The 144,179-nt window shown below is 41.7% G+C and overlaps 2 protein-coding genes and 1 long non-coding RNA gene across 9 annotated transcripts; 2 read left to right on the forward strand and 1 right to left on the reverse strand.

The window, feature by feature from the left end:
- Positions 1–12,521: 12,521 nt before the first annotated feature.
- On the reverse strand, positions 12,522–25,791 carry NR2F2 (nuclear receptor subfamily 2 group F member 2). Of its 2 annotated transcripts, none has more exons than XM_009210965.4 (3): positions 24,989–25,791; positions 16,731–17,258; positions 12,522–14,003 (listed from the first exon to the last, which is right to left on the reverse strand). In XM_009210965.4, the coding sequence occupies exons 1-3, from the start codon at positions 25,029–25,031 to the stop codon at positions 13,729–13,731; spliced, it is 846 nt and encodes a 281-aa protein (XP_009209229.1). In that variant the 5' UTR covers positions 25,032–25,791; the 3' UTR covers positions 12,522–13,728. The 2 variants fall into 2 exon arrangements, with proteins under 2 accessions (XP_009209229.1, XP_003901468.1); XM_003901419.4 differs by lacking the exon at positions 24,989–25,791 and adding an exon at positions 18,668–20,532.
- LOC110743723 lies at positions 23,956–62,191 on the forward strand. The gene is made up of 3 exons (XR_002523221.2): positions 23,956–24,388; positions 60,572–60,726; positions 62,153–62,191. It is a non-coding gene; the product is annotated as an uncharacterized LOC110743723 (long non-coding RNA).
- A 148-nt stretch (positions 62,192–62,339) lies between these two features.
- On the forward strand, positions 62,340–108,717 carry LOC103886059. Of its 6 annotated transcripts, none has more exons than XR_002523219.2 (6): positions 62,340–62,724; positions 63,093–63,332; positions 65,911–66,044; positions 68,359–68,516; positions 79,532–79,627; positions 81,329–82,658. XR_002523219.2 is itself a non-coding variant. In XM_021940882.2 (3 exons), exons 1-3 carry the CDS (start codon positions 62,628–62,630, stop codon positions 68,449–68,451), a joined length of 324 nt encoding a protein of 107 aa, XP_021796574.1. In that variant the 5' UTR covers positions 62,340–62,627; the 3' UTR covers positions 68,452–68,677. The 6 variants fall into 6 exon arrangements, 1 of the variants encoding a protein (XP_021796574.1); XR_649462.4 differs by lacking the exon at positions 63,093–63,332 and having other exon boundaries at positions 62,340–62,507; positions 62,627–62,724; positions 81,329–81,510; XR_002523218.2 differs by having other exon boundaries at positions 62,340–63,332.
- The last annotated feature ends 35,462 nt before the right edge of the window (positions 108,718–144,179 follow it).

Here is a 144,179-nt window from a genome sequence, read left to right on the forward strand (position 1 = left end):
ATGATAGTAGCGATATTCACAATCGATCCCTTAATAGGCAGACGTCATAAATCATGTTCAATGCCCTGACAGCAGAGTACTTCACATAATAATATAATTAAGATTAAAACTCGAGAGGTATTGGAGGCAGCAGGTATTGATAGCTTCAAAAATTACATTCTGGATATGACGATGGCACGGAAAAGGACCTTGGGAAACTATAACCCCATTCCCCAAAAGTAGAGTCTTCTGGCTGCTCCTGTCTTGTGCTGAGCCCCTCCTGCCCTCCTGTCCCTGCACACACTCTTTTTCCCCACCAGTAACCCAAATCTCCCATAGGTCTGAGCAGAGAGTAGGCCCACTCTTTCTCAGAAATGCTATCCAGTAGGATAAGAATTAATAGGGTTCGGATGAGTTTCTTGGATTTAGGAACTGTTTAAAAATTCATTCCTTCAGCCTTGAATATTAAGTTTTAAAAAAATGTTCGGCAGACCTAGGAAATGATGCCGTTTGTTCTTTCAATACCATTAGGTTCCTGAACAAAGTTTGCAAAATTACATATAAATAACTGAATATATGCAGATATGCCAATCCACTTCATCCCTGAAACTCAACTGCCTGTACACCTTCCGGGAACCTCGGGCCTCAGGACAAAACCCCAAACTTCACATTAAGAGTAAAAGCAGAGTGGTCACATCCCATGCAGCAGTGATAGTCTGCTCTTTGCTTCATGAGTAGAACTGATTATAAGTGCAGCTGAAATTATTTCAGAGTGGAATATTAATCAAATCAATCAGAGCTGACAAATGAGAAATATTTGAAAGTCAGTGGCAATTTACAACTTTGTTATTGGTTAAAAATCTTTTGCCTTGTAACAGTAATTAATAATGCTTAGAAAAGAACGATTTGGAAATCCCCTTCCCATTCTTTTTATTTTTCTCTGGCTCTTAAAGAAGGAAAGAGAAAGGAAGCAAATGAGTGATCAGTAGAAACAGGAAAAACACTGAGTCGTTTGTGGGGAGAACAAAACTGGAAAATATAAAAGAAAGGGAAAAAAGATTAACCCCATGGGAGGCCATCAGGAAATAAAGAAAATACAAGAGGAGGGGTAGTAAATCAGAAAATGAATTCTGTAACCATACCCCATGAGCAGGCTGGCTAAAGGTTGAATTTCAAATGGCCCAGAAACCCCATCAAAATGAACAGTGCTGCTAAAATATCTTGAAAGTAGCTCAGCTCTGAATCCAGGCAGAGCTCAGGGTATTGTCTGTTTTGTTGTTGTTAACAATGTATTTCTTTATGGCCCAGGAGCAGCCGTGTGCAGGCTCTTTCCCAAATTCAATCCCTGGAGACCAGACTGGCTTTCATGTTTCTGGTGTTAACTCTTCTTTTGGTCATAGCCAATCCCCCCACCCACCCATCTTACATTGATTATTAGATTGTCTCAGCCCCACCTAAACAAAATACCCAAATAATGACTTGTTGAATAACTATAAATCATTTTGGCCTCTGAGTTTGGAAAATCATTTCAGTGAAAAGGCTTTGCTGTGAAATGCTAAAGAAATTCCCAACCTTCTGCTCACTGAGGAAGAGCTGCTACTTTCATTTGTTGAGCTTTAATTTGTTGGATGTGGAAATTTTTCAGGTTGGTTAAAAAGGATGGAGGGGAAAAAACAACTTTGGCAAACTTTATCTGGACTTTACTATAAGCCCCAGTTTTGTCTCATTGAACCCAAGCTGGGTCTACAAAAAGTAGCTTGAGATTGAGATTTATTGGACTCTAAATGAAAAGATTCATTTGATATAAGAGGTTAACTCAAAGTTCCTACACCGTGACTAGCTTCAGCAAATGCCTTTGTTGGGTCAGCACAAAAGCAGTTCAAAGAAATCTTAAAAACACACCGAGATATAGACACACAAACACATTCTCCCAGTTAAGCCACAAATGCAATTCTCTTTTCTTTCTCATTTTTTTTTTCTGTCATTACAAACCTCCAGCTTCTTTCTAAATGGCTGGGATGGTCTCCCCTAACTCATCAAACTTTGCCATTTTGTATCTTTTGCTTTTGCTAGAACTCAATGAAAGAATGAGGGGGTATGAGAAAGTAAAAGGGGGGAAGTGAACTAATTTGGATAAAGCAGAACACTTTGTAAATGAGGTACATGGAGGATAGAGAGATACAGATGGAGGAGAGGGGCTCTAGGATTAAAAATAGGCATACTGGTTGGAAACTGATGAAATGGGTTTTCAGCGATCAGTCTATGGATTCAATAGGAACCTGGCAGAATGTAAGGATGTGATGAGGAGACCATGAGTGAGAGTGAATTCGTCAGAGAGAGTGAGAAGGGAGAAAATAGCAGCAAGGACCTGAGATCCCTTGCAAGGAGCAGACTATGGAGATGCTAATGAGGGAAAATTAACCTTGGGGTTGGGTCTGTGACATGGGCCTTCCACTGAATGTCTGATCCAGGGGCTGCCAGCAGCTTCCCTCTGCACCAGCGAAATGAGATAATCACTCTGAAACCTCCCAACCTTGGTGCAAGCAAGCTCTGAGACTGTTGTGGAGAGCAGCTAACTAACAGCTCCTTCCAAAGAGACAAACAAATAGCAACTAGGACCACAACCAGGCACCAGAGCAAACCTGTAGCTGTGGGTACATTTGTTCAACTCTAGAGCCCCTCTATGCTGGCACATTGAAGGAAGGGAGGAGCAGGTGTGGAAAACGAAAAAAATATCTTCATCTCTGTTTGTTCCTGTCTGCCACCAAAGGCCCTGGATAACCGGGCCTCAGTGAGGCAACACAAGGGATAAATGGATTTTATCTCCAGGAGCGTGGCCACTGGGCCAGGGGATTATTGCCTAGCCAGACAAAATGTAGTGGGGAGGGGAATAAAGAAAAGAGAAGTTGAGGAGGACAGACACAAAAACAAACAAACAAAAAAGAAATTCGAAGGGAAATTCTGAAAGTGGTTTCCTGTCACATACACTGAGACATTAAAACACACACACACACACACACACACACACACACACGGATTTTATTAAACAAACAAGCCAACAACCAAACGCACATCAAAACCACATTTGCTCCTGCTGTCATAGGAAAAGAGGGTTTGGAATGATTGTAGGGTTCTGGTAGGAACCCTTCTGGCCTTCACTACTATCAGTACCTCCCCACCGCCCCCATCCCCACCCCTCGCCCCAGCATTTTCATAAATGCTCTGAAGTCCCCGCTGGAGAAGGGGCCGCACTAAGGGCTGCAAGCAAGGGGAGGACTCCCTGTTGGAGGCGAAGGGGTCGGGTTTCCAAGTAGAGACATCAGCAAACCACAATCTTAGTGACAGTGACAGCGCAAAATTATGTTTAATGTTGCAAGGGGAAAGGGGAAATATAAAATTAGCGCAAAGAAAATGTTTCCCAGACCTTCCTCACAATTAGGGCAGCAGCATATGGATGGGCACAACGGCGGGGTTGACAGCGGAGAGGGTGGGGCCTAGCAGGGCGACTGTGTTGGAGGGAGGCAAAGGCCGGAGTCCTCACTCCCCAGGAGGAGAAGGAAAGCTTCTGGAGAGAGATTAATGACAGGCCGCCCAATCACTTCACTGGGTTCGGAACCTTTTTTTGCAGAAGAGGGGATGTTCTAGATTTCCCATCCTGGTGGAGATGACAGTTCAACGACCGGCCTACTCAGTCCCAAAGCCACAGGGCGTTTTAATTAGTGATGAGGCTGGTGAAGGGGCTGACGGAGCCTGGAAGGCGGAGAAGGAAATGCGGAGGGGGAGATTCGCAGCCCCAGACCCCTCCCCCTCCTCGCCGGAGCCTCGGGAGCTGTAGGGAGAAGATGCTGAAGCGAAGTAAGAATTACTTAATAAATTAGCTGCCCCTCTTTAGAACTTGCTGTCAGCCCCGCCTCGGCAGCCACACGCCGGCGGGTGAGACCCCATTGCCTTCTCACTACGTCCCTGGATCTCCATAGGCGCACCCCCACCCCCAACCAGGGCCTTGGACAGGCAGACAGCCGACAGCCCAAGGGATTGGCCCAGAGAGGTGGGAACGGTGGCATTTTCAAGGAGGAAGCAGTTTCTCTTCAATGCGGGAGATTATTTCCTAAGCTGCTTATTTAAAGAGACAGAGATGACAGAGAGAAAGAGAGGTTGATTCCCTTCTTGTGGTTAAAAAAGAAATTTTAATTTTGCCTTTGTCTAGAAACCACTGTATTATTGTGATTATTAAATAACATAGTTTCCCTTCTTACTGCCAGGCGAGGGGAGGGGGAAGAAAGAGAGAGGATAAGGAACAATTTATTTTAAAAATAATACATATTATAAATAAATGCATTTTTAAAATCTAAACCAGGCAGATAAAGGCAGATGAGAAACTGCAATGAGAGAAAAGGGTTGGGGGGGGGGGGGGAAACAGTTTGATTATTTAAAGGCTAATCTATGCAGAAGAATCAGAAAAAAGAAACTTGGGGAAATAAGGCAGCTGCCATTTCCTATGTGATAGCTACATGACTTGAAAAAAATAGGAAAAGAAGCTATTCTTAGGTATAGCCAGGGTTGTAGTTTTATACTTTGATTTTAGCAACAAGTATCAAAAGATCTAAAGTAATTGATTGCTGAGTTCCTTGGCCCTTTTCCAAAGAGCAATATAGATTTAATTGTATGTTGCTTAAAACTCCATTTCTCGAACAGTGTGAAGCATGTAATAAAAGTCATAAACCATATCGGAGATTTTTTTTCCTCCACAAGCATAAATACCCAACTGACACTTGGAAATCTTAGCTAATATTCCTAATGGGTTAAAACAAAACAACAACAACAAAAAAGGCATCTTCGAGGGGTAGCCACATAATAAATTCCAAACTGTTAATCCATTTTAACTCATTCAAAAGAACCTGCAGTTGCGGATGGATGTTTTGCAGAGGCGGGGTTGGGGTGAAGAGACCCCACATCAGACACTTGATTTGCTCAAATTTGGTCCATCTAAACCACACTCCCCCAAAGGAAAGAAGTCTGGCCTACAAAAAGACACCAGAAATATCTCCACCAGAGAAAATGGATCTGAAAGTTGCAGCCGAACTGCCTGGCCAGAGATTTCTCTGGCCAAGAGACAGGGAAACCACTCCGCGGCTTTCGCTCTCCGCTGCCCCTAGCCTGGCATTCCCCAGGGAAAGAGACCGGCCTGGAGACGCCGCGGGAGCGCTCCAAAGCGATGCAGCAAAATCCACCCCTCTCCTCCTCCTAGGCAGCTCTCCCTTCCCCATTGTCCTCCGTTATCCCTGACCCCCAGTTGTTGTTGGGGTCCAAAACCACCCTCGGCTCCCCCTTGGCCAGCTGTATCTTGGAGAAGCGAAGAGTCCCAGCCACGCCTGCGATTTGGTCGGAGATCTGCCGCTGCAGCCAAGTTCGCGGCCGCCATCAAGCTGGCGGCTGCGCGCGTCGCGGGCCGTGCCCTGGCGTGGCCAAGCGGGCCGGCTGCAGGCGGAGATCTGTAAAAATCCACGTGAGCCGCCCCCTCCTCCTGCTGCCCGCGGCCCCTGACACTGCAGCATTGAAGCCTGCCCGGAGGTCCCCGAGGTCTCCGAGTGTGACAGTACTCAGCATAGCGGGTAGATGGCACAATTTTCTAACATTTAGAGAGAGGAACCCACGCTGGGAGCAATAAGTCCATTTAAAAGCCCTTTATTTAAAAGGAACAAAGATAACTGACAAGCGAAGTACAGAGACATCTCAATGAAATTTCCAAAGAAGAAAGAGAAATCAGAGGCTAAAGCAAATGCGAACTGGGCTTGATGGAACAGGCCAGCACTTTCCTCCCCCTCGAAAGGAGAGCAGATAAAAGACAAAAAGAAAGAGGTGGTGGTCACTGGGTCTGTGCGGTAAGTATCACAGCCCAAACCAAATTCTGAAAGTCCACAGCCACTAAACTTTAAAATGGCCGGGTGGCCTCAGTGGGGGAAGGCAGGGGAGAAGCCAGATCAGTTTTGGGGAAAGAGATATGGAAGTTTTGCCCCTGCCTTGGAGGCTTTTCCCCAACCTTTGGTAACAGGCACCTCTGCTTTGGCTTGGGGTCTGGGGAGCCCCAGGAGGATGGGCATGCAAGGCACTCGCACTGGGCACACCTGAGCCCTTCCAAGGGGCGGGGCACCAGAGGCTTCTGTCCTACAGTCACCTTTCCTACAATGGGGCCCAGGGCTGGGCCGGGTCAGCCACGATCCCAGACCCTAAGATTTGGTCAAAAGCAGGGCACTTAAGCTCACATTCAGAGACGTGGGTACAATTGTGCCCCTTCCAAACTAAGAAGGCCACGACGGCACCCACTGATGTCTCCTGGCAACGCCAAGACAGCCCACACTTCATCTTGTGCTCTGGCACCGCCACCACCCTCTCCCTGCCCACCAAATCTACACGCCAGATCCGATCCCCTTGACCAGGAGAGCCTCAGGCTGAGAGGAGGAAACAGAGGAGAGGGCGAGAGGCCAAGGGATCCGTGAGGCCACCTCTCTGGTCGTCCAGGTCGGCCTCTGTCCCCGAGCGACCCTGGCCAACCAGGACCAGCGGTGGGAAGAGGCGCCCAGCTATCGCCCGCAAGGGGTCAAATGATTGCATTTGGGTGGGTGCTCGCCGACATATTTGCTGAGTAAACCTCCCTCGCTGGGCTGAAGGCGAATCCCCGTTGATAAATCCATCATTACTGTTCGGATTCAGGGAGGCAGCCGCGCCACTAAATTCATCTTACATTTGTAGCGCTTTAATAGACATTTATTAAATGCTTTTAGAGAGAGGCATGGGGCGCGTGATTACATCCTAGTTATAGACAGAACATAAAGACCCACGTTAACACCCATTTGCAGGAAGGAAGGAAAAGGTGGGGAGGGGGTGGTAAGGCAGAGAGATGAAGTGAGGAGAGGCGAGGAGAGATGGGGCGGGCAGGGACACGGTGTCCAGGCGTTATTAACGAGGGCTGCCTGGCGGGAGCAAGGCTAGAGCCTTGGGAAGTTGCAGGCTGTGGAGAGAAGTACTAGCTCCCCTCGCAGTTCCTGGGGCTTCCCTTCCCTTGTCCCCCACCCACAGTCCCCGCGTGGTGGACTCGTATTCTCTCTGCCAGGGAACAAGGGACGCCGCATTGCCGACCCTTTCTGTCCCTCCAACCCCCACTGCTTCTTCACTTTATTCCAGGCCTCTCCAACTTCGACCCTTTGGAGTGGCCAAACCAGAAAGAGAAGAAAGGAAGTCTCCACATGCCCAGGACTCCAAGAACCCCTTTAAAGCAACCTCTTCACCCGACATCACCCCCAACCCAGGCAGCAACAGAGCTGGGCCAGGCCTCCTGCATCACAAAGCAGACGCCCAGGCCACCGGGCGGTGTAGATCTGCTTGCTCAGAGGGCTCCTTGGCCTGGCTGTCTTTGCGGAAGGGCCCCCTGCTCTACGCCAGGAGGAAGCCATGCCACTTTCGCGCCTTCGATCATCTCGTGCCTGGGAACTTGCCCTGGACTTGCCCCGCGCCCCCCGACCTCATCCTCAGTGAGCTAGTCCTGTAGGGATGCCTGGGCCTCGAAAGGGCCTAACGCCTTCCTGAGGGCCCCATTAGCTTCGCCTAAAAGCCCAGTCCCCGAGCTCTGCCGGCTCTGCGTGCGCTCTCACCGCGCCCTCGATCCCCCGGGACGCAGCCACCAACCCGGGCCGGGACAGCAGGACTCCGGGCCCTCCCTGGCTCTTGGTAAAGAACACTTCCGCTATCTCAAAGTTGCCATAAGAAAATAAATACAAGTGACATTGTACTGGGCCAAAGCTCATTAGTTCGTTGTCCAGGCCTAATAAAGGAACAGAAGCGCAAATTATAGAGTTCAGCTTCAACACACGCTCTGTCACCCGAGATCAGCGCACCGCGAGCCTGATTCCAATTGCTCCGAACTTGCTGCGCAGTTCGTCCCCCACCCCCTCCTCTCAAGCAGGAGGTTGGGTGGAAAAATATAGTTCCAAAGGGGGTAATGATCAAGCTTTTCCTCTCGGAAGCCTGCGCCACCTCATTTCCCATCAGTAATCCCAATAAAATTAACGTCGTGGCTGCAATTGAAAAGAGGAGGGCCCGCAACACTCCTGAAATAACACACTCTCCCCAGCAAAAGGTAAAAAGCAAAACGGCCCTTTGTTCAGCTAATTAACGAAGGCCCAACTCCGAAAGCAGATGTGTTTGCTTAGCTAATCACAAGCATGTTTCTTTCAAGGAACGTCATTTAGAGGGGGCCGCTCCGGGGGAGATGGGAGAGAGGGACACCACCCCTCAGGCCCATTCTGCCTCGGGTGTCTCACCCCAGTCTAAGATCCAGAGGCTGAATCCAGGCAGCCCGTCTTTCACACCTTTCTTCCCCTCAGCCCTACCCCAGAGGCCCCAGAGGCAGAGACTTCAGCGCTAGCCCCAAGGCCAAACCTGCAAGACACGAGGGGGAGAAAAATAAAAGTTTTAATGACACAGATGCCATATTAAATGAGGCAGTTTTACAATTCACTTTGAATAGGACGCTAACTTATTACAAGTGTGTTATCAGAAGGACGATAAGATTTATAACTCCAAGAGTCAGCTTTGCGCCTTAATGACAATGGATGTTAAGAGGAGGAAATCTGTTCTCTATTAGAGGAGATGAGAATCCCTTCCCGGGTTTGGGGGCATTTACAGAGGCCTCCAGGACCAAGCTCTTTGTGTCTCCATATGAAAGATTCTCCCTTTCCCCTTGGACTATGAAATAGGGTCTCCTTGTTGGGTTAGCACCTTGCTCAGCTTTTTAACGTGTGCTTGGGATAGAAAAAACAGAAGGAAAACGAGATAGAATTGGGGATGGAGATAGAGGTGGGTGGGGAGCGGTTCTTAGCCCTCTGGTTTCTACAGTAGAACTATTTCCCGGTCTTTCTTTACCATACAAAAGATAGCTTTCCCCTAAACCAACACAGTAAGCAAACTTTAAAAAACTGGGGTCCTATTACAAACCAACGCCCAGCACTAACTGCTTTAAAATTACTGCATAATTAGATTTAGTTGAATTTCACCATTAATTAGGCAGCCGCACTGCAGGGAGCCTTTGAAATCTGAGAAAATGGGAAAAATCATCTGAAGCACGTTTTTTAAACCCAACTTCAATAAATCTTGACGAGGCCTGGAATTCAGAGAGTACCTCGCTCCCCTCCCAGGCGGCTGAGGGATAGGGTTGTCCTGGCCGGCGCTGGGGATGGAGCTGGACGTAGCGGGGCGATTTCCCCATCGGCCCGAGAACGGGGCCTGAGCCCGGATCCACTGTCTCTGCAGAGGCCCTCGGAAGACCCTCTCTAGGAGGCCAGGTCTGTCCCACGGCCGCCCTTGCCCACTCTCAAACCTATTAGAGAAAGAGGATCCTCCGCTGCAGTCGCTCTCCTGCCAGGGGCACAGTCCACGCGGGCTCACACATTTCTAGGGTCTGCGACCACCCGCCTGGAACCGGCCCTCAGCCCCTGCTAGATCCTCCCACCCCCCAATCAACCCTCCTCCCGGAAAGCCACCTTTCCCACAACTTGGACGTGCAAGCAGCAAGTTCTGCCCAAGTCCAGCGGGGTTCGCATTCCGCCCTCCCCCACCGCCCGCCCCGCGCGCCCCAGCTCCGCTCCGGCCCGCGCAAACCCCGGCGCAGCCCCTGCATTAATGAGCGCGAGAAGTGACCGAGGTCTGTAAAGACCGTCCTCTCCCCCTCCCCCTATATCATTCAAACATTTAAGATCATTTGCGGATACAGACTTTTTATTTTTCTAATTTGGTTCTTGGAAGGAGAGGAGACAGGAAATCAACTCTCCTGAATATGGGAGGGGGAGGGGAGAGGGTACAGCGTTACCAATATTTTCCTTACGAATTCTGTTGCTTTAATTAAAGAATCGAGGATCGGACTCACTTGCCAGCAAGAGTTTAAAAGAGGGTTTTCGTCCTGCAGACGGAATGGCCTTTAGCGCCCCCCGCCCTCCTTTTTTCCTTTTTGGTAACCAATGTGTTTTCTATTACCCGGCCCTGCCGTGCCTGGCAGCCCGGCGCTCACGGTGCAATGGGAGACGCCATGTTGGCTCAGCTCATAGGACCAAGTCAAAAGCGAGCTTCGAGGCAGAGTTTCACACGCTCGAGCTCCCCCTGACCGCCCCCCGCCCCCGCCCCGCCCCCCCCCCCCCCCGCCTGTCGCCGCTTAATGCACATCCCAGGAGTGCAGCTCCGCGCGCTCGGCACCCCGGACTTTCCCGGGGCGCTGGCGGAATTCTGCCGCACGTAAGTGGGGGCGGGGGCTGGGGGGCAGGCACTTTCCCGCAGCAGCTGCCAACTCCAGGCCCCCGTCCCTACAGCCGGCTGGATGCTAATCCAGCCGTCTCCGCGGAACCAGCTTTGGACGTCGCCTGCTAACTTTGAGCCCCAGCTCCTCGCGGCCCAGGGAGAGCTAATGGTGAAAGGCCGAGGCAGGGCGACCGCGAGCCGAGCGAGCAGGCTGGAATCCCCCCCGGGCGCAATCTTCCCCCAGGTTTGTTTGAAAGTGGCGAGAAGCAGCGAGCGCCCCTCTCTCTCCTTGCACTATTGTTGCATTTCGCGTCTAACTGGGTTCTCTCACACCCCCGAGCGCCACGAGGAGGAGGGGGAGCGGGGTTGGGAAAAGAAATAAAGCGAGCTCAGATCAGATGAAAAAAAAAAAAAAAAAAAAAAAAAAAAAAAAAAAAACCCAGCAAGGAAAAAGAGACACTTAAAGGGAAAGAGTCGCCATGTTTAGCAGCTTTTTTAAAGATCTCGTCAATTTCACACAGAACGCGCTCGCTGGGTCCCAGCCCTCGTCTTTTGTCCAATTCAGTCGCAGCAAAGATCTTTTGTTCTAACTCAGCGTGAAAAGAAAAACTTTCTTTAAATGCAATAAACTTAAACCGAACTCAAGACTCTAAACAGATCCTCCTCCGGCCACTCTAAACATATACAAGGGGGTTTGTTTTAACCGGTTGAAAAATTTTGGGTCCTGTTTTTCTGCCTCGCAAATTCCAAGCTCATTGCTGAAACTTAAGAGTGTGAGAGAGATTTCCAACGTCTAGAACACATGCTTAAAGCATAATAAAACAGGGATTGTCTTTTGCTTTGAAAATCATAAATTATAATTTAATGCCAATAATAATTTACAACAAATGGCTGTTTACAATAAACTAACACAAAACAAACAAGGAAAAGGGCCTGTGTTTTACTTATTAGAGAAACTTTCACACACTCACATGGATAGCACTTGCAAGAGGAAGAAAATAAACAACAACCGACAAAACCTCGAACTAAAGGTCAGCAATACTGTGCCGTAAGAACAGACTTGTATTTATATATGTATATATCTACAGAAATAAATGAGTCAGATGGAAAACTCTGCACAAATCAGATTTTACTGGTCTGCATGTATTGACTGGATCTGAATATTAACGTTTAATACACTTTACAAAATGATCCCTTTTCTTTCACCTCTCTCACTAGTTTCCCCCTCCCCTTAAAATTAAACCACAACATGAAGTACTGGCGGTGGGGGGTGGGTTGGAAACCTTGAATAAGAACAAAATTGCAAGCTCCCAGCACTGAGCTTCCTCCAAACCAGGAAAAGAGAAAGAGGAAAAATGAAAAAAGACTCCAAAAGAAATAGTTACTACTTCTAAATCAGCACACCCTGTAAACTTTCCTTCCTTCCTTCTTTTTCTGTCCTGCTTTCTCTTCCTTAACTTGGCTTCTAAGGACAAAGGATCCCAAGAGCAGTATAGATTGTAGCTACACAGTCTGAAATGTCAAAATGTCGATGTGTTTTTATGTACATAACTCCAATGGAAAAGATTCCCTTGACCCTGTGGTCATGCTCTCACAGACTGAAGGTAAAGGGGGGAGGGGAGAGGGAACCCAACTGCAAGTTATCATATATACATTAAAAATAGACCCTTCAGTCTTATAACCTATATCACTGAATTTGAAACTCTATCAACAACCACGCTAGAGTAGAACCACAGAATATTTTTAAAAATCGCACCTACTTAAGGAAAAACTCATTGCAAACAACTGTCCTCTAATTACAATGCTGTGATTAGCTTGCTTGAACGATCTTCTGAGTAACTGTCAGAAATGTACAAAAGAGTATTTTTTTTCTGATCATAAAATAGATACTGATCTCAAGATTTCTAATACTTTTTCACAATACCTTCCCTAAGCAGGCACTTAAGTGTGACAAATATAAGGGCCTTTTTTTTTTTCCTGGAAAATCCATTTTTAATTAAAAGGAGGATTAGGTGAATGGGGGTGGTTTACTATATCAGTATGGCACTTCCTAAACCATAGATAAACCATTAACTTCAGCTCCCCCCCACCCACACACACACCCAAATTAAACAGGCAAATACACTAGTCCACCTTTGAACAAACTGACTGAGGGGAGTAAACAAATACCCCCCCCCCACTGCCCCCCGCCCGGCCAGCTAAGCGAGAGCTCACAGGGGCTCTTCTAGATGTAAAGACAGTGAGTGGGGACAGCCAGATTTCAGATATCAAATAATATTTTAATTTCTGAATACTTTCAATTTTCCTTGGAATATAACACACAAAGACTCGACCAAACAGTTCAGTTATTATAACTTTTACAGTATACAGAAATGTTGCACTTAAAAAAAAAAAAACCTTCAGTTTTTTTAAAACACAAACTGTAAACTCTAAGATACTGAATCAATCACGTTACCTATAAGTGCCAACAGTGTTATTTTTGTCATGCTGATTTCAATGGTATTTTTTAAAAAGGGAAAAATATCAACAATTATAATACAAAGGGTTTGCAAATATACAAACAGATATAGGATTTTCATAACAATTCAAGAACTAAGCGGGACCCAATTCAAATTACAAAAGTTCACTTTTTATTCAAAACCTCAGCATGTGTCTTGGACACATTCCTTGGCTGCCAATAAATTCCACAGTTCATTCTCTTTCTTAAAATATTTTTTAAAAGCTAGGTTTGTCATGGTGTCTTTTGGGGAGGGGCAGGGTAGGGGAAGTTAAGTGTTATATGTGGTTCCTCCAGTTCTCTAATTAGAGTGCTCAACTTCACCTAAAATTTTTGGTCACCACTTGTAAGTGCGTTTCCATCATCTTTGAGTTGCCTTTTAAAGTTTTATGTCTTCCTATGATATTTTCATGGACTCAGTTTTAATTCTTGCAGAACATATATTTTAATGATACACAGTTTTTAAGAAGCCAAGATTATATCAAAACTTATTATAGAACCACAGAATAAACTGGTTTGGAACCAGAAAAGTACAAAAAAGAACAGCTAGAGGTACATAGACACAGGACAATTAATAATTTGGAAAAAAAAAAAAAAAAGACTTACTTTCTCCATTCTGCTAATTTTCTCCCAATCTCCTTAAATGCACTTTTAGCAATGTTTTTCAAAAATTTAGCAAAAAAAGAAAAAGACTAATTTCCTTTTTATACAAAAATGATAAGTAGCAAGTTGTTCTGACCGACACAGGAGTTTTTTTGTTTTTTTTTTAATGCATTCTGTAAAAGTTCATTTGACAGTCTTTTTTTTTTTTTTTTGAAATTCACAGTCCATTACATTCTTCCCCTCTCTTCTTTTAGCAAACTTGTAACATCCTTTTATATCCTTTCTTAACAGAAGGAAATTAAGCAAACAAACCAGTCTTTTGCCTTTTCTTTCTCTGTTTCACTCCCCCTTCTTATTTTATTTATTTATTGAATTGCCATATACGGCCAGTTAAAACTGCTGCCGGACAGTAACATATCCCGGATGAGGGTTTCGATGGGGGTTTTACCTACCAAACGGACGAAAAACAATTGCTCTATGACTGAGGAGGAGACGGTGCGGAGGGAAGGGAGGCGAAGCAAAAGCTTTCCGAATCGCGTCGGCTGGTTGGGGTACTGGCTCCTAACGTATTCTTCCAAAGCACACTGAGACTTTTCCTGCAAGCTTTCCACATGGGCTACATCAGAGAGACCACAGGCATCTGGAAGAAAGTTTAAAAACAGAAGAAGAAGAAGAAGAAGAATTCAGTCATCAGATTAAGAGGTTTGAATTGGGTCACATGAGGTGTGTGCACAGAGCTCTGTCAAACTGCCCCAACCGGAGTTGGAGCAAATGTCTATGTACTGAAAACTTAAGGAGAAAGAGCAAGAGATGGTCCTGAAGAAGTGTTTGCTTTAAAATAAAACATAGCTCAGTGTGCTAGAGGCTTTCACTGCCTGAGTCCTTAGCCTGGGTCATTGAGAGGCCCAAGCAAAAGTGCATTGGGTCTATCTGGCCCAAGTCAGTAAACAGAAGAAACCAAAACTACCAGCACTCTTTCCCCTCCTCCTCTGTAAATAATAGTTTGGCTTATAATTATATAGGGGTTTGTGGGGGTTGGGAGTGGACAACCTGGCCCAGTCCCGAGTAATGGCGTCCACGATCCAGCCTCAGATTCTCCCCAAAGAGGGCGACTCATTTTTCTCCAGTCTTTGAAACTGATTTAAGTGGCCCTTTAAAACTGATCTTGTCAGTTTAGCCTATTGAAGGGCAGCCATGCAAACTGTGATCTCTCTGTTCATTTGAGCTGTTTCTTTTTCCCCCTTTTCTTCTCTCTCCCTTTTTCTCCCACCCCCCTTTATTTTTTAAAACCCAGGTCCCTCCAAGAAGCATCCCCCCTCCCTGTTATCTTCAGGAAAACACTCTTCTTTTTTGATATGTGAAAATACAATAAGTGCCTTTGAAATGAGAAGCTTCTTGGTAAAGGCGGTTCAGGTTGTGACCTGACCTTTCAGGGCTCCCCAGACAAGACTGGGGTTAACACATGCATATTGTGAATCATTAAAACAGATATTCGAAAATCAGCACCACCACCTCCACCCCAAGAACCAGAACACACATGCAACCTCCTCATATGTATATCTAGGACTCTGCATGTCTACAGAATGTAGAGGTGTCTGTGGACAGGAACTAAAAGATCTGTTTGCATAGGACTCCTTCCCTCTGCATCCTCGGAACTGTGTGTCTCCCTCTGAATCAGATAACAGGAACCTTTATCTCTTTGTGAGGCAATTTGCATTCTCCACACAGGCCTCCACATTTTGCAAATAGTCATAAATTAAACTGTTAATGACAGTAACAGGCATTTTTTTTTTCCTTGAAAGACCAAGGGTAAGGCTAAGAGCTAGCAATGGTATCAAGAAATTAACTACTACCTCCATCATCCAAGAAGGTGGGCTGGGTGTTGTGTTGTGGGACAGGGATGAAGGTGGCTATGAGGTAGGGAAATATCTTGCCTGCATATCTGCAGCAGGCAAACGTTCTAGATATGAGGGGCTCTCGAGAAAAATAATCCCTATCCAAACCTCTGCAAACAGCTTCCCTGCCCAGACACTGGCCTTTAATTGATTACCTAAGGACTTCCAAAGGCAGAATTTGGGGTGGCTGTGCGGGGAGATTTTATGTGGAAAGCAGCAATGTACAAGACTTAGCAGTTTGAAGACTCAGAACCTGCAAGCCGTTCAGCTGATGACTTAGTTCCCCAGACTTCTTTCAAATAAAGAAGAGATTGTGGACCTCCTTTATGTTTGCCACATAAACTACACATTACTCCTCGTTTCCTGTTACAAGCTTAAAATATCGTAGTGGGTGACTAGGTTCCAATCCCTGCTAATGTCCAAATGTTTGTTATTCTTAATCGGGAACCCCTTTCCCCTCTCAGCCATGACAAAGGGATCAGCTGACAACTTAGTACAAGAATGTGAAAAGGGGTTGGTGATTTCCATCCACCTGGGCTATGCTGAACTCAACCTGGAGGCAGCCAAAAAGCTCAGGTGTGGCCCAAAATGGAAAGCCAGACACTTTCAAAAATCATTTTGCCTCAAGAGTTAATTAATATCAGATCTATTACTCACACAGGTTAAACTACATGCAAACTAATTAGATTGCATAATGCAGTCAATGATGGTTTTATATCTCTAGCAACATCCATATCCAGCCCAAGTTGGCATACACTTTGGGTTGTTTGAAAATTGCCTTAAGTGTTTGCTTGGGCAGGGGAAGCAAGAGGCCAGAGTCTTCAACCTCCTGCAGACATTCTAAAGAGTTATGACAGTCCCTTTCCTCCTCTTGCCCCCTTCCTGACAGATCTTTTCCCCTCTCCTGGCAGTCTGCATTATTTCAATAAGAATATGTTTTTGAAAATTGCTGCCCTCAGGTTGGATTTGCCTGGAGCTCCAACTCCTACTGAGTTAGCAGGCAAACTTTTCCCCTGCAGGGGCAAACTTGCCCCTGTAGAGACACTGTCAGGGCTGCTCCAGTGCCCAGGGGCATCTCCTGGAGGCCCAGCCAGGGTGTTAGAGAAAACCCAGGTCTTGAAAAGATTCCCTGGGGCCCAGCAGGCCCAGGGGGCCTGGGCTCAGGAAAGGGAAGAGGAGAGGGCATCCCAATCTGGATACTGCAGGTAGGGGAACTAGGCAGCAGAGACTGCCCTATGGCCCATTTGGGGAATCTATCTGAAGCATCCTTCCTGCAGTCCAGCCTTCCTCTCCTCTCCCCAGGACAGGCCTGGTGGTGGCCAACAGCTATACAAAGTTCCCACTTCAAGTTGCACTCAACAGTTTGGCCTTTCAAGGAGCAGTATGGGTTTGCCCTGGGGACTCCCAAGTTCTCTGGGCCCCCACTCTGGGCTAGGAGTCCGTGGGCACGAGAAGACAGGGCTCCTTCCTACCTGAGGTGAACAGGACTATGGCCTTGAGGCAGCTGTACTCGGCTGAGTCAACGTGCAGCGCCTTGAGCTTCTCCACTTGCTCTTGGAAGATCCGTATGTGGTCCATAAAGGCGACCACCCGGTCGGCGGACATGGGCGAAGCATGCAGGCCGGCGGCGGCCAGGAGCGGGGCGACATGGAGGGGCATGGAGCACTGCGCCGCATTCAACACAAACAGCTCGCTCCAGGTGAGGCGAAGCAGGGCCACCTGGTCCGTGATCTGCAGGTCGGGGAAGAAGGGGATGTTCCGGGCCCACTCGACGGCGCTGAAGAGCATCCTGGCGGCCAGTTCGCAAATGTTCTCGATACCCATGATGTTGTTGGGCTGCATGCATTGGCTGCCGAAGCGCGACGTGGGATAGGGCTCGGCGCGCAACAGCAAGGAAATATATCCGGACAGGTACGAGTGGCAGTTGAGGGGGTCCCCGTTGGTCAGCGCGAACTGCCCGTGGGTCGGCTGGGTCGGCGGCATCCTGCCCCTCTGCACCGCTGCGGGGAGGAAAGGAGACACTCCACAGTTAATGACCAGCCTCAGTCCCCAGGTTCCCCGGCGGGGTCTGCCCCAGTCCGACCCCCACCTGACCCAGGCCCTGAGCAGCGCAAGAACCAGGCAGGCCTGCCACAGACCTGGAGTCGCCAGGCTTTTGGCACCATTCCTTTGAAACCACCACCCAGGCGAGCTCTGAGGGTCAGAGGGGCACACTTGCCTCCGAGGCCCGCTCAGGGCTGGTCCACCGAGGACCCAGAATTGGCCACTTTGCCTCGGGGTCCCCGGCGCTGTGGGCGGGATGTAGCATTCTGAGGGCATCTTTCTTCTTTACTGCTAAACAGCTGATATTTCTTATTGATTGGAGGAGAGGGAGCGGGAGGGGCGAGTCTGGGGGGAGGGTGAGACGCTTTTGCAAAAGGCACGAGGGTTCACCCCAGACGGCCTGTGGCCACTCCGGAACGACTCTCCCACAAACCCCAAAGCCCCAGCCCCAGCCCGGCGGGGAACCCCCAGTGAGAGACAAGCAGAGAGCGGAGATCTGGCGTCTGTCTAATCAGTGTGCTCGGAGAAAGAGACCGAGGGAGAGGGCGGAGAGAGAGAGAGGCCGGCTTAAGGAGAGAGGAAGCCGGGAGAGGCAGGGAGCAGGCGGCCGGCACTAGCGGAGCCTGAGCAGGGCCTGTAAGGGCCGGGGAAAGCCGGCGAGGCTCGGGCTCAGGCTGTTATCTGACTCCGGACCTGGAGAGTCGCTCTCGCAGAAACACAAAGAAACCCCGGCGTTGGCTCGCCCCAACCCGGAGCCCGCGCCCCGCGCCGAGCGCGCCATTGGCAAAGCACGGCTCGCGGCGCTCGGCGAATTTTATATCACAAAGACCCAACTCGCGCAGAGCGAAAGCAGCCGCCCAGGGCCCCTCGCCCACCCTTTCCTACTTCCTATCGCGCTCTCTTCGTTTCAAAAGTGAAAGGAAAAAAGCAAGCAAAGGTTTTTTTTTTTTTTTTTTTTTTTTTTTTGAGAGGGTGGGGGCTGGGGAAAGGGGTGAAGGGGAGGGACATGTTGAACATGCAGGAAAAACAAGGGGAGAGAGAGAGAAGTAAACTAGGCTTTAAAACAACAACAACAACAACAAACACCCCATCCCTTGCAGAAAGGCAGACTCCAGTGAACTCACAATCAATGCAAAGCAAATGAAAACAGCCCAAAGACAGAGTAAAGAAGGAAATCAGTCGGCCAAAGCATGCGGATTTGGGGTTTGGGTTCCAATGCAGAACTCGCTTCTAGTATAAAACCCCTTTCCGCTGCAATACGAAGAGAAGAGCTTGGGGCTTCTTGTCCTTACCCAGAGCAGGCTAGCCAAACGTACCCAGGACCCCGGGACCCAGGACGAGGGAAGGAGAAATGAGAGGCCGATACCTTCCCGTCTCATGCCCACTTTGAGGCACTTTTTGAGGCGGCAGTACTGGCACTGGTTGCGATGGTGCTGGTCGATGGGACAGTTCCGGTTGGCGCGGCACGTGTAGCTCAGGTTCCTCCGCACGCTGCGCTTGAAGAAGCTCTTGCAGCCCTCGCACGTGAACTGGCCGTAGTGCTTGCCGCTCGACTTGTCCCCGCACACCACGCACTCGATGTGTTGCTGCTGCTGCTGCTTGTCGCTACCCGGGCCGCCAGGGCCGCCCTGGCCACCGGCTGCCGTCTGGGCTGGCGTGCTGGCTGGGCCCCCTTGGCCGGGCGTCTGTGGCGTGTGCGGGGCGCCGGGCGGCGGGCCGGGCACGGGCGGCGCCTGCGAGGCCTGGCTGCCCTGTGAGCCGGGCACCTCGTCCTGGGGGTCGCGCCACGTGCTGACTACCATTGCCATATCTATGGGGGCCGCGTCCGGACTTCCTGCTCCCCTGGCTGCGGGCGGCGGCGGGGCGGCGGCGGCTCCCCGGGTCTCGGGCTCCGGCGCGCCGCCTTTTGTGTGTGCGAGGGTGCAAGAGGGCGCGGGAGGGAGCCCCAGGTGGCTCGGGGGCTGGTTGGTTGAGGTTGGTTAGTTTTTCCTTTTTTGTTTTTGCTTTTGCAAAGTTTTGTCGATTGCTTGTCTGGCCCGGTGTGTTTGTTTTGTTTGTTTCCCTCGGCTCAGCTTTGTTGGTTTCGGGGGGCTTTCCGCCGGGAGGGGAGGGGAAGGGGACAGGATAGCGAGTGGGAGCAGAACGTGGAGAAAGAGGGAGGGGAGGGAGAGGTGAAGTCGATTGTCTGGCTTCAAGACAGAAGTAGGAGGCAAAAAAAAAAAAAAAAATCTCTCCAAAGATCTCGCTCGCTCTCACTCTCTCCCTCCCTCTCTCGTTCACTCGCTCTTAGAGCTGGTGTGCAGCCGAGGAGTTGGCGGAGGAGGAGGAGGAAGAGGAGGAGGAGGAGGAAGAGGAGGTGGTGGTGAAGGAGGAGGTAGAGGAGGAGGAGAGGCGACTGTCCGGGGGCCAAGTCCAGGGCAGCCCACAGTCAGCCATTCAGGAAAGCCATCGAAATCAGGAGGACTAGGAGATCGGAGGCGCCGGGTGCGGGCGCGCCCAGGGAGCCAGGCAGGCCGGGGCGGAGGCCGGCGGCCCGCGGAGTGGCCGGAGCGCTGCCCGGGTCCGGGGGAATCAGCATGAAAGTGGTCCGCGTCGGGCGCTGCGCAGCGTCGTCCTGGCGCTGGGCCGCCGCCGCCGCCGCCGCCGCCTGCCCCGGGCGTCCGGCGCGCGCCTCGCTCTCTCCGGCCGCCGCTGCCCGCAGTCGCTGGGTGGAGGCCGCTCGCCGTTCCCTGCGGGCCGCCCGGGCCGCCGCTGCCGCCGGAGCCGCCGCCGAAGCCGCCGGGTCGGGCCCGGAGCCGCCGCGTCTAGCGCCGCCGCCGCCGCTCAAGTCGCTGCTGCCGCTGCTGCCGCCGCCGGAGCCGCTGCTGCTGCTGCTGCCGCCGCCGCCTCACACACATAGGGAAAGAGTCAACTCGCCGGCGGCGGGGGAGAAATGATAAAAGAGAGAGAGGAGGGCAGATCACCACCTAGAAGCACATCCTTCGTGCGCAGAGGGGGGAGAAAAAGACGGAGAGAAAGAATGAAAGAGGGGAAAAAAGGCAGCACGGCACCCGGAGAAAGGAGGCAACTCGGAGAGAGGAGGAGGAGGAGGAGAAGAAAACACACGCGCGCACGCACACACACACCGCGGAGAGAAAAGAACAGAGAATCAAAGTGATCAAATATGCTAAAAAGGGGGGCGCGGGAGGGAATGCGATTTATAGGCGCCGGGGCTGGCAGAAGTGGCTTCTCCGCGATCAGCTCACTGAGCTCTCTATATAGTGAACTTTGACACGACTGCTGCAACTTAGCGCACGTTGCCATGGCGACGGCGCGCCTTATAAGGCAGCAGCCGGGGTTGGCCTGGCCAGGCGCGCGCGCGCCGCCCCCTCGCCGTCATTGGCCGGACTGCGGCGGCCCCGCCATGGCGGCCGCGGGCGCAACCCAGTCCCTAACGCAGTAGCGTCGCCGGCGCGGCACTTAAGAGGGCGACCAGGGGACCAGCGGGGTTGGGGGGGCGGGGGCGGGGGCGGGGTGGCCGCGCCGCCGCTGCCGCCGAGCGGGGGATGGGCCGGTGCTGGCCCTGCGAGCGCTGCTTCTGCTCTCCCCACATCCCGCACCCGAGGTTTCTCCGCCCAGCGGGGAGACTAGCACCAGCCTTGCCTGCCTAACGTCTCTTAAAGGCTCCGCGAGAGGCTTTGGATGGAATCGGGGACTTTGCCTCTCGCAACTTGGCGATGTCATGAAATCCGCCGCTCGCGCACCACCCGGGATTCCTGGCGCATCTTAGTGCCCACAATGCCAAAGGAAAGTTCCCTGGTTTCTTTGCAGAGTGGTAGGGAGTGAGGGTGGGAAGGTGCCACGAACTGAGCTTGTAGGCATTTTCCAAACGAAAGATTTGGCCAAATCCGGGTGATGGCAAACCCTTCTCTTAATTGACTCTGATCACTTGTTCGGTTTGGTGGCTCATGTGTATATATATACATATATATGTGTGTATATATATACATATATATGTGTGTATATATATGTGTGTGTGTATATATACATGTATACACACACACACATATATATATATTCTTTTCAGAGGATAAAAGCCGTTCTGTTTCTGCATATTCCTTGTAGGGTTAACATTTCACAGGTATGTGGCCTGACATTTTAATTGCCCAAATAAAGCATCTCGGATGCTGAGAAGCAGAAGTAGACTTCACCTCATTGTCATGACGCAATTAAAATCAATTTTCCTCAACTTTACCCTCTCTCGCTGGTTTTTGCTAACTGTCCAGCCAACATCCTGCCACAGACCCAGTCATGGTGAGAGGGGAGAGACCTCTGCCCACTGATGGACAGGACGAGGCAGCCGCCCAGCCTCCCCTGTGCACACCCTCTGTACACACATGTAAGCGCACATGTATCAGATGCACATTTGTCAATGTACACAGACAAAGACTTCACCGACTATGCTTCTAGGTCATAGAACAGTTGAGTACGGACTTCACTGTTCCTCAAGTTCCTTTTAAGCATTCATATAGTCATTAAAACGCACCCAGAGATTCTACCCCAAATGGGAAATAATACTAATACAGGTCACAAGAACCAAACACAAGTCGTATTCTACCTCAAGAAGTCACTGCAAAAAGAACAACTTCATAGCCCATTGCCATCCTGCTCCATGTGCTAAAATAATTGAGACAGTTGTGTCTTTGAATTCCAGGGTGTCTGATTTTAAACATCAAACATGTAGAATTGCTCTCAGAACACACTATATTCCAACACAGTAAACTTGTTGTTTGATTATGACCAGTTAGTGAATTACCATTATTCCACATTTATACAAGAAAATTGTGTCTCCTTTGTACACACTTTGCACCAAGAGAAAACCTTATGCCGGTAAACCAACCAGCTTTGTGAACAATTAAAATATTTTACACAAAAGACGCTGAGCTCCAGGAAAAAAATGAACACATATGAAGAGTAAATTGACGACCACAGAAAACATCCTTGGTAGCTGAAAAAAAAATTGACAGGATAAAGATATTTTAAAAATAAACCATACATATAATTGACATGTATAGATTACATTTTACATTCAATTTTCTTTACACACATAGGCAGAATATGAGGTAAGGACTAAAGATCTGGGCAGATAAGGACGGTTTTTAGGAAAGGAAAAGTCTTTTAAGCTTCATTCCTGAAACCTCCTCAACCCTCACTCTTTCTCCGATGAAATCACGTATTTCACTAAAGCTGCAGGTTCTCGGTTTATTTGAAAGTTGTTAAATAAATTTTTAAAAAGCCCAACAAACCTACAGTGGACACTGAACTATCATAAACCTGGTGTGTAATAAGATTGCCACAGAGTGAAGCCAAGTTGAGAATTTCAAGTTGATTAGAGACACAATATAACTTTCTCCTAAAGAGGATAAGAAGGATGGAAAAGAAATCATTACAGAGGAGAAGGTTTTTGGTTGTTGTTGTTGTTTTCCCTTTCAACCTCTTTGATTCAGGAATTGCTAATGTTACAAATGTCAGTAGATTAGGGACAAGCTCAGCTGAGATGTGATGAGACTGGGGTTGAGATAGGAAATATAATGGGCATTCCCATCTCAATAGAAGATGAAAATATTTGATTATAGGGAAATCTTAATCTCACCTCCTGAATGAGGAGACTTCCATAGCAGATTACCTTTTACAAACATGGGAAGGGACAATATCCAGGAGGAAGAACTTCCCCAGTCCACTCAGAGATTTTTGGAATTTGAAGTACGCTCTGATGGCCTTAGATTGAAATGGAAGAATTTCCCAACCATATCTTAAAAAATTGGAGCCTGCTAGGCAAATGATCACAGGGCTGCCATAAAGTCAGGGTATTTCACTCTGCATTTTAAGACTCATTCAGTTATGAAATGCTGTTACAAGGGGTAAAAACATCACCATATGAATTATACTTAATTTTAATGCATAGAAGAAGAGACAAGACTGCAGACTGAGAAGAAAAAAGGCAAAAATATTTCAAATGTCTTCGCCAGAGATGCTCACTTGCTGTGCGTCTAAGGTTGAAAAGCTCTGAGAAGACAAAATCAATATATTATTGTTGTTTTTTAAAAATCCAACTCAGTCTTTTTTTGCAGATGTAAATTTATTTTAATGAGAAGAATGGCAAGCTTTAATTTGCCTAGAGAAAGGTGGGACAACATTTGCCCTAATCTAAAAAAGAAAAGAAAGAAACTCAATACCCAGCAATATAATTTTCTTGCAGAAAGCGGCCTGATGGGCTGTATTTCTTTACAGATTAAATCACAATATGAATACAGAGCCCAGCAAATGCCGAGTTTAACTCTGAACTCAGTAGAAACCAGTTCCGTCCTCCAGGATTCATTGAATTCCTCCTTTCCCTCAATCTAGTCCGTGTGTGTTTTTCTCTTCCACCACACTGGAGCTCCATGAATAGGGAAAGGGGCTTCCATTGTGTCCCTCTGAACTTCCAAGTCAATGCAATTTTTAACCACTGGCTTGTGGTACTTTGAAAATCACCAGGGGCTGTCAGAGTTGGGTCCTCTGAAAAATTTACAGTGCTAAATCAGAGCATATGCTGGGAGGGAAAAAAATTGCTTAAGATTGGAGCAAGTACAGTATCTGTCTGCCCCCTAGTGTAAGAGTCCTGGCTGCCTAAAATTCAACTTTAAAAGAAAAGGAGCTCTTAAAGGGAAACGACTTTGGACTCACGTAGGCATAGGAGAATGAAACTTCTGTACATTTTAATCTGAATAATTCTTCAGGATTTAAAATTAATTGGCTCTGGCTTGGTTGGACCGTACTCGGATCTCGCCACCTCTGCGTTTCCCGAGCCACTGGCGAAGAGGTGATTTTTTTTTTTTTTTTTGAACTGGGTTTATGTGCGTCCCCCTCACCCCCTCCTCTCTTTTTCTTTCTCTCTGTCTCTGTCGTCTCTCTCGCTGGCTTTTTTTAAAATGAGGAACCGCTCCTTGAATGTTCTGGACAGAGCACAGAATTGCTTCTTAAGTCAGCCCGGCGCGGTTGCAATAGACAGCAAAAAGGTAAACGTTTGCCTGAAACCCGCACGCCAGCTCCACCACCCCGCCCGATGGTGAGTACCCTTCTCGTCGCGATTCTCCTCCTAGCTTAACCGAGCGCTCGCCTACCCGAACCGTGGCCGAGGGCGCCGGGCTAGGCTTTTCTCCCTCCCTGCCTGCCTGCCTGTCAGTTGCACAAGGTTGCAAAATGAAGCGCAGAGGCAAAGCGAACAGTAAATTCTTATACTTAGTGCGAGCCTGGCAGCTCCTTTGCTAGAAAACCGAGTCATCTGCTGCTTGGAAAACCACGCTTATAGGACTGGTTTTTAGTTTGTTCTATGGAAGGAAATGAGTTTGAGGAGACAGGACGAGGAGATAGGAGGCTCCGCAGTCTTAACGCTTCGGTTTAATCATATTTTGGCAGCTTTGCAATTGTATTTCCCCCCTCTCCCCCCACCATCTCTCCTACCACACACATGTAATAAAATATGGCAATGCATTGAATTGACTCTGTTCCCCCCTTCCCCGAACCCCTTAAACCACAGTCCTCGGCATTTCATACACGTTAGCAAACCGATATTTTGAAAAACCCCAAGTCATCCCCAACCCCACACAGCACAAGGAGAAAAGTGAGAAAGGAAAGAGAGAGAAAAAAATACTGTAAGTAAACATACCAAAACCATATTTGCCTTGTTCAAGATCCCAAACCGCTTGCATCTTCCTCCTAAACTGGAATAACTCTCCTTTAGTTTGGCGGGTGAAATAAATGCTTTGTTGGCCCCCTGAAAAGATGTGTCTTTGATAATTAAAGAGAATCTCCTCCTCGGTGTTTATCTAAGCGATTGTGCAAACTGATAAAAAGTAGGCACTAGCCTGCAGGGAAAAAGAGGAAAGGTGAAGGGAGAGATCTTCCACCTCAAGGAAGTGCTTCCCCATGTATTAGGCTCTCTCAGCCTTGGAAAACCCTGCACACTAACTTTAGAGAGACAAGGTTTCAGGGAGCTTTGTACATAGCTGCTGAGGAATGCAAGCCTCGCCTTTAAGAAAAAAAACCCCAAACCGTAGGTAGGAGATGTCTGGAGTGATCCTTGTCTCTCATCTCATTCCTTAGAAGGAAGAGTGCGTTGTTACACCTTGTTTGGGGCTGGAAAGACGAGACTTTAAAAACACCCGTCCAATTGAAAAAAATCTCCCAACTTAATGAGTTTAGTCGGAGGCTGGAGCAAACGGCTCAGCCTCAGCAGAAAATCGCCAACAACTATAGGCGATATTGCAAAGCAAGACGACCCAAGGCACAGCCAAATTCCACTGTTTGGGGTCGAGAGGGATGGAGGCTAATCCTAAAGCAAGTTGGGAAAAAACAGAGGTGGAAGAGGAGGGGGAAAAAGCATCAGCCTCGCAGACTGGCAGACAGGCTTCCCTCATCCTGGATCAAAGATAGAACTTGAGACAGGAGGGCAACATTTTTCCTAGGAATCCGTTGGAATCCTCATTTTCTACTTTTAACTCAAGTCTCCCCAAGTGATTTTTTTCCCCCTCTCCCCTGTGGATTTCTGCCTCCCCCCTTTCCGGTCCTCATTCTAGAACTTTCCTGAGAAGGAAATCTATTTCTTTTGGGGGGAGGGGTTCCCCATTCCATGCCTTCAGATAATAAATGCTTGATTCACCCCCTCCCTTTCTCTACTCCCCAAAACGAATAAAGGAAGCAGGAATACGGTAACTAGTGAAAATTGAATATAAACTATGCTGCCTCTCACAGTTTAATACAGTTTTAACTAATGGATTTCTGTTTTGTTTTGTTTTAAGAGAAGAATAATGGGGAAACACGGATCTTTTATTTTAGGAAACTGTTATGGTAAGATGTATGTCAGACTTGACAAATGGAACTAACGCTCTTCGGCTGCTTCTTGTCCTTGTCTTAAACAGGAATTAAGTTAAACACAGTGCTGAATGTTAATTACATGTTTACTGGCTAATGAAAATTACAAATGGTTTTGCCACCTCAAACAATGATGAAAACTCTGAAGACACTGTAATTATATACTTTGAGCAAAATAACTCAGAATATTGATCATAAGAAGTGTAAATCTTTTTTAACTATTCATTAATACCATAAATATGGGCTACAGAAGTTTTTCCTTGCGGTTTGTCTCATCAGTTATACTGAGTGGATGGATGGTGAGGCTCCTCTGGGGAGGAGGTGAACTCATTCTCTTAGTAGAAGGAGGCCACTTGTGTAACTGGGGGGTGCCCCCTCCCTTTCGCCCCCGCCCCCTTCATCCCCAGCAGAAGGTCAAGGAATAGTTGAACAGGAAGGCCGAGCTCAGGGCAGGTGAAGGTGATCACAGCCTGGCCTTTTCCCTCCCCTCCCTGCCCATCTCACTCCTCTCCCTTCTCCCTTTCCTGCCAGTTCTGATCGATGACTGCCTTCCCCACCTCGGGCACCAGTGGGATAACCTGGCATTCGGGGGTTCCTAATGGAGGACCAGTTGGACCAAGAAGGTCACCCCACCCACAACTCAGCCATGGAGCCCTGACAACTTAAATTCCCTCCTTCAGAGATGGCTCAGGCAGTTCTTTGCAAAAGAAGGAAAAAAAAAAAGTTAGGGATGGTGGTTGCTATTGGGTAAGGTGGCTCAGGCGGCTGAACCAGAACTGGTTTCCCTGGGTTGGGAAGCAGAAAACATTTTTTGTTGTGGTTTTCTTTTAACTTTGGCCAGAGTTGTAGTGCTGGCAGCCACTCCGATCTCGGAGGTCAAAGGTGAGGGCTACATTAACCCTAAAAGGCTGTCCTGGCCTGGCCACAAGGCCAAACAGGCAGGGGAGAGGGGGTTTGTCAGCCTTGCAACTTGGCACTTTGGAGGGGACATCTGTGGAACCCACACTTGGGGGGCACAGCATCAAGTGTGGGTTTTCAGTGAAATATTGAGGATTTTTTTAAAAAGTGCCCTAGGCTTGTGGGACTAGAGTCCTCTTTTTCCCTGAGAATTCCCAAGGCGCTGGTCTTTGTCTTAGAAGGAATGGAGTTTCTGAATGGTGTGAAAGGGACAGAGAGGGTCGCTTCAAATCGATTTTACTTGTCCTTTCTGTCTTTTCGGATCAACGCCCTTCAATGGGCACAGAGGTGCTCTTTCAACCAAAAACTTGTGCTACATTTTCTGCCTGTATTGGTGCTAAATACAATAAGCACTGGGCAGGGGTTTTTTTTGTTGTTGTTGTTGTTTTTTTTTTTTTTCCTTTGCTCTCCAAAGCAAGAAAGCACCCTAATTAAATTGTTTTATATGGACAGTCAAGACGGACCAATTAAGTATGCATTAGTATAAAGATATAGTCTGCAGATAAGGTTGTTTAGAAAATCATGTGTAGGACAAAGGAGAGGGCGCTAGCATTTTGGAGAGGTGCCTAGACTCAGCAAGGTCATGCCTCTTCCTCCTTGGGCCCCAGGAGAATTGCAAAGGCCCGGGCCCCAGGTGAGAAGGGAACAAGCTCGCTAACAGGTGGGCGACATTGCGGGAGACTTTCAGGCCCGAAGCCCCGGCCCAAGAGTAGTGGAGTCCGAGGATCGGGATTCCTCACATCTTACTCGGGCAACGTAGCAGACCTAGGTAGCGGGTCCCATAGGACGCGGCGGGACCCTGCAGTGCCCTACTCCAGGTCGAGCCTACTGCACGATGTCCCAGGTCCAAGGTGTGGCCCTGCACTAATGAAATCTTCTGTGCCTGGGGAAGGCCAGGAGGGCCAAGGGACACCGACAGTGTCACGGCCGCAGCCCTCTCACAGCCAATATCAGGGCAGGAGGCCTCCACCTAACACCTCCAAGCTAGGAGTTTTTTCTCGTCTAAGGAAAGGGGAGTTTTTCTGGGAGGAAAGTAACGTTCCCACCCGACGCCATCCGGCCGGATGGACGTCGAGGATCAGTTTCTAGAGTAGGGGAAAGGCCGAGGGGTCGGAGAAAGGGTAGCAGGGAGAGCGGCTTGTCGTCCAGCTGATGCAGCTCTGGGCTTCTCCACCCCCTCTCCTCCCTCAGAGGTGTGGGCGGGCGGAGAGCATCTCTCCTCTAAGGAGGCGACCCCCATAGCAGGGGCCGGGGCCTCCCCGCGTCGCGGCTCAGGGCTGTGATAGGTGGTCCCAGGGCCGGGGGGCGCGAGCGCCGCGCGTTGCCGCTGGCAGGGCTCGCAGGGCGCACAGGGCACCCCTTAGTAGGGCGGGAGGGAGGAGTGGGGGCGAGAATTAGAGCCTGGGGAAGTGGCTGAATGTCAAAAGTAAAAGGTTGAAAAGCCAATTTTCCAGGCGCGCTTTCGCCCCCCTCAGCTGGTTGCAGGGGCCGTAAATCAGCGGCCGGTGGCGAGGGCGGGAGGAGCCCCCTCGGCGAGCTCGGCGCGGCCCCGCCCGGACCGTGCGCACCTCCCGGTGGGCCCCGAATCGATCCGAAGCCTAGCTGAGGATGTCACCGCACTAAATATTTACTGATCACACACAAATAGCCGGGGCTCGAACGATTTTCCTCTGTGAGGAGAGCGCGGAGAGAAGGGTAAATCATTTTATTAGTGTGGATAAAGCCCAGAGCACACTCCGGGCTGGAGTGTTTTAAGATGTGTCTTCAACAGGATGAAAAGAGTTAGGGAAATCGATACCGAGTGATTAGAAGCCCCCGGGGTGACGAAGGGGGACTGGGCTTTCAGGGATTTGGTGAGGCTGAGAGGGGGGGAGCAGGCCTCAAGGGGGGCGGCCCGACCACCGCCAGGGAGCTCCCCGGCTCAGGCCTCAGTCCCTCCCTACTCGACGGGAGACGCGAGGGCGCAGCGAGCTGCAGGGAGTCCGCTGCGGCCAGGCTTCGTGGTGCCGGCGCCGGGTGAAGGTTGCGCGGGCCGCCGCGGGGCCGAGGGTTTGGGAGCCACTGGCTTCTCGCTGCGAGTGGCAGTGGCCAGGGGGCGGCGGGAGTGGATTGCAGGCGTGGTGTGGGAACCCCGGGAAGTCCCCCACACGCAGTCTCTCCAGACAGCCTCGGGGATTAAAGGTGTGGCCTAAACGGGTTGCATTTCTCCTTCTGGCATTTCGGGTACTCCTCCCAGCCGCGACCCGATGCACCCTCGAACTTTCTCCCGGAGAAATCTCTACCCCATCCTGTCTTTTAATATTTTTCAAGAGATCTCAATGGCCCATCCCCTCCAGCTGCCTCTTCCTCCCACCCACTTGGTGTCAGGGGCGGCCGCCGGGTGGCAGAACCCGCTGGGGACTGCCGGGAGAGTGAATTCCAGGTTCCCTGCTCGTGGGCAGGTGGGACGACATCTGAGGCCGAGTAGGAAGGCAGGGGGCAGGGTGACAGACCCCCCCCCCCCCAGGAAGCCCCAGGACGTCTGCGTCCTCTGCTAGGCGGGAACTCAGCTTTGGGGGTATCAGGCCACCCCCAGCGATGGAAACCCATCCGGGGCCTTTGGCTGGGTCCTGCGAACCCAAGTGGCCAAGGAGTAAAGGCTGGCAGGGCTTGTTGAAGTTAGCAAGGCTTTGAGGGGAGTTTGCTGGGAGGGAGAGCAAAACCCCCAAACTCAAGCAGCGAAGTCCTGGCGCGAAAATGGCTTTTCACTTCTCCAAGCGCAAGTCTCGCTCGCTACTGTGAACAAACCTTGAGGTTCGAAACAGCTGCAAATAATCTAGTAGGCGCAAATTTCGGGAGGGGAGAGGAGGGGCGAAAGGTAAGAAAAGGGGAGAATCTTTTTCGTTTCTTCTTCCTTTTCCCGCTCCTGGCCTTTTCCTAAATATCTGCGCTCCCTAAAGCAACTGATAGCGACCTACGTTTGTTTATTTATTTAGAAAGGTTCACCCCCACACCACCCTCCAATTACTCGATTTTCTTGGCAGCTTCAGGGATCCAATCCAGGCTGCCCGCTTGGCTCTTCGGTGCAACAGGAAATATAGCTGCAGATCCAATTAACCATTTTCCAGAAGAGAATTTATTTATTTTTTTAAATGAATCCCAGTGGATTGAAGCGACCGTGTTCAGGTGTGAGGCTATCGGGTACCTCGCATTCCTTCCTCGGTAATCCTCTAACTCCTGCGTTGGAAGTTCGCAAGCCAAGCTGACCTGGAGGGTGTCAGGAGCCGGGTCTCCATTAACCCTTCTTGGTCTTGGCCGGAACGAAGGTTAACTACACTAATCTACCAAAAGGAGACGTAGCAAAAAGGAAGCGAGGGAGGGAGGGAGTGAAGGAAGAAGGAAGAAAGGAGGAAAGGGTATATTCACTGTAGTTGCCAGAATTTTAGAGCTCTGCCCTTCACTGGTCCTCTCCCACCTCCACCCTTCCTATGAAAGCAGGTTTCCATTCAGAGAGACAAGTCTCATCCATCACCCGCAGCACACTCCATGGAGATGGACTTTAGGGAATAAGAAAATATAATATAGTGAAATATTTTCTTGTATTTAACTGACCGCCTAGTCCATTTAAAAAATATTTCTAACCATGTATACAACAGTAGATTGCTGTGCAGGGAGTTTTAAAAACTAAAAAAAAACTAAAAAAAAAAAAATACATGGTTTATTTCATTTAATAAAAGCTAATTTTAGAATCTTGTCAGTAGCCAAATTACAGCCATAGAATCTGGATGAGATTAGAAAAATATATTCTGCTGGTTTCAAACCTGGTGGCATTCTAATGGGTAGTTGTATGATAGTTACATGCATGAAGGTGTATGCACGTGGGTATGTATATTCTTATGGTGTTAGAAGTTCCTTGATGGATTAAAGGTTCATATACTCAAGCACTAGATAGAGGCTGTCACTCATGTGTACTGGCAAAAAGGCAGAAGGCAGTGCAAAAAGGAGTTTTGAATGAGCTCCTTAGAATCACCATTGTTGAAATACAAGCTGAAGCAACTTAGCTATGGTAGAGCTTTTGTGGCTTGCAAAATCACAGAAAGACACTTCAAAGTAAATCATCAATTTTGCAGTTTGGTAGCTTTGGCAGGGCATTTAAATAAAAGGTGAGCATCTTTTGCCTAAATATTTAAAAATTCAGGGATATGCTACTCGGTCTATTTTACTTTTCAATGGATTGAAGAATTAAAGGAGAATAGGCTATAGCTAGAGATGATGGCATAAGGGGGCTCTCTGCCCATTTAATCAAGTGTGATGTGGCTATACATGCCTTTAATACCAATATTATATTGTAAGGCAACTCATGCTGAGAAAGTTCCAAAGGCATCTAAAGCCATGTGGACATCAGTTCATACTTAGCAGTGGACAGAGTGAGGAATTATTGTCTGGTTCTACATTTTTCTCTTTCTCAAGAGCCTGGTAATGAAATCTTCTAAATGGCAGTTAATTTTTGGTATGTCAAGAAAAAGCATTAATCAAATGGTATCAAGTGCCAGTCATTTAAATGTGAAGGTGTTAGTAAGGCAAATACCCAGATAAATTAATATGGTTAATTAGCTGCATCAGTAGTACTTAAAGAAAATACAAGCAGAACAACAATAGGGATTTAATTAAATTTTCTTAAAACACAAACTCAAGGTGAATTGTAGTTGGAGAAAAATAGTTTAAGGAGTGATTTCCATTCTATTGTTTTTTATAAGGTTTTTTTTTGGGGGGGACAGTTTCAATACAAAGAAGTAGGTGGACAGAGACAGACATAGTGTCATAATAGGGAAACATGCACAAGCTAGTTACAACCTCATTTCTCCTCTTAAAAGGCTGATTTCTGGAAAAGTTGAAGGTGAATGTTAAAAATAAAGAACTTCTGTGTAAAATTAAGAGAAGGCAGTTTAACATCATATTCAGCTTCTTGACCATAGGAAGTATTAGCTTGAGAGTTTACAAAGTGTATTGTTTGAATAAAATTTATACTTTTCTTTTTAGTTTGAATACAAGGTAGATAAAGATATTTTTCCTATCCGTCTATTATAATTCATAATAAATTAATCAACCTTATCTAGGAGATTTCTATGTACTTGCCTGAGGTAAATTGATTGAGAGGAAGTCGCTTCAAATAGTTTAAAGCAAAACTGAGAACCTTAAAGGAAGGGAATATTGAATTTAGTGAAAATGTCACATTGGTTATTTCTTGGCAGGACCACGTCACATCACATCAGGGAGAAGTTAGCAAAATTGGGGAAGCCCATTTCTTTGTAGAATGTATGTTAATAACTTATTTACTTCTAAAGATATGTTGCAATTTCTTTGCATATACTTTGTTGCCACATTACCAAGTAATTAAAAAGATGGTAGTATTGTGATATTTAAGTAGTGGGGATTTTAAAGGTACTTTTCTTCTTAGCCTCCTCTGAGTGATAAAGACTGATGTTTATTTACTAATTTATTTTTCTTACATGGGATTTTGGTTAGTTTAATGGCTTTTAAAATTAGATAAATTTTGCTAAAGTCTACATTGTATATAAATTGAAAACAAATTCAGAAGTATCAAATCTTTTTCAGGAAGTGCAATTTGAATGTTCAGTTATTGAAGAGCTACTACTTCAACCCCCTAGGTTCTATTAAAAACAAACAACTAAACCTGTTCTTCTTTCCTAACACAACTCTTAAAATTGCAACTGGCATGGCTGTGAATGAATGAATATTTAATATGAGTCTTTAACCCTCCTTTCGCATTTACCCTGGAAATACCTTTAATTTGTCTTTTATGAGTATGTATTTTAAAAAGCATTAGTCAGTATACAAGAATTATTCACTCCCTTTTTAAAATCAGTGAATAAAAATTCTAATTATAGAAAAGAGGTGCGATGTTTATTCTGAAGTTTCAGTAACACACTAAGTTTTTTTAAATAAACTAGAAGAAACACTATGCTAGATAAATTAAAATAGGGCAGCTGTTGGGTAAGGTTTACATTCATATCCTTCTGCCTTTTGCTTTTGGTACAAAGGTATTTGGGTTTTTGTCTTCACATACTGTCTATTGTTAACAGAGGGAATTTTTGAAGTTAAAAATATTTTCAAATTGTCTCGCCTTAAAGTCGAATGCATTGTTAAATTGAAAAACATAATATTCACTTTTGTGTTCAAGTTGGTATGTCCAGGCAGTAATGAGAAAGGTATGTTCTGTAAAATGTCTCCTCCCCTAAAAAACAAAACACATAAACATCACATAAACTAAGCCCAAGAGAAAAAACAATTCTTAGGATTCAGTGTGTTTGAACAATGGAGCTCTTAATAAGTTTTAATTTCTTTTATTTTAAAAATCTTAACTATCTACTAAGATGGGACACTTCACTTTTACAGTTTCATATACTCTTTGAATTTAAAAGCAAATTTTAACATTGCAGGATTTTTGAATTGTAGAGAGATTTGAAAAATAAGCCTCCAAAATAAAAGACAGACAAGTGACAGGGCATGATGTCTTGCCTAAGTTTTTAGGGATATTACAAAAGTTTTCTTTTAAAAACTACAATAACATGCTTTTTCATCAAGTACAAAATAAGATAGGAAGAAAAAAATGAAGGAAAAGTCTCCCTCTCACTCTCTCTCCCACCAAAAGACCCCAAACAACAACAAAACAAAATAAAAAGACACCCAAATCCTAAACCCCATAAATGAAGCCCCTTACCACGTTGGGAAAGTTTCTGCGCAAACTGAACTGTTTCTGTGGGTCCTGCCAAGCTCCTGGCTGGTCAACTTTTTAAACGCGGCAGGCAATGGTTAGAATGAGGTGAGCAGCCTGGCAGCCTAGAGAAGGAGGCAGACTTTTAGAGCTCAGCTCCAGAGACCTACCACTTAGGGGGAAAGTTGGGAAAGCAACTGTTGAGAGTTAACCTCTCCTTTCCAAAGGAGGTTTGCAGAGGCAGGACAGTGAGAGCTGATACCACCAATTTTATTATTTTCGCAGGCATTCCTAACTTTTATGATTTCCCCCCTCCTTCCTTTACTATCTGTCTTTGTGCCTCCAGGGCCAGTGAAAGAGCAGGGCAGATTCTAGATTGCTTTCAGAGTTTGCCTTCTCTGATGATGGATTACCATGTCAATTTAAACAGCATAGGATTAATTTGTTTCAATGATTTCTCTTTAGGCTGAATGCCAGCCGTTTTTCTATCTTTCTCTCTGCTCTTCAGAACAACAACAACCAAAAAAAAAAAAAAAAAAAAAAAAAAAAGCCTTCTTTCCATATTCTAAGTTAAGACACAATAATAGAAATAGACAAGTTAGGTGTAATGTTGCAACACAGTTATAGGTCTGAGTGTTTTTTATCTCTGCCTAAGAGGCTGAAACATACAGTCAGTCACATTAAAATGAAATTGGACTCAACATTTATTCAATAAATACTTGTCTTGTAGATAATCCAGTGCCGAGTGCTTTTGACACATAAGAACTTAATTTGTCTGGGATAACAAGTTATTAATATGGCACATTTAAACTTGCCAACTACAATAAGGTTACTGAGCTCTACAACAAACTCAAATGATCATTGTGAAAAGTAGTTTGTGTGAAGGAGGGAGACATTTTTTGAGAATGCTGATATTATTATATGTAAGTATATTCACATACAAACCAGTAACACATAGGGGCACACATGCATGTGTACACACTCTCCCCAACATATGTGTGTGTGTATACACACATATGTATACACACACACACACATATATTCAGATCACATATGACAAAAAAGTTCAGTGAAGTTAAAAAAAAGTCCATCCATTATGCAGATGTATCTAACCTTTCCTAAATAAGAATGTGTCAGAAAATTTTCTCTTTTGAAAGATTTCTAAAGTGCACAGGAAAAATGCTGTTCAAATCCAATTTTTTTGCAAGACCAAGCCCATTATGAGGTTGAAAATGGCACAAAAAAAGCACTTAGGTGCAATCCAAAATCAAACAACCCCTCCCCATTTTTCACCTAGTCTGAACTTGTAGACAGCCAGAGCATGTTGCTGGTAGAATAAAGGCAATTTAAGTGAAATAATCTATTACTAAAGTGATTATTTTATTTCCTGCTCTAACAGGAGGTCCTCCAATGATGCAAAAGGACAGGAGAGAGATTTCATCCTATGGACTGAATATATTAGGCAAACATATTTTGAATTATGGGCTTCTTTTTCACCACCCTCTTCAAATTGTCTCTCCTTTTCCCAGCATTCCCTCACACTGAAATTTACATCATAGTTCAGAATAATAAAGTGCATTTTGAATATGAACACAAATGGATTCTAGAGCCTTCCCCTTTTCCTCAGTCTTCTCAATGCACAGGCGGGCTTTATTTGAACAGGTTCTACTTTCTAAGGACATGCATGATCAGAGGCCAACGACTGTCAGAACTGGAATCTATGCAATTTTAATTTGTAAAAAATGTTGTTGGTTGCTAACCTTGGGGGAGATTGTGCATCTCTAAGAAACCAAATCTTTGAGTGCTCTCCCTGGAAAATGACGTTACACATGAGCAGAAAAATCCAGGCAAGAAAGGCTAATTGAATGAAGAGAGAGAATTAGGTTAAAAAATAGAGTACAATCTAGTATCACATTTTCACTAGTGTAACTTGAAATGAAGGTGTCTTCAAGTCGCCAGTGTTGCCAGAGTGTTTAGATGTTGGCCACAGATGGGAACACCTATTGAAATGTGTCCGAAGAAGATTAATAGGGCTTGTCACTGTTGGGAAAGCACTGCTTTGCTGTAAATTTCTACCAGCACAAGATGAATTACCGATGAATGCTCACTTATCAACCCCATCACTATCGTTCGACACTAAATCAAATTGAGAAGTTATCTGCAATCAGAAAATTTCTTTTTAAAATAGACATACACTTTTAGGCCCCAACTCTTTACTAATCCCACGTACAAAACAATTCCCCATCCCCTGATGCTTCTTTAGCTTAAACAAAATTATATCTCAATAATGAATATATTTTTAAGTTTATGCACAATAAGCAGCTGGTCAATAGCAAAGGTTGGCAATATTTTCGAGAGGTATGAAGGCTTCTTGGAGGTCATCATTTAACATTTCATAAAATGTTTGTGTGTGTGTGTGTGTGTGTGTGTTTTAACTTTTAGGTCTTTCTCTCCCTTACGTGGAAGGCAAAGAAGAGAGTGAGTTTACTGTTGTAAACCCTGTGACCTAATAGTCCTCTGATGCTCTGGTAAGATCTAATTCTAAGAGAACTGCAAGTTTAAGTAGAGAACAGTAGAATTCAATTCAATAGATGGCAGTGATACTTGGGGACATGCATTTATTTTATGATTTAATGGTATTTTAGATATCTATTTTTTAAGTTGATTTATTTGAGAAGCAAAGCAGGGGCATTATCTCGTTTTATTATTTATTAACCAACTCTGAGCATCCAGAGGCTTTCCAACCTAGGGATAATTACATTTTGATAAAGCCATCAACACTTGTATTGTTATAGGGCTCTACCTGTTTAAAAAATGTGGTCATATGCATGATTCATTTGATTTTTACTAAAGTCCTGTACAAGAAGAGATTTTGAATTCCCATTTTGCTGATGAGTAAACTGAGGTCATGGAGCCAATAGGAGCACAGACGGACTTTGAACCTATTTAACCTATTTCTCCTGGGTTCCTTTCAGGATTTTTTCACTCATCATTATGTAAATACAGGAGAAGATGGCTGGGCGAGGTGGCTCACACCTGTAATCTCAGCACTTTGAAAGGCCAAGGTGGGCAGATCATGAGGTCAGGAGATCGAGACCATCCTGGCTAACACGGTGAAACCCTGCCTTCACTAAAAATGCAAAAAATTAGCCGGGTATGGTGGCAGACACCTGTAGTCCCAACCACTCGGGAGGCTGAGGCAGGAGAATGGTGTGAACCTGGGAGGTGAAGCTTGCCATGAGCCAAGATCGCACCACTGCACTCCAGCCTGGGCTACAGAGCGAGACTCCGTCTCAAAAAAAAAAAAAAAAAAAAAAAAAAAAATTATGATCATACTAACAACAGCTAACATTTACTATATACCAGAACTATGGTCACCATTTATTTATGTAACTTTATTTAATCTCTATACACCTCTCTGTGGTAAATACTGCTATTATTTCTATTATCCAAGAGAAAAAATGAAAACCAAACAGAATGAGACTTACAGAGTTTAAAGACCTGCCTGAAATTCACATTGTTAGTAAGGTGGAGGCATATTATTCAAATCCAGGAAGTCAGAATTCAAAGCTACTGCCCTATCCTATGTTCCTGTTTCCAATTACAAGAAGTCTTAAATTGTATTGAATGCTCACAAGAAACCCCACTTCTTTTCAGAATATAAAATTCCTTAGACTCTGCAGCAGTGTGCCATGGCAGAATAGGCACTGGTTTGGAAATAGGGAGACCTCGGCTTAAATTCTAGCTTTACCAGTTAACTAAGTAGGTGACCTCAACCTTTATGGCCTTGACTTTCCTCATCTCTAAAATGAATTCCTTGGGTCAAATGGATCTACGGACATTGCACTTGTGTACTTCTTTCACTTACGGTTCCCAAGAGGAAAGAAGAGGAACAGAGAAGCAACAGCCATCTCTGCAGAGGTGAGTAGGGGCGCGTGACACAGTGCACTGTGTGAGGGCATGGCTCCTGCTTCTTGGCGACTGTCTTGAGGACACTCAGCATTAGAGGAAGTCTCCTTTTTCTTTTTCTTGCCTCCAGAGAGTACTGAATACTTAAAACAACGATGGTTCTTTAGAAAACCATAGAATTTAAAACTTGGAAGAAAATCCTTACCTCCATTATTTTCCAAGGAAAAGAAAGAAAGAAAGAAAGAAAGAAAGAAAGAAAGAAAGAAAGAAAGAAAACTGAGGTCTGTAAAGGTTAGAGGACTTACTTAGGGTCATTGACCTGGTTGGTGATGCAGTTGAAACTGGACCGCTGTCTTTTGGCCCCCAAACCAGGAATCCTCACCCCATGAAAGCATCTTCCTTACGCTATGCTCCTTGCTCAACAAAAAAGACACTTTAGATTATCTGATCATGTCCCTATCATAACCATTTCTCTATTTTATGATGTGATACTTTTATTGGGTTATTATTGGCTGTAATATAAAATTTTTCTAGGTCTCTCTCACAGTAGTTTTTCATAAAACCTATTAAACTCACCAGCTAAATACTGGAGGCTGCAATGAACAATCACACAGTAATAAGAATATTCTGTCATCTCCATTAAGTCACAATAATACTCCAATCTGTATTTATCACACTGGTCCTCTGATGCCTCCATCACCCAAATTGTTAGATTTATATTCTCTAATGGTTCCCCAATGGGAAAAACCTGTATTTTTTATTTTTCTTTTCCTGTCCCAAATCACCCTTTCATATCCATTGCCTGTTTTGGAACCCCCGTCTGGGTTTAATCAGAAGTTGCAAGACAAAATGTGCATTATTAAGAAATATAAATATTTTCAGAAGCAATCAAAGGGATGAAAGATTGATTCAGCATGCAGATTGGACCTAATTCGAAGCAGCTTTGTTCTAATGAGGGCTACTGCCATACAAAGTCAGGAGCCGTTGTACCACCAGTTAGTTGGAAATTCCAATGCATTAGAATAACCTGTCAGGGTTTTTTTTTTGCTAGATAGGCTGAAAACATTTTTTGCAAGCTATGTTCCCCAGTCTCTGGGCAAAACCACCTTCCTTGCCACCCTTAGGGACTTGTAATAGGTAATAGTCATCTTTGAGAAATTATGACTAATTCGTTCTTCTCTTTAGAGTTCAGATCAGCAAGTACCTCCCTTTTCCCAACTCAGAAGCTGGCTTAGCATTAACTTTCATAAGAACATTTTGGCCTCGAGGCATCTGTATTACAATTTCTTTCTTGGCATAATAAAAGGTATCACATTATCTACCTGGTCAATCTCTATTGGCTTTCAAAATAGAGACATGGAAAAACCTAATAAGCCTCATTAGGATATCTGCTTTAAAAACAAGGCTGCCTCATTTAGCACATTGCTGTGAAATGTCCAGCAGAGCTGGGTGGTCATTGCTTGAATACAGGTATTGCTAATTTGGGATCTTTATTAGTCTGGTAGCTCTGAAAAAAATGCCTAATGTGTAGGTGGAATTTTAATACACAAGGGATCAAACCCAGATCGTTGTATTTTGTTTTTGTTTTCTTTCTTTCCTTTAATCCCACTTCTTGTCCACATGGCCATGTGTGAGAGATGGCTTGATTTTCTTGATATGGTTCACCCATCCACAGCTGGAATTCCAAAGACGACTGAAAATGTCTTTAAAATCAACACAACTCAGGGAGCCTGAGAGAACAAGTTTTCCTTTGTTGTAGGGTATAGTATTATTTGCTGTAGGTTTTTTGATATACATTCTAAATTAGGCCTGCAAAGGCATGCTTCATCTTTAATTCATCACTCTCAGCTGAAAGAGATTAGCAATGTCTAGCACGCACCCCTCGTATGGTGCTGACCTCATCAAGTATGGCCTGAAATTAATTAGCCTCATTCATTCAAAATGGAAAAGGATAATGGAGCCGCATTTTAGAGATGACCATCACAAATTGTATGCAGCATATTTAAAAGGCCCCTATTTTCAAACCATGTAGATTGAAATTCTTTCCAGGGCTTACAATATGCTAGAGTTATCAAGGATCCAGAGCAGAGCCTGGTCAGGTTTCGTGTATATATGTGTGTGTGTGTGTGTGTGTGTGTGCAGAGTCATATGTTCCATGAATGTTAGTGCCTGTGTATGGCTGAGTCCATAGCTGGCTTGTTCTCTAGGATGACACCCAGAATATCTGACCAACAAAAATCTGATGTTTCATACTGTTTTATATGATCCAGTAGTAGAATAGGTTAAGTGAAATTTTTTGTTGCTATTAAGTGGAATATGCCAGCACAAACTTTGCTGCTATTTTTCAGATGCTATTCATGCTTTAATTTAGAAACAGAAAAGCCTCTTAAAGAAATGTTCAACTTTTCTATTTTGAGTTATTTTTAAAGTTTCTGTCTTTTCCCAGTCTCTACTGTTTGATCATATTTTAAAACATGATTTAGGACTACGTTAGATTACAGAATCACTTAAATTTACCATCTTGCTAAGATTAGCTGATTTTTCCCTTTTGGGGATTGACTAAGAACAGCCAAATTTTTGAATATCAAAACTGCTTTCTTTTCTAGCCAAAAAAGTCTTGACCGGAGTTCTTTTGGATTTTCAAAGATGTTGTAAAGTTTATTTTTATGAGCAGTAGTTTTGGGACTACAAATTCGAAGAAAAAAATGACTTTTATGTTTCCAGGTTTTAATTTTTTAAATAGTATAAAATATAGTTAACTTACGAAAAGATAGTAGTGGTGTTTGAAGGGAATTTTACATAGTATACATTTCTAAAGGAAAAAACTTTATCCCTGTATAACTTTGTTTAGTTAAATTAAAAAGCAGGCATTTAGTGTAATGAAACTACAGAGCTTCTACGTAACTGTTGTAGTGAAACAGGCAGTTTTAGGCAAAATAATGTTTTCAGAGCTCATTGTTATACTAATCTCCATATGTAAGTTATTTAAGATTATTTTGCATTATAATAAAACAGAAACTGGAAGCATGTTGCCCATGTCTCTGCAAACTTAGGATTTAGAAACTTCTCTAAGCTCACTTTTGCTTAAGCTCCTTATCCCAGAAGACCCCTGTGTCTGATGGGCATATATCATTTATATGTACAAGATCATCAATCAGGAACTGTGAACCTATCATTTTGACATAAAATATCTGTCCTTAAATCTGCCCAAACCTCTAGCATATAATTTTAGGAAATTAGCTACCTTAAAGTCTGGGCTTCTGACTTCTGGGGGATGAAATGAAAAAATGAAGAAAGCTTAAATCATACAAATTTGATTTTAAAATCACAGTTTAACTGAGCCAGGGATAAAACTGATCTGCAAAATGCAGATTTTTAAAAGTTGATGGAAGCAGACAATTTTGCTAATTATTATCTGATCAGTTTGGAATTTCATGGCAAGTAAATGTCATAGTAGATAAAGAAAAATATTCTCCAAAAATGGTTTGACTCATTGAAGCACATTTTACCAATAATATGACACTTTCTCCATAATTATTTATCATTGAGACAAAGGAGCATATGCATTCTGTAATATTGTAATTTGCTCACACACTGAACAGCATGTCTCAATTTTTGTTTAATTTTTTTATCAACTGAGGTGAAAATGGCAGAAAAACTGTAAATATGAGGATTAAGCTGTATGAAATTTGAGTTCATTCAAATGACAAACTTAAAGTAAAACACAGATGAACTTACCAAATTTCATTTGGTATCCACCTGAAACTGTAAATCTTCTCTTGACATTTGAGAGTAGAAAGGAGGTTCACCTAAAATTCAAACCAGGTTTTCTTAAACCTAACCCAGACTTACTAACTTTGGGGTAAACTACGGTTGCATTTTGGGTTCATAATAAAACTTTCATCCCACTTTAGCTGATGATAAATAGATGATGGGCTGCATGGAGTAAACTAGAAGATGTTTTTGGAATTGCTATTTTGTCTCATTTCATAATGTTCTGAATTAGGGAAGAACAGTATATAAAGCACATTTTCAATGATGTACAGGGAAAGATGACCACATAAGACTGTCTGAAAGAGAAAATTAGCAGCATTTGGATGTTAAGTATACATAGGGTTTTCTAAAAAGCAGAATGAGGGTGAAATATTATTAACTCACATTTCTTGGGTACTTATGATAATCAGGCACTGTTTTAAGCATTTCACATGTATTAACTCAGTTTGGTTTACCATAGATAGTACTAGGCAAATACTATCACTTCCATTTTGTAAAAATGAGAAAGACTACTAGGCATAGGGAAGTTACGCAACTGATCCAAGGTTATACTGCTTGTAAAAGTGATGTGAGCCCCAGATGTCTGGTTCTGGAATCTCTGTACTTAAGTACAATGCCATACCTCCTCTCTAGAGAAAATGCTATCGCAATGTTGTTGGAAAACAAATTGCTGCAGACTGTGAATGGGAGGCATGCTTTCCCATTTTTTAATGACTGAGGGCAGTAGTAAATTTAATGGAAAAAGCCAAAGTAGACAAGCTCATTCTTGTCTAATCTTCTTATCCCAGAAGTAGGAAGGGAGTTGGTTTCCCAAATCTCCTGTAAGTCCTTGCTGAGCTTCCACTTGGAAAACTACATTACGTAGGATGCCTCAGTGCTGAAGAGATAGAGATAAACTGAGTGGAATTCAAAGAAAAAAATACAAAATTGACAGGGTGAGAGGGGAAGATAAAAAGAACTAGACAAGGAGAACGTTGGCCAAGTAATAGTTAATAGAGAACTCAATAGTGTTCTAGAAGTATTTAGAAGAAAAACAATGGCCTAAGAACGTCACTAGGGCAGTTGGAAAGAGGCAAAGAGGAAGGTCTAAGAGAAAAACAAATTAAGAGAACACTGTTAGATTTTGTCATTGTCTTGCAAGACCCACAGTAAAAGTTATATTTTCTTGGAATGCTGAAGTCCAAGCCAGAGATTTCACAGGAAAAGAAAATTTTGTTCCTTTCTTTGTGTAGGTTGAAGCAGAAGGATAGGCTTAAAAAATATAGTTTAAAATGCTTTACATAATAATAATGCGTGGAATGTCCCCCTAAAAGTAATAACCTTTACATTTACTATCTCATTTAATCCTCATAATAAATTTACAAGGTATATATTATTATCTCTGTTTTACAGATAGAGAAACAAAGGTTTGGGGGACCCAGGCTCAGACAGTTGGTATCCCTAGGAATCCTTCCCAAGCCTGGTCTCTTCCCAGAACACCACGCTGTCTTCTCTCACATGATGTCCCCAGGATTTTGTTCAGGAGATGATGTCACAAAACAACTGATTTTAGGCCAAATTCATTACAGCACATCACCCTCAAGGAATGTTTTGATAAGAGCACATTATGCTGGAATCAGACATAGCCCTGCTTCTGAAATCTGGCCGACATCTTCAAGAGGTGGCCGAGTCTGCTCAGCTCTTTCAGAAGCTGTGCATGTTAAGTAAACACACAGTGGTTGGCTTGAATGTGGGAGCTAAGGAGAGCTGGATGGACATGGGAAAATGGAGTGGAACTCTCGAAGTAGGCCCCAAGCCTCCTGTCTGCAGGCCCCCAAATGAAATCACTTAGCTGTTTATAGGAGTCTTAGTGCTGATGAAAAGACTGAATTACACTTCAAACTTTTCCCTGCCAATGGAGAAAAGTTCCAGATTCTTTAAAAAGTATGAAAACCATCGATCCGAAAAGTGGCAACCGCATTTGGGACCAATTATCCAGATTAAGAGGCAACAATGATCTGTTTACACTTTGTAGCCAAGAGCCCTTTGGCTCTGGTCCACAAACTGGAGATTGTAATTTACAGGACTTTCAGCCTAACATTGACTTCTCTTTTGACCTGTGTGTCTAAGAATAGAGGAAGGCATGTAGCAAAAGCCCTGTGTTACCTTCCCTAAAATGTTAATGGATGGGGAACTGAATATCATCTTCTAGGTAACACAGCACATAGATCCCCTGCCATGAAGGCATGGGTTTTGTCAACTCAGGAAGAGTCTAATTGACTGTGTCAGAATATAGCTTTTCAACTTGCCACTCCTCAAAAATGATATTTATAAAAGAAGTCAGAAAATAAAGGCTCCCTGCCATCTTGTGCTTAATTACCATAGCATTCCAATTTAACTCTAATTTTCAGTACATTGTGGATTAATCAGTCACAAATGGTAGAAAGTGAAGTTATTTCCAGGAGAACGGTGCTGCTGAGAATGATCAGACATAAGATTGTGGCAAATACCGATATTACGGGCAAAAAGGAGACATTTGGAACATTTGGCCAAAACTCCAAAGTTGAAGTTGATAGAGATTTGAACCATTTGGGATGGAGATGCAGGTTTCTCCCTCTACAAAGGAAGATCAGTCTCCATTTTGCATAACCCTGATAATTCCAGAAGTTTTTGAAAACATTGGTCTTTCTTTTAACATAATCCTGATGTTAAGGGCTTGACCTTGCCAGTAGGAAAATAACCAAGTGACAAGGAACAGAAATAGGAGGTATCTATTCCTGAAGAGCAGGACTGCTCAATGCAGCAGTATTGAAAAGACAAGTCATGATTTTACCTGTAGCTATAGCTATGCATATGTATTCAAAGTTAAAAAAAAATAATAATAATGAGGACTGGGAGTGGTGGTTCAGACCTCTAAACCTAATACTTTGGGAGGGAGAGGCGAGAGGATCACTTGAGCCCAGGAGTTGGAGATCACCCTGGGCAATATAGTGAGACCCTGTCTTTACATAAAATGAAATTTAAAAAAATTAGCCAGATGTGGTGGCTCACACTTATAGTCCCAGCTACTTCAGAGGCTGAGGTGGGAGGATGGCTTAAGCTGGGGAGGTCAAGACTGTAATGAGCGGTGATCGCACCACTGCACTCCCGCCTGGGTGACAGATTGAGACCTTGTCTCAAAAGAAACGTAACCACACTGAATACCATCTTAGACCATCAAATTGGAAGTAAGCACAGGCAGAGACTGAGTTGTTCTTTTTGAAGCTCTGTTGGTTGGATAGCCATTTAGATAAAAAGACAACAGAGGTTGTGATTCTGGAGTATTGTGCAAGTCTTGGAGTTGGAAAGCACTTTTTATCCCATCATCCTGTGTGTACTTAGTGCAGAGCCATCTTCTGAGGCAACTCCGATGTGATGCCATTCCAGACCCTTCACAAGTCAACATATATTTCTGATAAAAACTGGTCAAAAAAAAAACTTTATTCAACTTAGAATTTTTCGGATCCTGGTTTATCTCAACAATTTACCATTTTCTGCAATGTCAGAGCTTCCTGACATTTACAATTAACTCACAAATTAACTTAGAAATGATAGTAAGCTCTCAGCTAAATGATCTAGTGGCCACTGGGGAGCAGACCAATTTTCTAGAATAAGGTTAGGACTAAGTTGCTCTGTAACGATGTTATGGTTGGTTGTGTAGAAGCAGTTATTCAAGTGTGAGCAGGAATCTAGGTGTGAGAGGGAGTCATTGTCTGCCTCTCATTCTGGCTGGTTACTCAGCACTCTGACATTCCTCCATCTGTAAAACAGATAATCTGCTATTAAAATTTTTTGGAATTCAAGGCTCCATAATGGAATCAAGAAGTCATGGAATCCTAGCTTGGAAGGAAGTTTGGAGGGCATTGGTCCAACTTCCCACTGAACCCAGAGTTCTGGAGATGGACAGATGATCAAACAGATGCAGATGGAGCGATTTTCAGGAGTTGCAGATTCAAGGAAGGTAACATAAACGTGACAAGGTCTGAGTGAAGGCTGCCAGTTTGGCCAGGGCCACCTGGAGAGATGGAGGGGAAGGGTTCATGCTCTCCAAGACTGCTACCACTGGGAAACTTTGTTTTTAGAAAGCTTTGTTCCTTGTATGAAAGCAAAAATCGATGTTTTGGAAATATCTTCCTCTTGTCTGATTTTATCTTGAGAAGGAATATAATGAAATCTCATCCCTTTACCATATGATAGACCTTTAAATCTTTGAAAACTTTCATGCCCCTCAATCTACTGCTTTTGTTTTACTGGCTAAAGTTCCCAGTTCCCCATATGACCTAGACTCAAGAGATTTGCTTCCCTGAGTTGACCTTGGTTTGCCAGTCTCTTAAGAAGTGTCTGAAAGCAAGTACATTACTCAGAAGTTACATGACCATCAGGGACAGTGTCTGTCCACTGCACCGTGTGATTGGCTTTAAATGGAGCCTTTCATCAAGGAAGAGCCCCTATATCCTGGAGTCAAATCTTAATCATCTGGGGCTTGTACAAGGGATTTATTGCATTTAAGAATGTCTCACACTTATCCTCATTAAATTTCATTGTGTTTTGGCTTTTTGGTAGCTTTTAGAATCTGTCTCTTTTATATTTTGTTCCTTTGCAAATGTACTAGGAATGTTTTTTTTCTTTTTTACAGTTTTGCCCAGTCATTGAACGAAATATTGCAGATACCAGGGCTTCTGGAGTTTCTGGGGCCTTCGGTGTCACGAGTGATTATGTTGAAAATAGTTGCATGTTTATTTCTTCAGTTAACTCATAAGTAGTGGTTAATGGCAGGGTCTCTGGAATGAGATTTGCCAGGGTTTAAGTACTGGGTCTGCCAATATACCAGGTGTGTGGCCTTGGGTGTATTAACTTATCTGTGCCTCAATTACCTCATCTCTAAAATGGGGATAATAATGTAACTATCACATATGGTTGTTTTGATGATTAAATGAGTTAAAATATATAAAGCACTTAGACTAGTGCCTGGCACATAGCATGCACTATTTGTTAATGAAGATAAAATAAATAGAAACAAGAGTCCTAAAGATAGGGTAGTCGCTTGTTTATATTTGTAGCTCCAGAGACTAATGCTGTGCCTGGAATACATTTGGTGCCAATATATTGAGAATATGATGAATGGGTTTCCATAGTGTTGTAGACACTGCCTGTAAGCAGATACTACAATCAATGCTATGGCTCCTAATGTTAACAGATTTTCAACATGATTATTAAAAAGAGGTCCTGACCATGGAAAGAGAAGTTGTGTACATTCAACCTCAGACCATCTCCATCGTGGTCATTTTGCCACTAATCTTTCTGTGAATGATAATAGCATCAGTGTCTTGCTAGTGTTTCCTAATCAGATCTTCAGCTTGTTTCAACTTTTGTAGATTCCTAGGCCTGAGGCAGATTCATTTAAAAAAATGATTAAAAAATAAATGTTTTAGGCATCGTTCATGATGTGAAAGTTTCTGCATCCTCCTACCTTTCTGTTTACATCACAAGTGAAGCTTTGCCGTCAGGATAGGTCTTGATTTTTAGGTGCATAGCCATGTAACCCTCCCCTGGGTTCAGCTTCAGTATGTTAAAGCCAGTTCTCATCAGGTTGGAAATTTAAATCTTCCAGAGATATCTTTTACACATAATTCCCTTTGAACTTCTGTCCATGCTAATTTAAACACAGTCGGTATTTTCCTCCTTCTATATTAATACAGTCAAGCTCAAAGAATAAAATTCACCAGTGTTTTCTCCTTTGAATGTGTTCAATAGGTAACCCTGAAGCAATTACCTACTGCAAGAGGTGGGAGGAGCCATTCTGTAGGAGCAGGGGCCACGGGTAATATGATATGTGGTTGTTGTGTGTGTAACGTGCTAATACTTTTGACAGCAACCATCCTAAAGGGGTGTAGCAAGTCATTTGAAATTTGTACACAGACTGCCCTATCCATTACGCATGGCCCATATCATTCCCATAATCTCCCAAGGCAGATATGCTATTACACTCAGCGGGCCAAGGTCTGCTGGTGCTTATATACACATAACTCCCACTGACTCTGTGCCACCGAGACACTTCAATGGGGGTTGTCAGCGGCATAAATTTAGCCCGGTACAGTCACAACCACAGCGGGCGCAGCTGAACAGAGAGACCTGGCTGTGTGTTAAAAAGGCTGAGGAAGAACAAAAAAGCTGCCGGTTTTCATAAGAAATCTTATCCCTTGAGCATTGAGAACTGTAGCCCGATACTCACCACACTCTTTATCCTTGTCCCACAACCTGTGGATCCCAGGCTGGGACTTGGAAGCAGCTAAAACAGAGTGGGCATTAAAAAAAAAAAAAAAAAGTGTGCTACAGGGCATAAAACTGTGCTTTGCATCCAACCTTATTATGTGTGGGAGAAGAATTCCCCATAGATGATCTTCAGAACATTTATTTATCAAAATTTAAAGAAGCTTCTTGGAACCAATGGCCTTTAAATATAGAAAATTAAAAATACGTAAAACAAAGGCACAAAGATGCTCACCTTTTGAAAGTCACTAATACATCCAATTAAATCACATTTGTTATGGGTGTTATAATGTATCCCATATATATTGTCATGCTAATATGATGATAGCTATATTAAACCTTTCACAGTGATTTCCAGCATGTTATCTCATGTGATTATTTGCAAGGTCTTTTTTGGCCCCTCAGATATCCCCAAATCATATCTTCTAAGTGATCAGCTTAGAAGCTCTGGTTGCAGCAAACACCAGGATTTAATCCTTCCTCCTTGGAGTCATGGCCCTCACAGCTGTAAACATGAAGCCTGTTCCTAATCATCAGAAGTGCCATCGTTTGGCCAGCAAAGCCTGGGTTTGAATCCCGGCTTCGTGCCACGCTGTGTGTATCTTGGGTGTGTTGCTGTTAAGCCCCATTTTTCTCATCTATATCCTAGGTTAAGACAGTAACTTCACAGTGATGCTGTGAGGACAACATCAGAAAGCGCTTAGTGCAACATACATGCACCAATGAGTGAAGGCCTGCAACTGTTACAGTGTGTGCTACTTAGTAGGCACTCAATACAAGCTTCTTTCCTCTTTTTCATCTTTTCTTCCCCACCATATCCTAACAATGCTTATGTGAGCCTATGAATATTGAGAAAATACCTTTAAAAAAACATAAATATTATTCCATGAATAACAAATGACTATGCATTAAACGGAACACATTTAAAGCTATACTCACCCTTTGATTATTGGTATAGAACAGGTAAGAATGATCTAATCGAAAGAAAAACGGAAAAATAAAGAGTAAACAAAGAACCAAATTAGACATTCAGTCAAGTATGATTAGTGTCTGTTTCCGGTGGAGATTTTAGCTGAGTTTAGGATCCTGACTCTCTGGCTATTAAGGTACAGTGGTTTAGGGTGACCATTAAGAAGTTGAATGCCTAATTCATTCAGAGTTCCCATAGATTTTCTTTCTCAATTTGGGAAAGACCGAAAATCAGGTGCAATTCTGTGAATGCTATAAAACTAGTATGTTTAATGATAACGAACTTAGAAAAAGGAAACTATCTTTTTCCTTAATAAATTTAGCTTTCTCTTCATTTCTTCATTTTAAAAAAGTAGTTCACAATATGAGGACCCTAGTTTGAAGTCAAATTAATCATGTGTTAAAACATGACATCACTCATTCCACTCATTCTGAAAACAGTGGTCTAGGTAGGTCACATTAAAAAAAAAAATGTGTTCTTGAATATGAAAAAATGCAATAGGTTAATTTGCAAAGTATAAATAATTCAATACAAAATTATGCATTTCTCTTTACATATTTTCCTATATAAAATACTGCCTCCTCATGATTAAGTAAACTCCCATTGGCACGTGTAACTCCCTTAGAGCTCAGAGAGGAGATGCAATATTGTGTTTTTTTAGAAGAAAGTAACTGAAATTTAGTAAATTGAAAAGAGCATATGCATTTGTGTGTGTGTGTGTTGGTGGGGAGTTGATTTTTTTCAGTTTAGAAAACAACCTCCAGTTTGAAGTTGCACTTAGAAAAGGTTAGAAGGTAAAAAAAAATTGAACAGAATTTGGACAATATTCAGGGACTTTAGAGAGTGTGTGTCTGAGAATTTGGTAGTGAAGATGGCAATGTAGCCACTTCCATTTGTGTAATACAATCAGCAAGAATAAAACAAGGCTTATCTAAGTATAAGATGAGGTGGTCAAACTCTAAATAGAACATAAAATTGATATACATATATCCAAATATACATGATAAATTTGTTAAATTCTTTTTGTCTTATTAAAGATAATAAGAAACACCAAAATTCAAATATGTCCTTCTGCCTTCAAACGTCACTTCTTTTTATGTAGGGTTGATGATACTGGCCTCTCAAGTTCTGGGTAGTTTTGTAGTCAGTGAATCTTGTCAAACAGGAATTTGTTTTAAAAACAAGGTGTTCTCCCTCCTCATCCACATTTTGCCTCGATTTTAGTGATCCTTTCACCCTCCCATGCCTGTCAGATCATAGCATCATATTAGCCTGCATCAAATTGATTTAGGACAGTAAGCATTTCCTCCGGAATGAAATTCCCCATGAAAATGTAACAACACCACCCAACGTCAAAAAAATGTCATGGGAAAAGTGCCAGAAGTTGAGCTAAAATGAAGGCTGAATGCTTTATATCAGGGAGAAGGGGAAAAGGGTCAGACAGAAAGAGAAGCGAAAGGAAAAGCAGGGCAGGAGGAGAGGCATGAAGGAGAGGAGGGACCTAAATTAGAACAAGAGGCGATGTTTATTAATAACCTTACTGACCCACAGGCCCCTGACACAAAATACATTAAGTATTCTTGGGACACTCTGGTCTGTCACTCACAGGAGGAGCAAATAAAATGGTGTTGGAAGCTGCAAACTTTCTGAGAACAGATAAAAAAGAAAAGAAAAAGCCAGAACAAGATGAAGGCATAGACTCACGAGCTCAAGAGGCCTCACGGTCCGGGTTCACTTTCTCCTGCAGCATCTTCTCCAGGCAGTCCACCTGACGCCTGCACATTTCTGGCAAAGTAGGACTGAAACAAACACAAGAAAATATTGAATTTTAGTTGCAAAGAGGTACAGTGGTTAAGAGTGACCATTCATGGCCATTGTAAGACATTTGGTAATTAGAGGAAAGCATGAAGAAGTAAATAAAAATTCCCTCTGATCTCACCACTTAAATATAATCATTGTGAACACTTTGATAGACATTTTCTAATCTTTTTCCTCTATTTTTTTTTTTGCACATATGCATTTGTGTGTTTGGAAACTACAGTGCAGACCCTGCTGTAGTGTACTATTTTGCAGGCTGCTTTTCCCATTTGATAAGTCATAGTAAATATTTGTTCATTTTGTTAAAAAACTATTCCAAAACATAATTTATTTCTTCCTTCCTTCCTTCCTTTCTTTTCTTCTTTCTTTCTTTCTTTCTTCTTTATTTCTCTCTCTTTCTTTCTTTCTTTCTCTCTCTCTCTCTCTCTCTTTCTCTCTCTTTCTTTCTTCTTTCCTTCTTTCCTTCTTCTTGAGACAGGGTCTCACTCTGTCACCCAGGCTGGAGTGCTGTGGTGTGATCTGGGCTCACTACAGTCTCCACCTCCCAGGCTCAAGCGATCTTCCCACGTCAGCTCCCCCAAGTAGCTGGGACTACAGGCCTGCGCCACCACACCAAGCTAATTTTGTTTGTTTGTTTGTTTGTAGAGATGGGGTTTGCCATATTGTCTGGGCTGGCCTCGAACTCCTGAGCTCAAGAGATCCACCCACCTCAGCTTCCCAAAGTGCTAAGTTTACAGGTGTGAGCCACTGTGCCCAGCCTCCAAAACATGATTTCAGTGCCAGCATTGCATTTCCTTATCTGTAGCGGCTGTAATTCATTCATTCCTCTAACCTCTAGTTAGACATTGATACCATTTGTAACTTGTTGCCTTTATAAAATCTTCCTGTATATCTTCATTTCCTCTGGATAAATTATTATATGTGAAAATCGTGGGTCAAAGCCTTTTTTCTGTTTTGTTATTTTACTTTTGGCTACATTTTGTAGAGTTGCCCTCCAAAGTTGCCGATTTATATTCTCACTCAGGGTGCATGCGAACAAATACAGATTTCAGGAACCATCATTAACTCTTCCCCCCAAAAGATAAGAAACATAGCATCCCATTGTGTTTTGTATTATGTTGATTATTTGTGATGCTAACTTTCTTTACATTTCTTGACTCTTTGTCTTGTTTTCTGTGTAGGTGATTTTGCATGCTTTTTAAAATATTTGTTTATTTAACATTTGCCCTGTAGTTCCAAGGAAATTTTCATTAATTTTCTATTAAATTATAAAAGTTTTTTACACATTAAGTTTATTAACTCTCTCACTATCATATATTGCAAACATTTTCTCCATTTTGTCATTTGGTTTTTAATTGTTAATGGATATGTTGATGAATTTAAGTGCTAAATATTTTCCTTTATTCTTCCTTCTGCTTTATGTTTTAAAAGGCTTTGCCCATCCCGGAGTAAAATCAGTATTAACCAATATTTTCTACTAGTGCTTTTGTGGCTCCTTTTATTTATAGAAACATTTAAATCTCTTATTTATCTGGAATTTTTTTTTGGTCATGGTAATAAGAATCTATTTAATAAAATTTATTTTCCTTATTGATCCAAATGTATGCTCTTGGGCCTGTTTCTGTGTTTTCATGTTTATTTTATTATCTTTTTGTCTCCATCATTTTTGTCAAAATTCTCCCTTTTTATTGTTGTAATTTAAGAATATGTTTTTATGTCTAGTAAAGTAAGCTCTCCCTCTTTAAGAGTGGTATTCTGGATGATGCTTTCTTATTAGTTATTCCATAAGAATGCATCAAGTTTCAAATTTAAATGTTAGAAAATACAATTTAATTCAAGCATGGTGGCTTACACCTATAATCCCAGCTCTTTGGAAGACTGAAGTGGGAGGATCACTTGAGACTAGGAGTTTAAGGCTTCAGTGAACCATGATATAGTCACTGCACTTCAGCCTGGGCAACAGAGAAAGATTCTGATTTAAAAAAACAAAAAACAAAAAAGAGAGAGTGAGAATACAATTTATAGATTAATGTGTGTGGATTAAAGGTCTTTTTAAAACTGGGTTTTCTCATGTGGAAATAAACCATGCTTTCTCATCAATCTTTTCATATGAACTTCTGTAAAGTTGTAGTTCCATCAGGTAGTTTCTCAATACAATCTCACATTTATTCAGTGCTATTGTGCATGCAATTTCCCTATTCAATTTCATGACTTTGCTGAGCAACATTTTTTTAAAGCATTTTAAGCACTTTTATTTCATATTTGCCACTTTACTGGTTTCTTATTCAAATAATTTGTCAATTTGATTCTCTTGAATCATCTAGGTAGATAATATTATTATCTGCAAATAATGATCATTCTGTTCCTTTCCCAAAATTATGTAATTTCTTTATTTTTCCTGTCTTATTGCAAAGGATTAGAACTTCCAAATTATTTAAAAAGATTCTTCATTAGGAAGGCTTTTAATATTTCACTGCTACAAATGCACTGTATTTTTGATAAGCTCTTGCCCTTAAATGCTTTTTTGACTTCAACTTTCAGTCTCCACTTCTGAACCTTCTGTACCCTAGTCCCAATGTATGGGTCCCAGTCCTCCCTGCTCAGTGCTGAATAAGTCTTACCTTTTTGTATACAAGAATGTTCTGTCTCTATACATACAGCCTCATTACTTATCTACTGATGGCTTCTTTTTGAGTCATAACACCCATGGTTCACTGTAGGAGAACTCTTCTTCAATTCTTGGACCAAAACAATAAAAATTGGAATCACCCTTGATTTATTTAGCAAATCATAAGAAACTACCTCACTATTTTCTGCCACCTTAAAAGTTAGTGTCTTGCATACGAGTTTTTATTTTTCCATTTTAGGAAATGCTAAACTTTTTTCTCACATAGAAATGGTTATTTCATTTGAATTATGCTGGCTTTCTGCCAGGGAAAAGTAAAAATAACTTGGATTTTGCATGTGCCATGCAAAAAGAATTGGTTCCATGGGTTAGACTGGTTAGAACAATATATGAAAATAGACTGAGGGGGAAAAACAGCAATGTTTAGCAAGAGTGTTTGGTTACATGTGGAGAGGTGGAATGGTGAACCTCTCCAAGTAGAAGTGGCCTTTGGGATGAGCCACGGCTTAAAAACCGTGAGACCTCAAACACATCTGTATATCACCTTGATTTTCCATTTTCTCAACTCTAAATTGAGCATCTTTCCCCTGCAAGGATAATGTAAAAATCAGAGACAACTTCTGGAAAGCATCTAGTTGGACACTTGGCACCAAAGCAGGCACTTAAAAGAGAAGCTGTTAGGTTCTGGCCAGGTTTGAAGGCAGGAACATCGGCCATGTTTTAGATAACAAATGAAGACTTTAGTATGAATTTCTACATAGAACTAACCCCAAACATGCTCAAGAAGTTTAGGATTTAGCCAACAGGCATTACTGTACTTGGGGTGCCATTAAAGGGTTCCCCAGCCTCTGCCCAAGGTAGTGGAAACCCTGTCTTCTCTTTTCTCCTCTGTCAGGGTTGGCCTTTGCCTTGACTGCTGACTTTATTGGATCCTACTTCCTGTCCCACCCTGATAGAACATGAACTGTGAATGTTTAGATTCTGTCTTCCTCTGAGGGAGACCGGAAGGGCTCCTAATTTTGGTAAAACAGTAAATTTAGTCATTATAGCCATGTGCCTGGCATTTAAGAACCTCCTTGTCAGCACCCCTTAATTTTTCCAATTTGTTAGCCTGGAAAGCACCCCTATTAGTATCAAACTTAAGTCTTAATGAGGTGAAATGAGAATTTACCCCTATCATTCCCCAAATGAAGATAGAGATCTGTATTTTTTTGAAACATAATGGGAGGTATCTGTGTTATTGTTTAAAATCAATTATCCTTTATTCCATGCTTTTTTTTTCCCTGTTGTTTATTTTATCTGTCCTGCTTTCCCAGAGGGGCAGAATTAAGGCCCCCATTTGGTTTTTATTATCATAATCAGTTAATAGCTGTTCTATAATGCTTTACTTATTGTGTTAATTTTCTGTAGTTATGTCCAGAGGCCGCTTACTGGAAGATCACATTTTAAAAAAAAATAGAAGATCTAACACCCTCTTTAACAGGTCCAGTTTCCATCTGTAGTTTCAGCTGAAATTATCCAACATGATTGAATTGCAAGATCATTGAAAAAATATATAAACTGTAGCTAGTATTTTAAGTATATCTGTTTTGAGTCCAAACATTACATTAGTATGAGGACACTCCAAACACTCATCATAGTATTTCTGTTGACCACAGCTTATGATACCACTTCCTCAGATCAGCCCTGAATCTTTCAGAGGTATGAGTGTGTGCTATTGCTGGGCACATTGTTAATCATTGTAGTTCCATCGCATAGGTGCCTAACCTCTGGGTCCCAGGGACCATCATCCTATTGCTGTTGGAGATTTTAATGTGAATGTATCTTATGTAGATGTTGGCAGTTAAAGAACTAGTTCTCAAGTTAAAATGGAGCTTCAAAGCAGACCATAGGGAGAAACAAACTTACCTGAAAGATGACAAAGGACATTTGTATAATAAATGTGATAGAATGGGCCCCATGATAGATGCATTCTGAATTAGATGAATGTACTGAAGTGAAAAGAGTTTCACTGGGTGGTCAGCACTGTGGGTTCTAGGCCTACCTCTAACATGAACTCACTCTTAAGACCTCTGGGGGCCTCAGTGTTCTCTTTTGTAAAATGAGGAGGAGTTGAGATGAAAGTTCTGTTTCCTCTCCACATTCACACTCTGTGTGATGTTCAGCCAGGAGTGATTCTGTTAAGCAGTTCAGTGAGGAAGAGTCATTAGCAGGTCAGGATTGGATCAGAATTAGAATGCTTCTGGTTCATTATTGAGTCTCTGAAGATGGGCATGGCACTTGGCATAAAACAAGGGCTCATTTGTAGTTTCATAATAAGTTAGTGTTGATTGTGAGGCCTACATAAAACTCCAATTTGAGAACTGTTATTCCTTCGATGGCAGAGAGAGGAGGTGGAGAGAGGGCTAGACCACGAAGTCACAGGACCTGGCTGTGTGACTCTGGGCAGGTAACTTCATTTCTCCCATTCTTTTCTCCTTTACTTGTCACATAAAGGGTTTGGAGGAGAATTGTCAAAGTAGCTTCTTCTTCTTTTTTTTTTTTGAGATGGAGTCTCACTCTGTCACCCAGGCTAGAGTGCAGTGGTGCCATCTTGGCTCACCGCAACCCCCGCCTCCCGGGTTCAAGCCTCAGCCTCCCGAGTAACTGGGATTACAGCCGTCCACCACCACACCCAGTTAATTTTTGTATTTTTAGTAGAGACAGGATTTCACCATCTTGGCCAGGCTGGTCTTGAACTCCTGACCTCGTGATCCACCCGCCTTGGCCTCCTAAAGTGCTGGGATTACAAGCGTGAGCCACTGTGCTCAGCCCCAAAGTAGCTTCTAATTAAGAAAGTCAATGACCTTAGGAGAATGGTCATCCCTGTAAAGCAAATAAAAAGTTTCCAATGCTTTACAAAATCCAGTGTCCAGAGCAGGTAGAGCACATTACCTATGATTTAATGCTCTCTGGGAAGAACTTCATGGGGATGGGCTGAGAAGAAGAGGAAGGAAAAGGGAACTGTACACTCAAGTTTGGCTGGGACTTTCATGCAACGAAGGAAATGAGGTCTCCTGTAATTGCCTCTTATTAAGGTAGAGAATGTATCAAATGCTGTGTTTAAATCAATTCAAGGCCGATTCTTAGCACAGTGCACCACCTGTTTTGGCTGTTTCCATATCCTGCTTACAGTGGTGATGTGTGAGAGCTTTTTCTTCAGGCAGTGCCATCAGAGAAGGAAAAGAATGGCAACAACATATTGAAAGGAAGAGGGAAAAAGTTCATATACATTTCAATGGAGGCACGTTTAAGGCATTTAAAAAGGGAGTCTGAGAAATAATGACAAAGTTTGAACAGAATCTTAACTTTGATCTGATTTTCTTCTGTAAAGCAATTTGGCACATAATTTTTCAAGTGCTAAACCACAAATTCTAATAGCTGGACCTCAATGCCTTCATTTGCATCTTGGGACTTCTATTCCCCCCAAAAAAGTTTAGGAAATTATTAAGGTGATTTTCCAGAGAGATTAAAGCATAAAGCATTTGCTGGTCAGTTCTCATAAAAACTACAGCAGCATAGAATAGCTGAGATTAAAAGCTAGATTTAAATCATGCGAGGGCTCAGTTAGTATCAGTGCCTAATGAAGAAATCTGTAAAGTTGATTTGATGGAGAAAAATTCTATCAAGGTGTGATTGGAATTTTCCCTTCCAATTGCTGTTGGGGATTTTAAGAGGGATATATCCTACATGGACTTTGGTATTCACAGGACATAGCTCTGAAATTAAAATGATGCTTTAAAGCAGAGCATAGGGACAAACTAATTTACCTAAAGGGTAACAAAGGAGGTTCTTAACTAAAAATAAACATGATGGATTGGGACTCAATGTTAGACTGAATTTCTCCTTAGTTTTTTAGCCCAAAATCTTTCCTAGTTCATATATGTAAGTGATAGACTGTCATCGCCTTGAGGGCTAATTGATATTATTCTTTTTTTTCGTTCCCAGTACTCCACTCATGGTTCTTACTACATAATAGATTCCCACTAAATGTTTGCACAGTAGATGAACTGAAATACTTTGATAATTTTTAAAAAGGTTCTTGCAGAGCATGGTGCTGTTTTGGGCCTATCTTGTTCAATAACTTGATTGGCCAGTTGTACAACAACTAGTGAGCATTGTGCGGGCAGCCTGCAGGCTGAATTGGGCCAGTGTTTATCCACCCTTTAAAATCAAGAACCTTGAACTTTGCATAACAATATGAATTTCTAAATTCTGAAGTTGTGGCACTATTTGGTCAACAGCTGTGCATAGTGACTATTAGGAATAGCAGCCCCCATTAGGAAGGGCTCCTTCACAGGTTGCCATTATTAATAAATGTGATAGATTGCCCCCTGCACTGCCCCCCCACCCCGCCCCACCACGTTAGGTTGCATTCTGAATTAGATTTAGATGGATACACTGAATTCTGTGGCATATGACTCCAGGCTGACTTCACATTTTTTCTTTTTTTCTTTTTTTTTTTGAGACAGTGTCTCACTCTGTCGCTCAGGCTAGGGTGCAGTGGTGAGATCATCGTTCACTGCGGATTCTATGTCCTGAGGCTCAAGCAATCCTTCCACCTCAGACTCCCATGTAACTGGAACTAGCACCACCATCCCCATCTAATTTTTGTATTTGTTGTAGAGACAGGGTTTCGCCATGTATCTACATGCAGGGGCATGAGCTCACTGCAACCTCCACCTCCCGGGTTCAAGCGATTTTCATGCCTCAACCTCCCGAGTAGCTGGTATTACAGGTGCCCACCACCACATCTGCCTAACTTTTGTATTTTTAGTAGAGACAGGGTTTCACTGTGTTGGCCAGGCTTGTCTCGAACTCTAGACCTCAAGTGATCTACCTGTCTTGGCCTCCCAAAGTGCTGGGATTACAGGCGCGAGCCACCACGTGAGCCTAGTATGCCTTTCTATGGTGTTGGCTTTGAACAAGTTAAAGATCTAAGTGTGAGCTTAATTGTTTTCTCCAGCTTCACAAAAAGAGAAGATTCTAAGTGCTAGGCTTGGCGTGAATCTGTAGTGTGAACATTTCTACAACCTCAGTGTGGCTCCAGTGGGAATTGAGCCGAATCCAAGCACTAAATAACCCTAATGATACCAAGTAGGAGCTCATCAGGGAGCTGTTGAAGAGTTTATCAGAGCATATTAAAATACAATACATTCACATAATCAAAAAAGGTACACCAGTCCATCTGTCTATATATTCCTTTCTGATATTAAATTTGTCCAGGGACTTTTCAAAATTACATCACCTATCCCTACACTTTCCTTTGTGTATAAAAATGTGGCAAGAATGGAGAGCAAATCAGAATAATGCACGTTGGTGAAAGTCCTATAATTGAAATCATTATTGCTTAAGACACCATTGCTTTAATCAGCCCTATCATAAATCAATGCTTTTCACAAGTAAAGGTTTAAAATAAAATGCTGTTAAACAAATTGGGCCTCTTAAAAGGCATGATGCAATTGGGAAGCTACTGAAAATGGATAAAAAAGTGCTTTCTGAATGGATTCACTGGTTCCAGCATTTTGTCTTCCACTTAATTTAAAAAAATATATTACCTGGTCCTTTCTTAGAAATTACATATTGGAGGTGTATAATGGCCAAGCCTTTAACCCATTAAAAAAATTCACTCCCCGGAACAGTTAATATTTGACGTTTAATTGCTTTTTCTTGTTGGAGAGGAAAATGGTTTTTTTCTTCTTTTCTTGATTGACTTTTCAAAAATCACCCTGTGAGCTATAAAGATGGAGATGATTTTCAAAAACTGAAGTACACATCTATGTGTATGCACGCATATATATGTTCATGTATAAATAAAATCTCCCATGTACCAGAAGCTGGTGCTTCCCTCACAATAACTCTGCAAGGCAGGTGTGACTATCTGCCTGTACTGGATTAGGCAGCAGAGGTCTAGAGAGGTGTCACTCAGGTAGTAAGTGGGGCAGTGGGTGGCTTGACCACAGAGCCAAGGAAAAAGGTCATGCCAGTGGTCCTATCTTGGAGTGCAAATCCTCTCAACCTCTTTAGCCAGCACCAGATTCAGGACTATAGCTGATAATCCACACTACGAGCAAATGTCAAAAGAGCCCAACTCTAATCTTTTCTAAGCATTTTAATGTGAGTCCTTCATGGTAACTAAGGTAGGAGAAGCTGTTGAATCAGCCCTATAAATCATGTCCACCTGGAAGAGAGTTCTCATCTGGGGATTTGTGTGAATAAGCAGGGAGGCTTTGGGAGGCTGAGGCAGGTGGATCATGAGGTCAAGAGATCGAGACCATCCTGGCCAACGTGGTGAAACTCCATCTCTACTTAAAATAAAAAAATTAGCCAGGCTTGGTGGTGGAGCATGCCTGTAGTCCCAGCTACTAGGGAGGCTGAGGCAGGAGAATTGCCTGAACCCAAGAGGCAGAGGTTGCAGTGAGCCGAGATCATGCCACTGAACTCCAGCCTGGGCAACAGAGGGAGACTCCATCTCAAAAAACAAAACAAAACAAAAAAACAGGGAGGTCACAGTTTTCTTATTGGAACAGTAATCATACAGACATCAGATGAATTTTGGGCCTCCTCAGGAACTGTTTTAAAAGAAAGAGGGGGCCTGCCAGATATTGGTGTGGAGGGGGTGAGGAAAAGCCTCCATTTGGCTGCCTAGAATTAGAATATTTCCAAGTCAACACTGTCAATCTCCCCACTTTGACATGCAGTAAATCCAGTACCCACAACTAAAGTGTTTTCTTGCTTTCTTTTTCTTTTTCTCCTTTCTTTTTCTTTTTTTTTGAGACAGGGTCTTGCTCTGTTGTCCAGACTGGAGTGCAGTGGCATGATCTCGGCTCACCACAACCTCCACCTCCCCATTTAAAGTAATTCTCCTGCCTCATCCTCCCAAGTAGCTGGGATTACAGGTGCCTGCCACCACGCCCAGCTAATTTTTTGTATTTTTAGTAGAGATGGGATTTCACCATGTTGGCCAGGCTGATCTTGAACTCCTGGTCAGGAGTGATCTGCTTGCCTTGGCCTCCCAAAGTGCTGGGATTACAGGCGTGAGCCACCATGCCTGTTCTTTTTCTTTCTTTTCTTTTCTTCTTTCTCTTCCCACAAAACCAGGTATTATTTAAGTCTCTTGAAAAGCTGCACAAACCAACTGTTCCTCTCAGATTATCCCTTTCAGAGCTCAGGTGATAAGCCTCCTTGGGTTACACCTCCCATGACTTGTGGTCAGATGCGGGCTGTTTCATTCTGCATTATCCTACCTTACAAGAAAATATTTGTATATTGGCCTCACCAGGTCCCAGTTCCTCTGGGAATCGTCTTGTATGCAACATCTTCACAAGGGTGGCAGGCAGTTGAATCTCTGGCCTTCGTGGGACCACTGGACATCTGGCAGAGAACCAGGAAACCACGGTTCCCTTCTGTGAGTCCACTCAGCCGGAAAACTACAAGGTGTGTGACTGTAGGATGAGGCGTTTTGAAAGATGAAGTACAACACTTTGAGAAAGTCTCTGGAAAGAAACTGGCTGATGTCCAATGGAAATTCGACCATTCACAGATTTCTTTACCTAGATATAGAAACACAAAAGCTTACATGTACACATTAAAAATTTTTTTAAGTTATCTTTTCTTTCTTGCCTTCCTTTCTTTTCCCGCGTTTTTTTTTTTGTTTGTTTGTTTTTGTTTTTGTTTTTGGTCTTTTTCTTTTATTCCTGGTTGATAGTAATTCCCATTTTTAACCAAGGAATAGTAAAACTGACACTGTCATATTGCTATGATAGGATATATTAGCAAAACCCTTTTGGAAATTCATTTGCAGTGTGTATCAAGGGCCCATAAAAATGCAAGATAACTATGTGATAATAAGGAAACAGGATATGTACTCTTAATGCTTATAAATACATAGGCAAAATATACATACTATTAGGTAATATTTATCATCCACTTAATATATGACAAGCACAATGCCACATGTTTTATAGGCATTGTCTCATTTATTTTGTACACAGACTTTGTGTGGTAAATATTATTATATCTCCATTTTACAGATTAAAAAAGAGAGGCCTGGGGAGGCTAATTGTTTCATTTGGAGCCTGGTGTGAGATTTCAACCCATCCTAATTGATTACAGAGCTTGTACTATTAATTTATAACACCTTATCATTCCTCATAATATATGGTTATAAGTAAAAAACAAACATTAACAACAACAACAAAAAAAACCCACACTAACAAACAAAAATCAGATAAGCTCTTCTCTTACAATAACCACATGAAAAAATAACTAGGAAAGCATAGACTGAGAAAATGGCCAAACCTAAAAAAACTTATTTGCAACCAGTTAATGAAATAACAGGTAGCCTTCGACACTTAAATGTTTTAAGTTTTTTTTTCCCCCTCTGGATGGGAATTAAGCCCTATATGAATAATTTTCGACCAAGAGAATCTAATTGATATTATTCCGCTAATTTAAGGAAACTTCAAGGGAACTAGTCTTACATGTAGTTGCAAAGACTTTGAAAGGACTTTGTCCAGACTTAGGTGAGAATTTTCTTTTGGACTGGGACCTAGATTAGTCTTTCTTAACTTTCTTAACTTACATTGTGTGAGAACATAGCTGAAGATATTAATGGAATCTATGGTTTCTCTTTCTCTCTCTCCAGAAAAACACATATATTAACATTTATACAACATTTTGCTTTATATATTTTAATTTAATCTTCTTTTTCCAGGAAACTTTGAAAATTTCAGATATATTGCTGGTTTAAGATTTAAACTAAAATTTCTCTTTCTGTTTTGGCTTGCAGAATGTTCTTTATACCTCAGTTTGGGGAAAGTCTTTCTCTAATAAATTTTTTTTTTTTTTTTTTTTGAGACAGAGTCTCACTCTCTCACCCAGGCTGGAGTGTAGTGTCGTGATCTTGGCTCACTGCAACTTCTGCCTCCCAGGATCAAGCCATTCTCCTTCCTCAGCCTCCTGAGTATCTGGGACTACAGGCGCACACCATCATGCCCGGCCAATTTTTCTATTTTTAGTAGAGACGGAGATTTCACTATGTTGGCCAGGCTGGTCATCTTGAATTCCTGACCTCAAGTGGTTCACCTGCCTGGGCCTCTCAAAGTGCTGGGATTCCAGGCATAAGCCACCACACCTGGCCTGTATCTCTAATAATTTAAATACTGATACAGTTTCTTCAGAGTGTTGCCTACACCTGGAAAACTGAGGTTGATAAAGTAAGCAAGTATAATGCATAATTTAGTTTTGATGTTTTCATTAATACGATACCACACCTTTGTGAACACTTGTATTTCGTTACATAGCTAACAACTACCTTTTGGATTTTTCATGTTAGAATGAAAAAAATGCATGGCATACATCATGCATGGCAAGAATCAAAGGTTGTGCCTGGCAGTGTGATTGACTCTGTAATAAAGAGAGAAGCTTCGCTCGGTGAGTGGACGGCATTATGAGAGGCTTTTTTTCACATCTGCAGAAACGCATTTTCGTTAAACACCTGTGTGAAGCACGTATGAATAAGGCACAGTGACAGATGGATGTAAAACATGGGTAGATGATGTCCTTGTATGAGATTCTACAAGGGCTCCGATGCATTGAAGTTTGGAGGCGCTCAGGCAGCCTCCTGGCGCTATTGGCTGTGCTGCTAATAAGATTACAGGCAGGGCATGATTTCATTCCATGTAATATTTTCGTCATTAGGAAGAGGGAAGTTGTTTTTACCATTACTGTTTTCTGAAACTGAAAAATTCTCAGGTACGAATCCCAAAAGACTTTACATGCAACCTCCATCTCCTATTCAGGACTGTTCAAGGAGAAGACAGAAACACCACGTTTAGAGGCCATTGGTCCATCTACTCTAGAAACTTCCCCTTGGCAGTGGTCCCTGCCTGTGTTACAGAAGATGGCAAAAATACGAGCCATTGTGCATCTGGCCAGTTCTGCAATGCTCCATCCCAGGGGGACATTCCTTCCTCACTCCAGCTGGTGAACAGCTATGCCCTGGAGCCCAGGACGGACATGCCTTGTAACTTTTTAACCCAGTTAGTATAACTGCCAATATTGTTCCTAGTCATATAAATGTCTAATCCTTTCTTGAATCTTGCTAGACTATTTGCCTCAATAATATCCTGCGGCACTGAATTCCACAGGTAGATTATACGCTGCTTTAAAAAGTATTTCCTTTTCTTGGTTTTAAATTTGTTGCCTTTTAATGTCACAAAATAGTCCTTGTTGTTGCATTAAGTGGCACAGTATAGAAACATTTCAAATTGACCCTTATTTCTTCCAAGCAGTTTCTTCACTAATATTAAAACCCTATTTTCCTCATATATTTCCTGTTTTGGCATATATAATCTTGATTAAATGAAATGATTTATGTAAGTAGTCTCACACAATTTTGTGAACATAATAGGCACTGGTAAAAAGCTTTCCTTGGTATTCAGTGTCATTTATTGGACAAATATTTATTGAGCATCTATTATGTACAGGAACTGTTCTAATTTTGGAGAGTCAGCTTCAAATAAGACTGGGTCATTTTTCTAAAGGACTTACTTTTCTAGAGAAGGAGATAAGCAGTAGTGTAGTGAATAAATCTATGAACCACATGGTTTCAGATGGTAATAAGTATTATGGGAAGACTGAAAGAGTGGCTGGAGCCAATTTGCATTGCACAGTCAGGGAGTGGCTCTCTGAAAAGGGGACAGTTGCCATCAGCCGTCAAGGAGCCCCCTATGTGAAATCTCCATGAAGGTGAACTCCAGCTCTGGAACAATGCCCAGTAGTTTTTGAGGCTCAATCATTATTTGTTGAGTGCATAAATGAATTAAGGTTGAGAAGGAAGGCCTTAGTTACTAAAATCATCAGGAATTTATTCAGTAGATTCAGGAGGATCATTTCTTGAATCCCTGTGTTCTATAACTCCCAACACTGTGGGAATAAACAAAGCAGGGGCTGTAGTTAGTTAGACTGGGTTTCAAGACCTGACCATGGTCCCCAGCTTGCCAGCTGTGTGGCCTTGGGCAAGTTACCTAATTGCTCTAATCCAAAGAACCCTCCTTTATAAAAATGAGAGTAAACTTCCTTCTTTCACAGGAGTTGGAGGTTTGAAGGCAAAGTTAACGTGGAAATTCTTTTTAAACTGCCAAATGGTGTAGAGGTGTGGTTATTCTTGAGGGAACCAGCTGTTCCCACTGTCAGGCTCTGCTCTTTCATTCTTCCCTATCTCCCTTCCTCGTGTTCCATTCCCTATTTTATCCCTGCCCCTGCCTAAAGCCCACCAGGGCATCCATGAGACTTAGCTTTCTGTCTCAGAGGTGGCTTAAGCAGGATAGACTTACCTTTCTGAAATTCTTGTCTACGTCTTACGAACTTTGACAATGGAGCTGTTGTGTATTGATGCAGTGGACTGGATGTGACTTTCGAATAGTGATTGTTTGCTTTTATTTTGTTTACTGCTTAATCTTCTGGGGTCAGGTTATCCAAACTTCTACCTATAAAGACAGTCCTTGCCTGAATTTCCGAGGGAATCTTCCCCCAGAAACCGAGCCTTTGGTTGCAATGGGCTGCCTGGCTGCCTTCAGCAGCCTCTGTGTTCCAGCCTGACTGGCATATGCATACACTGTTTCCTCATGTTGCCTCTTGTTATTCTTTTTAATTGTCCCTTAATGTATGGTTCCCCCCGCCCCCCTTTTAGGCAATTTGAAGTACAGGCATGTGCAGCTCTGCATAATAATGTATTATAGGAAACATTTCAAGGAATAAATTATTAGAATTGTTTACATGCATGGTTCAAATTCACTGGCAAATTGCTTAGGCCTCAGTTTTATGAGGTAGCTGCCAGCTAGGCTCCTTCAGGGTAAAACTCTGAAATAGGAGAAGCTGCCCAATGCTGTGCCTTCCGAGCACTTCCTCTGCCTTGTTCTGCCCTTTCAACACCGCCCTCCTTTCCCACCCCCAAAGAACTCTGTGGAGCTGCCAGGCCTTTTGCACCTTAATGTGAAGACATTTCATGGGTCCTCCCCGGACCCGCCCCCAGCAAAGGTGAGGTGCGCAAAGGAATAAATCTCCAATGGTATAATTTTAGACACTGTGGCAACTGGGAAGGGTGGCTATTTTTGGCCATGGAGCTTTCTCCTTGACCTGAGATGATATTGCCTGGCCTGCTGCTAGTTCACCCGGCCAACCCTGCCCGTGGTCCTTTTCACAACGTGTTTGCCATTCCTGGGGGCTGGATTCCTCCTCTTTCTGCCAAGCAGCTCTGTGCTCATGCACGATGCTGTGTGTTTGAGCAAGGGTGTGAACCGGTCGATGTGTGCCCACCTAGGCTTGCCCCAGGGCAACACTCTCAGGCGGTGGTCAGGCTACCTCTGAGGGGCAATGCAGCTGGAACAGATGTCCTTTCACATTGGGGGTGGGGGAAGATTTCCGGTCCAGTTTCTGGGTCTCCCTCAGCCTCCATACTTTATCAGCTGCTCAGCGACCATTCTATGAGTCACTCCAGGCAAGCCAGGCAGCCTCCAGGCCACAGGGTTCATGCATTCCCGCCTACACTGCTTCATTTGAAGCCGCATCCTCACAGAGATTCTTCTGACCACCCGGCTTGCTGTCTTCCCACTCAAGCTCCTGATGCAGCTGCTGTCTGCAGACCCCCTGGACTGCCTGGGGAAGTGAGTTGGAGCTCCTGCAGCAGAGGGGTGGAACAGCTACATGAAGATCCGAAGGTGGCCAAAAATAACAGCGCTTTCCAGATGAGGGTAATGTTATAGCCAAGATCATCACTGGGGTAGGGTGTCTTGTTCTTTGTTTTACAACCTAAAAAGTACACAGAAGACTCAAAGATCATTCAGGAAGGAGGAATAAAGTCAGTACAGAACAGAGAAATGGGAGCAGTTAAAAACAAAGGAATTGAGTTTCCTTATGCCAAAAGAGAGAAAACAGAGGCCTTTTATAGATATATAGAGAGAGCCCTGGCTATCTGGATGGCAGTTCTGTTTTCTCCAGCTTCCATGGCCACAAATAAAAGGGGAGAATTATGAATTTGCAGAGAGAGAGAAAAAAAAAAGTGAGAGAGAGAGAGAGAGAGAGGATATAAGGAGAGACTGACCAAGGAACAAAATAGCAGGGAGTTAGACAAAAAGGGAGAAAAAAATCAAGAGACAATGTTGCCTTCTCTTTTCTGCTATTAGTTGAAATTTAATAGAAATGTATTGAGAACCAACTCTATCTAATCCAGTTATCTATTTCTGCATGACAGATCCACCTGAAATTTATTAACTTAAAACCACAATAATCAAGTTATGATGATCTGTCATTGTTTTGAGTGTTGACGGGGATCAGCTGGGTGGTTCCCACACAGTCTTTCTTGAAGATAAGGATGAGGTCTGCTGGTGGCCAAGGCTGGAGTCATCACTGAGGCTGCCTCACTCACGTGTCTGCTGGTTGATGCTGGCCATGGCTGCAACTGCTCAGCTGGGGCTGTCAATTAGAACCCCTGCACGGGGTCACTCCACATAATCCGAACTTCCTCACAGCATCTCATCCTTGCACTTCTTACGTGGCCACTCAGGACTCCAAAGATGAGTGTCCCAAGAGAGTAAGGTTGAGGCTGAATGATCCTTTTTTTTTTTTTTTCTTGAGATGGAGTCTCACTCTGTTGCCCAGGCTGGAGTGCAGTGGCATGATCTCAGCTCACTGCAACCTCCAACTCCCAGGTTCAAGCGATTCTCTTGCCTCAACCTCTGGAGTAGCTGGGATTACAGGTGCCCGCCACCATGCCTGGCTAATTTTTGTATTCTTAGTAGATATGGGGTTTCAACATGTTGCCCAGGTTGCTCTCACACTCCTGACCTCAAATGATCTGCCCACCTCGGCCTCCCAAAGTGCTGTCATTACAGGCATGAGCCACTGCACCTGGCCCAAATGATCATTTTTGACCTACCAAGTCACCTTTTCTATTGTGCACCAATCGCTAAGGTCAGCTCAGATTCAAGGGCAGGGCATTTAGATACCTTCTCTGGATGTGAGGAGTGTTAAAGAACTCGTGGACATGTCTTAAAACTGCTAAAGTGTCCAATCATGGTGTCAGCTACTCTCAGCCTCTTGATCTCCAGGAACTTCCAATCTCCAATCTTGTTGGAGCTATCAAAGTTAATTAAGTATTCTGTGAAAAGTAATAAAATAAATACCCATTCACCAGGTGAGTGAGGTGATAGAAGAACGTGTACCAAGTGGATACAAGATGAACCCTCACATTTGTATACGTCACAGGCACAGTGTACTTGGGAAGGCCTGTGGCTACTGATCATTTGGAGACCTTTGAAGGAAAATAGGACAGCAGTGGCTGAGGTTCCCTCACTGTGGAGTGGGAGTGCTTACTTGCCTTATTCAAACTCCTATGACTGTGCTCAATGATTTATTTATCCTCCTCTGCCCTGCCTTGGTATGACCAACTGTCCTTTATTTCAATTACATCATTCTGCAATGGTCCAAAAACCTTCCCTTTTTTGTCCTTCTGCTGTGACTTTATCCTTTCTGTGCATGAAAAAGATTTGGACCGGGCACGGTGGCTCACGCCTGTAATCCCGGTACTTTGGGAGGCCGAGGAGAAAGAATCACAAGGTCAGGAGATTCAAGACCATCCTGGCTAACACGGTGAAATCCAGTTGCTACTAAAAATACAAAAATTTAGCTGGGTGTGGTCATGGGCACCTGTAATCCCAGCTACTCGGGAGGCTGAGGCAGGAGAATCGCTTGAATCCAGGAGGCAGAGGTTGCAGTGAGCTGAGATCGCACCACTGCACTCTGGCCTGGTGACAGAGCAAGAAATTAAAAAAGAAAAAGAAAAAGATTCAACTCCCCTTCTCCTTCCCTGCTTACTTGCTACTCCGTTGCCATTTTTCAGACCAGTGAACTTGTCTCTGCCCTTGTCTCATTCCTCAGTCAACTACTTGAAATATACATTTTCATCTTGTTTTCCTTCTTTATGGCCACTGTCTCTTGCCTCCTCAAATCCTATCTTATGTTCCACGTGACTCACGCCCTTCTCTGCTCTGACTTGTCTTATCCCAGGAGCCAGTTGTCCAGCACAGTGTAATGGGACGGTGGGCCCTGGTGCCACAATGCCCGACATCTCCACCAGATACAGCTTTGAGATCTTCATGATGAAGCTTGCTCCAATCCAAGGGCTTTGAGGTGGGGTTTGCTGTTCAACTGCTAACCTTTCTTTGGTAAGCATTTACTATATTCCATCATCACTGAAATTACCTTTAATCTTGATTTGGGCCTTTAGTCTCCTAATAGCACTCATTCTTTGTTTCTGTTTTGTTTTGTTTTGTTTTGAGACGGAGTTTTGCTCTGTTGCCCCAATCGGAGTGCAGTGGTGCAATCTCGGCTCATTGCAACCTCTGCCTCCCAGGTTCAAGTGATTCTTGTGCCTCAGCCTCCTGAGTAGCTGGGATTACAGGCTTGTGCCATGACACCCAGCTAATTTTTGCATTTTTAGTAGAAAATTTTTGTATTTTTAGTAGAAAACTTTTGTATTTTTCTACTAAATTTTTTCTACAAAAAATTCTTGTATTATTCTACTAAACTCTAAAAATTTTGTATTTTTTCTACTAAAAATACAAATATTTTTAGCTACGTTGGCCAAGCTGGTCTCAAACTTCTGGCCTCAAGTGGATGCCTGCCTTGGCCTCCCAATATGCTAGGATTGCAGGCATGAGCCACTGTGCCTGGCTGAGGGATATTCATTTTTAAGCCCCATGTAGGTTAGATCTCTTTTATCCTCTTAGTATAAAGTGATATATGTCCACTTTAGAAAATTTAGAACACGCAGACAAGCAAAAATAAGAAAAAAAAAAAAAGCCACTGTAGACAGAAACATTGTTAACAACTTAATGTGGGCCTTTCTCATCGTTTTTCTTTCTAATTATGGTTTTTATATCCAAAAATTTGCCTTACCACTTAGATGGTCAGTGCTTTCCTCCAAGCTACTTCCTATTTTACTGAACCAGTTCTATAGAACTCTATTCCCTGGTCCCAGCTGATTGGAACACGCATGGACATCTGGCCCAGCTGGACTAGTCCCTGCTCTTTCCCTGGGATTGAATTAGATTGTATGCAGGACTGGTGCTATAATAGCACATTGGCATATGTATTAGTCTATTCTCGTGCTGCTAATAAAGACATACCCGAGACTGGGTAATCTGTCAAGGAAAGAGGTTTAATGGACTCACAGTTCCATATGGCTGGGGAGGCCTCACAGTCATGGCAGAAGGTAAAGGGGAAGCAAAGGTATGTCTTACACGGCAGCAGGCAAGAGAGTTTGTGCAGGGGAAGCCCCCTTTATAAAACCATCAGAACTCATGAGACTTATTCACTATCAGGAGAACAGTATGGGGGAAACTGTTCCCATGATTCAATTATCTTCACCTGGCCCCTCCCTTGACACATGGGGATTATTACAATTGAAGGTGAGATTTGGGTGGGGACACAGCCAAACCGTATCAACAGGGGATTAGAATTTGTACCTTGAAAGCTAAAGCTGTAGTGGAGAAGGTGGTTTGCAAGAGATGAGTAGAGGAGATAGTAAGAAGCAGAGGAAGAGATGGCAGAGATCTAGGGGCAGAGACTCCTTGTATCCTGGCACTGATCCCTGCAGGGAATTTTGTGGAATAGCCTTGCATCCTTACCTCATATTCGTCTTTAATGGAGCAGTGTCTATGGGATTCTGATATTTTCATCTAACAATGCCTGTGCAGAATGACAGGCACAGGCTTTGTTCACTGAAAAATACATCATCGTTTTTTTCTGAGTCATCATATGTCCTCCTAGATTATAATTTTCATGGTTACACAGTGACTATTGTGGATGTCTCAATATTTATGGGAGAAGTGCAATTTGTGGGAGAAATTTGAGCTCTGGTGTTAAAGAATACTGAGTTCCAATGCCCCGTCCTGACACTTGTTGGGTATGTGATTTGGGCAAATTATTTAAACACCCTATGCCTCAGTTCCCTCCCCTGTAAGATAGGCACAACAATAAGGTTAAATGATGTAATGATTCTTAAAGCTCACAGCACATTTTCTGTCACATAAGTGAGGATTCAATAGATTTCACCTCTCATTATTTATAACCATGAAACCAGTACTCTGTTACTGCTCCTGTAAAAACCCTTCTGTTTTCCTCCTCTCCTTCTCCTCCCCCTCCGCCTCCTCCTCCTCTTCCTCCTTCTTCTTCCTCTTCTTCTTCTTCTTCAAGGTGGAGTTTTACTCTTGTTGCCTAGGCTGGAGTGCAGTGGTTCAATCTCAGCTCACTGCAACCTCTGCCTCCTGGGTTCAAGCAATTCTCCTGCCTCTTTTGTATTTTTAGTAGAGATGAAGTTTCACCATGTTGGTCAGGCTAGTCTCGAACTCCTGACTTCGGGTGATCCGACCGCCTCAGTCTCCCAAAGTGCTGGGATTAGGAGCATGCGCCACCATACCTGGCCTCTATTTTCAACATTATAAACAGAACGGCAGTGAACATCCTTACAGTCAAATATTTGCACATAATTATTCTTTGAGAAAAATGCCAAGAAGTTGCATTATTGGATCAAAGATTATGGACATAAAAATTATTTAAAACATGCACTAGGGGCCAGGCGTGTTGGCTCATGCCTGTGATCACAGCACTTTGGGAGGCTGAAGCAGGCAGATCACAAGGTCAGGAGTTGGAGACCAGCCTGGCCAAGATGGTGAAACCCCGTCTCTACTAAAAATACAAAAATTAGCTGGGCATGGTGGCGGGTGCCTGTAATCCCAGCTACTCAGGAGACTGAGGCAGGAGAATCGTTGGAACTCGGGAGGCGGAGGTTGCAGTGAGCCGAGATCACTCCACTGTACTCCAGACTGGGCAACAGAGCAAGACTCCGTCTCAAAAACAAACAGATAAACAAACAAAAAACAAACAACAACAACAAAAGCATGCACTAGGATGACTGTCTCTGAATCTTCAGTGTTATCCACCACCCTAGCCTTATCCATTTTCTTCTTGGCCTCGGATTTAGAGAAAACATGTTTCTTTCTGAGTTCAGGATGTGGTCTATGTTCACTTTCCAACAAAATTAAAACGTCACATCTGACATTTGAGTTGGGACTCTTTGGGGTAAAGTTAATTAATTCATTTAGCCATTCACTTACATGTCAGGTATAGATTAGGTTTATATACCGCCTAGATTTATGGATTAGGCTTATATTTTGAGAGCTGGCTGGAATGTTGCTAATGATGGAGAGGGCTTTGCAGCCATCATAGGAAGCGTTCCAGATGGTCCTAAGGAAGTCAGATGTAGACTAAGGCTTACAGTATCTGAAAAATCTTTCCTTTCTAGAAACAGGGACATGTGGAATATGAACATCTTTATCTTTTGATGTGCCTGGAATGACCGGCCATCGGCAGACCCTTCCCTGGCTTCAAGGCTCTGGAAAATATCAATATGAAGTTTAGTGAGATGCTTCTTTGAGCCACCCACTGTGCTAGGCACCTTGGAAAGACAAACGTAACCCTACATGTTCCTTATTCTCAAGAGCATAGTTTGTTGGGGAAGTAGATGTGCAAACAATTAGAGGGCCAGTTAAATTTGCCAGAAGTTAAATTTGCTAGATTGGTGGTGTGCACCTGTAAGGAAATCCCAAAATAAGGCATTCCATGAGCCAAGGTCTGCATGCAGTTAGCCACTTGGTCCCCAGGGGGTTTTAATTGTTCTAAAGTTATAGTATTTGATTTTTCTTTTTAGTTACCAACAATGAACACTGGATATTTTAGGTAAAAAATACAGATTTCTGTCTTACCTTGAAAAAACAAAAGAATCGACAATAATGAGCCCCTATTCCACCATGGCAACAGAGGCATGGCTGATCTTTTAGCCAGGGAATGAAATGAGTTCCTCTGCCAGGCACGGTGGCTCACACCTGTAATCCCAATACTTTGGGAGGCCAAGGTGGGTGGATTACTTGAGGTTAGGAGTCCGAAACCAGCCTGGCCAACATAGTGAAACCCCTGTCTCTACTTAAAATACAAAAATTAGTCAGGTGTGGTGGCAGGCACCTACAGTCCCAGCTACTCAGGAGGCTGAGGCAGGAGAATCCCTTGAACCCGGGAGGCAGAGGAGGAAGTTGCAGTGAGCCAAGATTGCGCCACTGCACTCCAGCCTGGGTGACAGAGTGAGACTCATCTCAAAAAAAAAAAAAAAAAAAAAAAAAAAAAAAAGAAAGAAAGAAAGAAAGAAAGAAAGAAAGAAAGAAAGAAAGAAGGAAAGAAAGAAAGAAATGAGTTCTCCTTTTTAATTAGTCCCCACCACTCCTTACAGTTTTATCCTGTACTGCTTCATTTATTTATGCTATTTGTGTGGGTCCTGTGAGTTTAAGAGTATGGCCTAGTGGAGCGAGGCCCTTGTTCTTTCACAGGTTATCCAGGAAGGTCAGAAAGATCTGCTAGAGGGGAGACCTGCAGGGTAAGCAGAAATTTGCAATGTAGAGAGGTAGAAGGCAGGTGGAGCACCTAGGGCAGGGGCAACAGCATGTGCAGAGGCATGGAACTTGAGCACAGAAGGCCTGCTTGGACAAAGACAAGCTGACAAGGATAGCAAGAAAGTTGAGTATTTAACAGAAGGGATCAAGAGAAAGAATTGGAGAAGTATGCAAGTGCCAGCTCATGAACAGTCTGGCATACCAAAATAGAGGCTTTGCATTTTGCTCTGTAAAAACTAGATTGGGCCTGGTGTGGTGGCTCATGCCTGTAATCCTAGCACTTTGGGAGGCTAAGGTTGGTGGATCACTTCAGGTCAGGAGTTTGAGACCAGCCTGGCCAACATGGTGAAACCCCTTCTCTGCTAAAAATACAAACATCTGAGCATGGTGGCAGGTGCCTATAGTTCCAGCTGCGAGGGAGGCTGAGGCAGGAGAATTGCTTGAATCTGGGAGGCAGAGGTTCAGTGAGCCAAGATTAAACCACTGCACTCCAGCCTGGGCAACAGAGTAAGACTCTGTCTCCAACAAACAAACAAACTAGATTGGATGACTGATCGGATAATAGCTAAAAGAGTTTCCAACAGTGCCCCGACTCCATGCTGACGTTGTGCAAAGCACATGGTGTGCAGCAGCTCATGAAATCCTGACTCCAAGCATATAATACATTTGCTATTAGGGAAGCAAAAAAGCAGATCGAGGGAGATCGGTTAAGTGACTTCTCCAAGGTCACAACCAATATCATCAAAGCAGGGAGTGAACCCCAAGCTTCATTACAGAGCTTGCAATCTAATAATCAGGGCACCCTACTTCCCAACTGGATTAGTGCTTCTGAACAACTACCCCGGCAGCAATGTTGGGGTTGCATGGGGTGTGACTGTGGGGACACTGAGAGAGCAAAGCTGCTGAGCATTGGCCAGAGAGCAGGAGGGCCTTCACCAAGGTGGCCTAGTGCTGTGAAGAGGAGGGGTGGGTGGGGGAGATGTTGAGCAGGATGGATCAGCAGGACCCTCCTTCATGGAACCTGCTGGCCATCGCATCGCGTTTTCTTTTCCTCCTTGGAATTCTTGAAGCACTGTGAGCGTCTTTTCCAGGGCTTGCTTGTACCATGTCCCCATCCAGCTGTGTGCATCTTATCACATCTAGTATGTTTTGAGTTCCTTAAGGGCAGGAGGAATTATGCTTTATTTGCCTTAATATTTTTTTTGCATTGCTGAGCATAGTGCTTTGGTAAATGAATGAATTCCAAAATTATCTTATTCAGATCATTTCTCCTTATGTCTGCATTTTATAAGTTAGTGGCAAGTTAAATACTTTTTCTTTTAAAATATGAAAATAATTTCCTTACACAATGTACTTTAAACTACATTAAAATATGAGGGAAAGTAAGACTGGGAAGTTGTTTAAAAACAGCAAACCCTTTAAGAGTCAATGTCACATTTATTGCTATAAAATATTTTTCTCTCTCTGTTAGACATCTGGTTCCCATTACGTACAGTATTGGGTACTTGAGTTCACCAACCATTTTGCATACCAAGCAGTGTGCAGGCAAAATCCCCACCGTCATCCACCCAGTATATGCATTTGCACCAGGTAATTCTTCACATTTACAGACAACCCTTCTATCACCAATTTAATTCTTACCAATACATTTTTGAAGTTACTTTGCTCATAGGTATCTTAAGACCAAATTGCCTACATCTGAGAAGTGAAAAACTTTAAAACCCTGGAGTCTTTGCTTTATGTCATTGTACAGTCCAACTATCTATAATCTGGCATTGAAGTCAGTGAAACATCTAAATCTTAAGTCTATATTTCCTAGTAACATTGACCCAGAAATGAGAAACACAATATGGAATGTTTGCTAATGAGTCATGAATTTCATTATAATTGCTTCCACATTCAGGATAGCTCCCTTAAAACCATCTAATCTTGACATATCCTGCAACAATCCCATGTGTTGTAAATGATTTTGTTTTATTTCTTAGGTTACTGCTAAGGGCTTATTTTCTGGTTCATTTCATTTTCTTAAAGAAAACCACACACATGTGTGCATGTGCACACACACACATTCAGACATATACACCTCACCTCAATTTATATTTTTTGAAATAAAATAATTATGAAATAAAAAGGAGCCCTCATTTGGTTTGAAAATAAAAATAAACACATTTAGGGAGAAAGTTGAAATACAGTCCATTTTACAGCTCTAATTCAGGTCTCTGAGAATTAAAGCCAGAATTAACCAATGCCTAGGCAAGCAGTAGTCTGTACCCTTTGGAGACTTCAGAATCTATATCAGAATGGACAGACACTACTGGTATTCAGTACTGTAATGATGGAAAATTAAATACAACTTTAAAAAACTGTTCACATTATAAAGTGATCTATTAGCATTATACGACTTCAGCACTTAAAGTGACTGATTCTAATTGCAAGATTTGGCCAGTAGCAAGCATTAAAGAGCTGCAGGATCTTGTATTATTTTTCTTTTGGGATATTTTAACTGGATTTTCTTTGGAATGAAGCTTTATTCTTACCACACAAAAGATTGTGTGGAAGAAATTTCTCTGTTCGATAGAATGAGAGGCAATTATAGTTTCTTCTTCTTTGATTCATGATTCAATATGCCAGATCCTAAAAAATTCTTGCATTTATTCTCCCTTTCCTTTACTAAGTAAAATTCTATTTTTACAGTTCATGGATATTGTCCTGAAGAAGTAAAGATGGATGCCCTTCTCTAATGAGCTTTAGCAAGCAGGGAGGCACTCTTTCCTTGCACCTGGTTATTTTACTGTGTCCTTCAGAATCTCTCCAGGATAAACCGGTGGGTCTGTAGGATGAAACTACCATGCCATACCTTGAGCTGAACTTATTTTACATATGTTATCACAAAACTACAGGGACTTCTGGGCAGGTATACTTCTTAGATGTACCTACTAATGAGTTTGCAGTTTCCAGAAAAGAAGGAAGTGTATGGGAGAATGTCATTCGTCTTTGAATTTGACTTTAGGTTTATGACATCTACAGGCTATTTCAGAATTTTCATTTGATTGACTACAGGAAGCTAATTAATTGAGTAGAATTGGAAACTGCAGCTTTTTATGCTAAAAGAGGTTTTTTTTGGGGGGGAGGGGGGTGTTGAACTTACATGTTTAAGCAGTTTAAGATATATTGAAATTTTACCTTAATCTGCTGTATGGATTTTTTTTATTGGTGGCTTTCAGATCTCTCAGGTAGTAGAGGAATTGCCTACCACGTTTCAGAGTTTAGATGTGATGACCTACATTGTTATCCATGTAACCAACAGTGGGATCTTGAACATGTAGTTTAAAACTCCAGCAATACTGTAAATGCTAGCCTTATTTATTTAAAACATCGCTCTCTGAAACTGACATTATTTTCTTAATAGGACAACACTGGGTAGAAAGAAGTTTAAAGGCACTCTCTGACTTTTTGGTGAATTTTTCACTAACAGTTCCCCATTGCTCATAATTGCATCCTCTCTTCCAAAACCTAGAATCTGCAGAAGAGAGCAGAAATACTTGTTATTGACCTGAATTAGGATAAAAAGAAGAGAGAAGATAAGATCATAGCTGTTGGCACTTTGTTTATGAAAACATCATTTCGAAAATATGCTTGAATCAGGCAAAAGTAATGCATCTCCTTCCTCTCCTAGCATATTTTAAATGCCAACCTAGCCAGACAAAAAGAATAGTGCCCCAAATTAGGGCATTTTCTTTCCTGTATGCTAGTGTAATATATGATAACATCATTTAATTATTACTTATGACATTTTAACTACATTTTAGATATTATAGAAATATATAAAATTTATGTGAAAGTATAAATATAAAAATCAGAAAGTGTTTAAAAATTATCACATTTTATTTTGAAATAATACAGGACTCACTGAAGTTGTAAAAATAATTCAGAGAGATCCCCTGTACCCTTCACCCAGCTTTCCCCAAAGACAGCGTATCACATAACCACAGCACATTCTAAACATTAGGAAATTGATTCAATAGTGTTAACTCAGTTAGAGGATTTATTCAGGCTCCAGCAGTTTTACATGCATTCTTTTCTGGGGTGTATAATAACGTGTAGAAATGCGTAAAACACCAGCATTAAGAAAGCACCTCTCACCAATAAATATTGATGATATGCAAGATTCTCAGACAATGTGGTTTTATGCATCTTGTGATTGACTAAAAGCAAAGTAGAGCTGGTTGCATTTAGGAAGGTCCTTTATATCTAATTGCTTTATCCATATGTTAATTAACTAATCAATTAATCAATCCTAATCAAGTGCCAACTATGAGCCAGCCTCTTTGATAAACTGGAGATGCAAAGATGGAGGCATGGATACTACTCGCGAAGAACTCACAGGAGGAGGTAGAAAAACAAATCAACAATTACAACATGTAGCTGTATACCATAACACAAATGAAGCACACCAACATGACTAAGCACCTAAAAGTGCCCTGCACTGCACCAGGCATTAGGGATAAAGGGGTGAATAAGATGCATGTTCTTCCTGTTCTGTGGAGCACACTGCTGAGTGCAGGAGATAAGACCATTAACGAGCGATGACAGCAACGTGCTCTAACAGGGAGCTGTGGTTCGGCGTGGGTGGGTCCTAACCAGATCAGTGGGTATAGGAAAGTGACTCAGGAGTGTGTCATGAGGTCAAGGCCAGCATCTCAAGACGCTGAGCATGAGTGCTTTATGGGATCTTTGAACCAATCTCTGACTATATTTCATGCAGACCCCATAAAGCATCTTCTAGTTGTGTTATCACATTTTAGCAGATGGCTTGCTATCACAAGAGCAGTCAATGTTTCTCAGAACTGAATCAAGAGCTCTTTGAAAGCCAGACGTGGTGGCTCATGCCTGTAATCTTGGCGCTTTGGGAGGCCGAGGTGGGAGGATAGCTTGAGCTCAGGAGTTTGAGACCAGCCTGGATGACCTGGCGAAACCGCCTCTCTACAAAAAATACAAAAATTAGCTGGGCATGGTGGCATGCACCGGTGGTCCCAGCTACTCAGGAAGCTGAGGTGGGAGGATCAGTTGAACCCCGGGGATAAAGGCTGCAGTGACCACTGCACTCCAGCCTGGGTGACAGAGTGAGCCTCTGTCTCAAAATAAATAAATAAATAAAAACAAAAACAAAAACAAACAAACAAACTCTTTGATGTCATACCTGGTGTCAGGTCTTCTCCATTCAGTGCTGGCAGGCCTGGTGCTGGGTTCACACAGGACATGGGGTGAAGAAGCGTTTGCTTTCCCCCAGTGAAGGTGAAGTGTTTTCCTAGAGCATGGTTGGTTAGTTGGTGTTGGAAAAATATAACAGTTGTGTTTTTCTTTCCTAACAAATTGAGGTTTCTTATACAAAATGGGACAACACTATCACCCTCTAAGCTGCTGTGGGTCTGATCATTGGCCTTTCCTGCTTAGAACCCCTCAGTTGCTTTACACTAGACTTAAGGTGGCATCCAAAATTCCTACCTAAGCATGTGGTCTACAAGGCCCTATGTGATGTGGCTCTGCTCACCTATGTCTCATCACGTTCTGCTTTATCTCCAGGTCCTAGTGGTCCAAGCATGCTGGCCTGTTTATTATTTCTTTAACTTCCAAGCTGTTTCCTACTCCTGTACCTTTCCACGTGTTTTTGGAAATGTTTTCATTTTTCCTGATACTCTTATTTATAACCTCATTCTTCAGGCTTCTACTGCAACACCTTCTATACTGAAGCACTTGTTTATGTGAAGCCTTCACTGTAAGCTCCACTTTATTCTTACTTTTACTTTGTGTATTTAGTATTGTATGCAATTTTCTATCCATTGGCGTGATTATATAATATTTATCTCTCCCATTAAACTGTAAGTTCCATGAGGGCTGGAATGATGTCATTTTTATGATTATCTCCTGAAGGCTCAATAAGCAGTTGTTGAATGAATTATTGAATGAATGAAAACATGAATAAATGAAAGAAATAGTGACATGTACCGTTATTTCTCCTATGTTTAGGTAATGCTACACCTAAGATTTGGAAGTATCTATACAGTGTTTTGGGATCATTTCTGGAGTCATTTCTTTCTCAGGTTCAGGCAGCAGTCATTTCTCATAAAAATCATAGCCGAGCTGGGCGTGGTGGCTCACGCCTGTAATCCCAGCAATTTGGGAGGCCGAGGCGGGCAGATCACCTGAGGTCGGGATTGTGAGACCAGCCTGACCAACATGGAGAAAACCCGTCTCTACTAAAAATACAAAATTAGAAATTAGCTGGGTGTGGTGGTGCATGCCTATAATCCCAGCTACTTGCGAGGCTGAGGCAGGCGAGGCAGAATTGCTTGAACCCAGGAGGTAGAGGTTGCAGTGAGCCAAGATTGCACCATTGCACTCCAGCTTGGGGGACAAGAGTGAAACTCCGTCTCAAAAAAAAAAAAAAATTCATGCTGACATGATTTTGTCTACTTCAGCGGTTTCTGCTCTAGGTGTTTTATTTGGTGAAGTTGTCATCTCAAGGCTACTCCAACAATGGGCAAACCATGGTTTAGGTGCCCACTGCTGACTGAAATGGTGGCCATTACTTTGCAAAGAACAGTCTAGAACTGCTTTGCTAATCCCGGGGCTTTGAACATGGCTCTTTGGCACACAGAGGGTCTTGAGCATGGGAGGTACCTTGGCAGACAGGTCCAGCACACCCTTTAAAAATGTTTATATCTGCTGAATTCTAGATCCAAATCCTGTCTTCACTGGCTTCAAGAATCCTGTCTTCACTGGTTTCAAAACTGGGATGAAGGAGGCTCCTTAGTGGAGAGCAAACCAAAGAGGTATTTGGAACAGGGATAAGGGGATGGATAGAAGTCAGGGAATGTCTCCAGGGAGAAATGATCTTTGAGTTGAATCCAAATTGGTGGTCAGGATTGAGTTACTCAGATAGACATATGTGACATGGTATAAGGGTGGGCTGAGGGAATAGCAGTGCAAAGGCCTAAAGAGATGTTTGGCGAAAAGGCTCAACCAAATCTCTGGACATGCAAAACCAATTAATGGACTGTGAGAAGAGTGGTAATCCCTTGTCTCTCAAATTTGAATTATGTAGATAAGTGCTTCAATTTTGTGCCTGGTATGTACCCAGTCTAAGCATATGTTTATTGCCTAACATAGATTATCTTAAATTTTGGTTGGTAGGTAACAATGCTGTCTGAATTTCTGTTTTGTTTTTTTTTTTTCTTTTGAGACAGAGTCTCGCTCTGTCACCCAGACTGGAGTGCAATGGTGCGATCTTGGCTCACTGTAACCTCCGCCTCCCAGTTTCAAGCGATTCTCCTGCCTCAGCCTCCTGAGTAGCTGGGATTATAGGCATGTGCCGCCATGTCCAGCTAATTTTTGTATTTTTTAGTAGAGACAGGGTTTTACCACCTTGGTCAGTCTGGTCTCGAACTCCGGACCTTGTGATCTTCCCGCCTCAGCCTCCCAAAGTGCTGGGATTACAGACGTGAGCCACTGCACCCTGCCACAGTGTGAATTTCATTAACTTTTCTCCTAGGTTTTTATCAAGAAGGGCATGTGTGTGTGTGTGCACATATGTGTCTTTAAACTCATTTGTTAATCTTGCTCATGTATAAATAAAGATCACAGATCTTGTTTATGTTAAGAGCTGTGAGATTTTGGCGAGCTGCTGCTTCTGGAATGTATATGTAGTGAAGAGCCAGCATTGCATACCAGAAAGAACTCACGTTTTGTAGTTAAAGACCTGGGGACAAGGCTCAACTTGGCACTCACTAACCTGTGACTCTGGGCAAGTTGCATAACCTCCCTGAGTCATAATATTTCCCCTCTAACTTTGTGGTAATAATAAGGTTATTTGGCTCATTTATCTCATAGAATTATTTATATAAGGCAATCTATTTGAAAAATCTTTAAACATTATAAAGCACCTTGTAAATAGGAGGCATTGTTATTCTAGAAAAAGTATACTTAAAAATGTGACAGGTTATGTAAGTGAATGGAGAGGCCCTACCCAAGCTGAATATCATTTGAAAATTGAAAATAGCATATTTCAAATATGGCAATATGGATAGACATTCAAAAGTTTCTGAGAGCAGTGAAAATTTATACTTATTGTGTTGCAGGTTTATAGTTCAGAAGGCATTTCAATGTTGTACAAATTAAAGAGAAAGTCAGCCCCCCCCAAATAAAGATTGATAACAACTTTTGATTTTTAGAAAAGAAGACATAAAGTGAATTTTCATGAAATATTTCTTGGTAACTCACTTTGTAATATTTTTGGAAATTATGTAACAATAGAATTACTTTCCAGAACACAGTAACAAACTTTCCCCAAAATGTTTTGTTTAATTAAGAAGGAGCTAAGTAACTGGAGGAAAGGCAAGCACATTTTATATGTGACAAACAACTATCTCACACATTAGTTTCAAAATATAAGACATCTAAAGGTGCATATCAAACTCAGCATTAAAAGTTATTGAGATCCTTTGCCATAAAAATGATTTCCTTATATTTTCTAGAAACTCAAATTGGATTCACATTAAAGAAGAGAAGGATGGATTTTTTAGACAACACAAACCCAGGAAGGGTTTGAGGGGTGAAACAAACTGGGTTATGGATGAACAGCGGGTAATTGGAATACAGAATTGAAACAGTAATTAACATCTTGGTAAGTTACCCACCATAAAATGCTTTAGAGCAAGATAGATTTTTGTTTTTCTGTTTTTTCTTCTATTTCTTCTTTTCTATTTTTTTCTTTTTTCTATATTGTCGTGTAGGACACCCTCTTTTTTCCTCTAATTTTGAGATCCCCATGAATGAAAACAAAACAAATATTAAAATATTGCATAGGAACAACACAAATGGCTTTGGTAATGCACAAACTGCAAGTGGATTGGCTCTGTGTCAGCTGGTGCATGTAGGAAGCTGAAGAATATTTTCTTGCCAACGTTTTGGATCTTGAAAATACAAGACTTATTTTTTGGTGGGGGGTGGGTGCAAGGGTGCAATCCAATTAAAAAAAAAAAGACTGTATGACCATTGTGTAGGAAGAGCTTCAGCCACCCTACGGCAGACAGTGAGTTGGTGTTCCACAAGTAACTGGGGGAGATGAAGGGTACATTGTAGTCAGGGGGAGTCTCTCTGGGCCTAAAATCACTATAGAACATTTTTCCAAAGTACCCTGGTGTCTGCACTGATCCTGAGTGCTGGCACTTGCACTTTGTCACCACATCCATCTCAGAGCTGCCCCAGTGGCTGGAGACCTCTTGAATATCAGTATCATGCTGTCCCCCAACCTGGGGGATTCGTTTTCCTCCCCTGCAGTAGACATTCACGTGAAGGTTAATCCACAGTTAGGAGTTACTTAACTCAAGCCTCAGAAAGCATACACTGCATCTTTAAGAAATAGTTTACTTGTGAATCAGTAAACGTACTAGACAAAGCAGCCATTACTTATGCATTCCTGCATACCCAGCAAGGTGAAAATAATAGAATAAACATCATATACTTCATTATGATATCGGTTTACACTTCCAGGGTACACAAAAAGAGGCCATTTCATCAAGCTAATTGCCTGAAAGTAAAAGAGAGAGAACTTTAGCTATTAGTCTATTATGGGGCTTTTTTCTTAATCACAAATAGGGGCCGTGTGTCCCTGGGGGGATGTGTATTCTAATTTACAATTGAACTACAGATCAGAGCAATCAATCTTGGGCAGCACTTTTACAGTGTAATTGCTGCAACATAACAAATAAAAAAAAAAAAAAAAAAGAGAGAGCGAGAGAGGAGAAGAAGAAGAAGGCCTAAGCTGAGCTTCAGCTTGAGGTGGAGATATTTCCAGGCACTAGTTCAGGGTGGGAGGGAGGGAAGAAATGCCACAAACATGAATATGCAATGAGGGCTCATTAGCGGCCTCGTGTTGCCATGACGAATGGCATTATCCGCGGCCTGGTGCTGCCTAAACATGAATTTTATAACGACCCATTTATCATGACTTGTCATGGGCTTCTGTACTGTACTTTCTTCCAGCTCACACACCTTTCCCTATTATGACAGTAGAAATCTTTCCTTTTATTATTATTGTTTCCTTTTGTATTGATTTCTGGCTCTTTCAAGTAAGTTGCATCAAACAGAGCAACATGCTAATGAGTGATTTGTGCCTTCAAAGTTGAAGAACTAAAACTGATTATTCATCCCGTCTTCTCTGTAGTCATATAATTGAGCACAGAGTTGGGCTAAACTTTGAAAGAAATTTCTTGATGTGTGAGTTTTTGTTTTTTGTTTTTTGTTTTTTTTTGACTGTAGCATCTTGACACTGCAGATTTTTTTAAAATTTAAAATTAATGAAGTTATCTTCCTTTCGTTTATTTTATTCCCTTTTTTGTACTTCCAGAATCTTTTAATATCTTAAATGCACAACTCAAAAGTTTCCATATCTCTTCCCAAAATCTCGGAGCCATTACAGAAAAGTGTAAGACTAAAATGTTTCAGAGATTTTTAGTGCTTAGCATTTTACAAGTGCATGAATTGATTTCTCACTTAGAAACCCTCTTATATTGTACTGAGGAATGTTGGTGAAAAGCTTGTTCTTTGATAATAACTTCCTAGGATATACATTTTACTAACAGAAAAAAAAGAAAGTGGAAGCAATCTCCCATAATGAAAACCATGAGATCTGTTTGAATATTCAGCAGCAACAATTTGCTCTATGTGAAGGCTTGAGTCTTTGCCATTGGCCAGGAGGGAGGAGGGTGCGTGTGTCTGTCAAAGTTAAGTCTACCAGTCAGCCAAGCATAGGGTCCTAGATTGGCAGAAGTGTCCTATTGTAATCAGAGATACAGTGTGCCTTACGATTAGTCCGTTTAGTACCATGAAAAGGGTAACACTAAAACTATTTCTCAGATTTAGCTTGGTGAAACATGGCAGCACAAGGAAGTAGAATCTGGTATTGCTTTGCACATCCAGGGATTACAGTCATTCCTGTATTTAATTTGTGAACAGTAAATAGCTGACAAGGTCTTTTTAGCATGACTGTCTCTACTGTGCCCTCTTGGATTTCATTTTAATAGTAATGACACTTTTACATAGTAATACTATTTATGTAACAATGATATGTAAAACTCATGATAAAATATTCTGTGTATTACTGATAATTTTATATTCATAAAGGATTTTGCCCTCCCCCAGTTCTTGTTTTTAGATCCTTGGGTTCACTAGAATGGGGTCTGTTATTTAATTTTTTTTTTTTTTAAGGAAGAGAAAATTGGGGCTCAGAGGTTAAGTGACTGGCTCAAGGTCACACAGAAAAATGAGATGCTGGGGCTCAGCATCAAGTTCTTAAGTCCCCGGGTCAGTGCTTTAATGTACCCAAAGTTGCAGAGCAGAAATTATTGCTAAAATGGCAGGTAATCTCTTTTAGGATTTAATGATAAGTGAATGAATTGGGAAAAGAGCCCATTGAAAAGATGACCATCATTTACACTTGAGAGCCTGTTATTTTCCAAAGCTACTTACTAGGACTGAAATTCGCATGTGCATGTCAATTAAAATTAAGTTACCATTCAAACCATTTAGGTTGAATTAACTTTCATCATTTAAAAATGCAGATATGAAATGTTTTCCAACATAAAGACTTGGGCATCATCCTGGATGGTGATCTTGTCTTACAAGTCCACTGGGCTTTATATTTTTGTTTCTGAAGAAAATATCCCTGTTTTCCTCGTGAATGAATGACAGAGGATTTTTAGAGATCATTCTGTGAAGAAGGGAGTGAAATACTAGCAAATGATATTAAAGAACACTGTGATTGTGACTGAACAGATTAAGACTGTGTCTATACGACACCAAACATCTGGATGAAAATGGAAAAAAAAAAAGTAAAAATCCTTGATGTTCTGTTTACTTGATACCATACATCTGGATCTTTAATAACATCTGGATTTTTGACTCTTTTCTCCTCCTAGGTTTCATCTGGGTGTTTGGCATCATGTTCAGAAATGAGAAAGATAAAATTCAGCACTATTATTACTGAATTAGATAAAATGATTGTATTTAATTAACCTGTAAATATTAACTAATTATTCTGTTTACCATAACATGTAATGAATATAATTCTCCACCAGGCAAATAAAGACAGAAAGATGTCATTAGGTGATTTAAGCGTAAAACTTGGCTTAAAGCATATTTAAATCTTGGTCATAGTTTACTAGCAGTAATTTCCTTGGGCAAAAATCTTTTTAGGTCCTCAGACAACCATTTTTTCTTCTGAGGAATAGATTTCCCTGGTTCTTATGAGGATCTGTTCATTTACAATGTGTTTTGACAGTAGTAAAATTTAGTAAACATTCAGTAACATATGAGATACATCTAGTAATAGATGTTTTCTTTGCCAAGGGAGTTATCTAGGGCTGATAAAAATCAGTGTAAAACCCACTCTCAGAGCAGCCTTCTGACATGCCCGAGGCTGAAGCCCAAAGAGGAATCTACTGAAACTGGATTTCAAAGCCTTTGTCGCAATGAAAAGCACCTTCTGTGACTGATGTTTTTTTGTGATCTCCTCTAAAAAAGTTATCATAATTATTGAACATTTCCTCTGTAGCTTATTCTCAATCCAATCAGTTATAATGAAAATAGTCTGCTTGCTTTTCATATTCTTAAGTTTTCAAAATGATTAGTGCTTCCTTGAGATATCCCATTAATTGGACACACAACCCAGATGAAAAGGCTGAAACCCAAGAGTTTATAAAAAAACATAAGGTTGTTACAATTTAAGTGCCTTCAAAAGATCTAATTTGATTTCTAAAAGCAATTTTGCAGATGTGAAAATTAAAGGCACGCAGAAACAAGATATAGTTTAATGAATGTGTAGGTTAAGAAACATTTAGAGGTTTCAGTAGTTTTACTCTGACTTTTTGTTTGTTTATCTGTTATGTTGGAAAGACTGGGCCCACAATACAATATAAATTACTGAATTTTATGTGTCGCTATTTCGTTGATCAAATTGTCCCATTCTTCCCAACATGTTTCTGAAGGAACTTGGTATTTCTGTCTGCAGATTTTCAGGTCCAGGACCCGTCAATCAGATTTCGGATTCTAATAAAGTCCAAGAGTCTCTCCACTTTAGTTTGTCTTAGCTGTTTCATCAATGAGCCCCTCCCCTGTTCCCAGCAAATTGCACACTTATTCCCACTTAAAAAGAGAAAAAAAAAAGAGAGAGAGAAAGAAAGAAAATAATAATAATAAAAAAAACCCTTCCCACTGATTCTAATGACATCTTCAGTCATTAATGAGTTAATAAAAATCTCGAAGTCATCTGGGCTAGATAAGAAGGAAGAAAGAAAAGTATTGTACTGTAATGACAGGCTCTCGAGCTGCCCTCTGAGATGTCATGGGTCAGTCATGTTAAGAATGTGTGCGTCCAATCATCTGCTGATTTTTATCAGCAAGCCCTCCAGCAGGAGCTGACAAGGGCCAGTTTGGGAGTCACAATGAACAAACAATGACTTTTTGGATTGTTGGGGGCTGTGTAATAGAGTGAGGGGTTTACATAGACTAAAACATGATGACATTAGCAATCAATATACCAATTACTGGACAAGTTATTGGAGGAGGCATTCACGTGTCTTCAGCCTGCTTGCACTTTGAAGGGGCCTCTAGCAGGGAGAGTCCATGTGTCCAGAGGCAGGCAAAGGTTCAAGACCTCAGGCCCAGATCTAAAAAGCAAGCCCCTCTTCTCAGGTTGAAGTAGCCCAGAGCTGCGTGATTTGAATCCCCTGGGGAGTTTATTAAAAACACAGATTCCCGACTTTCCTTCCTGGAGATTCCATCTCAGGAGTCTGGGGCTAAGGGTGGGACTTAGTGTTTTTAACAAAGATTCCAGGTAATCCTGATTGGGGGTGTTAGGGAACTGCTGTACAGTTGTAATTCCCAAAGTGCTGTCCCCCAGCCAGAGCAGCTGCATTCCTATCATCTGGGAGCTTGTTGCAAATGCACTTTCTTGGGCCCCTCCTTAAACCCACTGAAACTGAAACTCACTAGGGGTGGGGCCCAGAGATCAGTGTTTTAACACAGCCCCCAGGTGATTCTGATGCACTCTGCAGTTTGAGAACCAAGGCTGCAGTACAAAGATTCTGCCAAGGTGTTGCAACACAGCTCTGTCATCTGTAGCCTCTGAGGCTCCTCATGGGTAATTTGTTACTTGTACTAGTTAGAGTGCTGGAGTTTGCAAATGATTTACTTAAAAAAATTAAATTAGAGTAGATCCAAGATTATCTTCACAATCATGCCACTCTCACTTGCATACTGCTAGGCGTTCTTGAATGATCTTGATGTATGAGTGACTTTGATTATAGAATAGGAAGAATAAACATAGCTTTTGTCTATTATTTGAAGTAGAAAGAAAGAGTGGATTTGTACATAATCTTAAAAGAAAAGGAGTCCATAAGAAAAATAAATGTACATGAAGCATTTATTTGATGTATGACTAATATTTATCTAGGTAACCAGTGCCATTTGTGAAACCCGTGGGCAAATTAGTGAGGTCTACTGTTTTTGTCTTTGGTAGCCACAGACCATGCAACATGTCTTAATTAGAAGAGGAGAATATGCATGGCCCAAGGTCAGCATATCCTTAGAAGAGGAATGGCAAAGACCTTCTTGCAGTTGGGTTGGGACTTCCTTTATTCAGCCAAGGGTCCTCCTAAAGGGGCTTGCTAAACTTTCAAAAGAGGTGGACTCGTTTGTCAGCCATGCAATAGATTTAAATCAGTGTTCTCCAGAATATGTTTGAAAGAGTAATTCCGTGTCTCAAAACATCGATTTACAAAAATGTCCGGGGTCAAGTTAGAAAGAGTAGATTAACCTGAGTTAAATAGGAGTGTCTGCAGCAGGGCTCCCAAAAGCCTCCAGCACATTACAACGCACTGTGAATCCCCAGGACATTTGATCTTCAATAGATTTGATTACCCAAACCATTTTATAAAGGAGAAGCTTGTAGCATTGGAGTTCAGGGAATAGACTTTCAGGAGACACAGATTTTTATCTCCTAAGATGGCAAATACCTGTTGGTAGAAGCTAGTTCTTTTATATGTTGTATAGTAAGGAACCTCTTCCTTTATTCTAATTTTTCAAACCCTCTGTGTCTGGCATCAGGATTCATTATGTGGTGGCTTGATGCCAGCAAAAAGGTTCATGTGACACTCACCAAAGAGTTAAATAAGTTGTCCAGTTGTTGATGGTTTGGTTAAATTATCCCTGAATTTTTGGCATATCTCCCAGAAGAGGTACTCATAAAAAAAAGAAAAAAAGAAACCAGGGTTTTACTAAGTGAGATTACATTGTGTTTTCATATATGAGAGATAATTCCAGTGCAACTACTTGCCTGTACCCAGAAACTGGTTGCATAAGCAGATGGGCATTGGACTGGGCCTGATGTTAGAAAGTACTTCTGCCCCCTCCATTGACAGAACTTCCCTGGTCTTTTCTAGTTCACAGGGCTCCAGATGGCCATAGCTGTGTCAGCCATCTTTGTCCCTGCACTGGCTATTTCTGAAGGTGAAAGGTTGGGGATATGTATTACAGAGGGCAGGCCAGGAGGGATATAAGCACATTACTTGTTGTAAAATTTCTTTTCTAGAAGTTATGGCCAGAACTGTGCATTAATGCCAAATGTTAATTCTTGCCGGGGACATGATGTCTTATAAATGTTATGAAAGAATATCATTTTTCCTGTAGCAGTGCAGGTACTTTTAAGGCCGTGTTAAGAAAAGGGCTAGTTTCCCCATAACATCTGCAGGTCACCTGCTTGCTTGTAAATCGCCTCTATGCTAACATCCCTTCCAACTGTTACACAATAGTTAGAAGAAATTGTCACATGGTAGAAAGAATAGAACTTAGCTGACATTTGAAAGATGTGTAAAGATTAAAAGCAAACAAACAAAAATTCCTCCAAAATAAAACAACCCCACCACCCTTGTTAATATTTGTCACCTTTTCTACATAGTTTTACAAGTCTCTGCAAGACTCAGAACTCATTAGGATGTGTCTCTCAACTAAAAATAATAGAGCAGATTCAACTTTGGGAGGTCCTAAAGCCCTTTTTTCATCTCCTTTGTAAATATATCCCCATAGACACCACATGTGCTTCCAAGCTTTCCAGACACAAGGCATTTGTATGACGGGATTCACTCTACACCCTCGCAGAATAGAGCAGAAGTTCAACATAGTTAACAGAGATCTACCCACCGCTGGTCTGGTTTGTTATGTAGTTGAATATTTCTCCCCTTTATATTCTTTGAAATGTTTTGAATTAAAATAGCTTACTCAAGGTCACTGAAGGCATATGGTCCTGCTCAAAACTTTAAACAAAACATTAGTTTTTACAACCTTTTGTAATTTGGTATTGTATACAACATAGTTATATGCAGAGTTTCTGTAATCTTTTCAGTGGGTGACAGAAATATGAGAAGCAAATTTATAAGCCATTTAGTGAAGCATTTAATCAATTTCATGCATAGGAAATAACTCCGATTGCTTTGCTTTATCAATCTTTCTCTCCAGCAAAACTCTTAAGTCAACAGGATCTCTAAACACTGCCTGGGTGGGGGAGGGGCTGGGGGCGGGGTGGGGAGCAGGCAGGCACCTTTCCCTGCACACAAATGTCAGCGACTTCAAAAGTCTGCCTAAAACGGGCTTGCCAGCATCTATGAGGCTTCTGGAGGCTGTTAATGTGTTTCAGAAAGAAAGCACGGGTCTAATGTTTAGAGGAAGTTTTCAAGGCCTTTTACTGTAAAGTTATTCATTAAACACCCTTTTCCCAGAGTGACTCTCACACGCTCAGCAGTGCAGACTGTGTTCAACATTAGGCTCGAAGAAGTAGTTTTGTAAAAACTGTTTTGGTGGTTATTACTTTTAAATACATGAAAACTGAAACGACTCACATTAAAACTTAACTTCTGAATTAAGGAGTTGAAGCGATGTGACCAAAATACCTGAGATTCACCAAAGGGTCCTATTACAAGCAGAGATGTTTTAGCGGTTTTCAGGATACTTGAATTGTTTTTTAGAGTTCATGTTCCAATTCTCTTTTTGAATTGCTTGAAAGATTAATCCATCTCTTGGCTACATAGTGAGTTAATATTTTCTTTTCTGTCATGTGCTAGAATGTCTCTTATGACATTTTACCCCAAACACCATCAAGTTTTTAAGTGAAAAAGTCATAAGGGAGCAAAAGATGATTTTGCCAATAATCATTATCTGCTAAACTGTATTAACATTGCATTAGCTCTACCTTGTCCTCTAAAATGGGAACCGATATAAAGGTATTGCAGATATAGTTTCTAATTTAGAAAATAATTTGCTTCCACTGATTTTTGAACCTAGAAAAATATTCCAGTGAATAAATTCTAGTCTAGTTCCGTTTTTTTTTTTTGTTTTTTTTGAGACAGAGTCTTGCTCTGTTGCCCAGGCTGGAGTGCCAGTGGCATGATCTTGGCTCACTGCAACCTCCGCCTCCTGGGTTCAAGCAATTCTCCTGCCTCAGCCTCCCGAGTACTGGAACTACAGGTGGCCACCACCACGCCCGGCTAATTTTTGTATTTTTAGAAGAGACGGGGTTTCACCATCTTGGCCAGGCTGGTCTTGAACTCCTGACCTCGTGATCCACCCGCCTTGGCCTCCTAAAATGCTGGGATTACAGTCGTGAGCCACCGCGCCCGGCCTAGATTCTTCAGTTCTGATTTTAAATCGGCTCCATTCCTGGACCTCATCTCAGTCTCCTGATGTTTCATTCTGCCTTTTAAATATGACATATGCAAGGATTTGCCTGTGTTGGCAGTTCAGTGGCATGCCATTGATATTTATTTTGCTGTACTATTTAACTTGTGAGGGTCCCATCATTATATTGGACAGAGTTGCCTTGATAATCTTGCATAAAATTGGCAGCTCTTCGGGAAACTGGCTATGCAAGTAGCTTGGCTGATTTGTCTATCTCTCTGTCTCTCTGTCTTTCTATCTCTCTATGTATCTATTGTTCTATCTTTCTATTGTTATTCAACGATTAGGTCCTGCATTACACCAGTGCCTTTATTGACTTTTTTAAACAATCATTTTGAAAGAAAGATATCTTTGGTGTAAGATCTGATATTTAATGCGAAAAAGGACTCCCTAGAACTAAGAAATTTAAAATTTTCAAATAAATTTTGAAACACCAAACAATTACCATATACTTATTCTACTTGTAAATATTAAGGTATTAGAGGATAAGGCTAAAGTGCTCTTTGCTATGACTTCTTTGCCTCCCTTGATGTGATCTATGTTACCAAGGCTCTGCCTCTTGCCAGTCCCTTTTCTGTCCAAATGAGTCAACAAAATGTGCCACATTGTATGTATCATTTTGCATTTGTTATTTTCAGTTATCCATGTTTTGGAGATCTTACCTGGTTAGGAGAAACAGGTATACCCCATTCTTTCTAACTGCTTAGAGAATTTCCCATGATGTGGGTAGACCATGCTCTCTGAGTTTTTCTCCTATGATGGGCATGTAGATTCCTCCTACCTTTTCACTATTATAAATAGCACATTAGTAAATATCCTGGTACATACTTCCTATGTACTCTAGTATTCCTCATATGCTCGTATGCATAATACAATACTCTTATGCCATGAGTACTTCTCTACATGGACACTTAAAGTGAAACTGCTGGGTCATAAGTATGCATAGTTTATGTTTTACTAGTTACTGCCATATTATCCAGCAATTTTAATTTTAAATGAAAGTCCTACCATAATCTCTGATACAGCTTTTCTCAACTCTACTGAAACCTACACATTGCTACAGCCAGTCTCATTCTCTGTTAATAATTTTGCTTCTGCTTCTCCAAGAAGACGGAAACCATCCAGAATGCCTTTGCTACTGAGCTTTTCCTTTTCTAGGGCAAGCTGGGGCCAGGCAGGCTAATCACGGGGGCATAGCCAGATGTTCAGAAACAGGGCTACTCAGGGCCATTGAGGTGACCAGACATTCAGAAACTGGGGGGCATCAGGTCAACAAAAGAAGCCTGTTTGTCTTTTAAAAATGCATCAATAAAGTCAGTGACACATTTTCATTTTGATCATAACACTGATGTCCAAATTCAAACAATTGTCTCAGCCAGTTTTATAGCTGAGGCCTACACATTTTTACTATTTTTCAAAGACAGCCTTGGGGGCAAGGTAGAAAGACTTATAATCAGATTTGTGGTGATTGTTTAGGATTTAGGGCCCAGGAAGGGGATGCTCCTGGGAACAACTTTCCTTGTCCCCTTCACCCAGTGTTTTTCTGGTCCTCTGCACAGTGTTTTACACCCATGACCTCCTTCCTAGTCTTATTGCTGCCTCTTCATTCAGACTCACCTTTAAATTGTTCTGGTGGCTTCATATTAATTTGTCTCTGCTAGTCTTCTCTTTCTTCCATCCATTTTACCCTGCTAAATCTTCATGAAGTACAGATCTGGTTTTTAGTATTTTTGTTTGTTTTCAAGAGACAGTGTCTCCCTCAGTTACCCAGGCTGGAGTGCAGTGGCACAGTCATAGCTCACTGGAGCCTTGAACTCCTGGATTCAAGTGATCTCCCACCTCAGCCTCTGGAGTAGCTAGTACCACAGGCATGCACCACCATGCCCAGCTAACTATTTTTTATTTTTCATGCATATGGGGTCTCACCATGTTGCCCCAGGCTGGTCTCCAATTTCTGGGATCAATCCATCCTCCCACCTTGGCCTCCCAAAGTGCTGAGAATGCAAGCACGAACCATCCTTCTGCTCCCAATCTGGTTTTGATTGGCTATTGTATAACATAGCTTCTTATTACTTGTACTCTTTATCTTGTCATTCAAAGTCCTCCATGATTTTTTCCAAAATTGTCTTTTAAAACTTCCTTTCTTCTTCTCTTTTATGTATATTTTAACTTAGCAAAACGAAATGGTTACCCTTCCCTGAACTTTCCTGCTTCTTTACTCTTCCCGTGGCCAGAATGCCCTTTCCTCAACTGCAGAAAAATCCGTGTCTTCAAAGTCAGGCCACTCCATGAGGCTTTTTCTGTCTTCCTCATTTTCCACCAAATGAGTGTGACTGTTGATAGAAGACAATGACAGGGATTAAAATAGGAGAGGGAGGCCGGGTGCAGTGTCTCACGCCTGTAATCCCAGCACTTTGGGAGGCCAAGGCGGGCAGATCAACTGAGGTCGGGTGTTCGAGACCAGCCTGACCAACATGGAGAAACCCCGTCTCTACTAAAAATACAAAATTAGCCGGGCTTGTTGGCACATGCCTATAATCCCAGCTACTGGGGAGGCTGAGGCAAGATAATCGTTTGAACCCGGGAGGCGGAGGTTGTGGTGAGCCGAGATCGCACCATTGCACTCCAGCCTGGGCAACAAGAGTGAAACTCCGTCTAAAAACAAAAAAAAAAATCGGAGAGGAAAACCAGAAGTCAGAGGTTGGGCTAACCTCTAAGTCCTAAGTGAAATGGCTTGATCCAGTATAACTTAAATAAGGGTTACACACATTCTAAGTGATGGATGTGTTTTCCACTCCACAGTCTAAAACAGAATGTGAAAATGTAATCTAATTGTAACTGTATTAAAATGTTATGCTACAGTTAAGTCTCTGTTCAGCTCCTACTCTAGTGCAGGCATCTAATCAGGAAATGGCCTCCTGTATAACCCATGGATTGTTTGTAACTCAGAACCCTTAAGTGCAATGAAGCTAACCCCATATATATTAATAACATATTTAGACTATGTTATGTATACCAATTCAGAGATGAAAATGATACTTTGAGTCTATTAGTAGAACATGTACTTTCAGCTGATTTTTAAGATAAAAAGGATCTGTTTTATACAGTTGTCTCTACCCTTTTCTGCCTATTCCCCCTGTAACTAATAGTATACATTTATGAGAAGCCTCGTGGAAGTTAGCCATGGAATCCTGGTCTTGCACGAGCTTTTTTTTTTTTTATTTAAGGATCACTGTCAAATATTGGGATTGAATCTCTCAAATTAGCTTTTAGAATTTATGTATAATAATGAAAAATTGGAAGCCAACTATATGTCCAAGAATAGTAGATTGATTCCATACATATAACATATCAATATTAAATATTATATGGGCTTTAAAATGTTATAAACTCTATATTAATATTGAAAAAAGTTTTAGGGTAATCTTAAGGACAGTTAAAAGGCAAACCCGTATTTAAACTTAACTTTATATGGACTGTGAACTTGTCAGGGTGATAGATTGAGAAGTTATTTTATTTCTTTAAAAAGTTTTAAAATGTGGGCAAGGTGCATTGGCTCATTTCTGTAAACCCAGAACTTTGGGAGGCTGAGGCAGGCAGATCACTTGAGGTCAGGGGTTCAAGAGTAGCCTGGCCAACATGGCAAAACCTCATCTCTACTAAAAATACAAAAGTTAGCTGGGTGTGGTGGCACATGCCTGTAGTCCCAGCTACTCTGGAGGCTGAGGGAGTAGAATTGCTTGAACCCAGGAGGCAGAGGTTACAGTGAGCCGAGATTGTGCCACTGCATCCCAGTTTGAGTGACAAAGCAAGACTCCATCTAAAAAAAAAAAAAAAAAATTAATGTTATATTGAGTGGACATTGAAATCCAAGCATTACAGTAGCTGTATTGCTCCTAGCTGAGTGGAGAGAGCTGGATCAGAGAAAGCGGATTCTGTCTTTTCCTAGCCTCAGAAAGGCAGCTGGAAGGGTTCCCCCAAAACTAGGGAAGAGCACACATTGCTCTTGCAAACAAGGAACTTGAGATGGGTAAACTTAAAAACCACCCTGATTTTACTTGAGGACAGTGGTTTAAATAGACACTTATAAGAGAAACCTGAAGCCTCAGTATAAGGGTAGAACTCATTATAGCTATTCCTGCTACTAAAAACACACCCAGATATCCTGATTTTTATAGACTGATTATCTTATGAGAGAGGATGAAGAAAACTAACCAATGGGATTGCCAACGCACCTTACTAGTCTTTGAGGAACTGTAAAAAATGGAAGAATTAGTGGAAATTTAGAGATATGCAAATGATGTTTTACTTTCCAAAAATATTCTGAAGGTGAATTTTGGAATGAAACACTTGATAGCCCATGAATTAGATGTTGAGCTTCAACAGAATTGAGTATACATTTTTAATTGGATATTTGGTAAACCTTTATCGGAGGATGATGGAAATCTAGAACATTAGACTGAGAAGGAAGTTGGAAATAGAAACAGTTCACTTAGATCCCTCATGGATTCACTAAAAGCAGCTCAAGTCATGCTGACTTATTATTTTTTTTTCTGATAAGGTGAATGTGTGGTAGTAAGGGATACTATAAACCAGAAAACTGTAGTCTCTTCAAACTGTAAAGTCTAGAGGAAATCACCAGGGGATCTTGTTATTTAACCAAATGCAGATTCTGAGTCAGTAGATCTGGGGTTGGGTCTCAGTTTCTGCATTCTTAAGAGACTCCCAGGTGACACGGATGCTGCAGGCTCATGGGCCGTACTTTGAATAGCAAGATTTTAGACCATGGGCCCCTAACACAGCTTGTTAAAAACCGGGTTTATGCCCCCTATGTCCAAAGTGTCTGATTCCACAGGTACAAGATTCTACTTTTTTTCAAGTGTCCAAGGTAATTGTATTGCATGATCTCGTAAGGAACTATAGCATCAGACACTACATAACTAGTCACAATACACAATATCATTATAGTTCTTTTTTATTTGATTTGATTTTTTAAGACAGGGTCTCGCTCTGTCACCCATGCTGGAGTGCAGTGGTGTAATATCAGTTCACTCACTATAACCTCCGACTCCCACGTTCAAGCAATTCTCCTGCCTCAGCCTCCTGAGTAGCTGGCACTACAGGCACCCACCACCACACCTGCCTAATTTTTGCATTTTTTAAGTCGAGTCAGGGTTTCACCATGACCAGGCTGGTCTGGAACTCCTGACCTCTGGTGATCTGACTGCCTTGGCCTCCCAAAGTGCTGGGATTACAGGTATGAGCCACTGCGTCCAACCACTATCATTATAGTTTTTATAGTCAGTTGTATTTATAATTGATTGGACCTTTTTTTTTTTTATTCTAGATAAAATTAATTACTTCTACCATAGTACAACTTCTTTACCTTGTACATTATTGCATATTTTATGTTTTATTCTTGCACACTTTGGCTCCCAATAGCCATGCCCTTTTACCAACACACCCTTAATAGAATCTGTATGCACAGTTACATTTTTTGGAATGGAATTGAGCATTGACTTGTTCTACATCCCTAAGCCTCAGCCTCTCCTATGGTCAGTGAACACGATAATACCTACTTTATTGGGGATCAGATAAGAATAACGTGAAAGAATGTCCACGGCCTGACCTTGTAAATCTGTAACTCTAGGTTCTAGGCTGTTCCCTGCCAAATTTGACATGGCCTCAGACAAATTGTCAGATGTCTCTGATCCTCTCTCTTGCACCAATAGCAAAAGAGCTTTTAAATGTATACAGTGCTAAATAAACTTGAGCGAGTTTTATTGTGAGCAGTAGAAAAATGCATTACTTTTTAATTTAATGAAATGAATATCCAAAATTAATTGAACAGCATTAAATTAATTAATATATCATTAATTTTTACACGAATTCTCTCCATTAGCAGTGTGTCTTATAAATGTTTGCTAGAGGGGTCTTATATGTAAGCATTACTCACTGGCAGAGGATTCTCACCTAATACATGTGCTAAATTTCCATCTTCTTGCACAATTCTGGCTGAGGATCATATTATTCCAGCCTTAGTTGTCCCCGACGTATGCAGGAATTTCTTTCTTTTGTATTGTGCAATCCATTGTGAAAGCACAGTGCCATCAGCGCTGCTATGTGTGTGTTGCTAGAAGTATAATTTTCTATACCTGTTTGGCTTGGGCTGGAGAAAGAAACCAATAATTGCATGTTGACCTTGCTTGCTGTTTCTAGGGCCACTATATCCCACTAGGCTGTAAAATCAGCATTTCTGCGATGCCTATCTTATTTGTGCCATTCTTTACCTGAACATTCTTTCCTATGGTGAATTTCAGAGAGAAGAAATACACATAACTATTTTTTAAAAGCTAACTGACCTAAATGAAGACCTAGACTGAAGGAAGTCCAGCTGCCTACGTTTAAATATAAATTCACAATGACCCAGATTAATAGACCTTTGAGCCAGAGAAAGGTTGAAAATGGTGAAGGCAACTGAGATACAGTAGGTGAAGAATAGGGGCTCTGGGGCCACATGGCCCGCGCTCTTATTCAGCTCCACTGCCTTCTGTGTGGGTAATCTTTGGTTAGTTAGCTCACTTTGCTAAGCTTCAGCTTCCTTCTCTGTGCAAACAGGATTTAAGGAGGTAATCAATTCTGCTAGAATCTATACCTGGCAGAAAGAGAGTTTAGTTTTTCCTCCCAAAGCACTATAAATGCTTAGAAAAGTCTCAAGCACACAATAGGTGCTCAGTTGATGTTTGTTGAATGAATAGCTTTCTTCCAGAATGATAGAAAATACGTGTCTTCCTTAAGGTCCTGCAAAATGTTTTTCTACGTGCCTTCTCTCCTGCGCACTCCTTCACTGGAATGTTTTGATTGTTCTTTAACAGTGAATGGCCCCAGCATTTTGTTTATCATGCCAGAGATAAACCAGGGCACGATTAAAAGTCTAAACCCTTCCGTGGGCTTCCACATCATCTGAAGTGTTTATTGACTTGAACTAAAGTAGATGCAACAATTTGAAGCTTCAACCAAGTTTAGTCTTTTTTTCTCTTTTTACTGTTTACAAAACAAGATATTTTATGGAAGTAATTTATACATTGAATAGAAGAGGGCTATTCCCAATATTATCTTTATCTTGTAGACATAAATAACAAACAACTCCGGTAATCAAAATTTACTGCAATTGTAATAGATTTTGGCAGAGTTTATGTATTGTATGCAATGCTAACATAATGCTGAGTTTCAAGGATAGAGGCCAGGATTCCTAGTTTGGCTTTGTTAAATGGGGGGAAAAAATCACTACTGTATTTGTAGTGTTTACTACATTCAAGAGATTAATTCTCATAAATAAAATTGTTTATACCAGCTTCTAATCAGAAAGTTGAAATTATCTGTGGCAATGTAGCCCACTAAAAACTTGTATACTATGAAAATATTTCAATAATTAATGCATGCTCCATCTAGAGTAATCGACAGTGAGGTCATAAATGTAATGGGCCATCTGTGTTTGATTTGTACATGAAAATGCTTAAAGGGATAGGCAGGTAATTCAAGCTTCCCTGGCAAGGAAGATTTGCTCCAACTTCTCCAAGTAGCAGTGCCATTTATTAGATTTTTTTCTTTTTTCTTAAAGTTTTCTCCAGGTTTTTATTTGATCTATGTACTTCTCACTGTTTCTTGTTCTAATGCAACAATCCCTTTTAGAGTTTTTGGTACTCTAAAACCAAATTAAATTGGCTCATAGTCATTCTTAACAATTATACTTGGTTCGCCTAATTTTTTTTTGGTTTTTTTTTGAGATTAGGGTCTCACTCTGTCACCCACAATGGAGTGCAGTGGCACAATCATAGCTAAGTGCAGCCTCAACCTCCCAGGCTCAAGTGAACCTCCCACCTCAGTCTCCCAAGTAGCTGGGACTACAGGTGTGAGCCACCATGCATAACTAATTTTTTAGTTTTTTTGTAGAGACAAAGTCTTGTCATATTGCCCAGGCTGGTCACAAACTCCTGTGCTCAAGCAGTCCTCCCACCTCAGCCTCCCAAGGTGCTGGAATTATAGGCATGCACCACCACGCCCTGCCTCCTAATCATTTCAATGGCAACTTGAAAGCCACATGTCTTATTACAATATTATTAGAGGCTCACTCCAGTGACTAATTCTTCTCTGTCTGACCACTTCAAACTTTATTATTGCAGTTTTTGCTTTTTTGTCAGTTAACAATTAACCAGCCCTGCTTATACGTGTTAACGAAGAGTGATAGGACCAATAGGAATCTTAGTCATGGTTTTGTAACTCGCCCCTGTGAGCGTGGAGCAGAATCTCTTATTTCTGGATGTAAGACAATCTCTATTAACACCAAAGGAGGTTTTAGGATTTTCTATGGAAGAAAACCAAAGAGCATTGAATAATTGCTGAGACCTGGACCCAAAAATGTGTCCAGGAACACACATTCAACTAGAATTTACCAGGATTTATCGTCTGCTGGGTACTGTGCTAGGCACTGAGGACATAGTGAATGAAACCAACAAGGTTCCCATTCTCATGGTTCTTATACGCTAGTAAATGTGACTTCCTCATTAGAGGTACTCTTAAGTTCTACAACTAGGAAACTAAATAGATTATCTCCCTTGGTAGCCCCCCCAAATCCATATCTCCTCCTGTATTGCCTGTTCGGGGAAAATAAGCTACCATCTACTCAGTCACTCAATGCAAGAACCTAGGGTCATCCTGGATGATTCTCTTCCTCTTTCCTCTTCATCAAGGTGATTCACAAGTTCTGCCTCCGCTGTTTGTCATCGCCTGACTCTTCTTCCTTCTCTTCATCCCTACCCATACAGCCACAGTCTTAATTCAGTTCCTAAAATTTTTTTTGCCTAGAATCTTGCAACAGCATCCAGTATTAATTCCTTACCATTCTATTCTTCATACTGCTGCTATAGTGATATTTTAAACATTATAATGTTAATAAGATAATGTCATTTCTCTGTAGAAAGTCCTTACTGTAAGAGTTCTACAATTGTCTTGGAGACAAAACTCAGACTTTTAACATGGTGTACAAGAAAAACTTTTGCTAACGTGTCCTGAGCCCATTTCTACTATGCCATGTGTTGCCACAAATCCAGCTCTCCAGTCCTGCAGAAGTCTATTTGCTAGGCACATTATATGTTAGTGCCTTTGACCATGCAATTCCCCTTACCTGGAATCCCTGACTTTCTTTCATTCTCTTGCACAATCTCTCTTCACCTGTAAAAGCTACTCCTAGAGATGTTGCTCTTTCTGCACAGTTTCTCTTCCTTGATGCTCGCCTGGGTTATTAGTGGACACTTCTCAGAACACTTCGGGTTCAGCTCTGTGGCAGCATGGTGCAGCTCTGTTTACCTGCCCCAGGTGGTCACACAGTGCCTGCATACATATGGGATGTATGCTGAATAGGAGGTATTGAAGGACATTCACTACATGTCCAGCACTGTGTTACGTCTGATCAAAGACACGATAGAATCTAAAGACAATTCTCTACAGTCCTTGTCTTTAAGTGGGGTGGCAACAAGATGCCTACCCACTACCAATCTGTTATTTATTTGGAATTAATTGTTAAATCACCCCTTTTCTCCACTTTTCCAGGCTAATATTTGTTCAAAGTTTTTAGTTTTTAAAGTAATTCTTAATATTCAGTTATGTCAGTTCTTGCAATTCTTACTTACAAACATATGCCTTTTAATAGCTTTAACCTGGTGCCCTTAATATTTTTCAAAGGCACCTGAGAAAAGTATAAGAAAAAATTTAAATTCATTTTATTCTAATTTTTGAAGTAGAGATGAGCTTTTCGGTTCCACTGTGGCATTCTACATAATGCCAACCAACCTAACAAAAAGCAAAGCAAACACATACCAACCCAGCTCTTCACGTATTGATATTAAACAGATATAACAGCTGGGACTGGACGCGGTAGCTCAGACCCATAACCCCAACACTTTGGGAGGCCGATGCGGGTGGATCACTTGAGGCCACAAGTTCGAGACCAACCTGGCCAACATAGAGAAACCTTGTCTCTACTAAAAATACAAAAATTATCCGGGTGTGGCGTCCTGTGCCTGTAATCCCAGCTACTTGAGAGGCTGAGACAGGAGAATCACTTAAACACGATAGGCCAAGGTTGCAGTGAGCCAAGATGGCGCCACTGCACTCCGGCCTAGGTGAGAGAGCGACACTCTTCTCAAAAACAAAAAATGAAAAAAACAAAATAAAAAGCAAAAAGATGCAATATCTGGATATTTAATTGAAATTTTACTTTTTCAGATACATGCTTGGTTTTGAGCAGACATAATCACCCTCTTTGTTTCCTGTAGAAGTAAACAAAATACAAGACACACTTTTAATCAGAAAAATGTAAATAAAAAAATATAAAATACAAATTTAATAAAAATCTAAATTCAGCTCTTCACTATTTCCTGAACACAGGCTCATTAGCTTTCACTATATGAAGTGTACTTCTAGAACGATAAGAAAAAGAGGCACTTTGAAAATTAATGAATGTGATTACAATATATAGTGAGGCAAAGAGTAGTTTAAGAAACTGCACAGTAATACAAGGAAGAAAATGGGGTGAGAGAGTAAGTGCCCTTCATCCGAGGTTGCTTGTGACATGGCCAAGGGCCTGCAGTGTGCCCTGCATCCTAAGATGCTGGTGATGGGGCAGAGTGGGAGGACTCAGCTCAACCTTTGTTTTTCTTCATGCACCAAGCTAGGGAAGTCAATTTTGCCTTCAACACATAGGACTGATTGCTTTTGATTTCATTATTATGATCAGAAAAAATTTTGTATACCTTTCTATGTATTCAAAACATGAAAAAAAGAATCTTAAACAGCTATAGACATTACTACCCAGATGTTTTGAGTTCAAAGTAATTAACAACATGATAGGACACAATAAACAGAGCCATCTTTCAGACAAGTGCACAGCCTGATGAGACAACAGATTAAAGGCTTAATGGGGCCAGGTGTGGGGGCACATGCCTATAATCCAAGCCCCTTGGGAGGTCAAGATGGGAGGATTGCTTGAGGCCAGGAGTTCAAAACCAACCTGGACAACATAACAAGACTCCATGTCTACTCACCCCCCCAAGAAAATTAGCCTGGCATGGTCACACACACCTGTAGTCCCAGCTACTCAGGAGACTGAAGCAAGAGGATTGCTTGAGCCCAGGAGTTTGAGGCTGCAGTGATCATGCCACTGCACTCCAGCCTGGGCAACGAAGTACGACTTTATCTCAAAAAAAAAAGTAAAACAAAACAAAACATAAAAAGCTTTATTGAGGATGGTTTCAACTGGCTGAGATAAGTTCCAACCATGTTTCCCACCAAAATATGGTTTCTTGTACTTCTTTGTGACATTATAAAAGCAGTACATACTCAGAACAAAGAAAAATTAGGATATACAAAAAGCAAAACTAAGAATACCCTGAAAAAGAATTTTTGCCTTTTCTACAAGTTAGCCATTGTGATTGCTTTGGTATATATCTTTGCAGATGTATAAAATAGCATGCTATTCTACATATGTTTTGTAACCAGCTTTTCCTCTTAACATATCAAATACATCCATGTCACTGACCTATTTAAGGTTATGTGCTTGAATAAGAACCTACCGCCGGTCAAGAAGGCACATTACATGATACATAGCAGCTCACATACTATCTTTTTTAAAAAATTAAAAGATACAGACAACTGAGAATCATAATAAGTACGTTAAGTTAGCATGAATCTTTATTTTAAACATTTAGATGATATGCCTTGTAAACAAATCAGTTCAGTGTTTAAGAGTGATGAATAAAAATGTTGGGAAGGTGAGGGGAATATTTTTAAATAATTTGGTAAAATAGGATGGGACTGGGTTTTGGAGATGAATGGATGTTTGCACCCAGCTTCCCCAAGCCCTAGCCTATGGGTAGGTGAGAATATCTAGCACCGTGCTTGGCACCCTGCGGGCCTGGGGAGAGTTGGAACCCATTTCAGTTAGCTGGAAGAAGCAGGGATTCAGAACACAAGGATGGTAAAGGTAAGCAGTGTCAAGGGGAGGCAAGAATGTGATGGAAATACTAAAATGACTGTGCCTCAAAAACAGGGAGAGTGTTCAATAAATTGTGCTGGGATCGCTGACTAGGGATATGCAGAAGAATGAAACTGGACCCCTACCTTTCACCACATACAAAAATTAACTTGAGATGGATTAAAGATTTAAATGTAAGACCTCAAACTGTAAAAATTTTAGAAGAAAACCTAGGAAATATTTACTAGACATCATCCTTGTAAACAATTATTCGCTAAGTCCACAAAAGCAATTGCAATAAAAGCAAAAATGTATAAGCAACATCTAACTCAACTAAAGAGCACAACAACAGACTCCATCAACAGAGGAAACAAACAGCCTGCAGAATGGGAGGAAATATTCCCAAACTGTGCATCCAACCAAGGTCTAACATCCAGAATCTATAAGGAACTTAAATAATTCAACATGCAAAAGGCAACAACTCATTAAAAAATGGGCAAAGGACAGGAACAGGCTCTTCTCAAAAGAAGACCTACAAGCAACCAGAAAACATGAAAAAAAAAATGCTCAACATCACTAAGCATCAGAAAAATGTAAATTAAAAACCACAATGAGATACCATCTCACACCTGTCAGAATGTCTATTATTAAAAGTCAAAAAATAACATGCTGGTGAGGCTGTGGAGAAGAGGGAATGCTTCTATAATGCTGGTGGGAATGTACAATTTCAGCCACTGTGGAAAGCAGTTTGGAGATTTCTCAAAGAACTTAAAAATGGAACTAGCATTCCACCCAGCAATCCCATTACTGGGTATATACCCAAAGGAAAATAAATTGCTCTATCCAAGAGATACATACACTTCTATGTTCATCACAGAGCTATTCACAATAGCAAAGACATGGAATCAACCTACGTGCCCATCAACTGTGGACTGGCTAATGTGGTACATATACACCATGGAATACTATGCAGTCATACAAAGAACAATATCATGTCCTTTGCAACAACCTGTTTGCAGCTGGAGGCCATTATCCTAAGCAAACTAACACAGAAACAGAAAACCAAATAGCGCATATTCTCACATGTAAATGGGAGTCAAACATGTATGCATGGACATAAAAAATGGATACTGTAGAGTGCTAGACAGAGAGGGAAGAAAGGGAGCATGGGCTAAAAAAAGCTACTTATTGAGTCCTGTGCTCACTACCTGGGTGATGGGATCATCTGTACCCCAAATATCAGCATCACACAGTATACCCATTTAACCTGCATATATAGCCCCTAAATCTGAAAGTTGAAATTGCTAAAAAAAAACAACAACAACCATAAATCAATAAACTTAGATATGCCACCCCCTACCCCCCGCGAAATGAGGAGAGTTTGGTGGTGGAATGAGGAGAGAAAAAATGCCCTCAAGTGTTATACCACAACAGAACCCCTGGAAGATGAAGGAGAAGAAGATGATGGCAGCTAATGGATAACATTTACAGTAATAATGACAACACCGGATCATGCTTGCATTTACCATGTACCAAACAGGGGACTTTAAGCATGTTGCATATATTAACCATTTAATCTTTACCACATTTTGTCTGGCCTATCTTCTCTTGTTTTTGAGATAGGGTCTCACTCTGTTGCCCAGGTGGGAGTGCAGTGGCATGATCTTGGTTCACTGCAACTGCCACCTCTCGGGTTCAAGTGATTCTTGTGCCTCAGCCTCCCGAGTAGCTGAAATTACAGGCTCACACTACTATGCCTGGCTAATTTTTGTATTTTTTGGTAGAGACAGGGTTTCAACCATGTTGGCCAGGCTAGTGTTGAATTCTTGACCCCAAGTGATCTGCCTGCCTTGGCCTCCCAAAGTGCTGGGATTACAAGCCACAGCACCTGGCACTGACCTACCTTCTATTGCTATAAGAACTAAATGAATTTGTATTTGTAAAGTCCTTTAAATAGTGCAATATAAAAGTTTGTTAATAAAGCATCCTTTTACTGAGACACACAGAGGTTAAGTACCTTGCCTGAGGTCACACAATTACTCAGTGGAAGAAGTAGAATTAGAACCCGGGCCATCTGGCACAGGAACTCAGGCTGCTCCTGAGGGATCTCTGGTCAACCCAGAAAGTTATGGAGCTGTGGCTCCTCCTGCCCTGATTTCACCTTACCCATAAAGAATGTCAAAGGAGGTGCTGTCTTTCTCCATGCGAGAAATGGGAAAGACCATTAAAGCTGAAGAATTCCAACAATGGGCACCTGCTGACGAGCTGGGGGCTGCATTACTTCTGCCCCATCTCACCTCCTCCCATCCACTCCATCCCTCTGGCCCTATTTGAGGTGACTGGGTGGGAAAGGCACTCTCTTAGGAGGTTTGATGTGATACTATTTAGGAAAATGGAAAAAAAAAATACAGACCCAGTCTGTAGAAATGTCACTATTACTGGAAAAGGAATTAAAATCTCCTTAAATAGCCAATGTTTTCAGGATCTCTGGGTGAAGACTCAGAGTTAAGGTCCTCCCTTTCTCATTCTTTTCCCCATTCTTCTTCCTCTTCCCTGGTTTCTGCCCCTCAACTATTGACCAGCCCATCCCCTCTCCCCACTGTAACAATAATGGTCATAACAAGAATGCTAGAAGCTCACAGTCCCTGAGCTCTTGTTATGTAGCAGACATGTTAATTCATGAATTAATCCCTGTAACAGCCTTGTGAAGAAGTAACTATTTTCTTAACCTACTTTGTAAGTGAATAAATTGAAGTTCAAAGAAGATAAATCATTTGACTGATAAGTGGAAAGACTGGAATTGGAGCTCCAATCTCTTTTGCTAAATCCAATGCCACACTTTCTCTCCTTATCCCCCAAGGTACTGGCATCAGCTCCACTAAGCATTCAGTTTTCCAGCATCACCTGATTCTTGGAAGACAAGTGGGTAGGTGTGCATGGGCCTCCCTGAGTTAGATACTCTGGCACGTTTCACACATGGTATTCCAGTCAGTTGGACTGTTACTTTTAGCCAGAAAGGTTATGAAATGCGCCAAATAAGATAACAGGATTTGTTGTCAAGGCGAGCCCCTGTTTATTGAGTGTCTACAATGGCCTGGCATTTGTGGTAGCTGCAGAGAGAAATGCAGTGGCATAGGTGATGTGATCCTGCTATCAAGAAACTTACCATTTGAAAAGGAAGATGAGACCAGTTCACATCAGAAGAAGAACCTAAGAAAACATGGTGGGGTGGGGAGGATTCTTTGGGGATACTGCCTGAGTGTCCACCCCTAACACTTTTTCCCTTTTCATCCCCTTCAAGCCATGAGGTACCAAGGCCACCAGTGGGATAGTGAACCTGATGCTAAGGGGGATGCTGAGACATCTGAGGGTTGAGTTAGAGGTGAAGGAGCAAAGAAAGAGAAAGCCAGCTTCTTTTCAAGGTCTGGGCAAAGAGAGCAGATTGTGTGGATCCTGAAGGAGATGCTTCACATATCTTCATCAGGATGTGGTCCATGGAAGGACCCTCTGCTTCTGCTAATCATGGTAGCCCTGGAGAAGTGAGGCAGAAACAAGCAGATGAGCTTCTGCATCTGGTAGGCTGAGTGTCCTGCCAGTCTTTTCAGTGCCTCAGCAGATGGTAACAGGAAGAGAAACTTCCCTACCATTTTGGCCTTTCTCCTTGCCCGGAACCAAACATCTGACCTGTACAAATCAATAGAACATGACCTTCAAGAAAAACCATAGCTTCTCCAGTGGGATTCAGGAACTAGATGAGAGAAACCCAAATGGTTAGGACATACGACTCATTGTTGATAGAAGAGACGGAGGGATGAAGATGAAAAAAATGAGCATTCTCAAGGATATATCATTGAAACACCACAAAGATCTTCTATACCTACCTTCACGATGTCTGCATTGAAATAGCTATTAGATGAATGAGGGAAAAATGACCTAATCCTTGATAGCAGCTGAATTAGAGATCTGGAGGATTAAGTAAAAGGAAACACAACATGCCACAAAGACGGAAACACATGAGTGAAAATGTAGGTGACTTAAAGCACAGATCCAGGAAATGGAACATGCAAATAAGCCATCCAGAAGAAAAAAAGGAAAGAGTGGAAAAGTGGTTACTATATCCAAAATGAAGGAACATTTCAGTGAGCTGAAGGAAGACATTAGTTTCCTGATTACAAGAGCTGAGTCTAAGTAAGAATTAAGACAAAACAAAACAAATCCAAACAAAAACGTGGAATTCGACATATCCTCATTAAATTCATGACTATTCAGCGTACTAGACACTGTGGAGTTTCACCTAGCTACCCCTTTCAGGACTGGGGCACCCTAACTCCCCACCCACTGCTGTCCATATCCAATACTGGTTGATGCTATGCACAAAGGAATGATTCTCTTGTCCCAATTTGAAAACTCAAACTCAGCTCCCATAAGATCAGCTGAGGGGGCACATGGCTACTGAGTTATTCCCTTTGCCCAGTCCTGCCTCTTTATCCCTTATAGTCATTGTTCTCAAGAGCACTCCTCTGTAAAATTCCTCCTGCCCACAAATCCCCATCTCAGAATGTTTCCCAGGGAACCTGACCTATGACACTTTATACCAAACAAAGCAAAGCAAAACAAAACAAAACAAAAATCCAAAAACAAAAACAAAACAAAATTCTCCCTTAAGAAAACCCCTAATGACATTTTTTTAATAAAGCATTCTGATTATTGAAAATAAAGGAGAGCTGGATGTGGCAGCTCATGCCTGTAATCCCAGCACTTAGGGAGGAAGTGGTGGGAGAATAACTTGAACCCGAGAGTTCGAGGCCTACCTGAGCAACATAATGAGTCCCAGTTCTCCACTAAAAGAAAAAAAAAAGACAAAAAAATTAAAGGAGAATTGAACTAGTATTATACTTGTCTGCTATACTGAAAACTGAAAGATGATAACACTAAGTGTATAGAGAAAAGTCAACTGAAAGCTAGAGATGGTGAAATAAAATCTATTGTGAGAAAAGGTCTGAAGTCAAAGAAGCATATAATTAAGAAAGTATTATTTATTTGGTTCCAAAAAAATTATTTTGGAAACAGGTAAGGACTCTGTTTATTACTCCTATAGCCTTTCTGATGAAAACACTGCAGAAAATTATCTACCCAAATGACAACTGAAAACAATGGAGATCTCAAGACTAAAAGGATTGGAAACACTGGATCATGAAAATGATGTAATTGAGATGTTGTAAAATATTGGTGAGTATGGATTATTGGAACAGAAATAATGAGATGTTGGGAAAAACTCTGGAGTTAAGAGGTGTGGTTGTGTGTGATGGTAGGGGGCAGGGAAATTAATATCACAGTGGGATGAAATATTTATTTAATAATATGCTAATAGGAAAGTCAACATTAACTTCAGTGGTTATGGAAGGAAGGTAATGTATAGCACATTTGACAAACAAAAATACCTCCCAAATTACCAGAAGAAATAAAAAAAATGAAGAGAAACTTAAAGAGGTCAGCAAAAAAATATAAAAACAGGTAAAAAAGAAACAATAGCAAAATGTAAAAAATACAAATTAAATATAAGATTGAGGAATTCAGTAGATCAGTTATTACAAGAAATATAAGTGGGTAGAATTCCTTATAAAATGTCAGACTAGGTTAAAAAACAAAACCCAGCTTCATGCCCCATAAGAGTTATACCCGTGACAAAGTGAAATACTGTAAATTAAGGGTTGGGCAAAGACATCTTAGACAACTGCAAAGAATAACAAAACAACAAACCCCAAGGTATTTGATCAACTGGGATGCAAGTTTGAATTCATGAAACACTTCAAAGAAAGATACTATGTAATGATAAAAGGCATAACCTATTAAGGAAATATGATGAACACAAAATATCAAATAACACTGGAGACAAACACATAAAGTAAAACTGCACTCCAGCCTGGACAACAGAGGAAGACTCTGTTTCAAAAAAATAAATAAATACAATTGTAGTGGGGATATTTAATAAAGCACTTTCAGTATCTGGTAGATTAAGAAAACAACAGGCCAGGTGCAGTGGCTCATTCCTGTAATCCCAGCACTTTGGGAGCCCAAGGCAAGTGGATCACAAGGTCAGGAGTTTAAGACCAGCCTGGCCAATATGGTGAAACTCCATCTCTACTAAAATACAAAAATTAGTCGGGCATGGTTGCAGTCACTTGTAGTGCCAGCTACTTGGGAGGCTGAGACAAGAGAATTGCTTGAACTTGGGAAGTGTGGAGGTTGCAGTGAGCCAAGATCGTGCCACTGCATTCCAGTCTGGGTGACAGAGCGAGACTCCATCTCAAAAAACAAAACAAAACAAACCAAAAAAACAAAAAAATGCCAAACAGTGAACAAAGATACAGTGGATTTCAATAAGATATCCAGTAACACAGAACACAGAAACATACACACAGATTATGCAAATGTGTGCCTGTGTGTGTGTGTGTGTGTGTGTGTGTGTATCAATGTACTCTACAGGAATTTTTATCTTCATCTGTGTCCATAAAATATTTGTAAAAGTTGATAGGTACCTGATCTCACAAAAAAATCTAAATAAAATTTAAAAAGTAGAGGTTTTATAGGCTACGTTTCTGATCATAATGCAGCAAAACTAGACATAAGCATAAAAAGTTCACAAAAAGTTCTTAAAATTAAAAACACTCTTTTAAATAATCATTGGATCAAAGAAGATAACCAAATTAAAGTTATGAATTAGAGTAATAAAAATAAGAATATTTCCTACTATATAAGACATTCAAACAGCTTTTTACTGAAGCAAAAATTATACCCATAAATTGTGTTTTTTTTTAAATAAAAGATTGAAAATAAATTTTAAAATACCGAACTTAAATTCAAAAGTAACAATAAAGTAGGAATGAGGAAGGAAGGAATTAATAAAGATAAAAGCTAAAACTAACAAAATAGAAGACAAACATAAAAAGGGGAAGTAAAATCAAAATTAGGCTCTTTGAAAATATTGATGAACTAGATACAATTCTGTCTATTATGACTAAACAGAGAGAGGGAGAGAAAAAGAGAAAAAATGAAATTAATATACTATTATAAAGGAACTACAACCACAGATATGAAGAAGATAAGAAAATTTACTAGTGGATACTACGTACAACTCCACAGAAATAAATTTGGAAACCTAGAGTAAATGGATTTTTAAAAATAAAAATATAGACTCTGGAAATCAGTTATAGCATGAAGGGGTAGGAAATATGAATAAATTAATTATTAGTAGAAGAGGCTGGAAAGTGAAAGACCTTACATTTAAAAAGGCGCCAGAACTAGATGGTTTTACAGATGACATCATAGTCTTTAAAAAAAAATCATTTGCAGTATTATATAAACTTTCTTTGACCACAACAAGGAATGACATTCAAATTGTTTTGTGAAGATAACTTGGAAAGACAGTACAGAATGTGAAGACCAATTTCAATAAAGAATTATAAACAGATTTTAGCAAATTAAATTCCATCAGTGTATTAAAAACTTATGACACTGCTATTAGATAGAGTCTGTTACCAGAATTCAAGAATGTGTCTTAGTTATTACAATTCTTTAGTAAATTATAGAAAGCCTTCCAATTAGTTGCAATGGATGTAATGGTGGTCAATGAATCCTTAAATCCTGATTTCTGAATAACTTGGCTATTGCAGGAGTGGGGTAAGGGTAGAGAGTAGACATTGGTGGAAAAGAGTCATTTAGCTTTAGACAAATGCATTAGTTATTTGTGCTTATTGATTTAATTTTTAGGATGAAAGTTGAAAAGAGGAGTGATGACTAAGCCATGGGCCTGTGATGAGTGTCTATCGTGTTCCAAACCCTTCACTAGGGTTCTTTGCATACAATGCCTTTTCATTTAACGATTTAATCAGGTTTGGGTTAATATGCTGAGCACACACTCATATTAATAGAATGCCTTCCAGAAATATTCATTGAGGACCAGAAATCAACATATCATTTTAGAAGAAGTTAGGTAAAAAAAGGGCTTATGCATAGAATGCGATTATTGAAATTGGTTGCAGATAAACACGTTAAATACTTTGCGGACAGATTTCATTCATAAGACAAAAGATATAGCAATTTCAACTGATGTGCGAGTTCACAGATCTTGACATTGCTTTACAAGTTCATTAGAATGGTTTTACTGGCTGTAACTATAGAGGCATACATACTTCTGCTGCAAAGACATCAGAGTTCACCTAATTTTCCTAGGCTATTTTTTTTTTTTTTTTTTTTTGACGGAGTCTCGCTCTGTCGCCCAGGCTGGAGTGCAGTGGCGTGATCTCAGCTCACTGCAAGCTCCGCCTCCTGGGTTCACGCCATTCTCCTGCCTCAGCCTCCTGAGCAGCTGGGACTACAGGCGCCCACTACCGCGCCCGGCTAGTTTTTTGTATTTTTAGTAGAGACAGGGTTTCACCATGGTCTCGATCTTCTAAGCTTGTGATCCGCCCGCCTCAGCCTCCCAAAGTGCTGGGATTACAGGCAAGAGCCATCGTGCCCGGCCGCTAGGCTATCTTAATAGGATGTCTGCTGGTTGTACCGTCTCTGGATGGGGAATGTCTTAGTCACACAATGCAAGGGCAGAGGCTTTCTTTTCCATCTGGCATAGCTCTGCTGAAGACCTTGGAGATCTCAGGGAGGAAAGTGATTTCCAACAGAAGGGAGAAGACCTTTGTACATGTTTTTGTCACGAAGCAGCCTCCCATCCTTCCTTGAGTATGCTTCCTGCTACATCTGTCTCTGGCATAGCCTGGGTTTCTCCTGTTTGCCTTGAGAAGGGAGATTCTTTGGTACATTTACAGGGCCTTGAAAGCCTGGTGCCTTCCTAGAAGGAGGGAAATAATCTTTCTTGTACTACAGAAAAGCAACAGCGCACAGCTCTGTCTAAAGTATGTTGCTAAAGAAATTTAAACAAAGCGAACTATGGATACCTCAGATGCAAGATTTTGTTACTTAAAAAGTTGGAGTAATAACTACTAAGTCGATGAATGTAAGTCTACCCTGTAAACAAGGATTATGATCTTTAAACAGGGCTTTGCCTCACGACAATTATGTCGGCAGCCAGTTGTGATAGCTACCCTGTCTTTCTGCTTCATCACTTAAAGCGACAGTCTCCAGCTTTCCACTCCGCATCTATCATAAAGACACATTGATTTCCTTTCTGGAGAAACACATATTTCTTTTCTCCTGCTAAAAAGATAAATCTGACAGATTTTAATCAAATGTAGTTGTACACAACTATAGAAATACGTACAGTGCCATATATGAAAACAAAAATATGACACTCCCAAAGCAGAAGGAGTTCTGTGGCCAAGTTTCTTTGTAGAAAAGACTTGCATTGATATACACACACACATGCACAAACACACACTCACACAGAAATAAAGTCTGAGAGTTGGGTATTTTAATATTTTTTAAGATAGTGTATTTGCTTGTAGTGACATCAGCAAAGGTTGATCTCAATTAAAATTTTCACTAAAACTATATTGTCTGTATTTTTGTTGAATTCTAAGATTCTGTAATGTTGGGCTTTGGTCTTTAAACTGAAGTCTTTCCCAAGATAAAACTTGGCTTTCAGAGGAAACACCATTTGAAATATCATGTGGAAAAATGAAGAATTACTGTGTCTTGTACCCAACAGACTCTACTAACTGTATTTTTGTTCAGTATGTGGCTATGACATGACCCAGTGTGTCATAGAGCACCTGTATTATTTCGTATAGTGATTCTGAGTAGCTCTTATTAGTAGTCCCTTCAGTGTGTCCAAGGAGATGCAAGATGTTTTATCTACATCATAAGATTTTTTTTCTGAATTTAGGTAGACATTTAAATGGATTTTTTCTTAAGATGGTATTAAAACTCTGTGGGAGAGGGACTGAAAATTATCAAGGTTTGATGCTTTGTACCTCTCATTCATTGATTAGTTAGATGCCTCTCACTATGATTTATGCATAAGCTGAGTTTTAATGACAATTTTCAAAATATCTGAGTTGTTGGCATGTTTTGTCTTTTCTTCTAAGTATAGATATGGCTGATTGCGTTTTCATTAGAGTGGAGAGCTTGGATGTCTTTTGTTCGTACCTAGTGGCAATTTCCTGTCCAGGTATCTTGGCATAATACATCTTATTTCAGCTAATTCTCAGAGGTCAAAATAAAAAACAATCTACATCATGAATGAAAGTGTAAAGATAGAGTTTTAAGTGACCGTTAATCTAATCCTGCCTTAAGTAGTCCATCATTTCAATAAAGCTTCAAAATTTTATTCTCATAATTTTGAATAATATATTAAGATATATGATTCAAGTAGAATCATATATTGGGAAGAAAACTATTGAAAGTTGCTTTAATAATCCTACATAGTGATTTATAGTGTATATATGTATAGAATTTCTTTTAATGGGCAAAAATAGAGAGCTATTTCTCTTTTAAAATGTGAACTTTAGGCTGAACGCGGTGGCTCACGCCTGTAATCCCAGCACTTTGGGAGGCTGAGGCGGGCAGATCACTTGAGGTTGGGAGTTTGAGACCAGCCTGACCAACATGGAGAAACCCCGTCTCTACTAAAAATACAAAATTAGCTGGGCGTGGTGGCACATGCCTGCAATCCCAGCTGCTCAGGAGGCTGAAGCAGAAGAATCACTTGAACCTGGGAGGCAGAGGTTGCAGTGAGCTGAGATCGTGCCACTGCACTCCAGCCTGGGCAACAAGAGCAAAACTCCGTCTCTAAAAAAAGAAAAAAAAGATGTGAGCTTTAATAACTCCGCTTTGGTGTGCTTCTGTTGTCTTTTCTAAGTCCCTAAAAATTGCAGACATTATTATCTATATGATAATGTACCCTAAAGTGCCCTGCAGTGCATTATTGGGTTAATTTTGATGACTGCTTTGGTTTGAGAATGAACTCACAACTCTGTTATCTGTCCTTGATGTGCCATTTACAGATATTTTACTCCGAAAAGTGCAGGGTGATAGGAGAAAGAGAAAAGATAAAAAGTGGCCAAATCAGAAGTTACCTTGTTAGAATAATATTAGAAGAGGTTGCCATTTAAATTGCAAAAGGACTAAATTAACTTCTTAATGTAAAAATTAAGAAAAGGAAGCCAATAAAAGTGGGTGAACTTATTCATTTGAATATCATGGTGTCCTCATTAAGCCTCAGCCAATAAATCAGTGGTTAAAAATTTGTCCCAAATTCCATCTGGTACTGGCGTTATTTGAAAATTTAACCCAAAATGAAAGGCCATCCTGAGAGAGGAAATATGTGGTGTTTTCTTGAAAGAATATTTGCGATGCCCCAAACTACAGCCGCTAGAAGATATGAAGGCAAGCACAAAATATTACCTGGATCATGATTCATACATGCTGAACAGACAATAAACTCACTGCATTGCTTTGCCCCCACAGAAAGTGCTCACAGCTAGCTACAGCTCCAGTGTGGTATTTCCAAGCAATATTTTCCAAAGTTACCAAGATTTTTCTTATTTACAAAGGAAGCAATTCATTTTGTAGGACATTTCAAACTGGCAAATGGCCAACAACAATTTTGACCAAAGCTGGGTGCAAAAGGTATTGCAAAACACAAAGCGAAAGAATATTGAGGAAAGATGGAAACAAAAAAGAAGATGATTCATCCTTCCATATGGCTTTTAAAAGCCCTTTACAATTATGCACCGCTTATGGTAGTTTCTATAACATTTTCTCCATTGAGAAGGCAGAAGACTGAATATGTTTGTGAATGCGTTACAAAAGAAAGAGAAAGGATTCAGAATGACAACGGAATTTAGCTGTTTGTTTGAGAATCTGCAGCGTGATAATGACACTGTTAACCAGGAGAATGGAGAATGTGATCTCATTTGCTTTTCCAGAAAGAGATTTCAAGAACTTAACCAAAAATTAAAGTTGCTAGTGATAGTGTGAAAAGTAAACAATAACAGGCCTACCACAGTTATGCATCTGATTGAAACAGGTACAGTATATCAGAGGTCTTAGAACCAGCGTTTTGTTCATCTGTCTGCTATACGTGGAAGGGTACTTCAAAAGAATGGAGAAAGTGTGGGCTTGCTCGAGATGTATTTAGATAACTTTACACAATACACACATTAGACCATGTGCCACGCCACCAATTCATGTCTTGGGCCTCCCATGGCTAAAGAGTAAGGAGATTTATAGCTATTTAGGGGCTAAAAAAGAGTCTGGGAGATTTCATAGTCCATTTCTTATTTGCTGGGGAAGGACTTTCTTACACACTTACACAATTCCAGCTAAATTAAAAGATACTTTATTTGCCAAATTATTATTATTATTTGGATAGGATTTAACTCTGTCACCTAGGCTGGCGTGCAACTATGTGATAGTAGCTCACTGAAGTCTTGTACTCCCAGGCTCAAGAGATCCTCACACCTCAACCTCCTGAGTAGCTGGGACTACAGGTGCATGCCACAACACTTGGCTAATTAAAAAAATTATCTTTTGTAGAGATGGAATGTCACTATGTTGCCCAGGCTTGTCTCCAACTTCTGGACTCAAGCAGTCCTTCTGCCTTGGCCTCCCAAAGTGCTGGGATTACAGGTGTGAGCCACTGTGCCCATCCCAAATTATTTACAGATATTTACTAACAATCCCACTCCTCCAATATCACCATCACTTGACAAGTCCTGATCATCTGTTTTAAAGAAGATGGGCTGGGCACAGTGGCTCACACTTGTAATCCCAGCACTTTGGGAGGCCGAGGCAGATGGATCACAAGGTCAGGAGTTCAAGACCAGCCTGGCCAAGACGGTAAAACCTTGTCTCTACTAAAAACATAAAAATTAGCTGGGCATAGTGGCGAGCACCTGTAATCCCAGCTACTCAGGAGGCTGAGGCAGAGAATTACTTGAACCCGGGAGGGCGAGGTTGCAGTGAGCCGAGATCACGCTGCTACACTCCAGCCTGGGCGACAGAGCTAGATTCCGTCTCAAAAAAAAAGAAAGAAAATTTCTTAACCTCCTTGTTCCAGCTGATGTGCGATGTCAGACAAGTCATTAACATTTTTTTTTTTTTTTTTTTTGACAGAGTCTCACTCTGTCTCTCAGCCTGGAGTGCAGCAGTGAGATCATAGCACCCTGCAGCACTGCCCACCTGGGCACAGATGATCTTCCCATCTCAGCCTCCCAAGTAGCTGGGAACACAGGTGTCCTGGCTAATTTTTAATTTTTTTGTAGAGACAGGGTCTCACAGTTGTTGCCCAGGCTAGTCTCCTAGGCTCAAGTGATCCTCCCACCTCAACCTCCCAAACTGCTGGGATTATAGGTGTGAGCCACTGTACCTGGTCATGAACACTGTAAGCCTCAGCTTTCCCGCATGGAAAATGGAAATGACAATGCCTACCTCACAGAGGTGACATGTGCTAATGGATTGAAAGCACTAGCATAGAAAAGCTTACTAAACAGGCTGGGCATGGCGGTTCATGCCGATAATCCCAGCACTTTGGGAGGCTGAGGCAGGAGGATCGTTTGTGGTTGGGAGTTTGAGACCAGCCTGGCCAATATGGTGAAACCACGTCTCTGCTAAAAATACAAAAATTAGCCAGGCACAGTGGCACATACCTATAATCCCAGCTACTGGGGAGGCTGAGGCAGGAGAACCTCTTGAACTTGGGAGGTGGAGGTTGCAGTGAGCCGAGATCACACCACTGCACTCCAGCCTGGGTGACAAAGCAAGACTCTGTCTCAGGAAAAAAGAAAAATACAAAAGTAGCTGGGCGTGGTGGTAGGAGTTTATAGTCCCAGCTACTCAGGAGGCTGAGGCAGGAGAATTACTGGAACCCAGAAGGCAGAGGTTGCAGTGAGCCAAGATCGTGCCACTGCACTCCAGTTTGGATGGCAGAGCAAGACTCCATCAAAAAAACAAACAAACAAAAAAAGAATGAAAAGCTTACTAAACACTAGAGAGCTAAAGATAGAAGTGGAAAGAAAGTAGGAGGAAATGACTTGGCTTGTGGCTTTTAGGCTTTCCTCTCAATCATTTCTTTCATTTCTGTTAATTTCAAAAATGCCATTGACAGGAACATCTGCCAGATTCCTGTGATTCCTCCTCATTTTTTCCTGACATACACCCTAGTCATCTTGTTTCAGACCATTCTACATTCGGTATCTCAGAACTTGAAGAAATTAAATCTTCTCTGGAAACAGAGTGACTTTCTACTGTAGTGGAAGCCACCACTCTTGGGTGTTCCCTGTAGTAAAATACGACTCTGATACAGCCCATGATGCCCTGGGGCTGGAGTAGCGAATCCCCTGTCCAAAGTACTCAGCCTTCCCTGAGATTAGTCACTTGGCCGTCTCACTCTGCAGCTAGTAATTCAGAGATAATCATGTTACCAAGATGCCATTTAATCTGTATTTGGCATATCTCAAGTTTTTCATCTTCATTAATAGAGCCATCAAAGTTTCATCGGGCCTGACTGGTATTGGACACACCAGTGATTCACCCGGGGGGTGAGGTTTGCAGTTTGCATGGAGAAACTGTGCTTGCCAGATGGCAGCTGTTAATCTGCTTGCATCAGGGTGCGAGGAGACCTAAGTTTGCCTGGCCCCTAGCCAGTGAGGCTCTCCCTCACCTCTGATTGTACAATGACCTTGCGGCGGGCCCTGTTCTCCACTCCCAGCAGGCCTGAAGGCACTGGGGGGAATGGATGCCTGATGAAGGGAAGGAATACTTTTTCTGGCCTTTTTACAAGAAAGATTCCTAACCAAATCTTTGCTACCTACAGCCTAGGATATTGAAACATAGCTCTCCATGGAAGTGTTGTAGGCCTTTCTCCTTAGTTCAGCTGAAATAGGGGTCTTGTCACACAACCATGAAGTATTAGGCTGGCAGACACTCTGAAGGGTTCAGAAAACGGAATTTATTGGGCAAAAGGGAATAAAAGGGAAACAGATTCTCAGCATAGTGAGAGTCCTGCTGGTATAGGCTTCCCACCTCACAGACTGAATCCCAGGAACCACCCAGGAAGAGGAGGAGCCAGGCTCCTCCCTCCTGCAAATGGCATGAGCTTCCCGAGGTTCCCCCTCAGTACACACTCCACCCAGTGTGCGGGCCAGTCAGGGGTTCTCCGGGACCCCTTTATACGTGGCTGTCTCAGAAGGCAGTGTGGTATAGTGGAAGGATGTGAACCTGGGAGTCAGAGAAACTTGGCTTTGAATCCGGACTCCAGCATTTAACTAGCTATGTGAAGTTAGGCGTATCACTTAACCTCTTTGAGCCCCGGATCCTTCCATTCACATGCTATGAACCTGATACTGTCATCATGGCGGGTGCTTCATAGTCAAGGCAGGGAAGTCAGATGGAGACCAATCCATGAGCCCCATGACCCAGCTGTCCTGCCCCTGGGAGTGGAACCCATCCCAGCATTGGGTGTGGTGGTGAGGATGGTGGTGACTGAGGTGTTTGTCACTGGGGAGATGGGTAATGAGGTGTCAGGGAGGCTCATCATACAATGCTATGCAGCGGTTTGAAGCAGTGCAGAGTAAATCTTAAAAACTGACCAAGAGGGAGGAAAACCACAAAAACGTCTGTGGGCACCATTTATGTATAAACATATATATATGTATATATGTACACGCATATGTGTATATATACGCTTATATGTAAACATATATATGTATATAAGGTACATATACAGACAGAACAAGGAAATTTGGGGCATCTTATGAGAATGCATACAAACTCGAGGATGTCATCAAACACAATAATGCTATTGCTTACGGGTTGTGGGAGGAAACTGGAAGGGGAAAAGGAGATAAAAGTTCATGAACAAATGAGTAAAGGGCTTGGTATAAATTTGTAATGATAGCATGCTATGAGTTGAGAAGTATGACTTACTCAATGTTCTGTCCTGGGTCTAAAAGAAAAAGAAAAGTTCAACAAAAAGTCAAGGGAAGGGGGAGAATATAATTCACAGTAATGCTGTGGGAGCTTCAGGGTCTGGGTGTGAGGACAGGCACCCGTGTGGCTATGGAATAGCTCTCCCTTGGATCTCTGTCTCTCTCTCTCTGTTGAGAGTGGGAAGAAGTTTCAGGATAAATGTAAGGCATGGCGCAAGATACTCATTTGCTGTTATCTGAACTCTCAGTCTCTCAGTTTCTAGTTGCCTAAAGGCACTTCCCTAATTTTTCCCAATTCTCAGTGCAGACCCGGTTTTTGTGACTTGGTCACTGCAGACCTTTCAGAAGGTGTGGTGCTCATTCTTGTTAAACCAGTTGAGAATTTCCCCAATCCTTTGGCCCTGCACACAAGTGTAGCTGCTCTTCCAGTCAATGGGACCTTTGTATGCAGCAGGGCAGAAGGATATTATTATGTGACAAATGACCACAGGGAAACTCCCATTATTTTCCTTGTGTCTGAGAAATTATAAATGGCTAATAAGGCACACTTTGTAGTAACCTTTGTTAATTTATGATTTTAAATATGAATGTGAATTTATTGCAATGATACAATGAAGAGTCACCATGGGCACTGATCATAATTATCACCAAGCACAATGAAGCAGAGAAAGAAACTATCTCACTCCTAAATGGCATCGTCCATGTAAGCGTTGCCTTGTTCAAAGCTACTCTGTATTATTTTCTTTTAAATAAAATAAATAAGGCACAAATAAGGAACATAACCTAATGAGGAGATGGAATGGTCTATTTCTTCTTTTTGTTTTTTGGAAGCTAAATTTTTGTGATAACATTAAAGATAAAAATCAGCAAGACACGTCTGGGCTATGAGAGGCTACTCTTAATGTCACATGTCCATTTATCACCATCATCTTCTCTATGTTCTCTTCCCTTCCCCCACTTTCTCCTCCTCTTAATTCTTGATTAGCCAGTCAGATGTCTTATTCTTCTGAAGGAAGTGATTTGTTCAGAGATGGGTACATGATATCAGGCTCTGCCGATACAAGGCTTGCCTGAGACATTGGTTGGAGATGTAAAGAAAGAAGTATGCTCACTTCTAGAATAGCCACATATGAACCAGTAACTGCAGTGAAGAGAGCCTGATTAAGGATGCCAATGAAGAGAGAAGCAGAGCAGCACAGAGCAGGAGCAATAGTGAGATGGGCATGATGACATTACTTGAGTACCTGGATCCAGCCACACTTGAAACCTGTACTCTCTAAACTCCTCACTTATTGGAACTAATGTGTTTCTCCTTTTTGGTTTTAGTTGGTTTGAGTTGACTTTTTACTCATGGCAAATCAAATTTTGTTTTTTTTGTTTTTTGTTTTTTGGTTTTTTTTGAGACACAGTCTCATTCTGTCACACAAGCTAGAGTGCAGTGGCGCAATCTTGGCTCACTGCAACCTCCGCCTCCCGGGTTCAAGCAATTCTCCTATCTCCACCTCCCAGGTGGCTGGAATTACAGGCATGCACTACCACGCCCGGTTATTATTTTTTTTATTTTTAGTAGAGACGGGGTTTCACGATGTTGGCCAGGCTGGTCTCGAACTCATGACCTCAGGTGATCCACCCGCCTCGGCCTCCCAGAGTGCTGGGATTACAGGTGTGAGCAGTTGCCCCCGGCCAGAAAACCAAAGATTTCTGAGTAACACACCAAGAAAGGCAAACACTGCCACACTGGGAAGCACACACTCATTTATTAAACATTTAGCATGTCTTACTCTAGAGCAGGAAGGGTATTTGTACAGATCATATGACTCATTTGAATCAATTCCAAACAAAGAGAACAAGTCTGTGCGTTAGTTCAAAGATGCCTGCCATATCTTTGGGTATCTAAGTAAGTTCACGTGTGTGCTTTTACTTTAACAACCAAAAAGAAATGTGGCCATAGGTTGGGTTACCTGGATCATATATTCTAACTAGACAGTAATTAATAAATTCTGTGCCAGCACGTTCATTTGTGACAACAGTTGCGTGAAGGCATGAAGAACTACTTTAATAGTCATAAGGTGATGAGCTGTATGACCTAAGGCAATTTACTTAACTTCTTTGTACTTTCAGTGTTTATCTGTAAGGTGGAGATAATAATACTATCTACTTCAACCAAACTTCGACCAATTCTTGTGAGTAATAAATAAGCAAATATATGTAAGTGCTTAGAATGGTGGCTGGCACACTCACTCAGTAAATAATAGTTATTGTTATTAATTATCACCACCACTATCAACTTCATGTAGTTTGAATACTTCACAAGTAGTTTGAATAACTTGCAAACATGCAGAACTTTATTTACCATTTACAAAGTACTTTTGCCTGCATCATCCAATTTGAAACAGTAAATCTACACTGCCACACAATGTGCATTTTACAGTTTGGTTTCTTGCAATTGAAAAGAGCAGTTTTTTCAAATATTTACATAATATTTTGCAAGATCCACTGAATCTAGTATCACATATGAATGACTGATGAACACTTTTTTTTTTTTTTCCTGCAGAATAGTTAAACAAAAACATTTAAAATACAAATGTGGCCTGGTTCTGAGTATCTTTTATCAGGATTGGAAATTGAACTGCTTAATAAAACTTTGGTTATACCTGTTGTATTTGTGAACAGACCTAATCACGGGAGATAAAATGTTACTTTGTTAAGAGTTACTTTATCTTTTCCTTAACATATCACGGATATCAAAAAGAAAAGGCTGAAGCAAATTCATTCTTTCATGTCATTGGTCATTTAAAATATTTTTAAAGGTGGACTTCCTGAAAGACTTGGTATGTTTCATGTCACCAACATAAGCAGATTGTTGAATCTGACACATCTAAAAGTTTTCTTTGTTTATGGAATTTTCTCACAAAGGCTTGCTTTCAAAATGCTAAAATATTCATTCATAGCAAGAGTTTCCCCCCTCCCCCCTCACAGGAAAAAGCTTTTGAATTAACTGGGTAAAATTTTTCAATAGTCTTGTTTAAGGAGATGATACAATTTTTTTTCTTATATCAATTTCTACACTTTATTAAAGTTTGCTAGTAATTCTATCTTTTAATTTTGGACCTTGATGATATTTTATCCAACTCAGGGAAAACGCACCTGCTTTAATAACTGCTAACGGGACAAGGATGGTGTGGGAGGAAAGATTCATATAATTAACTTTACAAGTGTAAATTTTAATAATCTCTTGTATAGCAAAACAAAAACCAAAAAGCATATACAATAAAACTTTCTTTGGTATTTAGATGGTTTCTTTTTTGTTAGCGCTTTGGCCAGAAGCTAGAAGAAACAATTCAGTTCTGAATTGTTCTCCTCTATTTAGGCTACTGTGTTACTAAGAGGCTTCTGATATTGCAACTTTTTTTTTTTTTTTTTTTTAAGTTAGTAAGTGTTCCTCACTTGTATGCTTGATGGACTAATCTATTCCCCACCTAGATACTTTGGGTTATGTTCTCAAGAGTACTTAGTTCTATTTTATTCATTGTGTATCACAAGGTAAATGACAAATTCTAGACGTATATTGACACAATTATGGACACCCATCATTTTTTGAAGGTGAGCCACACTTTTTAGGTTTTATGAATATTGAATGCACTTTAAAAGCCAGATTCTCCCAGCGTTTATGCAATTGTACTAAATGAGTATTAATAACTTAGGTCTCTTAGAAGCTGTATGAAGATATGCTAACAAAATCGTTTGCTAATACACAGAAGAGATTGGTGGTGTGTCTGTCCTAGAGAAAGGAACCCTAGGGACAGGCTTGCTTATTCAGTATCATATCGTCAATGAGCATTTTAGGGAACTTAGTGCCAAGTATTCTTGAAGTGATGCTCAAATTTTAAATTTAAACTTAGAAACTTTTATGTACATATTTTAGGTGGGTAATGCATGTTCAATCCAACATTCCATACACAAAGGGCACCTGCCTATTCCTAGTTCTCAGTTATGGGATTACATGAAGTCAAATGAACATTCATAGTTCTTGAGAGCCTCCCATGGCCCCCAACAAGACCACCTGTCATGGCTGGTCCCTCTTCTGTTGCTTCATCTGGGCTCCACTGGGCTCAGCAGTTCTCCACTGTTGTTCCTGGAGGAGTCAGAGTGGCTGTGAAGTCTGTGGTGTAGTGTGTGGGGCAGGTCCCTCTGTCTGTGTGTCTCACTTCATCATTTCAGCCTGTAGGCAGTACAATTTGGACCTGAGTCTCATAATGGCTTTCATGAAAGTATCCCCTTCAGGGTCATCTTGCAGTGTCTCTCTGTAGAGAGCATCAGACTGAGTTTCTGGCACTGTCTGGGAAACACACAGCATTCTGTTCCATCTTGGATTCCAATGTCTTCCCAGAACCTTGTGTTTCAAAGTTTTTTTTAGTCCAGATCCCCAGCAATGTTGAACATAAATTCACGCAGATACATGTTTTGGGGATAGCAGGGCAGGAAGTTTGTAGCCCCATGAGTCTCAGCACACGCCGCACTACTATTAATATATTTCATTTTAATGGATGGCTGAGGCATAGAGTGACAATTTGATCTCAAAATGTAAACAGACCCAGAGGTTTTATAAAAAGCTTCTTTTGTGATTTTGTGGTGATGACTTTATTGGACTTTTAATAAATTTACCACCTATAGATGATGACTGTCGATACAGACACCAACACAGAGAGTGAATAGGAATGAAAGGAAACCTGTGAAAGATCCAAATAACAAGGAGATTGTCATGATGCTTTTCCGGGGTGGTTCAGATATTGGAGAGGCGTGGGAGTGTTCAGTAGTCAGTGACATCTGCATGATATTTGCATAGAGAGAACTTTAAAAAGGTTGCATTTCTTTTCTACTTTCATATTTACTTTGGGTTAAGGTTATAGGATCTCCTTGGCAATGTTGCTGATGCTATTTTTGTAAACCCCAAATCAGTGTTCAAATGTAGTGGGATGGAAATTTTGAGCTACAGCAACAATAAAAACATTTTATGTCCCCGTAACATTCAAGCTGTAGTATGTCTGAAAGTCAGTGAAAGTTGTTCCCTGCCTTGAACTCTGAAGTAAGAAAGAAACTTTTGTTTCTAAATGTTAGAGATTTTGTTTTTGCACTTACTGCAAAGTTAAGTGTAGATATAGTCTAATTTAAGCAGTTTTGGCAAAATATCAAGTGTGCTCATTTGTTTGATAAGGGAGGAAAACCGCCAGCTTTTCATGAACGCAAGTCCTTTACCTGTGTTGAAGATACGTGACTTCTGTCCATCAAGTCTTTGATCTTCTGGACTCGTACAGAAAATACAGGTCCTGTACAGGAAATGAAAGGCAGATATGTCCTCCAGAACGTCTTTCTCATCCATTTTAATAATACCTGATTTTGAATTTATAGGATTTCACATAAAGGGCCCTATTTATAAGTTTTTTATTCTTCTCTAAAGATGTAAAACTTTATATGCTGATTCGAGTGAAAATGAGAGTAGTCAATATCAATCAAACAAAGATTATTTAACATGTGCTTTAGCATATTCTATATTGGATTTCTTTACAAGGATATTTGATAAGAGAACAGGTGTGTGTGTGTGTGTGTGTGTGTTTCTATATCTTTCTATGTTTTTCAACTCACCATGCTTCTACAGTATAATCTCCTTGAAGGGCAGGGCCATACGGTATTGTTCATTTTGTTAAGAAATGAAAACCAGTTTATAATTGTATCAACTTTACATTCCGGAAGATGCCTGTCAGTGTTCTTCTACGGTCCTTCCACCCATCTGGTGGGGTGGATTGAGCAAGCCTTACAGTCCTTATTTTATAGATGATGAATTTGAATTTCAGAGCGAGTGAGTGATTTATGATTCCCACATGTCTTTCACCACATCCATTTCTTGTGGCCCATCTCTGGACACTTTATGTTGAGGGAAAGGAGCATTACCCTGCAAAGCTGGCAGGAAAAAGGGCTGCTGACAAATGGTGTGTTTGAATTTATGGATTGGGTTAGTGACAGTTGGCAGAGCCTTCCTATACAGTCACAGGATTCTCCATCATCACTGGCACCTTGCCTCTAGGACCACAGTGAGTATCAAACCACATTGAAGACAACCATGGACAAATTTCAGTGGGATTGGCAATGAGATTTCCAAATGGACAGATCTTCTGCTTGAAGGTGGTCACCAGCATGCCTATAGTGTATAGAGTTCTCTACTAAATCCATAGCTTCTGCTTTACCTTACTTTTCTTTTTTAACCTGGTTTTGTTCATTGTAGATAGAGTTCTGTCTCTGATAGCCAGGAAGTTGTATTGAGAAGGGATCAGCCACAACAAGCTTGACTCACTGGGCACATGTTACCTTATGTTTTTGTTCAGCACCTCTTTACATAACAAAACTGTCTTATCTCTCAAAGTCATAAAATGTTGACATTTAACTAAGTCTTGCATATCATTCTGGGATGGATATCGTGACAGTTTGGCATGTCCTTTGGCATTGTGTATGTGCTGACACATTTCCATCCAATTTACAAATGTTTCATTGAATGCATAATGTATGCCAGGTGACTGTGCTGCTGCTGGGGAGATGGTGGGAAATGAGGCAGACACAATCCTTGCCCTCACAGAACCTAGTGGGGACAGATGAGAAGAAAGGAATGCCAGTGGAATTAGTGTGATGAAAGAACAATCCCATGAGATAGGAATAGCTTTTTTACAGCGCTAGGCATTCTGAAACTTTCTGGTTATCTCAGATCTCAGATTGCTTAAACTTCTTCATGCCCTTACAGGTAGGCTCTGGTCTTAGTAGATCTGAAATATTGTGAAAGTTTGGTGACCTCCTGGGAGCATAGTTTTATCATCCATGAAACATAGACATTAAAGTGGAGGACTTTAAAAGCTTTTGCAATCCTAAAGTATCATTGTTGTATTATTGCAATAGCTAACATTGATCAAAGTCTAACTAGATGCCAGGCACTAGACAGGGAGCTCTTATAAGCATTGTTTAATTTATTAAGTGATTTTTGTGGATCTTTTTGTGTAAACCTGGCTACAGGCAGCCTAAGGAGATGCATGGCAGGTACTCTGGTGAAATCCAGATAACCATCAAGGGAACAGATGACTTTGTCTAGATATCTTTCTCAATTCAGATGTTTTATACAGTTTTCAGGGGAACTTGCATCGCAGCTATACACACTTATGTTATATTTATATAATATTTGCATGTGAACTTTGTTCTATTTTAAAATGATCAATTTGATGCCTCAAATAATTTTTTAAAGGCATAAAAACTCTAATGACAAAAAAGCAGTTTTCAAAGCAAAACGAAGTCTTCCCATCTGGTGTAGTTATTTATTTTAAAAGACAGATACATTTTAAATGCCCCTTATCCAGCTGTGCTCATCTATATCTCCTTTTGTAGAGTTAGTTAAGTCTTTTTGGAATTGCCTTGTGTCATTTTCAAATGTTCTTGAATTTAATAGCTGCACAACATTCTTAGGCAGACTTAGTCTTCCGCTACCTGCCAGGGATGAGTTCACATTCCTTTCAATAATGAGAGAGCAGGAAAATGGACAACACTCTTGCAATGGGCTCAAAAACAGCTGCCAGGGGAAAGAGATGAGCTGTTTGATGTCCTGTGTCCCACCAACCTGGCAACTCCATTAACTAACAGTGATGATGAAGAAGATGTTGGCAGTGGTGGTGGTGATGACAGGTGCGAATGTGGATTGAGTGGATCAGGAACTTGGAAAATTAGTTTGCCTAGCTATTTCATTCATTCCTCATATCAACAAACTGAAGTAGATGTGAATATGTCCACTGTAAACAGTTGAAACTGAGTCTCAATATTTGTAACCACCTTGCTCTAGGTTACTCAGTCAGTAACTGGACAAACTGGGATTTCAACCCAGGTCAATCTAATTCCAGATCTCAGGCTTTTAGTTTCTACATGACACTAGTTTAATCCCTTCTTGCCAAGAATTCTAAGAGATAAGGTAAACCTGCTGTACTATCTTTAATTCTATAATGATAGGAATAGAGTTATTATTATTTTAATATTATCAATGAGTAACTTAGAAATTCTCCCAAAGAGTCAAACAATTGGAAAAAGTACAAAGTTGCACAAACATCACAAACTTTTAGCAGTTCATTATTTGTTCCGTGGGTGGGAAGGCAGCATGGCACAGAGGAAAGAACCAGGGTTTGGGCTGGCTGGGCTGGGTTGGAGACTTGGCCCTATATTGCTGGCTACATGGACCTGGACCATCCCTAACCCCTCTAAGTCCTAATTGCCTCACCTACAAGATGTGCTAAAATGTCTTTGTTGAAAGAATGTTAGATTGATTGCAAATCATAAATTAAATGTGTCTGTGCAGTGCCTGGCAATGGAAGTTCTATGTTTTCTACCATTAACTAGATAAATGGTAGAAAAGCTCTTGGTAGTAACAATCCTCTCACTATCCTACTTACAAACTGCCCATGCCTACCATGCTCCTGGGATAAAACTCTACCTTAAAGGCCTGCCTGATTTGATTCCTATCCATGTCACCAGCCCCATCTTTAGCTATTTTCCTTTTTGTTGATTTTTTTCTCATTTCTCATGTGGGATGGTGTCACCCTTCCACCCCAGGGCCTTTGAATATGCCATTTCCTTGGCTGAAAAATAATCTTTCACCCTTGTATTAACTCACTATTCTGTCTTGTCCTTAAGATCTCAGCTTAAAAGTCACTTCCCCAGGAGAGTCTTTTCTGAAGTCCCAAAGCATCGGCCCCCCCTTATAAATTCCCAGGGTGCCTTCTGATTTGGGATACCCTTCCCAGTTGTAATTAAGTACTTAATTCACCATTAATTGCTTAATGTCTGTCTCCATCACCAGCATTGACCTCCAACAGGGCAGAGGCTGCATCTGCCATATTTATTCTCTCCCCCCAGATCCTGGCATGGGGCACCGCTCCTAGTTGGTGCTTGATGAATATTCATTGAATGAACGAATAAATGAGTTGATGAATAAAGGATTGCCTTACTTCAAGTATTCCCCTTTATACTTCCTAACCTGTTTTTACTAAAAGAAGACCACTTGATGTGAGCCATGAAGACTTTTACCAAAAGTTTTTGCCCAAAGCTGTGCCCTTTTTACCCCTGATGAGAGCAGAACTTCCTGGGGGACCATTTGTTACCTGTGGTGCAGCAGCCTTGTGTACCAAATGAGCTGCATCCACTCCGTCCAGAGCGATACACTAGATGATAAAAAGATATCACCTCCCTGAAACAGATGCTTCATTTTATGATAGAAACAGAGAAGCTGAAGCCTGCAGGTGCCGGGCTGACACGCGCTCTGCAGAGAATCATTAGAGCCTCCTTAGAGAACTGGGTTTACTCTGTGTTTAATCAGCCCCAGGCAGAAGAAATGGCTTCATTTCAGCTCGACGAGAGCCAGATCACAAAAGGAAGATAGATGGCCAATACGGCTCATCACTATAAGCATATTGTCTTAATTTGAAGGAACAGCCTGGCACCTGTGCTAATCAGGAAAGAAAGTGCAATATGGCTAGCATTGAAGGCCAGTCAGTTTAACTCTCGGTGTACTCCTTAAGGAGAAGCTCTCATTTGTTTTCTTAATTAATATTTTAAGGGAAGTGAGAATCACAAAACACATTACTCAATCACTTAAGAAGTTCCTTGGCTTAGAATTAAAGATGCTCCAGGAAAGACTTTTTATGCCTGAAAACTCTGAATCTCTAGCTAGAAAAAAGTCTTAAAGCTGGTGAATGAAGTGGCTTAGGAAGATAAGGGCTATTAATTTGCTGGTTGCTTTTATATTGGTCATGTTTGGCAGTTGATCCAGAAATAGCTACCAATAGAGACAGTATCAGATCTACTGTGTGGAAACTTGCTGGTCTCTCGCAGGCTCTTGTTTTTCATGACTCAGTCCTGTGCTTGTTCTTCACCACCCTCAGCTTTTTTGAGGTGTAATTGACAAATAAGGATTGTATATTTAGGCTGCACATGGCGGCTCATGCCTGTAATCCCAGCACTCCGGGAGCTGAGGCGGTTGGATTGCTTAAGCCCAGGAGTTTGAGACCAGCCTGTGCAATATGGGGAAACCATGTCTCTACAAAAGTACAAAAATTAGACGGGCATCTAGTAGTAGGTGACAGCTACTGGGGAGGTTTAGGTGGGGAATCACTCGAGCCCGGGAGGCTAAATTTGCAGTGAACCGAGATTGAGCCAATGCACTCCAGCCTAGGCCACAGACCCAGACCCTGTCTCAAAAAAAAAAAAAAAAAAAAAAAAGATTATACCTTTAAGGCATACAATATGGGGCTTTGATATACCTTGTAAAATGATGACCACAGTCAAGCTGGTTAACATGTCCATTATGTCGTATCATTATCTTTCTTTCCCTTATGGTCAGAACATTTAAGATCTACTTTCTTAGCAGGCCAGGCACGGTGCCTCAGGCCTGTAATCCCAACACTTTGGGAGGCCAAGTCAAGTGGATTACTCGAGGTCAGGAGTTAGAGACCAGCCTGGCCAACATGAGGAAACCCTGCCTCTACTAAAAATACAAAAATTAGCCCAGTGTGGTGGTGTACTCCTGTCATCCCAGCCACTTGGGAGGCTGAGGCAAGAGAATCGCTTAAACCTGGGAGATGGAGATTGCAGTGAGTGGAACCTCTGCACTCCAGCCTGGGCGATAGAACAAGACTGTCTCAAAAAAACAAAAACAAAAACAAACAAAAAACCCCCACAAAAAACAAACAAAAAACAAAAACAAAAAAACAAACAAAACAAACAAAAAACTGCTCTCTTTGCAAACTTCAAGTATGCAATACACTATTATTAAGTAAGTTACTTTCTGTACATTAGATCTCCAAAATTTATTCACTCTGCATAACTGAATTATTGTACCCTTTCACTAACTCCCCTGCGTCCCTCCTCATGCACAGCCCCTGGCAACCATCATTGTACCCTCTTCACCTGCATGCTTTTGTTCCTCTGGAACTTGCCTTCGTTAGGACTGCAAAACGGATATTCAATTCAGTCACCCTTAGCTTCTCGATTGTCCCAAAATACCAGAAAAGGGATTTTAAGCTTGTGAGGAGCAATAATACAATAATCTGAACTCAGCATCCTTGCCAAACCCCTCTTATTTGAAGTAAAAGTAGATAATGAGTAGTTTGGGTACTTACAAACAAGTGGATGTTTTAGAATCATTTGGTATGTGTCACATCCATGTTTTCATTATATCCCTTGAGCCTTAGCACAAAGAGCTTTAACAGCCCTTCCACCCCAGTGACTATTTTCCAGATGTTCTGAAACAACATCAAGTGACCCAGTTTACCCTTGAGAGATATATAAAGGTGCATTTATGGAGAGACTGGATGAGTGAGGCTGAGATATTCGCTCAGCAGCTTAGTCCTAGATAATCTCCCATGAATGCAGTATCGAATCTTACTTTTTACCTAAGGCATATTGAGTACGGTTTCTAGAAAATGATATGCGAAACACTGCTAAAGTGAAGAAGAAACTTAAGAAGCTTAGCAATGGATGTAGAAATATTATCATCAGCTATCAGGGTAATAGTATCCAGTCATTCCCCACCTACAGGCACAAGATTTAGGCTTAAGCAGCTGAAGACAACACAGAAAGTGTGCAGTCTTAGAGTTTTTAACTATCGGCACGTCAAGGGAAAGGACTTTAAAACCTGGACACGTGTCATTTGCTTGTTGTGCTGGATAGGGTGAAAACAAAATCACAACTGCAGAATTGAAAATACCCAAGAGGCAACCCAAGGTTCATTGAGAAGCCATACCACTGAAACAAGAGAAATCATCATTTGTAGATAGGAGATTGTTTCACTCTTTGCACATGGGCAGCAAAAACCAGAGCGCTCCCTGGGATCAGAACCCAGCTCTTTGCCTCTGTAAGGGAGGTGAGCCATTTCTCAAGGACCAACAATATGTTGCCTTATATTCAGTCATAGGGGAAGAGCCACTGATTCCCTCCAAACATGGGCATCAGGCCACATGTCAAAATCTGGCAAGAAGGTGGGAGAATTCTTCCATAGCACATCTGTTTGTGTAGATGACATTGAGTGAAAAAGGTGCCCCCTCCCCAACTCCCAAAGTAAGTAACATGCCAAAACCTTGAGGTGAAAAGTACTTAATTTTCTATAGTATGTCAATCACCCAATGTCTGCTGTGCAAAATGAACAACGTTCTGGCATGATTTCCATTGCCACTGGCACGGAACTCACTACAGTCATACTGTTGAGGTACTTTATGCATGAAAGGGAAAGTGAACCCACGTGAGGGGGTCTGACAGCGCTCAGAATGCCTGCTAGTGGCCTGCTGTTTAGCAACCATTTACATGGGACCAACTAATGGATGACAGTCCTATTGCTGAGTTCAGAAATAGATGCCCTCTCATATCTTGGGTGGCTGGGAAGTCTTGCTTGGCACTGACTTGTTTGTCTAGCTTAAACTTTGGTGATGAAGTACAACTCTGACTACATAGTGAGGTGGATGCCCATTTGAGATAAAATGAACTACTCTTTGCTTTGAAAATTTGTGGTCTGGAACATCCAATATTGATCATTTTGAGTCAATTGTTATTGCTGGTGCTTTTCTGATTCCTGCCGCTGATTTGTTCATAGTTAGAAACATGAGTTAAATTACCCTTATCTTAACATCCTTAACCATCAATGTTGTTATTGGTCATACAATTAGCCACTTCCTCTCATTTCAAATCCACTGACAGTTTTGGGTGGTTTGAGTTGAGTGGGTTGGACAAGGGGAAATAGGTGATTTCCGCTGCTTCTTGCGGAGTTAATCTCTCATCTAGATACTGCTAAAGCATCTCTTTCAACAGCGGTCTTTATTCTTAGTTTAGCAGCATTACTGTAAAGAACAAGTTTCTTTAGAATGCTCCATCTCAAAGTCCAAATGCTAGATGATTTCCCAGTCTTGAAGAAGTCATTTAAGCACTTACATTTCTTTTCTTTTTTTTTCTTTTTTTTTTTTTAATGTTTTTTTTTTTTTTTTTTTTTTTGAGATGGAATCTCACCCTGTTGCCCAGGCTGGGGTTTAGTGGCGAGATTTCGGCTCACTACAACTTCTGCCTCCCAGGTTCAAGCGATTCCCCTGCCTCAGTCTCCTGAGTAACTGAGATTACAGGAACCCACCACGAAGCCCAGGTAATTTTTTTTGTATTTTTAATAGAGACAAGGTTTCACTGTGTTGGCCAGGCTGGTCTCGAACTCCTGAACTCAAGTGATCCACCAGCCTTGGCCTCCCAAAGTTCTGGGATTACAGGCGTGAGCCACTGTGCCCAGCCTCACTTGTGTTTCTTTCAGCAATTTGTTCCAGTTTGAACAAGATAGTCAATTTATCACTTAAACATGGAGCAAGCAGGTTATGTGTGTGCAAACAAAAATATCTGGCACCCATTCAAAGTTTGGATGAAAAGAAGGATGTGGAAACAAGTTACAGCTAGAAATTATTACTTTATTGTAACTGCCATTTGATATTTGGGGGCTTCTCTCTTCTCTGCACAAATCTCTGTTCTTAAAAGTCCTTTTGGGGAAGCCCTGGGCACCCTTCACCATCCCTTCCTCCACCAAATAGCTGCTGGGCTGCTAACATGGTCAAGCTGGCCTTGAATCTAGAAAGTATTTGCACCTTCATCTATGCTGGCAAGTTTTCCTTTCCCCTAAGTAAGACATTTGTTTCAGCTAACATGTTTTCTTCAGTGTGGTATATCTTAGTTGCTAAAATGTCACTTCTGTGGCAAATATTTCCTCAAGGAAACATTTGTAAATATCTTCAAAAAGAAGTCCTTAGCCCTGACTCCAACAAAAATATAGCCAAATCAGCACATGTGTTTCTAAAATCTCCCTTCCTTTATAAAAGTCAGGCTTTTTCCCTGTAACTCATCAGCAGGAAGAAGTGTATATATATATATATATGTCCATGTCCTCCATGTACTAAAGCTAAAACACCTTCGAGCATAGTATTGATCTTAGTAATCTTGTAACAGGGTGTATTAGTCTGTTTTCACACTGCTGATAAAGATATACCTGAGACTGGCTAATTTATAAAGAAAAAGGGGTTTAATGGACTCACAGTTCTACGTGGCAGGAGAGGCCTCACAGTCACGGTGGAAGGTGAAAGGCACGTCTTACAGGGTGGCATGCAAGAGAGAGAATGAGAACCAAGTGAAAGGGATTTCCCATTATAAAACCATCAGATTTCTTGAGACTTATTCACTACCACAAGAACAGTATGGGGGAAACTGCCCCAGTGATCAATTATCTCCCACTGGCTCCCTCCCACAACATGTGGAAATTATGGGAGCTACAATTCAAGACTAGATTTGGGTGAGGACACAGACAAACCATCTCACAGGGTTTCCAAATGACAGGTTTTTGGAAAACTGAGACCAGCCCCTTGTATGGGTGCCTCTCAAGGGATCAATGAGAACTGGAAGTGATCAATGCTCTCTCATACTCATAGCATGTCTGGGACTCTGAGTGCCCGGAATTCTGCCCCATATAGAATAGAACCTTGCTAGAAGGTTGAGCCCCCACTAAATCTAGAGGAATCACCACTGCACAGAAAACTTCTATCAACTCTTTTCTGTGCTGTGTGAACATAAGACTCATCTCAGTGTAATGTTGTGAGAAAATTCATGCTCCATCACTAAGAAACAGCTGTGTCTTGCCACAGTCATTAACTTTTGAAAGATGTTAAAGGAAGGTATTTGTTTGAAGCCAGTCACTTCAGCCAGAGCTTCCCCTTCAGGTTTCCTTCTGGTTCTCTAAGTGTTACCTTGCTTCTCTGATAGGAGTGGGGGAAACCAGCACCAGAAATTTATGGCTTCTATTAAGAGGGTTGGCTGGATGTGTGGACAATATGTCAATAATTATTTCTGGTGAGGCTCTAACAGCAGAGGAAGTGTCTTTGTAGAATGGCTTATTTTAACAGAAGACAGGTCTGCCTGACCTGGGTTTTATGACAGATGTCAAATATATCGAAGTGTGTTGTGAAGCAGATCGCCTTATTGGCAAAGAAATGAAAGACCACCAGGAAGATGGATGGGAAACTTTCCTTGAGGGGTTTCGTTTCTCTTGGTGCAGGTGCGGCAGTGAATCTGGAGAAAGGTCAGTGGGCAGGTGAGAGTGGATACCGTAGGGAGCAGTTTGAACTTCTGCCTATCCATAAGACTTGAAAACAAAATACCCCAAGCCCCAGAGGGTTGATGGAAAATGGGGTGGAAGAAGGGGAGAGCAGGGCAGCTCACACAACAGCAGTTAGGGGACAAGGGTAAAGTGAGTGAGGCCACCCGAGACAGAGCACCCCCCCACTTGTCTCATCTGAGGTGCCTGATCAAGAACAGGTTGTTCTCCAGCCTTCCTTCTTGAGTTCAGCTCAACAAGTATCAGTGCCATATGCCAAGAACTGAGCTGGGCATTAGAGAAGAATGCTGAATACACAGACTCCCTACTGCAGTCGCCAGTTTCCTTCTTCTGGAAAGAAACCGGTGTCTTGGGGTCACTTATTAGCTGCTGGGTAGCCTGAGGCAAGTGTGTTCATGACTCTGAGCCTGACTCTGAGGACCACTCAACTGTTTGCCTTTCATCTCAAAAAGACAGAATTTCAGGCAATTTATGTGGCCCGTCACTGAAATTATCTTCCATTAGATTATAAGCTCCCTATATTCTTATTCCCTGAGCTTCCTTGTCACATAGGGTTAGCAGGAAACTGTGCCCCTTGGGACAGATGGATTACATAAAAGCCACCCTTTCTCTAGGCTGGTGTAGTGAGCACTGGAGTGTTGGCCTCAGTGGGAGGACAGTGTGGTGGTTTTCAGTTGCCCCTTCAACCGGCCTCCCATGTCTAGGCACAATCTACACCACTGTTTGTGGTGGCTCTGTGAGCCCTTAGCACAGCTAAGCCCAAAGTGCATAGTCAGCACATGTTTTCCAACTGAATTTATTACAGTCACTGTTGTGCATAAAATGATGGCATCATGTTTTCAAAGAGATTACTTTAGTCATTGGAAAAACAGAATAGAGAAATTATGGATAAAATGTAAAAAGTCACTGCAACAGTATTCTTTTGTGCTCTTAAAATGTTTCTTCTTTGAGTCCATCATGAGAAAGAATACAGTATTTCATTCCTTCTGGCTTTGCTGGCTATAAACCATTAAGGGTTTTGTGTGTTTTGTATTTGATTGGAGGATCCATGAACTACAGTTATGAGAAAAGCTTGGAGAAACTGAGGCAGGACAAATCATTAAAGAAGAATATTTAGACTGGACTCAGTGGTTCACACCTGTAATCTCAGCACTCTGGGAGCCTGAGGTGGGAAGATCACTTGAGGCCAGGAGTTCAAGACTAGCTTGAGCAACATAGTGAGACCCCATCTCTACAAAAAATAAAAAAAAAAATTAAAAAATTTACATGTATGGGATTCCCCAGGATTAGGTAAGGTAGCTGAAATACAGAAACCAAGAAAAGCTCACAGAAAATGTTAGTTGTGATATAGAATATTGGTTTGAACTATTTTGTCTTCTACTTATTCTTCAAAGGTGGTCTCGATGGTAAAAGTAAAATCCCTAATAAATATAAGAGCTGTATAGTCTTCTGTTTTGGATTTTTGGTTTGTCCCATTTTGTGGTAGTATCATAGGGAAATCTTTAGAATGCAGATCTTGTTTACTTGCCACTTCTCCCCCTTGATCTACTGGACTTTTGACCACTTCACCTACAAAGAGGAAACTCTCAGAAGGAGGTGAGATGCAAGCTATTTTCATAGATTTTATCCTCCAAACCACTTCCAAAGTGGTTAAGTGCTTTTTCTAAGAAGCAGAGAGTAGAAATGTCCATAAAGAAAAAAATAGCAGGATCTGCTTTTATGTTTAAAAAGTGGGGCTGGACATGGTGGCTCATGCCTGTAATCCCAGCACTTTGAGAGGCCGAGGAGGGCAGATCTCTTGAGCTCAGGAGTTCAAGACCAACCTGGGCAACATGGCAAAACCTTGTCTCTACCAAAAATACAAAACAATTATGGGGCATGGTGGCATGCACCTGTGGTCCCAGCTACCTGGGAGGCTGAGATGGGAGGATATCTTGAGCTCAGGAGGCAGAGAGGTTGCAGTGAGCTGAGATCACACCACTGCACTCCAGCCTGGGCAACAGAGTGAGACCTCATCTCAAAAAAGGAGGGTGAAGTGGGTAAAGTGCAAATTGAAAACAGGAATTTCCCTGGAAATGAAGTGACTGCCTTGAGTCAGATGCTAGGGATTAGATTTGTCCCTCCTAGGAGGGTTGCTGAAGTCCTTCATCTCTTAGCCTGACTTGAAATGATTTTCAATTTGAATCTAGAAAGTGTAGAATCTGTCACTGGGCAGAACAAGGGGCACATGGCTTTTCAACCACAGGACTATTTCACAAATTCATATTCTTTTCTCTTCATTTTGACTCTTTTTTGGTCCCCCCTGCTCATTTTATTTCCCCTTGAATTTGTATTAAATTCGTTACCTGCTCTTAAGGGAGAGAGGTTCTCAAGAGTGGGGAAGACGCTACCAATAAAAAAGTTGGCGGGGGGAAGAAGTCACTCTTGGTGCATTGAACTAAACTATAGTTTATCTCAAATTACTTCCCCCTTTTTGGAGAACAATATACTTTTCTCCTCCAGGAAGCTTAACGTCTCGAAGGCCTTTATTAACTTGATCTTTGGGAATAGTGTTTTAATTTTTCCATAATCATCATGCAAATTGATCATGATAATCTCTGGAAAGGAAAATAAGTGAACCAATGGCCTCATTAACTTCAGTGCTAGGGGGACCCACATTCCTGAGAGCTAGTGCCTTTACCCCATGGTGGCCCAGGACTTCATTGTGTATGACTTGGCCCATACCCAGTGGGAGCTGTGGATCGTTCCCTGCCTGGCCTGTTTAAATTGCCTCATGCATTTTACTCCCTTACAAAATAATAGGGGAAAGGTTCCAACCTTACAAAAGAAATGTTGGCATTCTACTCAGTTCTAAGCAGGACCTCCGACTCTCCTGTAACAGAACCATACTAGTGATGCACATGTCTTTTCCAGAGTTTACCTTAATGACATTGAGGTCTCAAATTGCTAGACCTTGGGTGATAAATTGAGTCAGTCAGCATTAAAATGTATGGCTCAGATGCCTAATTCTGAATGCTCTTCTGCTGAATTAGGAGGACTTTTTAAAGTGTGCTTTAATTTTAATTTCACAATGACAATGGCAAAGACAAATAGATCTGTCCAAAATATACTTAGTAACAGATTTTTGAGTTGGTTATTAATTTTATATAAGTGGTTTCTCTTTTTATTTTTATACACTATCAGATTCAGCAGAAATCAGAATCAAATGTGATACACTTTTATTGATTGCCTGCTATGTGTCAAGAAAGGTGTTGAATGTTTTCGAATGCTGTCTCATTTATCCTCATCTTACAGACGAGGAAAATGTGGTGTAAAGAGGTGAAATAGCCTGCTAGCTGGAGAGGGTGCAGAGTCATTTACAGATCTACCTCATCATTGACAAATTTTGGATGCAACCCTTTGAAAATTAATTTCTTCAGTGCTATGTACAGCTAATAACTGTTTCTCAGTAGACCTTGTCCTATCATTGAGTAGAAAGGAAGTGCCTATAAGCCTTGGGGCACGGGGCACCGTAAACCTCTGGGCGTGGATTGTCACTCAGTGGGTGTCCAGGACCATAGTTTGAGCACACCAGTGCCTTTCACTGGCTAGTCATATCTGTGGCCGAAAATTATCTCTTCCTCTTTTGGAGACAATTGTATTCTAGGGAAGTACAGATGCAGGAAGATATGCACAAAGCTGGTGTTGGAAAGCAATAACCTAACAACCAGATGGGTTAGCCAAAGAAATCTGCCTCCTGAGACAGAGCAGGGCCACATGCACATCTCCTTCTGGAAAACCCCATTTATCTCAACTGCAGTGAGAAAATGGGTTATATGTTCTTTTAAGTCACTTCTATCTCTCTGGAGAAATTTTATATGAATATGCATCAACACCAACTACTTGTAAGCTATTACGTTAGAGTACAATAAAGTATACCTTTTATCAGTTTTGTTGAGTGTCTACTAAATGCTGGGAATTGTGCTAGGTGTTACAGTTCCAAAGACAAAAGGGCCTAATAATCTTGTAGGGAAGGTGGACTTATGAACAAACACCTGCAAAATTTAAGAAATGACCGGCAGCAAGCACAAAGAATGACTTGAGGAAGGTGTTGGATAGGTAATGACACTGGGGCTTGGTCTTGAAGTTATTAGTAAGAGTTCCTTGGATGAAAAAGTTGGGGGAAATATATCCTATTTTGAGGAACTTCCTACTTAACTTGGCAAAACAAGAGTATGTTTTTGCCTTGAAAATAGCAATAAACATGGTGTAATTGGTTTAGGAAGGCTGTGCTCCATGGAGAAGAGCTGGTACTACATTTAATTTATCTTGTAGCATGGTGTTTTCTCAAACTATGCTTAGAAGAATACTGGTTCCTTGAGGTGCTGATTGGTGTTGACTGGAAATACAGGGAGCTTCTGAGGCCAAGTAATGTGGCAAACATTGGGGTAAGCCAGTTACCTGGGGTTAGCTTTCTGGTAGAACTTCTCAGAGTCTTTAATATGCTACTCTGCATCACATATTTTCAAGAGCTTGCCCTGTACCTATTTGTCTTTCTCTTTTCATAGTGCACACAGGGTTTCATGGATCTCAACATAGAAAATGCTGCCTTAGGGTAGAGGCAGCTGCCAGCAGTCTTGAGAAAGTGAGTGTTTTCTATTTCAGAAAGGTAACACTGGGCACCTGGGAAGAAAAACTCCAACGGTGAGAAACTAGACTCAAGGCAACCTATAATGAAGCTGTTAAAATTTTCTAGGCAAAGGAAAATGAGGGTCAAAATTAAGGCAGTGAAAATGGAAGGGAAGAGATAGAATTGAGAGATACTTAGGAGGTAGAATGGTTACTCTATAACAACACGGATGGTGAATGAGAGAATAAAAATACTTGAAGGTGAATCCCAAGTTTCTAGTTGGGAAGCTTGGACAGAGAAGTGTTGGGTGGAAGATGAAAAACAATTTAATTTGGGACATACAGATAAAGATGGTCAACTCATAGCCAGCAGCAACTGGTGATACTAATGAAGCAAAGTATTTCCCTGACCCCTTCATGGGCGGGAACTGGAGTTCATGGGTGCTAGAACTAGCCGGCCACTTTGGCGCTGGCAGGGGTGGACTCCACTCTCTCGGTCCTGCTGCATTTCACCCCTTGTTGGAGGGGGAGAACAGGTGAATGGGTGAGTGGGTGCAGGAGCCAGGGTGAGTGCTTTTGGGCACTGGCAAGAGCTAAACTTTGTGCGGGCCCTGCAGCAGCATCTAGGGGAGTGCCCACTACCTCTGAAGCTTCAGAAGAAGTGCTACCATGCTCTTTTAGCTTTCCCATCTGTGGATCACTTAAGTGTTAACAGCCCAGTGGAAGGTCAATGTGACAGCCTTTCGTACCTGCACTCGTGGCATCTGAATTCTTGTCTGGCATCCTGGAGTAATGAGGTCGCATGAACGAATTGGAAATGGTAAATGTGGAGGATTTTGTTGATGATGAGAGTGGCTCTTAGCTGGAAGGGGAGCTGAAAAGGGGAAAGAGCAGGAAGGTGAACTTCCCCTGGAGTCTGGTCATCGCCAGCTGGACTCGCTCCAAGGCTATGCTGTCAAGCTGTCCCTCTGAAGTCAAGCTGCTTCTCTCCAGTGTCCAACCATAGTCTCCGACATCCAGCTGCTTTTCCTCTCTTTGCTGGTTGAGCCTGGGGTTTTTAAGGGCATAGGATGGGGGATGGGGTGGACCATGGGTGGTTTTGGAAAAGGCAACATTCAAATGGGACAACATGGATTTTTACTCCCACTTTCTGCTGCGGTATTAGGCTTTGCAGCTTGAAGGTGGGATCCTTGCTTGGGACCTGCCCTCTTCTCCCCAGAGTTTCCCTGCCTCTGGTCCCTATCAATAATCTGCAGTTCAGGGAACAAATGAACTTATCCTTATCTTTCTGTGATGCTTCAAGTGACTCTATTATCTCGCAATGTCTTAGGATCATCATAATTAACATCATGTTGTTTGACTGTAAATGTTTAACAATGCAGGTTATAGAGAGCTGTGCTTAATGGGAAGCTGAACACCAATTATTCATTGAGATACTAACATGTGCCTAGCACAGCAATACTGGGTAAAGAAAAAGCAAGCAAACAAATAAACAAGGGAAAAATAAAAAGATGTATCCCTTGTTTAATTTTGTTATTATCGTAAGCCTAGAGAAGATATTACAAGTGGTCAGAATACCAATGTTAGGATTCTGACCTTTCACTTACTATGTGACCTAGGGCAAGATATATAACTTTTTAATGCTTGGGTTTTTTCATTTGTAAAATATTATTTGTAGACTATTAGTGTCTTTCTCATTAAGGAGTTATGAGGCTTAGCTAGGGTTAAACAAGATAAAACTATTTACTTCGTTCTGAAAGTATAAAATGAATTTCTTTAGGAAATAATGTATGCATTGTGATCTATTTAATAAGTTTCACTGTTACTTTATTTGGTTTCCAGGTAATACCAAATAATAATGTGTCTATTTGAATTGCAAAAATCAAGCTGGTTTGAATTAAAGAAGTGTGAAAAACTCCTAGGTTGGCAAAATACGTAACACTTCTATCAATTAAAAATAGCTCAAATGCGTTAAAAAATAATGAAAAGTTCATGCTTTAATTGAACTGGCTTTTTTCAAAAGCCTATATTTTTACGAAGCTTAATAAAACAAAAGTTGAAATGGTGCCCATTATGAAATCTGTGTTAATTGTTATTATTCCCATAAAGTTCAGTTGACTAAAAAAATGCATACTACCTGTCTTTCATTTTCTCTGTATTTATTTTTCTGCATATATTCACTGTGGCAAACAGAGCATTTACTAAATTGAAAACTTCCTTTAAACACACTAGAAACTTTTGACACAAGATTGCTAGAATTATAGTGTATTTTTGTCAATCTAACAAAACTTCCTTCATTCTTCCCGATTTCAACTGCAAGACTGTTTCTCTACTTATCTCCAATACCGTCATCATCTTAAATATCATTGTGCTGGAAGGCATTGCAATATTAATTAAAAATACAGTCTAATTATTTACCCTAGTTGGTTCATACAAACCTCTTTGGTATAATCAGTGGACTCCCTTAAGGGGTTTCACGGTATTTCGGAGTGAAATAGAAAGGTTTGTTACTGACTTGCACTTGGCTCATGAGTGTAATTAAGTCTAACCTACAATTCACCTTTAGGTCACTAGATCAAATACAACTTATCTGGGCAATGTCCAAAGGTATGTGCTGATGTTGACTGAGTGCTGACGGGCGGCATACATAAATGAATGGAACTTTTAATTTACCTCCAGGCATCTCGGAGAACATTCCGGGTGTTTCACGGAGTCAGAGGGAAAGCAGAGGGCAGCCAAATAGGTCCTTCATTTTAGACAGTCCCCAGGACAAAGCAGCACAAACCAAGCTGAAAGAGCTACTCAGATGGCTGAAGGTGTTTGGAGACAACCTCTTCCCACTTCTGGCCTTGGTGCTAATCTAAAGTTGTAGGACAACCTTTTCTAGCTGTTGGTGTTTTGCTACGAAGCCTCCTGGATGTGCCTGGGGCTCAGTCATCGGAGAGATTGCCTTCTCAAGTAAAGCAGTGAAGTGTTTCCAGGCCCAGCACAGTGCTCAGATCCAGGCTTCAAAACTATGTCCTTGGGCTCATCTGGCATAACAAGGGTTCAATTGATTTCTCAAGGAGACTCAAAGGGTCCATTTGTCTTTCTCACAGATGTGTTTTAGAAAGAGTGACAGTAAGGCTGGGTGCAGTGGCTCAGGCCTGTAATTCCAGAACTTTGTAAGGCTGAGGTGGGTGGATTGCTTGAACCCCACAGTTTGAGACTAGCCTAGACAACAGAGTGGAACCCCATCTCTAATATATATATATACACACACACACACACACACACACACAATATGTAATTTGTATATATATTTATAATATATTATATATTTAATATATATAATAAATATAATGGCAGCATGTGCCTGTAGTCCTAGCTACTCAAGAACCTGAGGTGGGAGGATCACTTGAACCTGGAAGGTGGAGGTTGCAGTGAGCTGAGATCAAGCCACTGCACTCTAGCCTGGGCAACTGAGCAAGACCCTGTCTCAAACAAAAAATAAATAAATAAATAAAGGAATAAAATGTTCTTGACTCCCATTTTAAGACAAAAATCAGTGTCTGAAACTACTCAGTTTGAAACATTGAATTGCCTGGCCTAAGGAAGAAGAGAAGTTCATAAGCAGCCCCATAAGGTCGTAAGAGCTTGGAAAATGGAAATCAGTGGTAAAAATACTTCTGAATATTGAAATTGATTAGAAATTATAGTGGCTCGGGCCAGGCATGGTGTCTTATGCCTGTAATCTCAGCACTTTGGGAGGCTGAGGTGGGCAGATCACTTGAGGCCAGGAATTCGAGACCAGCCTGGCCAACATGGCAGAACCCTGTCTCTACTAAAAATACAAAAATTAGCTGGGCATGATGATGCACGCTTGTAATCCCAGCTACTTGGGAGGCTGAGGCACAAGAATTGAACCTGGGAGGCAGAGGTTGCAGTGAGCGGAGATGATGCCACTATACTCAAGCCTGGGCGACAGAGAAAGACTCTGTTTTAACAAAAACAAAAAGAAATTACAGTGGCTGAACTGTAAATTTCTTGGTGGATATTGTGGGAAATGAGAAAAAAATGGTAGTTTAGGCAACATATGGAAGGCTTTGAATATCTCGAGTGTTTTTTTGTTTTTTGTTTTTTTAAATATCCAAAGCCAGTGGTGTAGTTTTACCTGCATAAACAACTCAACAGAAAGATTTCAATTAATCTAGAATTGAGTGGGAATAGGTATTTTGTATTATTTTTGCTAATTGAATTGAACCTAAAATTTTGGCTAAGAATTCCAGGTAGAAATGGACTAATTATGTTTCATAATTCAACAGGTGTTTGCAGTCAGAAAGGTAAATCAAGATGCTGTAGGTTTACGTGAGGAAGATAGTAGATGGTGTCTCCCTTGGGGTGATCTGTGAAGAGGAAAAAGAATAAAGCAACCAGAGATTGTGGCCCTTGGGTTTCTGCCTGCTGAGAAATGACAAATAGAATCCCAGCCAGCTGAAAGCTCTGATTCACAGACACAGGAGAGGTCATGTGAGATATAAAGTCAAACAGAAAGGGCTACATGTATAGTTGCTAAGTTTTATTTTAAAACTTGTTAATCTTGATATTGGGGGATAGAACTGGACTTTGGTGGAATCTGCTAGAAAGCATTCTAAAACAAATCACAGGTGTTCCTGTGAATAAGCTGTCCATCCACCCATTCACTTAAAATAGTTATTGAGCTCCTACTATGTGCTAGTTATGAGATAAACAAAAGCAGACAGCCCCTGACCTCATGGAGCTTACAGTCAAATGAAGTGCCCAAGGACTTGCTATACAGTGGGAATGTGAGCAGAGTGTGAGATGCAGAGAAGAGGTGGTCAATGGCCAGATCATACGGGCCCTTGGAGGCCGGGGAAAATATTTTATTTTTAATATTAGAGGAAAGGAGGACCCATTGACTACTTAAAAATTTTTTTCTTTTCATTGTATTTTGAAATGGAGTCTCGCTCTGCTGCTCAGGCTGGACTGCAGTGGTGCGATCTCAGCTCACTGCAACCTCCACCTCCTGGGTTCAAGTGATTCTCCTGCCACAGCCTCCCAAGTAGCTGGAACTATAGGCTTATGCTAGCATGCCCTGCTAATTGTATTTTTTTTCAGTAAAGGGAGGGTTTACTACGTTGGCCAGGCTGGTTTCGAACTCCTGACCTCAAGTGATCTGCCTCCCTTGGCCTCCCACAATGAAAACTTTTAAGTAGGGAAATTGTATGATCAGGCAGACTAGTTTCTAGGTTTTTTGTTTGTTTGTTTGTTTGTTCGTTTGTTTTCCTCCTGCATCTTCATGGGATTTTTTCGGATGCCCAGTTTCTCCCTGCTGACCATGTAGATGCAGTTTTCTAATGACCTCAGAAAATTGACTAAGGTATGAAAGCTGTTGTGTTGATGAACTGCAGAAATGGAAAAGGATGAAGAGACCACATTTTTCAGTTTAGTTTGGACCCTCACCACCTTCCACTGGATCGCACCGTAGTTTCATTAGTTGGCCGGGGTCTGATGCTTGTCTTTCCTGCCAGACAAATTTTCTCAAACAATTGCTCATGGCATGGCCCTATCCAGAACTTCCACCAGGGCCCTAGGGCCACAGTGCCAGACCACCTTACCGGAGCAACTCAGGTCATCCATGGAATGGTTCCTGTTGGTCTTCTATATGTTATTGGCCATAAAGTTTGCAAAACATCACTTCTTAAACTCATTCAATGGATTGTCAGTTTAATGAGATGTTTACAGTTTCCCCATTTAAAAAAAAATTGGCTGAGTTTGATAGCTTACACCTGTAATCCCAGCACTTTGGGAGGCCAAGGCAGGTGGATCACATAAGGTCAGGGGTTTGAGACCAGCTTGGCCAACATGGTGAA

The sequence above is a fragment of the Papio anubis genome, chromosome 7, assembly GCF_008728515.1.
Source record: "Papio anubis isolate 15944 chromosome 7, Panubis1.0, whole genome shotgun sequence".
Taxonomy (NCBI): Eukaryota; Metazoa; Chordata; class Mammalia; order Primates; family Cercopithecidae; genus Papio; species Papio anubis.

Excerpts from the sequence above, each read along its gene's own strand:
- NR2F2 (XM_003901419.4), bottom strand. The coding sequence starts at position 19,109 with ATGGCAATGGTAGTCAGCACGTGGCGCGACCCCCAGGACGAGGTGCCC. Across the intron at positions 17,259-18,667 it reads AGTGGGCATGAGACGGGAAG|CGGTGCAGAGGGGCAGGATG; the intron begins GTATCGGCCTCT and ends TCCTCCCCGCAG. Across the intron at positions 14,004-16,730 it reads CATAGTCCTGTTCACCTCAG|ATGCCTGTGGTCTCTCTGAT; the intron begins GTAGGAAGGAGC and ends ACTTTCTTCCAG.
- LOC103886059 (XM_021940882.2), top strand. The coding sequence starts at position 62,628 with ATGAAAAAAATGCATGGCATACATCATGCATGGCAAGAATCAAAGGTT. Across the intron at positions 62,725-65,910 it reads AAAGAGAGAAGCTTCGCTCG|CTCCTGATGCAGCTGCTGTC; the intron begins GTGAGTGGACGG and ends TTCCCACTCAAG. Across the intron at positions 66,045-68,358 it reads ACAGCGCTTTCCAGATGAGG|GAGCCAGTTGTCCAGCACAG; the intron begins GTAATGTTATAG and ends GTCTTATCCCAG.